This window comes from Thalassophryne amazonica, chromosome 8 (assembly GCF_902500255.1).
Source record: "Thalassophryne amazonica chromosome 8, fThaAma1.1, whole genome shotgun sequence".
Lineage (NCBI taxonomy): Eukaryota > Metazoa > Chordata > Actinopteri > Batrachoidiformes > Batrachoididae > Thalassophryne > Thalassophryne amazonica.
Genome location: NC_047110.1, coordinates 47517603 through 47661781, shown reverse-complemented (window position 1 = coordinate 47661781; position 144179 = coordinate 47517603). Strand labels below are relative to the sequence as shown.

General features: G+C 40.8%; 4 protein-coding genes across 7 annotated transcripts; 3 read left to right on the top strand and 1 right to left on the bottom strand.

Moving 5' to 3' along the window:
- Window positions 1-30113: 30113 nt before the first annotated feature.
- LOC117514893 (caldesmon-like) lies at window positions 30114-84951 on the top strand. The gene is made up of 17 exons (XM_034175466.1): window positions 30114-30257; window positions 30454-30557; window positions 42752-42877; window positions 44396-44720; window positions 44865-45260; window positions 45673-45843; window positions 47935-47970; window positions 48067-48134; window positions 50123-50369; window positions 54433-54558; window positions 64841-64884; window positions 65008-65083; window positions 65157-65288; window positions 65395-65505; window positions 76253-76324; window positions 79567-79603; window positions 83778-84951. Exons 2-17 carry the CDS (start codon window positions 30484-30486, stop codon window positions 83792-83794), a joined length of 2058 nt encoding a protein of 685 aa, XP_034031357.1. The 5' UTR covers window positions 30114-30257; window positions 30454-30483; the 3' UTR covers window positions 83795-84951.
- A 1425-nt stretch (window positions 84952-86376) lies between these two features.
- Window positions 86377-100767, top strand: LOC117515532 (troponin T, cardiac muscle isoforms-like). Its single transcript, XM_034176136.1, has 12 exons — window positions 86377-86531; window positions 90180-90237; window positions 90345-90355; window positions 92402-92423; window positions 93777-93834; window positions 93916-94032; window positions 94128-94205; window positions 94289-94387; window positions 96908-97020; window positions 97105-97195; window positions 97315-97352; window positions 100577-100767. Exons 2-12 carry the CDS (start codon window positions 90197-90199, stop codon window positions 100620-100622), a joined length of 714 nt encoding a protein of 237 aa, XP_034032027.1. The 5' UTR covers window positions 86377-86531; window positions 90180-90196; the 3' UTR covers window positions 100623-100767.
- A 6415-nt stretch (window positions 100768-107182) lies between these two features.
- On the top strand, window positions 107183-108904 carry LOC117515529 (tripartite motif-containing protein 16-like). Its single transcript, XM_034176134.1, is given in 3 exon segments — window positions 107183-107401; window positions 107403-108630; window positions 108633-108904. Coding segments are annotated over 3 exon segments (1698 nt in total). The 5' UTR covers window positions 107183-107197; the 3' UTR covers window positions 108899-108904.
- Window positions 108905-116380: 7476 nt separating this feature from the next.
- Window positions 116381-142936, bottom strand: dnm1l (dynamin 1-like). Of its 4 annotated transcripts, XM_034176130.1 has the most exons (20): window positions 142727-142936; window positions 141226-141370; window positions 140051-140086; window positions 139049-139095; window positions 138092-138163; window positions 137884-137970; window positions 137613-137775; window positions 137139-137259; window positions 136023-136154; window positions 135689-135895; window positions 135445-135565; window positions 135209-135364; window positions 134974-135063; window positions 134793-134885; window positions 134234-134287; window positions 133951-134022; window positions 126971-127147; window positions 119992-120101; window positions 119744-119903; window positions 116381-116456 (listed from the first exon to the last, which is right to left on the bottom strand). In XM_034176130.1, the coding sequence occupies exons 1-20, from the start codon at window positions 142826-142828 to the stop codon at window positions 116400-116402; spliced, it is 2202 nt and encodes a 733-aa protein (XP_034032021.1). In that variant the 5' UTR covers window positions 142829-142936; the 3' UTR covers window positions 116381-116399. The 4 variants fall into 4 exon arrangements, with proteins under 4 accessions (XP_034032021.1, XP_034032023.1, XP_034032022.1 ...); XM_034176132.1 differs by lacking the exon at window positions 133951-134022; XM_034176131.1 differs by lacking the exon at window positions 140051-140086.
- Between the last annotated feature and the right edge of the window lie 1243 nt (window positions 142937-144179).

The following is a 144179-nucleotide window of genomic DNA, read 5'->3' as shown; positions in this document are numbered from 1 at the left end:
AGTAAAATGGCAAATTCTTCCTTTCGCAAGAAATTATAAAATTCATGATAAGAATTGTGAAGTTTCAATATTTCTTGTTCGTACTGAGGCTCTTGCTTCTGACTGATCTGATCATGCCAAGTGGAACCCGTCATCGGAGTTTAATTTCTCATACACTGTGCAGACATCTGGCTGTGAGAAAGCTGTTTGCTTTGAGTGGACATGCCGAGCCGGTCTCCTATTCCTTAGATGGTCTTGAAGATAAAGGCTACAGCCACATAGGGTTGCTGTGTGTGTGTGTGTGTATGTGTGTGCACGTGTGTGTGTTTATGAATACAGCCTGATCTCCTGATGAACTGACTGTCTTCGGGTCTCCAAAGCAGCTTTCACTTTTGAAACAATGAAAACTAAATGATTTTTCTGTTGTTGTTGCTGCCCTAGTAACAGCATAACCTTCATATAGAAAGAATGTAGCTTAGTGAGTGAGTTAGTCCATCCCAGTTAGTTTGTCAATAACTCAAAAACAATATATGCTATAATCTACTACATCTCCAATTTAAAAGGGCATGTAATGAGGACAATCTGATTAATATGTGTACAACTCTGAGGCATCAGATCAATTGAGAAAAAAAAAAAACTACTCATGATCAAATCTAAGCACTGCATCAAAATGTCTTGAAAACTTTAAAACACTTGTATCAAATGGCGGGCCTCATGCAAGAACATTTTTGTTAACATCTCGTACTTTTCTAGTACAATGGGCTATACAATGTTTATTAGGAATTACAAATGTTGAATTTTACCTGTATGCATGTCGGTGGGCATTCATAAGAAAAACAAATTGACTTGTATAGCATGCCAAACAAAGCTACTTGCTCCATGTATGTTACAGGGGCCCAATCAGGACACTGTGTTCACTGTGAAGTGAGTGCTTTTAATTTGTCGTTTCACCCACCAAGAGTCGGACTCATTCACTTAAAAAAAATTAATAAAAAAGAGTAACAGCTCGACAGATTTAATATATATATCATCAGGTTTTGCTTTCTGCCACAGGAAAAGGTGAAGGGTGAGTCTTGATTACAGATATGAATGGAATATTATGTTCCATAAATGGTTTTGTGATGTATTAACTTGCTGTCCACTAGGGGTCGCCCAAACAAATCAGACTACAGCTGTTGGAGGGAGCTACCCATGCATATTGGCCAGAATGAACATGAGCTTTGATTCCTCTATACATTTCCTTGTTGTGAAACATTAAAGAAATAGTTTCATATCTGAAATTAATACTATCTTTAGATTATATGGATACATTTACAATTATGTCAGTTTCTATTGTAGAGTGAAACAGTACATTGTCAATGTAATTATAACGTGTAGTTTATGTAGGATATTCAAACAAAAACTGCTTCAAAGTAACAAAATAATCAGTAACTGAAAACATCGGTTTTGGTGACTGCAGACTCCCTGTGTGTGACTCCTATTGTAGGTCTGGACCTCTTGTAGATTTTGTTCATAGCTATGAAAAAACATCGACATTTGGTGAATGTGGGAAATTCTGTTAAAATCACACATACAACCACTAATTGACTGCAAACTAATCTGCTCATATGAGTGGTTCTTGTATGAAGTCCATTGTTCCGCAGGACACATGAAAATGAAGACTTAAAGTGTGCCTCCAGTTGGATATCTCTGATATGTGCATCCATATCAAATTATGAATTTCATATTTAAAAGCTACAGTCAGCTCTGGATCTGTACTTTGCTTGTTTTATCTTGATTGTGAAAATAGCTGGCAAATAAAAATCCCATTTGTTTTCTCTTGATGTATTTTTTATTTCAAATGGAATTTGCTTGTTTATAACAGCTGCTTTGCTCCAACAACAGCACAGCGGACACAATTTGGACTTGTTTTCCAAACATCAAATGAAAGTTCTTGGTCTCTGAATCAAATTAGCTAAAGGAGAAACTGATTCAGGCTGTACTCCAGGACTAATGTTTCAGTCTGAGCACAAATGCTTCTCTGTAGCTGACATATGGTGTGATCACACAGAGACCATGGCTGTCTGCGGGTTGTACAGGTGGAACTCTAAATAGGGAGGAAACTGTTTTCCACATGAGCAAATGTTGGGGAAGGGGAGGGAGCGGGGCACCATTAGTGATTCTGACAAAGAAGTTATTCATCAGCAATCAGTCTGCCATCAGTCGGCTCACATGAGAGGAGAAATAGCACAGAATGGGATGAGGATTTGGATTGTTTCAATACCACAGTTTCAACATCATTCAGTTGTGAAAATCAGCTGCATTGAGTTCTCCTGATGACCATCCTTCCAGCAGCTCTGCTCAAAGCTGATTATTCACAATCATAGTGGAAGTGAGTTATTATTGGGTCGCCACTCAGTGTAGCTGCAGGTATTTCATAGAGTAAACTATGCGCTCTGTCCGTATCTTTGCACCTCACCAAGCTGGGACACAACAAATAACATTGCCTGTGTATTTCCATAAAAGGAGGCCTGGTGCACCATCAGAGCTGACGGGATGCAGAACAGAGTGCACAAACTGTAGCTGCAATGATGTGCACTAAGTTACCATCTGAGGAAGAAGCTGTATGAACCTCTTTTGCACCTTTCGTCACCATGCACAGCTTCATTTTCAGTATATTTAAAAAAGTATGCAAACTATATCACATTATTTGTCTGATCACAGAGATTCCAGAAAGGTATAGTTTGGACTATCTGTTACGGAATGTTATGAGGTAAATGGTGACAAAGGTCAATCTCAGTTTGCACAGGGGTCAAGCTCACTTGCTGCACTAACAGTGCAGCCAGTGAGCTTGATGTCACTATGTGGGGAGCAGTCATGTGACTTGTGAGTGAGATGACTTCAGTTGTACTGTCCTGATTCTCATCAAACTTTTTCACATGCATTACATATTGTGAACCCATGAAACATTGATTTTGGGGTCAAAAGGTCAAGGTCACTGAAGTGTACCTTGTAAAAAATATTGCGAGTGCAATAACTTTTCTTTTAACTGCTCAATTGTTACCAAATTTGGTATGTATGTTAGTCATAGTGAACATCAAGAAGCCTATTGATTTTGGGGTCAAAGGTCAAAATCGCTAAACTGTATTTAATTGTAGGCTTGTGCAGAAAGGTATCACTTTTCAATGGGAAACTCTTCAGTGTTTACTCAGGGTGCTGTTGGTTAGTACAGACTATGCATTTGTTTATAACTTAGTCATATTAAAACACTGAACCCCACTAAACCCTCAGAGCTGTAAACACCTCTTACAATTCCATCATATAAAGGAAATAATTTTCCCACAAATTGCTGAACATGTAATACATGAATATCAATACCAGGGCTTTGAAACAGAATTTGCATGCTGTAGCAGCAGAAGATACAACTTTCCAAGGTGGCACACTGAGTAAAATAAAGCCTTAAGTGATCATCACAGCCTGACAATAAGAAGTCCTTGTTTTGGAAGACGATGTCTGGAAAATACTTTAATTCCTTATCGTGGAATCGCAAAACTGTCTTTGATCATCCTGGAGCTGATCAATGGGTGAGCCTTTGCTATTCTGGTTATTCTTCTATCCATTTTGATGGTTTTCTGTTTTCTTCCACACGTCTCTGGATTTTTTTTGTCCATTTTAAAGCATTGGAGATCATTGTAGATGAACAGCCTATAATTTTTTGTACCTGCGTATAAGTTTTCCCCTCTCCAATCAAGTTTTTAATCAAACTACGCTGTTCTTCTGAACAATGTCTTGAACGTCCCATTTTCCTCAGGCTTTCAAAGAGAAAAGCATGTTCAACAGGTGCTGGCTTCATCCTTACATAGGGGACACCTGATTCACACCTGTTTGTTCCACAAAATTGACGAACTCACTGACTGAATGCCACACTACTACAAGTATTATTGTGAACACCCCCTTTTCTACTTTTTTAACTATTAGCCCAGTTTCATATGAATATACTCAAGAAATATACTCAGAACCTGGATTGATCTTAGTCACATAGCACTACTATTTCTCTGAACACTACGTATATATATATATATATATATATGTATGTATATATATGTATGTATGTATGTGTGTGTAAGGATTAAACGAGAAGCCGTGCATTATACGGTCTGAATGCACGACGCGGAGTCTGAAACACCACGACGCGAAGCGTATAATGCACAGCTTCGAGTTGTTTAATACGCTTATACCATGGTCCCACACAGTGAGCTAACAAACAAATATTTAAGTTAACAGAACTTGATAAAAATGTGTGAGTATTTGGGACTTCTTATGTTTTGTCTCTGATGCGCTTACCGAGTCTGCGGGCTCGCACCGCGGCGGGCCGCTCACACCGCCCCTCCTCTCTGCTGTGTCGCGCTGTGACAAACTCTGGTAACAAGTCCAGAAACTACGCTCGCGGTTTTGATGCGGAGCGCCGCAAGGATAGAACCGTTCACTTCTTCTTTCCAGTCTTCAATCTTGTCCAGTTCGTCTGATGTTAAATCTTTATGCCGTTGCTTTTGCTGTTCTTCTCGTTTGCTCTCCTATTTCCATTCCTCAAACGTTTTATTTTGGCCAACAATATTAAAATTCACTTGGGGAATCCATGTTTTATCGCGTTTCTGTCATTCACTTGTCAAAACACAGCTGATCTGCGCCATCTGATGTGTGCGTTGCTATGGTGACGACCACAGCAGAGTGATTATAACAGTGACTTAACTCGCCGAACTACGTGTGCGTATACACGAAAATAATGCACGCAGTTAGACATGGAATTCTCTGTGACCATAGTGTATGTATATATATGTGTGTGTATATATATATATATATATATATATATATATATATATATATATAAGTTTCTGGTTTTCATTTTCATTCAGCGAACCAGTTCTAAGCCTTGATCAATGCAACACCTGTGATACAGCTCCAAATAATATGAAATTCAGAAAGTGTAATTTCTAGTTACATTACAACATATATTGCTGGTGATAGTAAATTTTTATAGGGACTATTTACCCAAAGGTAGTACTTGTACTGTAAACTTCCACTGAATGTACATGGTTCAACTAGTACAACCCCTGGCCTCGGAGGATGTTCATTCAGTTGTTTAATTTTGTAGAAAAAAAGCAGATCACAGACATGACACAAAACTAAAGTCATTTCAAATGGCAACTTTCTGGCTTTAAGAAACACTATAAGAAATCAGGAAAAAAAATTGTGGCAGTCAGTAACGGTTACTTTTTTAGACCAAGCAGAGGGAAAAAAAATATGGAATCACTCAATTCTGAGTAAAAAATTATGGAATCATGAAAAACAAAAGAACGCTCCAACACATCACTAGTATTTTGTTGCACCACCTCTGGCTTTTATAACAGCTTGCAGTCTCTGAGGCCTGGACTTAATGAGTGACAAACAGTACTCTTCATCAATCTGGCTCCAACTTTCTCTGATTGCTGTTGCCAGATCAGCTTTGCAGGTTGGAGCCTTGTCATGGACCATTTTCTTCAACTTCCACCAAAGATTTTCAATTGGATTAAGATCCGGACTATTTGCAGGCCATGACATTGACCCTATGTCTCTTTTTGCAAGGAATGTTTTCACAGTTTTTGCTCTATGGCAAGATGCATTATCATCTTGAAAAATGATTTCATCATCCCCAAACATCCTTTCAATTGATGGGATAAGAAAAGTGTCCAAAATATCAACGTAAACTTGTGCATTTATTGATGATGTAATGACAGCCATCTCCCCAGTGCCTTTACCTGACATGCAGCCCCATATTATCAATGACTGTGGAAATTTACATGTTCTCTTCAGGCAGTCATCTTTATAAATCTCATTGGAACAGCACCAAACAAAAGTTCCAGCATCATCACCTTGCCCAATGCAGATTCGAGATTCATCACTGAATATGACTTTCATCCAGTCATCCACAGTCCATGATTGCTTTTCCTTAGCCCATTGTAACCTTGTTTTTTTCTGTTTAGGTGTTAATGATGGCTTTCGTTTAGCTTTTCTGTATGTAAATCCCATTTCCTTTAGGCGGTTTCTTACAGTTCGGTCACAGACGTTGACTCCAGTTTCCTCCCATTCGTTCCTCATTTGTTTTATTGTGCATTTTCGATTTTTGAGACATATTGCTTTAAGTTTTCTGTATTGACGCTTTGATGTCTTCCTTGGTCTATCAGTATGTTTGCCTTTAACAACCTTCCCATGTTGTTTGTATTTGGTCCAGAGTTTAGACACAGCTGACTGTGAACAACCAACATCTTTTGCAACATTGCATGATGATTTACCCTCTTTTAAGAGTTTGATAATCCTCTCCTTTGTTTCAATTGACATCTCTCGTGTTGGAGCCATGATTCATGTCAGTCCACTTGGTGCAACAGCTCTCCAAGGTGTGATCACTCCTTTTTAGATGCAGACTAACGAGCAGATCTGATTTGATGCAGGTGTTAGTTTTGGGGATGAAAATTTACAGGGTGATCCCATAATTTATTCCTCAGAATTGAGTGAGTCCACATATTTTTCCCTCCGCTTGGTCTAAAAAAGTAACCGTTACTGACTGCCACAATTATTTTTCCTGATTTCTTATAGTGTTTCTTAAAGCCAGAAAGTTGCCATTTGAAATGACTTTAGTTTTGTGTCATGTCTGTGATCTGTTTTTTTTTTTCTACAAAATTAAACAACTGAATGAACATCCTCCGAGGCCGGTGATTCCATAATTTTTGCCAGGGGTTGTAGTGTTAATTTTGTCTTACCTAGCTTACCAGAGAGTTTCACAATGAATTTCATATCATAGCTGTATTATTTCTAATGCCTGATTTTGATTGTATTGTACTATTGGTGGTGATGCTTCTTCAATATATTACTGAAGCTTTTTATTTATTTATTTTTTTTTTTTAAGAAAATGGCTTGTGGCAGCGTGGTGGCTTAGTGGTTAGCACTGTTGTCTCACAGCAAGAAGGTCATGGGAATTGCTTCCCACGTGGGCCTTTGTGTGTAGTTTGAATGTTCGCATGGGTTCTCTTTGGGTGTTCTGAGACTTCTTCCCACATCCAAAGACATGCAGGTTAGGTGAATTGGAAACTTTAAACTGACCGCAAGTATGGATGTGTTTGTCTCTCTATATGTGGCCCTGCGCTAGACCGGCATGCTTTACAGGATGTACCCCACCTTATGCCATATACCCTGCTAGGATAGGCTCCAACCAACTTCCCCCTCCCTCTGTGATCCTTAATTGGAGTAAGTGGGTAATGAAAATGACTTGCAAGGCAAGAGCCATTTGCACCACCAATATTTCTTCAGATGTTTGTCTAACCCAGAGGGCACGGCCATGTATCAACGTTATTTTTTGGTAACATGTTTTGACATCAATCAACATCATATCAGTGCCACTCCAACATTGATCTGCAGATGTCGTAATGTCTGAATGTGACACTGTTACGACCTTGAAATGTGGTTGGGTTCTGTTTGTCAGAAGCTATCGATTGTGTATTTGTTTATTTATTTACACATAGCAGCAGATGTGTTACTTGTTGATTTTTGTTTTAACATTTATTATAATAATTTGAATTTTATTTTGAGTATCTATGGTGAATGTCTAAATTGATCCAATGTTAGGATTTCCACGTTGACCCATTTTCAAATCCAACATATTGTATACATTGATTCAATGTCAGATTTCAAAATGGGTCAACCTAATTTTGCCCACTGGAATGTACACACAATTACATAGCAGGTTACTAATGTTATGGTGACTAGCAGGCAGTGGTGTACAGTGAAGTAAACCTCACTCCCCAATGCCAAAAGATTTTCTAATGACAGATGCTAGAGGGCTTGGCATTTAGCCTTGTGGTTATAGTGCCTGCTTCCCATCCCCGGTCCCCACCCATTGAAGGGCAAAGCAGCACAGATCATACTCACTCTATGTTGAGCACATGAGAGCTGAATTAATTATATGGCAGATACTCTGTTAATTCCCTTTCTTTCCTTCATAAACTAATTTTCAAAAAAACAAAACAGATTTCTTACAAATGAAACAATTATCTGGATGCAGCCATCCTAACACGTCAATATGATTAGGGTTGTAAAAAGTAAACTTATTCTTTATCCTTATTTACATCTGCACTAACTTTGGCCAAAGAACCTTGGAGTGGAAACAGTTTACTCCCTGTTATCATGGAATAGCATAGTACTTCATTGCCTCCAGCAGGATCATGTACTATTAAAGCACAATTATCCCTGTATGGACCTGGTGTCAGGTAGGGTTGGGGTCACCAGCAGCATAGGTGTCTGTTGTCGAGGAAACGTTTAGTGACATTGACTCTAGTGATGATACTGAGATGGTGACAGAATCAGTGGACACTCTCACTGCAGCACTTGAGAAGCTGTGTGAGGAACTGGAGGGTGTGGGTTTAGCAGCTGTCCGGGATCAAGATTAACATCTAGGATTTCAATTAGTTCATGGACTTAGCCATCGGAAATGTATCTGTATGTGGCGAAAGACATTCATGTCTCTGTGTCCACCAGAGAAGAACCTTTGGAGTCAGAGGTGTTTGGCAATTCCAGTACTGTTTCAGGAGAACAAAAGTCCAAGTTTTTAGGGTCCTGGTGCTTCTTGTCTTACTGTAGGGTTAGGAGACTTGGACACTAACCATTGAGTTAAGCATGATGACTGGATGTTGTTGGTACTAGGTCTCTTCAGAGGATCATTGGGTACCACTGAAAAGACTTTGTCAAACCAAAAGTTACTTAGGGAGACTAAGATGAGGAGTCTTGCTGGCACTGTGGGGGAGTGTCAGCTACAGCATTTTGGCCATGTGGTTTGTTTCTCGAGGCATAACTCAGCATGTAGGTGTCTGTGTTGAGGAGCCCAGCGGTTTGGAAACGGCAAAAGCTACACCTGCATTTTGCCTGTTTTTTGTGGTTCAAACTTGTCACCTAACCAAATTCAACAAATCCACTTTTTTTTCTACATATAATAGATCAGTGAGACTTTGAGGATGTTCAATATGGAACCCAAACTGTCTTACCATATATAGATGTAAAATGAAGATAGACACTGGTTTTGTTTAATAGGACCACTTTAAAGACCAATTTAAAGTCGTATTAACTACAGAGGCAGCATGCATGCCCACTGACCTCTTACAACATTCCGAAAAAAATGGTCATGACCTCCTCGATTTTCACATTGCCAGATCAACCAGAAAAATAACATAATTCTTTTCAATATAAGTGTCAATAAGAACCTTAATAATCAGCGAGAATTGTCACCACTATGTTGTATCTCGTAAACTGTGTGGAATTTGTATCCTGGTCAAAGACTTTTTCATGTGTGACCATGTTTGGTCATGAGGAGAAAGCAGCTGCAGCTTCTTGATTGATTGCAAACGCCTCTCTGGCAACTGTTTATCTATAAGTGTGTGTGGAAGTAATTCCTTTATCTTTTAATGAGAGCCAGATCAGATTTTAAGTTATGGAGCTGTCTGAGTGATGACATATGGGTAAGGGTTAGGGTTAGGGTTAAAACATAGATTTTAACAAGTTTCATATTTATGCTTTAAAAGGAGACACAGTGTGCAAAATAGGTTTTATTATTGTTATTATTCTTTTACAGAGATGAGCAGCAATGCCCTTGGTGATCACCAAACCTAGGCTTTGCAAACGAAAAATAAAACAAAAAACTGACCAAACAATCTAATTTCAAGCAACATGTAACTTCACAACCACACAAATATTGAGATACAGAGAAAGGAGGAAGAAGTGTCTGCTTTGGCTACATTTATACATAATCCTTTTGGTGGGGATTTATAACTGTTACTTGAGTTTGAGGACATAATCACTGCTAAACAATCAGAAAATAATTGTTTATTGGTCTAATTTAGTACATTTCTATACAGAGATGGTCTCTCTCTAATTTAGTAAATTTCTATACAGAGATGGCCTCTTTCTCTCACAGACCCCATTCACACAATACCCCGATCAACCCTCACCATCTCTCTCTTTTTTCACAACTGAATTCATCCTTTCAGCAAGGTTGTGTGGAGGTTTTATTGTGTCATTTTAGTTTTAGAATGTAATTGTTGTGAAACAATCAGAGAGTAATAGATTACTTGTCCTGATTTGGGACATTTGTACACAGATACAGTCTGTCTCTCTTACTGACAGCCACACCTGCTCTTAATCCATCCAGCATCCACTAAGCATCTAGCGGGTATATGGTGGGTCTATGAAATAAATGGGAAAATACACAAGCCAAAAAAAGTTGGTTTTCAATTTATCTGGTGGAACAAAGATTACAGCCTATTATCACAAAAATTAATAGTTAAATATATAAGAAGTACGACAACAATTTTCAGTATAGTCTTTCCAAAGCGGGCCTCTCCCTGCTACTGGAGGGTTCCTGTCCTGCATATTTTCCATGTGTGCTGCTTGAGTAACACCTGGTCAATTAACATTGGTGTTTCCCAACTCTTGATTGGCTGAGCACAGCTGAGTTAATTAGCTGTGGGTGGAGCAGAGAGAGCTGTAAAAGATGCCGGTGTCGCCGACTGAACGGCTCCCCCTAAAAATCGGTCCACCTTTTGCATCTGCACATGCGTCATTAGCGGCGGTTCACGGATTAAAAGCTCGCTTCTGCTTCAAACTGCCCTCCAGTCATCATCTGTCTCAGTGACAGATATCTGAAGCTTTTGTACAAGAATCATTTCCACATAAATTCAGCATTATTTCATCATAAAAGGCGAAGGAAGCGATCAGAGCGCTGCAGCTAAACGAACTGCTAGCTGATGCGTTCTCTTCCGTTTACAGCAACATAAAAACATAAAGAGGTCCAATTATGATGTTTTGCTTGTATCTTGACTTTCTCTTGACAGTTCACTGTATTTAAATCTTTAAGTGTCATATATCAGATATGTGCATTCACGTGGCTTTGACCTGAAACTTCCCAAATGCAAAGATGTGGGTTTGCAAATGTGCAAATATATGAGGTAGAGCTCAATTCAGTGTGTGTGTGTGTGTGTGTGTGTGTGTGTTTTGCCATTCATACACTCACATTGCACTTCTAATGCATGTCACATGCATCCAAAAGGTCCAAATCAGGTTACAGCACAGACATCTGGAGAATGGGTGTTGTTTGAGACATATGACCTCAGTGCAGTGGGTGCTGCTCTTGTGGCGAATGGCAGCAGGTGTTTGGTGTTTCTTTGAATGTTGTTGGCTGGATCATGGATTTTTTATTTATTTTTTTTTTTTTTTGTCTGACAGGTCAGTGTGTTCGAGTTAATGGTGTTTTATCTTCCAAATGTTTCTCTTCCACTGGTTCACCACAGGGATGTGTTCTGTCACCTTTGCTTTTTATTTTATACACCAATGACCATTGGACTACTTATGAGAAAATGGATTTTTGTGAAATTTATCAACATGAATCACTGTCAGCCTTTTAAATAATGATGAGACCGGGCATGGTCCTGTTGTTGGTGACATCGTCACTTGGTGCAATTTTTATTTGTCAATAAACGCATCCAAGAGTACAGACACAATAATCAATTTTCATAGAACCTGGCATAGTGCTACACACAATGTCCTTCAGGAGAAGGATGTTGACATTATTTTTCATTATAAATATTTGGGTACCATTACTGATGACACATTAGGCTTTGCGCCAAACAATGACGCTGTATGTGTTAAAAAAAAAAAAAAAAAAGTCCAGCAATGGCTTTTCTTTTTAAGGAAGATGAAGTCATCTGTGTTTTATAGAATCTGTCCTCACATTTTGCATTTTGGGCTGTATGGTGGTCTTTCAGTGTCCAGTAAGAACAGGCTGGCAAAGCTGGTTAAAGTGGTGAGTAAGGTGATTGGGTTGCAGCAAACCCAGCTGCAGAATAGTTATAGTCAGCGTGTTACCAATAATGTGCAATATATCCTTCACTGTCCTGACCATCCACTTTGTAAGGAGTTTAAGCTCCTGTTGTTTTAGAATGATTAGAACAAAAACAAAGCATGCTAGTCAGTTCAGTTAAATTTATTTTATTTGTATAGCTCCAAATCACAGCAAAATAGTCTCAAGGCGCTTCACATGAGTAAGGTCTAACCTTACCAAGCCCACAAGCAACATCTGTAAAGAAAACTCCCTCTGGTGATAATGAGGAAGAAACCTCAAGCAGACCAGACTCAGAGGGGTGACCCACTGCTTAGGCCATTCTAACAGTTACAAAGTTTTTATTGATTGTACAAGAGTTTCTTTACAAACAGACGAGCAACAAAATCAGAGTCCTTAATTGAAAATGCAGTCAAGTCCATCGTGGGTCTCTGATATATAATGTCCAGCACTAGTAGGCTGCAGGCCAGGACTCCAGTCAGTCGTGGAACAGGCGCGGCATCCCGAGGTCAGTCCGGCACCTTGGTGGTGCTGGGCCAGGAGTCAGTACTTTTTTTTTTTCTGTGGCCATTAAGCTACTTAATTTATCAGGTTAATTTTTATTTCTTTTACACGTATTCTTGTATACCATTTGGGTTTTAGAGTGTGTATTATTTTATTTACAACCCCAATTCCAATGAAGTTGGGATGAAGTTGGGACGTTTTGTAAAATGTAAATAAAAACAGAATACAATGATTTGCAAATCCTCTTCAACCTGTATTCAGTTGAATACACCACAAAGACAAGATATGTAATGTTCAAACTGATAGACTTTTCTGTTTTTGTGCAAATATTTGCTCATTTTGAAATAGATGCCTGCAACACATCTCAAAAATGTTGGGAGGGGGCAACAAAAGACTGTGAAAGTTGATGAATGCTCAAAGAACACCGAATTGGAAACAGGTGAGTGTCATGATTGGGTATAAAAGGAGCATCCCCAAAAGGCTCAGCTGTTCACAAGCAAAGATGGGGCAAGGATCACCACTTTGTGAACAACTGCATGAAAAAAAAATAGTTCAACAGTTTAAAAACAATGTTTCTCAACGTTCAATTGCAAAGAATTTAGGGATTCCATCTTCTACAGTCCATATAATCAGAAGATTCAGAGAGTCTGGAGAACTTTCTACACGTAAGCGGCAAGGCCAAAAACCAGCAATGCATGCCCGTGACCTTCGATCCCTCAGGCGGCACTGCATTAAAAACCAACATCATTGTGTAAAGGATCTTACCGCATGGGCTCAGGAACATGTCAGAAAACCATTGTCAGTTAACACAGTTCGTCGCTGCATCTACAAGTGCAAGTTAAAACTCTACCATGCAAAGCAAAAGCTATACATCAACAACGTCCAGAAATGCTGCCGCCTTTTCTGGGCCCGAGCTCATTTGAAATGGACAGACGCAAAGTGGAAAAGTGTGCTGTGGTCTGATGAGTCCACATTTCAAGTTGTTTTTGGAAATCATGGACATTGTGTCCTCTGGACAAACGGTAAGAGGTAAAAGACCATCCAGATTGTTACCAGCACAAAGTTCAAAAGCCAGCATCTGTGATGGTATGGGGGTGTGTTAGTGCCCATGGCATGGGCAACTTACACATCTGTGATGGCACCATCAATGCTGAAAGGTACATCCAGGTTTTGGAGCAACACATGCTGTCAGCCAAGCAATGTCTTTTTCAGGGACGTCCATGCTTATTTCAACAAGACAATGCCAAGCCACATTCTGTACATGTTACATGGCTTCGTAGTAAAACAGTGCAGGTACTAGACTGGCCTGCCTGCAGTCCAGACCTGTCGCCCATTGAAAATGTGTGGTGCATTATGAAGCGCAAAATACAACAACGGAGACCCCAGACTGTTGAACAACTAAAGTTGTACATCAAGCAAGAATGGGAAAGAATTCCACCTACAAAGCTTCAACAATTAGTGTCCTCAGTTCCCAAATGCTTATTGAGTGTTGTTAGAAGGAAAGGTGATGTAACACAGTGGTAAACATACCACTGTCCCAGCTTTTTTGAAACGTGTTGCAGGCATCAACTTCAAAATGAGCAAATATTTGCACAAAAACGATAAAGTCTATCAGTTTGAACATTAAATATCTTGTCTTTCTGGTGTATTCAATTGAATATAGGTTGAAGAGGATTTTGGAATTGGGGTTGTGTTTATTCTTATTTATTTATTTGTTGCCATTGTGCAGCACTTGATTTCACATATTGTGGTGTTTAATGTTCTTTACTGTTTTGTGTATTTGTTGTGTTGTGTATTAGACTTGTTTATATTTGTTCATGTTTTATGTGTGATGTCTTGATGCCTGCTGGAAATAAATTTCCTCTGGGATAGTAATAAAGTTGAAGTGTTTATGGGGTATTTTAGTTATAAACAGTGTTGTCTGAAGAAGCCTAGTGGCTAAGGAGTTGGCCTGCCAATATGTAGACCAGGGTTTGACTCCTGCTCATGCTATCTGTCTGTGTTCCTGGACAATACAATTAATCTGTGTTGTCTCAGTCCATCCAGCTGTTAATGGGTATCTGCCTTGGCTGGGGATTTAACCTGCATTGGACTGGTGTCTCGTCATGTGGAAGTCTGGAATCCAGAGATAAGCACGGGCACTAATCTGCCTTGCATAATCTCTTTTCATAGTGTTGGTCTTGTTCCTGGGCCATCTTAAAAATTCATTAATTTTCTATACTCGCTTATTCCAATTAGCTTGTAAAACTAGATTTTAGCTGGTCCTTCAGCAAATGTATTCATGTTCAGATGTCATATTATATTGTTCAAAAAGTATTGTGACACTTATGTGTTTGAAGTGGCAGCACCAGGTCCACACAAACAAACCCTATGTATCTCCACAAACCTCTGTTCTTCCCTAAGTCAAAAAGCTATGACAGCACAAGAAGGTGATTGGTCACTTGTAATGATGGTCCTGAAACAATTAGAAAGATGCTCCAAGAACAAGACCAGCATTGATTCCAACCAACCATTCATTTATTCTTTCATTTCCTGTACCCGCTTGATCCAATTAAGAGTCACAGGGGACTGGAGCCTATTTCAGCAGTCACTGGGCAAGAAATGGGGCACACACTGGACATGCCGCCAGTCTGTCGCAAGGCCAGCACACATAGACAAACACATTCACATGCTTACTTACAGCAATGGTCAATTTGCAGTCACCAACGGACCTAACCCACATGTCTTTGGATGTGGGAGCTCCCAGAGAGAACATGGGGACACCGTTCAAACGACAGACAGAAAGGACCAAGAGGGAAGCGATCCCAGGTCATATAAGATGAATCAGCGTTCAATAAGCCTGTATCTATGCAGAAAACACAGCAACTCCTTTTTTGTCCGTGTAGTTTTAACAAAGGCGATCATTATTGACATCCAGCTGCCTTCATGTCTTTACTGAACATTTCCTGATTTCAGATGTGAGGTCAGCTGTAACTTGCCAAAGCAAATGTGAATCAGGCATTACGGTCTTTAGCGGAACACAATGTTTTGCTGTCCATGTGTTTGATGTGTGATTAACACAGACACGCCATATGGATACCATCATCCATGCAGTCATTACAAAGCAGACAATTTACAAACAATGCTGGAATGAATAGAACTGATGGAAATGTGGGATTTTTGAGAAATTCTTTAAACTTTTGCAGTTTGGAGCAAGAAATAATACCCCTTCAGACTTATCACATCCAACAGATCACTTTGGACATTTCTGGCTGTACGGTTGTTGGCTTCAGAAACAAAAGCCTAGGTAGTTTTACTACGATATATGTGTGTATAAACTCCCTGCTATCAGCACAAGTACATTCACTCAAGCACTGTACAACTTTGTTTCCGTTGCCTATACATCTACTCCACTACATTTCAAAGTTAAATATGGTACTTTTTACTCTATTATATTTGTATGATATTTTTAGTTCTTAGTTACTTTATAGATTCACATTACAAAATATATTCATTCAGTCATTCATCTTCTACCGCTTAGACCAATTAAGGGTCGCGGGGGGCTGGAGCCTATCCCAGCAGTCATAGAGCGCGAGGCGGGGTACACCCAGGACAGGAAGCCAGTCTGTCGCAGGGCCACAAATAGACAAACAAACACAGACACACCCACACACACATCTACGGACAATTTTAAAGATTCCAATCCACCTAACCCGCATGTCTTTGGATGTGGGAGGAAACCGGAGCACCCGGAGGAAACCCACACAAACGGGGAGAACATGCAAACTCCACACAGAAAGGCCACAGGAATTGAACCCATGACCTTCTCGCTATGAGGCAACAGTGCTAATCACTAAGCCACTGTGCTGCCCATTACAAAATATAATCAATCAATAAATTATATTTTTATATCAGTTAGGTTTTGGAGACATTCACAACCTACCCAGCAGAATCTAAAGTCATCGATTAAAAATATACGTTAATAAATTTAAATTAGCTTATAAATTTACCAACTGATGAACACAATATATCAATAACTTAGTGGACTTAGAATAGAACCTTGACATATGCCATATTTCAATATGGAAAATTGTGATGCACTGTGGTTGAAAGAAACCCAAAACAAACTCAGTCACACCCGCATGCACACCCAGGAGGCATCCTTACCAGATACCTGAACCATCTCGGCTGGCTCCTTTCAACACGAAGGAGCAGCAACTCTACTCAAAGCTCCTCACAACTGACTGAGCTTCTCACCATATCTCTAAAGGAGACACCAGCCACCCTCCTGAGGAAGCCCATTTTGGCTTCTTGTACACACAGTCTAGTTCTTTCGGCCATGATCCAGACCGGTAGATCAAAAGCTTCGCCTTTTGGCTCAACTCCCTTTTCATCACAATAGGACAGTACAGCAAATGTAATACCACCCCCGCTGTGCTTCTCTGGCCAATCTCACACTCCGTTGATACTCAAAACCCTTCACTTGGGGCAAACCTCAATCCCTACCCGAAGTAAGCAATCTATCAGTTTTTCTGCTGACAACCATTGCCTCAGATTTTGAGGTGCTGATCCTCATCCCAGGCACTCATTGTGTTATTTAAATTCACAAGTGATAAACATAGAAGAGCCCAGGATCCTGTCATCTGGACTGACCAGTCTAGTCAATGGTTGTATGTACACAACAAGCCATCTAGTTTTTTATATGTTTGTGCATGTTGGGGCAAATGCACAAGGTGTGAAAATCTTAGAAGGCAAGAGTGATGACTGTTTAAGCTTTAGGTCGCTGGAACTGAGCCAGTCCAAACAGAAGTGGAGTGAGTCTGCAGGTCAGTCACTGCCTGCAGCTCCAGGGTGTCCAGACCTATGGTCCAGACCAGCTGAGCTCCAGAGTCAGAAATACAAACCTGCCTTTGTCAGCCTCACACCCTCATAGAAGAAGAGTGGACAAAATGAACAGTGATAGTTATGATTGTAAAAGTATGAGAACACTGGCAGCACACAAGGTGTCCTTGTTATGACTGATGACTGATGTTGGCAACATGGTCCACATAGCTGCAATACCAGCCATATTCCACCTGTGACCCTCACAGGTGGAATATGGCTCTTTGTGAAAAGAAGAGAGAGGTACAGATATGGGACATGAATAGCATTTTAAATGGAACCTGCATCTGCTGGGAATTCAGAAAATATTTAAAAGTTATTTTGATTTAATGCATTCAATCCTGCTGCCAACATAGAAATAGAAACAACATCTATAAACATCCTACTGAAAACCAACAAAGTTCCCTCCCATACATCTTACCATGTGCATCGCAGCTTAGCGGCTGTGTTTCTTCGAGCAAGCACTCCATGTGATATCCATGTCACGTGTCAAAGAAGTCTAAAAAGAGCCATTTCAGACATCAATTTGGTTTCTTTGAGGTATTTAACATGAGCCTCCAAACATTTAGTGTTCCAGGTAGATTTTATGCAAAGAACAAAGATCATTTTTAAAGCTCCTTTTATCACCTTGATCTCTCTGTAACTGTTTATATGTATGTGTTACTAATATATCTTAAGAACATGTAATCCCATTTTGATCAAACCTAATAGCTACATTGGGCCTATTGATGGGCTGAAGTGAATTGATTTTGGTTTGCATCAGTCGATCAAGGTTGTGCTGGTTGTATGGCATTTGTTATAAATTATACAGCATTTCTTGTCTTTCTGATGCCTGACTCTGTTTTTTCTCTCTGTTTAAGGTGCAGCTCCATCCAGAGATGGGTGTGGTATTTGTACTGGAGAACCCTCCTGTCCTGTGCACCAACAGCATTTCCTGTATGTTTGTTTTGTGTTCTGTAATTTATGTCTGTAGCATGGTCCAAGCAGAGGGTCACCCCTTTGAGTCTGGTCTGCTTGAGGTTTCTTCCTCAGAGCAAGTTTTTCCTTACCACTGTTGCTCTGGGGGTTGGTAAGGTTAGACCTTATTTGTGTGATGCGCCTTGAGGCAACTCTATTGTGATTTGGCACTATATAAATGAAAATAAATTGAAATTTGTTTGTGGTGGTAAAAAGAAATTGCTTTTTTTATGGTACTAAAATCATGAAACCTGTTTTCTTGAGCATGGTCCGGATTAAATGTGCCTCAGTGTTGACACCTGGCTGACACCAACAAGACATCCACGTGTCACTTTGCTGTGGTAGCTACATGGATATTTTTGGGAAATGGAGCTGGACTCCTGGTCTGCCTGGGTTAGTTGCAAATCTGGACCCAGGGTGTTTCCTCGGGTGGAGAGTGCAGTAACAAACAGCACATGCATTGCAAAAAATGAAAAATAAATCCAGCAGTGTAGGTGAGATTTGTTTCGTTGATTTGGCTGTGCTAAGAAGATTAACCCAGCCCTATTTTAAAACATACAAAACTAATATTGTCAACACATTAATTCATCTATTTTTCTCACAAGTTCCTCCAGTTAAAATGTTCACGAAACAGTTGTAAACTGAATGCACATCCTGTCCCCTCACTGATAAATAAATGATCTTTAAATATTTACATCTCTGCCATGAACCACACCTCAGGCTCCACCCACTGACCTCATTGGCTGAGTCTGCACCCTCATGCGCTCATCTGCTCAAATTTGTAATACAACAAATCTTATGAGAGACTCAGACTTCAGATGAGAACAAAGCAGTCTGCCCTCTTCAGCTAAACATTATCAAAACAGTAATGTGTTACAGTGGAGGGAAAAAAATTCCAGGACACATAAACATTTGGAGCTAAACTGAGTCAAATCGAACCCCAGAAGCTGACAGCCAGGAGTGAAGACAAAAACCAAGGTGCTTTAATATTCGTCAGTGACAAACAATCCAATTTGTTGGTGACGGGGCGATCCACAGTGATAACTATAAGACAATAGTGATGGGGCGAGTGTAGAAAAACAAGGTTTAAACGTGGAGATAAGGCAGAGACTGGGTGGGAGGTGCAGGGACTCTCAAATATAAAAACACACAGTGGAGAAAAAGACACAGAGACTTACAATCAGAGACGTGAGTGGAGACGAACAGAACGAGTGATAGAGACAATCCACCGGCAAATGAGTAGATGGGAGTGACTAATAAATAAATGAACACATGAACAACAGGTGCTGAATCAGTGAAAACCAAAAAGCCAAAGCACAGGAGGAAATAAAGGACCACACAGAGATAAAAAAAAAAGTATAGAAAATAAAAACAAAGTACACAAAATGCAAAAACAAACGTGGAACTAATTGACAACATGCTAGATGATAAATAACTCAAACATGATGGAATAAATACTGAACAGTACCAAAACCCGAAACCTAAGTCAAGCATATACACAGAAAATAAATGTAGAACTCCAATTTGGACAGAGTGAGAAAGGGGAAACACATGACTAACCTAAGAAATACATAAAGACATGAACAGCACAAATAAGAAAGGACCAGAGGACTGGGGGCGGGGAAAACAGGAAAACATCACACACACACACACACACACACACACACACACACACACACACACACACACACACACACACACACACACACACACACACACACACACACACACACACACACAGAGGGGAGTGAACAACACAGGTGACAAACCCACATACACACATGACAGAGATCCACATGGTTGACAACAAGCACAGACAGTGACGGAAGACACAAACACCAGGAGCACACTCACACACACACACCTGACTCATGCTTTTTTTCGTGCCCCCATAACACTGTTTTTATTTTTTTACTATTTATAATCCTCTCCCTGCTCCAAGCTCTAACCATAACCATAAGGTATGTCCCTTCCTCTGAACTTATCCCTGACCCCCATCACCCCGCATTTCGTGCCCCATCATGAAATGAATTTGTGTCCCCTTCATGAAAATGGGACTTTTTGTTACGGTATCACAAACCCATTATTTACTTTTCGTAATGCCATCACAAAGTGCCGTGAGATTGGGTTCCATGTACACACTCACACACAGGACTGGCAGATGAGGAGGACAAACCAAACACACAGACGTAAGCCCCAGACAGGAAGCAAGAGGACACACACACATATACCAAAACACAAAGGTACGAGAGAGACAGATTTGACCTACACACATGACAGACGAAGAGGACATAACACACAGACAAATGGCTCAGACAGCAAATAACAGGGCACGCCCACAACAGGATCTTTTTTATACTTTTCATTCTTCATCTTTCCAAATGATTTAGCGACAACCACATTTCCAGACCTCTAAAATGTTTTGTCTGAACTTATTTGATGCAATAAATCACTTCTTTATTTTGCAAAAATATGCACAACGGTGTTTGCCTCGTTGTGCTTGAGATCCTTTATGACTGTGTGTGGTCTGAACCTCTATGAAAATGAAACTGTCACATGCTGATGTCCCATTATGAAGCAATCTGCTCCACCACAGATCTGATGCCACACATAGCAAACAAAAAGACAAGTCCAGAGTGGACCACTTCATAACACCACATGTAGTGTACTGTAGTGCTTTGTAAAAGCAGCATGATGTGGCCTTGCTGTGCTGAACTGTCTTTGACCTGTCTCAGGCATAAATTACAGTTGTGCCTGAGGAGGGAAAATGCAAACAACTGTGCACGAGTTAAACAGAATAAAGTGCAGTGTCAACTTGGCTGTGAGTTCACACCAGCTCAGATTCCAGCGCACTTTAATATGTTGTCAGTGGATGATGGGTATAGTTTTCTTATGAAAGCAAGCCAGGTTTTTCTCCCACATCATCTGTAAGCATGTTAATGATTGCGTGGATGCATTTTGGGAATTAGACATTAGCAGAACCACCAATGGACAATGTGGCAGCTTGACTGGAGCCTATCCCAGCAGTCACCTACCCTGCATGCCTTTGGAGAAAGCTAGAGCACCCAGAGCGAATCCACGCAAACACAGGGAGAACATGCAAACTCCACACCAAAAGGCCATAGGTGGGAATCAATTCCATGACCTTCTTGCTCTGAGACAACAGTGCTAACCACTAAGCCACTGTGCTACCCACTATGAAACTACTTGACCAGAAAAAGAACATTCTCTGTCAAATTAAGGAGATGGAGCATGAGCATGCACCACCTTTCGTTCGCTCATTTTTGTCCTCACAATATAGTCTTATATCGCAACCTGTCCTTCACTCATTTGAGAAATTATCATTATTATTTCTAAGTGACTCTCAAATCTGGAATTCTGGATTCAAAAATAAACACGCCACAGTGGCCTTGGATAAGCGGCAAGGCTCCACACGCAACTTGATAGGCCTGTCTCTCTTGATTTAAATAGGGGCGTGGTCACTTTGAGTGACAGCTGCTGAGCCCAGCGACTATCTTTGCCTCTTGTAATGTCTGCAGAGTCTGCTGGCAGTGGGTGCTGGCTGCTGTGGAGGGCTGTGACTGTCGCTTTGAGCATTTTATGACAAATATCTGGAATAACATGGCTTGTTGTGCAGTGAAATGTCCAAACGAATCATCTAAGACATACCTGCTGAAATATTCATGCTGAGTAAAATTCTCATCTTATCTGATGTTGTATGCTATTGACATTAGCAGTTTTAGAAGCTATAGGTAACTTGATCCGTTTAGTCCTGTTAATACACAATTACTGAGAAAATAAGTGGCTTATAACTTTTTATGCCAACACCTAAGCAAATCTTTATGAGAATCACTGTGCAGTCCCCAGAAATATGATTTAATAAACAGCCAAGGTGAGGTTAGTGTAAGAGCTTAGCTTGATAGCTTAGCTGATTTGGACTCTTTCATCATATATTGAGTAACCCATTCTCCACTTCTTCATCCATTTATGGGTTTGTTGTGATGTAGCCAAAGTCAGCACTGCCATTGCTGCCAACATGGCGATTCCCAGATATGGGCTTCAGATGTTCCGCGCTTCTATAGAAAACCTATGGGCGATGTCACGTATCCTTTGTCCAGTATAATGTATATACAGTCCATGGTAACACCAAAGTATCAGTTGCATATGATCTGTCCAAATATGTCATGAAGAGGAAAAAAACATATGTAAGTCAAGCCATGTCACATTTATCTTTGAAATATGATGCTAATGCTTTATGTAACATGAAGCATGTACACAACAAGCATTCCTGTTTTTATTATTTTGACACAAGTACGAAGCTCATCAGTGCAGTACATTGTTCTCCCAAGTGTAACCAGTGTGCAATACCATAGAAATCCTATCCATGCTATTTCCATACTACAATTGGTGCATTATTTATAATGCATACACCACTTTAATAAGCAGAAGTTAATGGGAAAGTTAATGTTACTGTATGAGGTACAAAAATTTCAAGAGTAAGCTGCTTCTTGTCATAACTGAACAGATGAAAACACCAAGAAGGAGCTAAACGTGCATGTTTACTTCACAAAACATAAATAAATGTTTTATTTGATTATACATTTTTAAAACATAGTTAGTCTCACCTTAGCCTAGCTGTACTCTTTGTTGCAGTTTTGACTACTTCACAAAGTGCAAACAAGTTAAGTGCAGAGTAGTATGAAAATTATTCCCTCTTTTTATACAACAGCAAGGTCTTTCAGTTTGACAGCATGATTTATTCATTTCCCATGTTCTCCAAGACCCTGTCCTCCTTACTCAGATCTCATTTTTCTTCTTCTTCTTGTATGATAGTTGTCATCGAGCTTAATGGTGCATTATTGTCACCTTCTTTGGAGTGTGAATCAGACAGTACCTCATAATGGTCATTATACAAGAGCATCCTTATACAGGAGAAACCTTCTCAAGCAAAAGTAAACAACTACAGTGTGAATATATTACTCAAAGTACATGTTATTTTCTATCTCAGTTCACAGCAAAATCACCAGTGTTAAATTAACACTGCCCGTGTCTATATGGGTCCACACTGGGTCAGTGGGGAATATATAGACACTGGCGGTGTTAATTTTACTCTGATGATTTTGCTGTCTTGACTCATGAAAATTCTAAAACTTAGAGGGGCTGTCACCCCACCCCATGCTTCCACTGCCTCTTTAAACATATCGTGGTGTATGGTGACTACCTCCAGTGTGGCTTATTTACACTCCAGCAAAGTAACAGATAAAACATTTATTTGCACTTCACTGAGATACGTGTGCACAGCGCGTGTACTTGACTGAACGATGTGCGGCACTGATGCATTTCATACTTGTGTCAGAATTATATAAACAGGAACGCTTGTTGTGTTCATGGCTGAATTTTGTTACACTGTTGATTTGTGGACAGTAACTGCAGAGAACATAACACACAACAGCTGCTCTCAACTTGCTTATGTCTAAGTAATGGGTTTAGGATCATGGTTCAAATCCCTGTCAGACCAGAAATATCGCTAAGGGGCCCTTGGGGAGGTCCACAATCCCCAAGCTGCTCCTGGTGTACAGTTGAGTGCCTTGCATGGCAGCATGCTGACACATATGTGTGAACAGGTGACTGTGAGGCATTATTGTAAAGCACTTTGAGTGTCTCCTTCAGATGGAAAAATGCTGTAGAAGTCCAGTCAACTGACTATGTTTCCATTTTTATTGTTTTGTGGGCTGAATTGTGCACACAATGTGCTCCAAATCTACAATATGCAATTAAAATGAAAGTAGTGGTGGAGATTTTTTAGTGATCAATGTGCTTATGGAGGGTGGAAGATGAGTTTGTAAAACCAGATATTTTTTGGGGAGATTCAACAAGCACTCCATCCCAAGCACTGTAACTGTTTTGTTTGTTTATTTGTTTTGTTTTGTTTTTTGTTTTGTTTTTTTTTGTTCTTGATAATGAAATAGAATTTTTTGGAGGTTTTTATTTTGGAGTAAAACTGTGTTCAGATGTAACCAGGGATTGCCACTAGTTGCTTCTTGCTCTGTGTTGCATCCTTCGAAGTCCAAAATCATGCAGCTCTTCTCTTTGATCACACAGCACTTCTTGGCACCTGCAGATGCTCTGCGATGCATTTCTCCTCCCAGTTTGGAGCAGACTGCTGCAGCAAAGGCATTATGGCAAATCTACTTAAGTAAACAGGAGATTACTGGCTAAAAAAGACTCAAGTACAAGTAGGAATACAGGTTTAAAAAAGGAACCTGAAAACACTTTGTCCCTCTAAAAATTATTAATTTGTAGGACCAAGCAAACAAGTAAAAACAAACAAACAAAAGACTTCTGGCCTGGAAAATAAGGCAATTAGCTGTGTACATAAAGAAAAAACTTTCTTTGAAATCTGAAATTTTTCAGTTTCAAATTTCAGTTGTCTGCATCATACATACTCCATTTTACCACACAGTGGGCCTCATGTATCAACGTGCGTACGGCGATATTTGAGCGTATATGGGGTGTACGCCAAAACGGCTGTGCTACTTGGCATTTATCAATATGGTCGTGGCGTACGCTGCACTGAAAATATACACCAGGTCTAGAGGTGGCGTAAATTATACACCAAAATGAACCAGCACTGGAATCCACATAAAAATGAAACTGATCAACATGATAAACAGTGCCATTATACAAATCAATGCATATGTTACATAAATTGATTATACTACATAATAATCAATACAAATCCCGCTTTTGCGGGATTGCTGGTCTACCGAGCACGATCTGTGGCTACAGCGCTGACCGCAAAGAAAGTGCTGCTCGCCTTTTTCTCCAGACGTCGAGCCTGGAGCCAGAGCAGCGCTGAGCTTAACTTTATGTGGTGTGATCGTTTTAGACAATGAAATTGATAATTACAACTGCAGTGTTGTCATTCCCTTCGCCCATGCTGCAATCAGGTTGTGTCGTCTCCATTCGTTTGTCACAATAAAATAAATAAAGAAATACATCTTAAGAATAAAGAAATCTGAAAAATTAGGCGTGTCTTATTAATTGAGCGAGCAAATATCCACGTCAAGAATTATTGACATGTGAAAAGAGAATACAGTGGTCCCTCGCTATAACGCGGTTCACCTTTCGCGGCCTCGTCGTTTCACAGAGTTTTTAGTCCAATTTTGCATGCCTTTTTTTTTTACAGTGTTCTGTGTTCTGCGTATCTGTTTATAAGAATCTTCTCACCCAGAAGAAAAAAGAGCGCCAACAACTACCCATAACTGTGTTTGTCACTCGGAAACAGACACCTGGTGTGAGTGGAAAAAGGCGCGGTGTCAGGACGAAGAGGCCCGATCTGTGAAATACTGGTCAGTCACTATTAATAATTTCTTATGTGTCCAACCTCGTACGTTGATCATTAAAATTACATTCGTTAGTTCTAAAAGCCATCATAATTATTTATAGGAAAACATTCTATTTTTATTTCTCAAACAAATGTTTGGGCCTGAAGACAGTTTGGTCTTATTTTTCTAATAAGGTTTGAACTTTGAGAGTGTTTACACACGAGAGAAAAGTGAGAAAATGTTAATGCCTGATTGAGAAAAGTGTATAAAGTGGTTTTACAGGGTTTTTACAGCTTTAAAACGTCTATAATAATTGTAAAAAACGCTGACTACGTCGCGGTTTCGCGTATTACGGGCGGACCACTGTAACACTTTTTTGATTATACTACAAAACAATTGATACGACGGCCGCTTTGACACTCTATTGGCACGCGTCGTGATTGGTGGAGTTCTTTTTCTTTGCCGTCTTCCTGGCTTCCATGTCGTAAAATGAGGGTGTGTCTGAAGAGGAGTCTGAATATTTATGGGCGTGTTTATTATAATTACGATTGTTTTCACCCGCCGCATTTATCAAGGTCACGTCAGGCGTACGCTGGAAATGGGCAGGTGCGCACTGCTTAATACATGTCACGACAACTTTGGTGTACTTCAAATTTACACCGTAAATTTACGCCACAAGTGTGCAAGAAATTATTAATAGTGTCTGACCAGTATTCCACAGATCGGGCCGCTGCGCCTTTTTCCACTCGCTCGCTGCAGCAGGTGTCTGTGTCCGTGTGACAAACACAGTTATGAGTAGTTGTTGGTGCTCTTTCTTCGTCTGGGCAAGAGGATTCTTATAAACAGACACGCAGAACACAGAACACTGTAAAAAAAATTAATAGCATGCAAAATTGGACTAAATACTCCGCGGGACTGCAAGGCCGCGTTATAGCGAGGGGCTGCACTCTTTTCACGTCAATAATTCCTGACATGGATATTTGCTCGCTCAATCAATAAGACACGCCTAATTTGTCTGATTTCTTTATTTTAAAATGTATTTCTTTATTTATTTTATTGTGACAAACAAATGGAGACGACAATAGCCTACCTGATTGTAGCACGGGCAAATTAAGGGGATGACAACACTACAGTTGTAATGATCATTTTCATAGTCTAAAACGATCACACCACATAAAGTTAAGCTCAGTGCTGCTCTGGCTCCAGGCTCGACGTCTGGAGAAAAAGGCGAGCAGCGCTTTCTTTGCTGTCAGCGCTGTGGCCACGGATGGTGCTCCATAACAATGCCGCAAAAGTGGGATTTGTATTGATTATTATGTAGTATAATCAGGAAAGTGTTATTTATGTAACATATGCATTGATTTGTATAATGGCACTGTTTATCATGTTGATCATCTTCATTTTTATGTGGATTCCAGCGCTGGTTCATTTCGGTGTATAATTTACACCACCTCTCGACCTGGTGTATATTTTCAGTGCAGCGTACGCCAACGACCACATTGATAAATGCCAAGTAGCGCAGCCGTTTTGGCGTACACCCCATATACGCTCAAATATCGCCGTACGCAACGTTGATACATGAGGCCCATTGAATGACTAAGTAGTGACATTGAATGACTAAGTGAGTGTTAACCAGGGAACTTCTGGCTATAATTAAGGCTGTAAATGAAAAACCAGTACCTTCTTGCATTTGGGGGTAGAATCTAAAGGCTGAACCCAAAGTGTTCACACCACATATTTGGATCTCCACGAGCCATCTAAAAATGATTCATGATACCACAAGCAACTCTATAATTGATTATACAAAAATCTATTGTACAATATATAATTAGACAAAATAAGATGCTTGGGACCACACAGACTTTATGTTATTGAGGATGCCCAAATTAACACTGAGGAATTAACAAACCTTTGATCCAACAGTGAAACAAAACCTCAGGATCATAACTGAAGGCTCTGGATGCATCATTTACAAATGTGACATCATCCACATTGAAGAGATCATTCCATCACCATGACCTAAAAGGATGTCAAGATGAAGCATAAACCTGAAATTGACATAAAGAAAGCTTGGCATTAGCCCTGGTGATCAACGCTAAACATTTATAAAACCCTGCTTTACATAAGGGCAGAAGGAGGGATGGTGCCTGGTTTCCTCCAAACGTGATGCCTGGCATTCACACCAAAGAGCTCAATCTTTGTCTCATCAGACCAGAGAATTTTGTTTCTCATTGTCTGAGAGCCCTTCAGGTGCCTTTTGGCAAACTCCAGATGCACTACTATGTGGCTTCTGTCTGGCCACTCTACCATACAGGCCTGATTGGTGGATTGCTGCAGAGATGGTTGCTCTTCTGGAAGGTTCTTCTCTCTCCACAGAGGAATACTGGCGCTCTGACAGAATGACCATCAGGTTCTTGGTCATCTCCCTTACTAAGGCCCTTCTCCCCTGATATCTCAGTTTAGACAGGTGGCCAGCTCAAGGAAGAGTCCTAGTGGATCTGAACTTCTTCCATTTACAGATGATGGAGGCCACTGTGCTCATTGGGACCTTCAAAGCAGCAAAAATATTTCTGTATCCTTCCCCAGATTTGTGCCTCGAGACAATCCTGTCTCGGAGGTCTACAGACAATTCCTTTAACTTCATTCTTGGTTTGTGCTCTGACATGCACTGTCAACTGTGGGACTTTATTTGTTGACAGGTGTTTGCCTTTCCTTTATAGGGTGCAAATGGGTTGTATTTAGCTATCTTAAATAGTCATGGGCATGTTTTAGTGTGACATGAATCAGATCAACCACCATGTCACTGGTCATTGCCTTTAAAACACTGGTGCATCAGTATCTCGCACATTGCTATTTAGAGTCAAAGTGTGCAGGCAAGAACAGCAGTCATCCACCACAGTTCCCTGAGGTGAAGCATCACAGCAACTCCTGCAACTCCTCAGTGAATAAATAAATGGACCGTATAATGCTTTTTTCATTTGCTGTAGATGCTTACAGAACTTGAAAAGTGATCCCTCACATTCACCCATTCAGTCGGCAATGTCAGTTCATTACCATGCAATGCCCTTAACTGCCCACTAGGAACACCTCGGGGATTAAGGACCTTAGCCAAAGGACTTCAGTATTTTTCTGTTTGACTGGGAAACAAACAGAGGATCCTTTGGCCACAAGCCCACCCAACGTCTTGACCGTCACCTCCCCAATATAAACCTCCTCCTCCTGCTGATTCTCCTCTAATCATCCATTCTCCTACATACCCCTCATGGCCACTTCTACACTGCCAACACACCTGAGTTTTTAAAGTTTTGGGTTTTTCTTTAGTGATTAGTTTTTATTTCATTTAATTTTTTGTTTTCCAATAAATTTCATTGTAGTTTGGAGGCACTAACTTGCATCATTATGTGCCTGTGCGTACACAAGTAAAACATACACTTGTTGTGAATCTGTCAAAATAAGGTGTATCTAACTATTGTGACATGTCAGGAAAAATTCTGCGTTTGACTTCAGACCAGGACTTGTTGGTCTATGGCACAAGGGTTTTCTGCTCTTGACAACACCTCATTGTGGCACTAACATGTCCATGGGTGTAAAGATGAGTGCAAGTACACCTGCAATTTAATTAAACAACTAAACTTAAAGGCACTGGGCTTCAAAATGACAACGCCAATGGACAGATACTAGTAATGCCCCTAAATTAATTTGAACCAGCAGCTGGACTCTTCATCTCTCAGTAGAATCTGAGAAAATCCCTGTCTACGTGCATCCCGTAAGGTTGCAGTTGGCTTCTTGATAGAAAAGAATTGCTAAATGGCAAACTCACGCGATATATGCCAAACCCGCAGCATCCATCTACGACCATATATGGCCATCCTGCAGCATGCCACCCACCATCTGGAGTGTCGGGATCATCGTGATAATTTAGAACAAAACTTTGGACTGTTCAAAATTTTGATGCTGAAGGAAATCATCAGGAATCCACGCAGGTCATCAGCAAGCTCGCAGCAACTTAACCGTGCCATCTGCAACGTACCGGGAACCCTCCTGCAAGCTGACAGCATTAGACTTGTACCACTCACTGATGCAGATCTGTACTCGAGCTGATATCCTAAAGCTCACTGCAGCAAGCAGGCAGCGAAATATTCCATCCCGTAAATAGGTGTCACCAGCGGCAAGACCGCTGCCAGCTTCAGCTCCGCTTATTTTTGCACCTTTGGATGCCGCTTGCTTCCCCATTTCTATCTGGAGCTTACCTGGAAACTGTTGGGAACATGCGGGCACTACGCTTTACAGTAATGCAGGAGTGAACAATAATCCGGTTAATTAAATTCTGTGTAATGGCAGCTATTATAAATTGAATTCAGATGGAATGCTGTGTGAATTTGAGAGAAAGTGGAACTTTGTACAAGTGTAACAGAACAGTTAAGTGAAAGAGAGAATAAAGAACAAGTAAAAGCTGGACAAGGCAACCCAACATAATGTGAGTCTTCAGGCAGCAGTCAGGGAGGTAAAAGTTAGAAAGAGGGACAGAGAAGAAGACAAGGCTGCAGAAGAGGAGGGTGGCTGAACATGAACGAGGGAGCAGAGAGGCAGGCTTTACCTTTTCTGGTAGTTAAAGCTGCTGAAAGAACAAGCAGGAATTCTTTGAGCTGCAGAAGGGCTGAGATATAAACCAGAGTGTAGACATTGATATCTGAACAGAGGCGAGTCCATGGACTAAACTTCAGCTATAACTTCAGGTATTATTAACTAAAGAGGGACAAAATCTTTTAGAATTTTTCAACCCAACTTCTGAAGACCCAGTGTGGTGATTTTTAATGACAACTTCATTTATGATGATGCTGTTGAGTGGAGCTGAGCAGCATCTGTAACAGATTATGTAATCACGGTAAGGTTGTTCATCTTCATGCTCTGGTAAATATTTGTTTCTTTCAGTGACAAAGAGAAGAGAACCTTTAGGGCATCATGGATGATGATTTTGACCGCCGTATGGAGCTGAGGAGGCAGAGGAGAGAGCAGATGCGTCTTGAGGCTGAAAAGTGAGTACTGGCCCTGTCATAGAAACACATACTCTATAACAAGAAAAACATTCAATGCAACATTCTTGTGTGAGCTTCATGGAACATATTTATATCAAAGTGTCCTTCTGAATGAACAAAATCAGTTTCTCAAACCAACTTCCTGTGGGCTGATATGGCCATTGTGACACCTGTTGTCAGGATGGAGGTGATGTCATATACAACAGGGGAGGTGGACACAGTGGTGTTTTTGACCATGTTGGGAGGGGTACTTTTAATGTGAGTGAAAGGTTTAACCATACTACTGTCTTAAAATGGAAGTGATGCAATATAATTACTTTTTGGCAACTTTTGGGTCATCAGTACCAATGCATTTAAAGGCAACAGACAAGAAATGTTAATGTGAATGATGCAAAGGTGTATTCTATAAAACCATCGTACATCAATCACAATGTATGCTACAGCATCAATGTAGCAAAGAAAATGAAGAGCAAAACTACAGTCTTGATGTTTCTCCTTTATGCAGTAATATGAAAAAGATCAGAGGGCTGATGCCTAGTCTATGCACAACTCGATTATAAATGTACAAGTAAATATACATACGGTGCATCTGGAAAGTATTCACAGCACTTCAGTTTTCCACATTTTGTTATGTTACAGCCATATTCAAAAATGGATGAAATTAATTTCTTCCCACAAAATTCTTCTCACAACACCCCATAATGACAACATGAAAAGTTTTTTTTATTAAAATTTTTGCTAATGCATTAAAAAACAAGAAATCACATGTACATAAGTATTCACACCCTTGCTCAATACTTTGTTGATGCATCTTTGGCAGCAATTACAGCCTCAATGATGTCACAAGCTTGGTGCACCTATCTTTGGGCAGTTTTGCATCGGTGCACAGCCATTTTCAGATCTCTCCACTCTGACAGAGTGACCATCAGGTTCTTAGTCACCTCCCTGACTCAGGCCCTTCTCCCTGATCGCTCAGTTTAGATGCGCAGCCAGCTCTAGGAAGAATCCTGGTGGATCCGAACTTCTTCCATTTATAGATGATGGAGGCCACTGTGCTCATTGGGATTCAAAGCAGCAGAAATGTTTCTGTACCCTTCCCCAGATTTGTGCCTTCTGTCTTGAAGGTCTACAGACAATTCGTTTGACTTCATTGGTTTGTGCTCTGACATGCACTGTCAACTGTGGGACCTTGTTCCCCATTTACACTGGACTAAAACACATATAAGACCTACAAGATCATGACATTTGTCAACTCTCACAACTTTCGCCTGGTCTCTGTTGTGATCTGTTATTTGCATTTGCACCAAGCTGGCATTGTGACTGAATTGTGCGAGTGAAGAATATGTTAATATCCACGATCATTGATGCAACCCCATGCAGAGTCAATTTAGAGTCTATTACAACCCATAGGATCACATTGAGAGTGAGTGGAGACATGTTAGAGTTTATCAAGACTGATTATGAGACACATGTATCTGTTAACTGGTCACACAACTTGTGTGAGTGTTGTAAACCATGAGGGATCTTTGTTCTGACCATGGATACCCCATTGTGACCAGCCTGTAACTCCAGTGGGAGTAACGGCGAGCAAAGGCCATTTTCGATCACAACTCGGTCGTGGACTCAGTGTAAATGGGGTGTTACAGTGTATCAGAAAGTATTCACAGTGTTTCAAATCTACTCACAACACCCTATAGTGACAATGTGAAAAAAGTTTATTTTTATTCAATTTTCTGTGTTCAATTTTTCTGTGTTTGTGTGGGTTCTCTCCAGGTGCTCTGGCTCTTTCTCACATCCAAAGACATGCAGGTTAGGTCAATTGGAAATTTTAAATTGTCGGTAGGTGTGCATGTGGGTGTGGATGTGTTTGTTTGTCTATATGTGACGCTGTGACAGGCTGGTGTCCTGTCCAGGGTGTACCCTGCCTCACACTCTATGTCTGCTACGATAGGCTCCAGCCTCCTGCTGCCTGATCTTGGTTGACGATTAGTGTGTGCATCCTGTTACCATTAATCATCCTTGAGATGTTTCTACAGCTTAAATGAAGTCCACCTGGGGTAAATTCAGTTGATTGGACATGATTTGGTGGAGGTGAAAGTTAGCTTACAAGCTAACATCCATAAAATGTCTTGTACATGACACCATAGATGTTATCAGGTTACAAGAACAGCATTTTCAGTTTTAGAAGTGTTTATTTCTAGCTAGCTTTTACATAATATACCAGACACGAAGCAGTTAGCAAGTTGCTAAACTAGGACATGACATCACCATGCTAACCTCCATAAAATGTCTTATAAATAAGTTCAGAGGTGTTAATAGGTTACAAAAACAGCAATTTCAGTTTTAGAAGTGCTTATTTCTCACTAGCTTTAACATAATATGTGAGAAACTTATATAAACACACAAAATGAAGTGGTTTTGAAGAGATCAGCCACTGACATCACAGTGCAGCTCTAGTGTGATTGGCTGTCACCTGCGTCACTCAAATACGAAACAGGTCAGATTCAAGCAGAATGCAGATTTTTAAACCTCTTAAAATACATCAAGGTTAGGTTAACCATCTTTGAACTTGTCATAAAGGTCTGTGTCCCAAGAATGTTCCTTGTGAATTTCAACACTCTGGCAGTAATAGGACTGGACTAATGCTGAGCACGGACGGATGGATGGATGGACGGACGGACGAAAAGCCTTCACAATACCTGATGGCCATATTTTGGCCTAATGTAAAAATACAAAACAAATAAAATAATAGAAATAAAGTGGACATGCCCCAAATGGATTTGCGCTATGCACTGTAGATCATTAAGAAGGTACCCACTGACACAGAGTGCTCTTGTAACCTGCTTGTGTGACGTTTTTCCTGAATTTAGAATATTTGTGTGAAGATGATGCAAATTGTGGCCAAAAGGAACAAACAAAAATAACTGAACCAGTAAATTCAGAATGTGGACTAGATAAGACTTACTGATCCCACGCTGGGGAAATTCACTTGGTACAGTAGCATAGTCAGAAAAAAAGGTAAACAAGCAGAATACAAAATTTGAAGTTATTTCATTTATATAGCACCAAATCACAACAAAGCTGCCTCGAGGTGCTTTACATAAGTAAGGTCTAACCTTACCAACCCAAGAGCAAGCACACAGGCGACAGTGGTAAGGAAAATCTCTGATGATATTGATGATATTGAGGAAGAAACCTCAAGCAGACCAGACTCAAAGGGGTGACCCTCTGCTTTGGCCATTCTAAAAGTTACAAGGTTTTTGCAAGGCTTTACAAATAACTGAAAAAGGAGCGAATAGATATGTATAAAAACAAAGAACACAAAGCAAAAAAAAAAAGTGACTCCAGAAAAATACTTGGGAAAATACCTTTACAGAAAAGCCTTTTTTCTTTTATTTTTTCTTCTTTTTTTGTTAGCTAAATGAAGATTCATCATGCTGCTACACTGTAAGTTGACCATAGGTGTGCATGTGGGTGTGAATTGTGGCCCTGAAATAGACTGGCATCCTGTCTGGGGTGTACCCCATCTCTTGCTCGATAGCTGGGATAGGCTCCAGTCCCCCATGACCTTTGATTGGCGTAAGAGGGGAATATTAAAAAAAATAATGAATCATGCTGCTTTAAAATTAATTATTTCTGTTGAATTTACATTTTTACTTATTGTAAAGTAAATCCCATTCTATGAAATTTTGTTGTGCTGCATTCATTTTGTTTAAGGCCACCAGAGGAGGTTTAGCATGGTATCCACCATGTTGAGGTGTTCTTTTCTTTGCACATCTCCTGCTATGAAAGGTGAATGTGTCCCACGCAGCTTGAACCTGGGATATTTTGCTTGCAAGGCAGCATCTTTACTGTCTGCACCACTGTACTGGCACAAAAAATAATACACATAAATATAATGACTTGTATATGGTATTGCCATATTAACATATTTTTACTGTGTTCATAATAAGGAGACGTTCTGAAAAAAAAATCATGTCTGTTTAGAAGTGAGTAGACTATATCAATAGGAAACAAGAACAATCCGAGATTTCTGACGTCCACCAAGGGTTGACGAGGACTCAAAATTACAGATCTGTGATTCACATCGTGACCCGGACTTTACCTCGGTGCAGATTCCACAACATAATGCGGTAATTGCATACTGATCCAGAATAGCTGATCTTTTATAAATTAAATTTTATAATATCATGACAGCGCACGATTTGAGAGATGATGGTGAAATTTTTACCATAACCACAAAATATCAAGTTGTTCTCTGAAACAAGATCACCATAAAATCAACCAACATGGCATATGTACGAGAAGTGACTGAAAAGTTCCAAATGTGGAACTTATTATAATACTGATAATGATGTCATATGAATGAATGGATGAATTATTTATTCGGCACACATATGAACAACAACAAAGACAATAACAAAAACTCATAAAAAGGTACAGTGAACCTGTGTGGCCGAAAGGGTGAAGGCAGAAGCAAAGCTTATAAATACCCTCCCCTTATACCATAAAAAATAAAGAATGTATACATGTAAAATATATATACTCATAACAATACAAATGAAATGTGCATGAACAATGTAACTTAATCAGTGCACTAAAATTTCAAAACACAACCAAACAAGCAATAGTGCATAATCCCAAGCACAATAACAAAATCGGTAAACCTAATTCTTCAAACTACAACAAGTAATTATATTATTTCTGTAAAGCCTTTTAAAGCCAACTAAGGTACCAAGTAATTTAATATTATCAGGACAATTATTCCAAATATTAACACCTTTAACAGAAACACAATGACTTTTTACAGTAGTTTGGATCTTTAATTTCTCAAATAATAATGTTCCTCTCAAATCGTAACTGGAGTCCCCCATTTTAAACAGATCCTGGACATGTTGAGGCAAAAATTTACTTTTAACTTTATACATAATTTGTATTGTGATGTAATCAACCCAGAATTTTTAAATTTGTAAACAGGCAAATAATGGATTTTTTGGCTCATGATATGGTTTATTAATGATAATTCTTATAGCTTTGTTTTGCAACAAAATTATTGGATTAGTATTAGTTCCATATGCATTTTCCCTAACCTCAACACAATATGTCCTATATAGAACAAGTAATGAATATCTGCAGTGGATGACGTTCTTTAGCTCCAGGATAAGAACTTGTATGAGACGGTATTAAGGCACTGCAGTGATGGTGGAAAAAGTGTGTGGACCTACGTACATGGGGATTATGTTGAAAAAAACCCATTACATTAATTCAGTGGTGGTTTCTGCTTGGTCGGGCTCAACACTTTTCAGCTGCCCCTCATACTTCAGAAGTAACTCAGCCAACATACAACCCCTGGCAAAAATTACGGAATCACCAGCCTCGGAGGATGTTCATTCAGTTGTTTAATTTTGTAGAAAAAAGCAGATCACAGACATGACACAAAACTAAAGTCATTTCAAATGACAACTTTCTGGCTTTAAGAAACACTATAAGAAATCAGGAAAAAAAAATTGTGGCAGTCAGTAATGGTTACTTTTTTAGACCAAGCAGAGGGAAAAAAATATGGAATCACTCAATTCTGAGGAAAAAATTATGGAATCATGAAAAACAAAAGAATGCTCCAACACATCACTAGTATTTTGTTGCACCACCTCTGGCTTTTATAACAGCTTGCAGTCTCTGAGGTATGGACCTAATGAGTGAAAACAGTACTCTTCATCAATCTGGCTCCAACTTTCTCTGATTGCTGTTGCCAGATCAGCTTTGCAGGTTGGAGCCTTGTCATTTACCATTTTCTTCAACTTCCACAAAAATGATTTCATCATCCCCAAACATCCTTTCAATTGATGGGATAAGAAAAGTGTCCAAAATATCAACGTAAACTTGTGCATTTATTGATGATGTAATGACAGCCATCTCCCCAGTGCCTTTACCTGACATGCAGGCCCATATCATCAATGACTGTGGAAATTTACATGTTCTCTTCAGGCAGTCATCTTTATAAATCTCATTGGAGCGGCACCAAACAAAAGTTCCAGCATCATCACCTTGCCCAATGCAGATTCGAGATTCATCACTGAATATGACTTTCATCCAGTCATCCACAGTCCACGATTGCTTTTCCTTAGCCCATTGTAACCTTGTTTTTTTCTGTTTAGGTGTTAATGATGGCTTTTGTTTAGCTTTTCTGTATGTAAATCCCATTTCCTTTAGGCGGTTTCTTACAGTTCGGTCACAGACGTTGACTCCAGTTTCCTCCCATTCGTTCCTCATTTGTTTTGTTGTGCATTTTCGATTTTTGAGACATATTGCTTTAAGTTTTCTGTCTTGACGCTTTGATGTCTTCCTTGGTCTACCAGTATGTTTGCCTTTAACAACCTTCCCATGTTGTTTGTATTTGGTCCAGAGTTTAGACACAGCTGACTGTGAACAACCAACATCTTTTGCAACATTGCGTGATGATTTACCCTCTTTTAAGAGTTTGATAATCCTCTCCTTTGTTTCAATTGACATCTCTCGTGTTGGAGCCATGATTCATGTCAGTCCACTTGGTGCAACAGCTCTCCAAGGTGTGATCACTCCTTTTTAGATGCAGACTAACGAGCAAATCTGATTTGATGCAGGTGTTAGTTTTGGGGATGGAAATTTACAGGGTGATTCCATAATTTTTTCCTCCGAATTGAGTGAGTCCATATTTTTTTCCCACTGCTTGGTCTAAAAAAGTAACCGTTACTGACTGCCACAATTTTTTTCCTGATTTCTTATAGTGTTTCTTAAAGCCAGAAAGTTGCCATTTGAAATGACTTTAGTTTTGTGTCATGTCTGTGATCTGCTTTTTTTCTACAAAATTAAACAACTGAATGAACATCCTCCGAGGCCGGTGATTCCATAATTTTTGCCAGGGGTTGTATTATATCAGATCTCCTGTCACAGATTTTATCACAGTCTTGCACGCTACCCTCCCAGCTGTACCAGCTCTGTTGCTTTCCCTTTCCTGCCCTGTCTCTCGCCCTCTCACTGCCTCCCAACTCTTTTCAGCCCAAGGAAAAGCTGCAGACACAGGAATGTTTTGACTGCCGTTTTTATTTCAGCATAAGATAACTCTAAAGGCTGACAGTTTAAGTGGAGACTTTGGCATATTCTCTTATTGTCCCTTTTTGATCCCTAAATCATCATTTGAGGCAAGTAGTCCTCATCGTGTTTTCTTTAATTCAGTGTGTTTCCTGTCCCTGAGGTGGTTCATCTGGAAATGTTCCTGTAACATTCTGACAGAGCTCTTACAGGAGCCTCTCAGCTTTGGGTAGCGTACTGTCTAATTGAATGACTTCCTGGCTGTGCATCGTACGTCATTTGGATGAGCTTTGCCTGAGGATTTATTGGCTTTCTGCCTCATTTTTGGTCTTTGTTTCTGTCTTAAATGTGGAATGGATTCTTGTGATGTCCATGCACCTCTTCCTCTTACAACATCTGTGAATCATTGTGTTGTGGATTCAGGAACAGCAGAAGGAAACTATACCCGTCCTCTATCAATGGGCCATTTCAAGCTCTCCCTGCCCCATAAAGCCGGGTAATGCTTGGAATGACAGATCACAGCATGTTGTAAAGTCCCTCTGGACTCACATTTGGACGAGGGTCAAAAGCACAATGTGAGACAGAAGGTAGAGAGCAAAGACTTTTCAAATGTCTGTAAAATTTCTTGGAATTTGTCCTGTTGTCTCAGTTTCTTCAGTGTGGCATTTGGATCTCTGACATGTGTTGAGTGCGTGCTTGTTGTTACTCTGTGACACTTCAGCTGTGGCATCTCCATGCTGGAGAGCAGCTTGAGACGGACTGATACGTAGATCAGCATACCAGTCCACCCTAAAAATCGGTCCACCCTGCCTTCACTGCACATGCCTCATTAGCTGCGGTTCACTGATTATCACATCAATTCCTCTTCAAACTGGACTCCAGTCATCATCTATCTCAGCGACAGATATCTGAAGCTTTTGTACAATAATCATTTCCACATAAATGCAGTATTATTTCATCATAAAAGATGAAGGAAGAGAACAGAGTGCAGCAGCTACACGAGCTGCTAGCTGATGCGTTCACTGTGCTTCTGTCATTTCAAAGCATCACAGAGTATCACCTCTTTCTGCTTAAAACAGCCTTGTTTCTGCTTAAAACTGACTTTAGAATGATTTAAGAGGTTTTACCTTTATCATCTGGTGGTTAATAATCACATTAATCCAGTTGATCGCTTTGGGTGAAAAGACTCTGTCTCAGACAAGCTGCTTAGCGCCCGAAATGACACATGCGCAGTGAAGGCAGGATGGATCAATTTTTAGGGGTGGACTATTCGGTCTGCGATACCGGTACTGAGCCTGAGCCATATGGCTCCCCACTGAGATGAGGTGTTTTTATTTTTAAAAACACATAAATACTAAAGGATTATTAACTGAGTGTGAGGTCTGTACGTGAAAATATCAAACCGAGGTGTAAGCATGGACCAAGCATTACCACAGTCGGTGCGAAAAACCACCGAGGTCTGATATTCCAGTACAGACCGAGCAAGCGAGGTTAATAATTCATTCATTATATGGCTATTATATATATATATATATATATATATATATATATATATATATATATATATATATATATATATATATATATATATATATATATAAACACGCAAACATACAATAATGCCCAAATGTGAAATGCTGGCGGCTCAAAGTCAGACCTGTTCGCTTCACCCCCATGAAGAACTTGCTAACTTGCTGGCCCGGTTGTTAGCTGGTAAGCTTTCAATCTGTGTGTTTTTCGGATGATGTTTAGATATTTATAGAGTATGTTCATGCCCAACTTGGTTTTTCTAATTGTGTTTTTTTTTTTTTTTTGCCTCCTTGCTCTTGGCCGGTCGCATTTTTCTCTTCTCCCTCCCTCCTTATCTTTCCTGCTTCTGTGGCATGTTGTCTGTGAGGCTGCCAGCTTTGCTTTTCTGGAAACAGCAAAAATGGATCTGTTAAAGTGGTCTCTGAACGCAATTGACACTATTTTTTGTAGAAGACACTCGGGAGCGGAGGACCCGACCTGTCCTGCCGGGACACATGTGATGGGTTACGTGATGGACAGTTGGAGGAAATGGCAGGTCATGTGCCTTTACACGCTGTCTGTGGAGGACATCGAAGATGTGTACATATTTGGCATGGTGGTGACCGGGTTCCTGCTGTGTGGAGCGGGCATAGAGCTGATTACCGGAAAATTAAGAAAGTGGAAGCGGCAATAATTGGCCCATCCAGGCTGCCCCACATGATTGATTCGATTGGAAGGGCAGTGTCAGCTCAGTCGGCGGGTGTTAACCGCGCGTTGGATACCATCTCCGGAAGAATGGCTGCGCTGGAAAACCGCATTGATCGTCAGTAATGACCACATCTCCTCTCCTAATTCAGATGTATTGAAAGCCACTCTGTCTCAGACTGTGGAATCTTTCAGGCGTCTGCTAATCTGGATTTTCATTTGGCTTCCCAAAACACAGCTGCACTTCAAGGCCGCTGTGATAAAAACCTCCTGGAGAAGAACAACGCCCATGCCTCACTCCCCTGGTCTCCCCCGCCCTCAGCTTCTCCAGCTCTGACGTTGACTGTGGACAGTGGACTGTTCAGGGCTGGGCCCCTCCTCCCTCCAGAATGGACGAACAAGGCCATTGATGGCGCCTAAAGGCGGCCTCCGGGTGTTCTGTCTGATAACTGGACTCTTACAAATCTCGGTCATCGTCTCTCGTCCTGTTGTTGTGTGTGATCACTGTTCATTGTGCTGATGGGTTTTTTCCTGCATTGCTGCTGCATGATTCAATGCAGCAGCAATGAAGGTTTTTCTTTCCCAAGTTTTACCTTGTGTGTGCTTTTTATATGTGTTCATGTACCGGGCCGGCTTATGTGTGTTGTGTGTTCGTCTGTCATCATGAGGCCGGTCATGGTTTGCTCAGCCCTGCTGTTGACCTATGGCAGGATATACATCTGGAGCTGGTCCCCGGGCGCCTAAAGGCGATTTCTGCTCCTAACTGGCAATTAGGATGGGTTAAATGCAGTAAACACATTTCATTGTGCAGGGAACATGTTCCTTTGTGCATATGATCAATCAATCGATCAAGTTTTATTTCTATAGCACTTTACAACAGTTTTCACTGAACCAAAGTGCTTTCCAATAGCACCAGCTAGAGATAAAATAAAAAGAAAAGTACGAAAAACACAATAAAACACAATAAGAGCATCCAAAATAGAATAAAAATAGACAAAAAAGTGTCAAAGCAATTATGTGCAAAAAGCTGCCCTGAACAAGTATGTTTTTAACTTAGCTTTAAAATATGACAATAAAATTCTTTTGAATCCTTTGAATCCTTTTTAGCTTTCTGGTTTGTAACAAATGCGATAGTAAATAAATAAGTAAGTAAGTAATGTTTATTTATATAGCACCTTTCACAGACAAGGAAAGTCACAAGGTGCTTCACAAAAGACACATAAATAAAAATTCTGAGAATAAAAGATAATGTACATCACAATAAAATAACTCTAAAACACACACAGTGGTCATAAAACAGCCCTCTCCCTACTAAGGATTGAATGCCTGGAGAAACAGAAGGCTTTTAAGTTTGCTCTTAAAAACATCAACAGAGTCCAGTGAACGAAGAGACAAAGGGAGATCATTCCAGAGCCTTGGTGCAACGGCCTGGAAAGAGCGACCTCCTTGGGTCTTAAAGTGGGTAGGAGGGACCCTCTGAAGGTTCTGATCCACTGACCTCAGGCTCCGAGTGGGAGCGTAGGGACATAACAGGTCTCTAATGTAGGAGGGAGCCTGGCCATGCAAAGCTCTAAAAGTCAACACTAGGATCTTAAAATGAAAACGCAACGACACTGGGAGCCAATGAAGAGACTTTAAAATAGGAGAGATATGAGTCCTTCTGCTTGAGCGAGAGGTCTAATAGGACTAGAACGGTGCAATTTCCACAATCCGCAGACATCAAAATATCACTAGATACTTTGAGTAGGGTGGTTTCTGTAGAGTGATGCCTGCGGAAACCAGACTGATAGGTGTCAAACATGTTGGAATTCACTAGGAAGGAAATTAGCTGATCATAAACCACCTTCTCCAAGACTTTGGACAGGAATGGAAGTTTGGAGATAGGTCGGAAGTGCACATACACATTCCGGACCTATTGTCATGGTAACCGATCTGATACGGGAAAATATCAAACCAGAAATCAGCCAGTCAGAGTGCACATAGCGTCACAGCCATATAATAAAATGGTGTATTAAAGCCATTGTTTGGGGGTGGGGAGCAGTAGGAGGGGGAATTGTTTTAAGAAAAAAAAAAAAAAAACAGAGAATTTCTGTTTAAACAAAAATTTGGAAGGAAAAAATGTCAGAAATTTACAAGAAAAAAATCTCTGTGATTAAATTTACAAATATACAATAAAAAAGTAGTGGGAAGTTTATGTCATGGAATCACATCACTTCACTTTGCAGGTGGATCATGCACCACATGCAAACATGTACAGCGCAACAGCTTAACATGGCTGCATGTTAATATTATATTAATTATTCTATGTGTTCCCTGAAAAAGGAGATTTGTATACAGTGCTGTATTTTATGTCCTTGTCTTTTTCTCTCCCTTGCTCACTCCCTCTTTCTTCCTATTTTTCTTGCAAATTTATGACTGTGATCTCAGAGACAAGGTTTTTATTGTAAATTTAGATGGTTATTCCTTCTAATTCATTATGTTTTTCCTCACAAATGTATGACTTGTTTCTCACATATTTATAACTTTATAATGTCTGATAATACGTTAGCTTTTTTTCTGGTTAGTTTAAACTTGAAACTTCTTTTTTAAAATTGTAAAGGCCTTAATGCATTGTTGTAGAAAGCTGACACTTGACAACATGTCTAAAAACTCATGTTCATTCTCAAGCTTACAGGTACGGCTGATTTTCTAGGCACATTTCAAATGTGTTTATCCTGAGCTCCTCTGTGGAAAGGTTTTGCTGCTTGAATTTCATGAAGGCTTAACTGTACATGATGAATTGAAGCCCTTGTTAAATGTGTCTATAAACACTGATGCCTCATTTTGCAATGAAGTGGATTTGTGTGCTTTGATTCTTGAAATTAACTTGTTGAATCTGGATGGAATTGAATTTGTGTATGATGATGTTACAGGGTTGGTTTCACCAATGACGATGATGAGGAGGCAGCTCGGGAGCGAAGGAGACGGGCAAGGGAGGAGAGAAAAAAGATGAGGGACTTAGAGGAGTCTGGGACTATGGATGTGATTGACATAAACAGGTAGAGGAAGAGACCAAAATAAAATAAAGTATGCAAAGACAAAGTGACTGTTCGTACATAACTAATCACATGGTGATTTATCCTGCTCTGATTACACAAATAAGTTTTGATACGTGGTTTACTGCTTATTAGAAACAAGAAACATTTCCAGGGAGTTTCCAAGCAGAACATGTAAGACCATGCCATACTGAGATGGCCAAAAGAAGTCTAATTTAAGATTATTTGCTTGATCATAATTTAATAAAGGTCTTTTCCATAGCAGTTTGGCCCAAAGAATGAGCCACTGCTGATTTATGTTTGACATTGTAACAGAGTAACTTCATAGAAAATAACACTGAGGTTTGAACAAATACAGTCAGGTCCATAAGTATTTGGATGTGACACAATATATGTAATGTTGCTTCTGCAAACTTCAATAATGAAGCTGAAATGAAACCATCAAGCTGTGCTATGTTGGTTTAGCAGTTAGGAGTTATCCACCTTCATGGCAGAGTGGAACAGTGAAGGTTTCTTCTTAAAAGCAGATGTGAAATTTCAGCTACAGTTTCCCAAAACGCACATGGTGCACTCAGATCTGCATTCGATCTCCTTTTTTGTGTGAAAGTTCTTCTTTGTTCACGTTCTGTAACGTTGCAAAATATGGTATTTTTTTATGTTTTCATGAATTTTTCAAATGGTAATATAGATATGTATGAGCATTTTACATATGTCTGTAAAGTTTGGTGCATTAAAGAAAGAGGAAAACATCCTGACTCCTTCCCTTAATCACATCCACTTCAAAGGTTAATCCCACCCTTTCACCAAGTTTCAAGGAAATCAGTTTGTAATTTTTAGTTAGTAATCCTGCTAACATTTCTCTCTAACAGTTACAGCAATATCTATGAACTATTGGCAGAAGTACCTGCTCTTGGAGTGCACTCCAGTTTAATTTAGTAGTTGTTTTCAGTTCGGTTTTATTGTGCATACAAGTGTTGTGAACTCACTTATGTATGGGGCATGTAAATATTGTGCCGCATAAATAACAGAACAACGCTGTGGTGGACTTGATTTTTTGTAGTCTATGGCCCAATTTCTGTTTGCTCCTGATAGCAATGCATCAGCACTATGCCTGACCACACCTCTTTGAAGGATCAGCATGATCATGGGCACACAAATAAGTGCAATTCTCTTCACTAATGTGGGTCCTGAGTTGTTATTGGGCTGTGCACTGATTTGTGCCAGGTGGGAGATCCTGCATCAATAATATGTGTGAACAAAGTCCTCATGTAACAAAAACTCAAGTGTGAAAGTTAAATCTCTCTGGTTTGATCATCTTCCGTAAAGTTGCTGAGATCCATGTGTGAGATGTTACGAGCATACAGTAGTTCTTAATATCTTGGCTTCCACAGCAGACAGATCAAATCAGAGCCTTCAATGTGAATTTAAGTTGATAAGATAATAAATTAAGATGCATTTGGGAACTGTAAATTCAACTTACACCATTGCTGTCATGAACAAGTGGGCTTTGTGTATTTATAGTGTGACAGGGACAGACTCCTCCATCACCATCACCAGTGGCACTGAAGGTGCAGACGATGACCAGGCTTTGTTGGATCGTTTGGCCAAAAGGGAGGAGCGCAGACAGCGGAGAATGATGGAAGCCCTGGAGAGGCAGAAGGAGACTGACCCCACCAACAGCACAGATAATGCACTGGAAGAGGAGGCCTCCATCCGCAACAGCACACATCAACATGAAGAGGAAGATGATGGAAAGAACAAAGAGAAATCACTGACGAAGGAGGTGGAAACCGCTGATGCTAACTCCTGGAGGAAAGAGGATGAAGACAAGAAGGAAGAGGAAATGGTAAAGATGAGCATGTGTTGAAGGCTGTGTTTAAGGGGAACAAAAGAGTCTTGTTTTTCTTCTCACTTTTAATGTTTAGTTTTACTTTGACTTCGTAATGCTGATATATTCACAGAAACTGACAAACATAAAATTATGTTGTAGGAGGAGATTCAGCACATGGTTACATCATCAGAAATAGAGAAAGACCAGCCAGATTTAGAAGGAAAACATGTTGAAGAGGAAGCTGTTGACAAGGAGGAAGACGATACTAAAAGGAACCAAGAAGAGGAAATGCAGAAAAAAGAAATGGAAGAAAAACTCAGGTTAGAAGAGGAGGACAGGCAAAAAAGAGAAATGGAAGAGAAACTCAAGAGAGAGGAAGAGGAAAGACAGCTAAAAGAGGAGGAAGAACAGAAGAACAGGGAAGAAGAAGAAAGACTACAAAAGGAAGCAGAGGAGAGGTTAAGAAAAGAGGAAGAAGAAAAGCAGAAACAGGAGAGTGAAGAAAATGAGAAGAAACAAGAAGAGGAAAAACAGAAAAAGGGAAACAGAAGAAAGGCTGAAGAAAGAGGAAGAGGAAAAACAAAAAAAGGAAATGGAAGAAAGAGCAAAAAAAGAAGAGGAAAAACAGAAAAGGGAAATGGAAGAAAAACAGAAAAAAGAAGAAGAGGAAAAAATGCAAAGGGAAATGGAGGAAAGGGTGACGAAAGCGGAAGAAGAAAAACAGAAAAGGGAAATGGAAGAAAAACAGAAAAAAGATGAAGAGGAGAGACTGAAAAGGGAAATGGAAGAAAGACTGAGAAAAGAGGAAGAAGAAAAACAGAAAAGGGAAGCAAAAGAAAGGCTGAAAAAAGAGGAAGAGGAAAAAAGAAAGAAAGAGATGGAGGATAAGAGGAAGAAAGAAGATGAAGAAAAAAAGAGAAGAGAAGCAGAAGAGAAGAAGAGAAAGGAGGAAGAAAAGAAAAAAAAGAAAGAGGCAGAAGATAAGAAGAAAGAAGAAGAGAGGAGGAAAAAGGAGATAGAGGAAAAGAAGAAGGAGGAGGAGGAGAAGCGGAAAAAGGAGGCTGAAGAGAAGAAGAAGAAAGAGGAAGAGGAGAAATGCAAAAAGAGGGAGCTAGAAGAGAAGAAAAAGAAAGAGCAGGTATTGATGTATTGCATTCACTTTAATACAGGTGCATTTCAGAAAATAAGAATATGAAACACTTCAATATTTTTGGTCAGGTATTTCAGAGAGTGAAAATTTAACATATTCTATTTAAACGTGTTTCAATCATTGTTTTATTATTATTATTATTATTATTATTATTATTATTATTATTTTGATAGTTACAGCCTACAATTCCAAAAAAAAAAATAGAAAATGCATATCGCAAAGTATTAGAATATTTCAGACCAGTTTAAAAAGGATTTATAATGCACAAATATCTAACTTGCTTACTTCATTGTGGTCCCTTTTGAATTAATTTGTGCATCAGTGCGCCGTGCCATGGAGACAATCAGCCTGTGGCACTGCTGAGGTGTTCTAGAAGTCCAGGTTTGTTTGATAAAAGCCTTCAGCTCATCTAGATTGTTGGTTCTGGCGTCGCTTATGTTCCTCTTGTCAATACCCCTTAAAGAATCTATGAGGGATTGTCTTTGAGGATAATCAAATACAGTAACACCATGGTCAGCAAACCTGGTACTAGTAGTTTTGGCATTGTGAGCAGATGCCAATTCCTGCTGGAAGAGGAAATCAGCATGTGGATAAGAGTTGTTAGCTGATGGGAGCATGAAGCGTCCTACAATCTCCCGGTAAAGCGCTGAGTTGACTTCGGAGTTGCTAAAACACACCAGATGACATGGCACCTTAAACCATCACTGATTGTGGAACCTTCACACTGAACTTCAAGCACCTTGAATTTTGTGGTTCTCCACTTTTTCTTCAGGCTCCGGTACCTTGATTTCCCAATGAAATGTAAAAATTTCTATTATCTGAAAAGAGGACTTTAGGCTACTGAGCAACAGTCCAGTTATTTTTCTCTTTAGCCCAGGTAAGATGCTTCTAACAGTCTCTGATTCAGGATTTGCTTGGCACTAGGACTACAACACTTGTAGCCTGTTTCATGGACACATCTGTGTGTGGTGTTTCTTGATGCACTGACTCCAGCCTCAGTCCACTCCTTGTGAAACTCCCTGAAGTTCTTGAATCGGCTTTGCTTGACAGTCTTCTCAAGGCTGTGGTCATCCCTGTTCCTTGTGCCTCTTTTCCAACCACACTTTTCCTCTTTCCATTAACATTTATCCAGTTCTTCCCAGGCTTAGTTGGACATGCTTGACCAGGAGGCATCTTCACCAGATGTGTCTGCGTCTATTAAATGAGATGGCACTTATTTGCAGCTGCCACCAACCTGTCTGACAATGATCATCCTCACTCCGAGTCAGACCAGGAGCAGGATGCTTCCCACCAGACAACCTGTGCAATTGCCTTGCAATTGACCATGGGTGAGCATGCATCAACCTCAACCTCCACAGAACTAGCTGGGTGCCTCAAATCCTTGCAATCAGTTGCCAGCAGTGACACGATTCACTGCAATCACCAAACGTTCACCATTTTTTCATACTCAGAAGAACGTTGGTATCCTATTTTTATTCTACAAGTAATGTGTCTGGGGCGCAATGACACAAGATCAGCGATGTACTTTGATGACTTCTCAGATGGGTTAATGCCTGAAAGATCCTATGGTATTCTCATGCAGGTATGAGGAAAGTGACAAAGGAGATTTTGAAAGTTTTTTTTAAAAATCTTTAACTTTTATGGCTATAGTAGTTGGCCATGTAATAGTTCTGAGGGGCACACTTGTTTTACAGGTATTTGGCACCAAATAGTGTTGCAGGTGTACAGTCTATATGGCATGTAAAAGTCAAACCTACAACTATAAGATTCAGGCTGGTATGATAATTCAATGAACGCTTCTTAATTTAATTAATAGTGGTGGAATAGATGTTCTCTTTTGTAAAGTAATTGTGAAAATGACGCAAAAGTTATTAATTGCAAAGATTAACAAACACTTGGGACCATGTGTGATTTTTCAAAAAACAAACAAAGATTTTCATTTGTTTCTACTTTGTATAGTAGAAGTCATGGTACTCTATTAGCATCGATTTATATCTGCATTTACTGTCCACCACCTCTCACACTGCACCAGTGAATGCCTACTGTTATTTTTAATCTTTTTTGTTTTCTTCTGAAAAGGAGGAAAAGCTAAAGAGATTTGGATTTAAAGAAAAGGTAAGAAAAAAAGTTTCTCAAACTAAAGTCCAAAATGTGTTTCTCCAGTAATAATGAGAAATGTTTTCATCTTTAACTTTTGTTCCCCTTTGCAAGACTGAACCAGCCAAACAGAATGGCGCTCTGTTTGAGAATAAACTCAAGAAAGCAGAGAAGGCACCAAGGTAAAAATAAATCAATTGTTGCTTATTCCATTATAGCCAAAAATGTTTGAAGCTGTTAACATAACTACTGCACAGAATGAGGAACAGGTACTGAGATGTTAATGCAGTCACAGACAACATGAACCATCATTTCTTAGAAAACAATCACAGTAAATTTGGGGCTCAAATATGGACCACAGAGGCCCCATCAGGCCAACAGGGTAAAGTCTGGTTTGTGACTCTGATTCCCAACCTGGGGGGTACCAGAGATTGCAGGGGGTGCAAGAGTTTGTCTGAGGTTATTAAAATTAAAACTTGTATTAAATAAAGTAAAAATGACATAATTACTGGACAATCCTCTTAGCATGTATCAAAGAGAAAAGTTGGAATACACTATAATTAAAACAATACATTGTAATGTTTTGGCCAAAAAATTAATAAATGAATGGAATTAATCATTTTTATTCTTCTGTATGTGTTTGGGGGTGGGGTGAGGGGGGGTTAAATGCTCACAGGAGGAAATAAACAAATTTGCGAACAAAACCTTTTGTGTGCATAAAAGAAGTCATACATCTTTTACTCCAGCCAAAACAGTGTTGCATTTATATTATTGTTGAGTATATTTTTAATCACCTAGGAAACCAAAGCAAAGGGAATATTAATCTTAAAGCTACAGAGTGTGTGATTTAGTGTCATCTAGTGGTAAGGTTGCAAACTGCATTATGCCATTGCCAGGCACAACGTTGTTTCCCTTCATGTTTTCACATCTCTGGAGATGGGATTTATACTCTGTGGTCTTCTCTTGCCATGAGAAATATGCAAGGGTGGGTAGGATTACTTTGAAAGAATACGGATTACATGTATTTGGATTACTTGTAATCTGATTACTTTTGGATTACATTTCAAAGTAATCCTACCCAACCTTGGAAATATGTCTGATTATTCAAATAAACACCCCTAAATCCTAAACACTGTAGCCTTAAATTAAAACATAATACTCCCTGTATTATGTGACTGATGTTAAATCACTCAGTTGACCCCTGTGCAGTGCGCACACACACACACACACACACACACACACACACACACACACACACACACACACACACACACACACACACACACTGCAGATACTGAGGTGCTATAAGACTGGTTCAGGAATAAAATGTGATTAAAAAAACAACGCTTATCCACATATGTCCTGTTAGGCTGCAGTTGGCTTTCAGATAGAAAAAAAAATTGCAAAATGGAACTCACTTAATCACCAACTCCGCCGCCATCTACCTGCAAGCATCCTGCAGCATGCTGCCCACCATCTGGAGTGTCGTGATCATCGAGATGATTGGGAACAAAATTTTGGACTGTTCAAAATGTCAACACCAAATCATCTGGAACCTGACCAGGTCACCGGTAAACTTAGCCCAGCCATTTGCAACGTCCCAGCAACCCTGCTGCAAGCTGACGGCATTAGATGAACCAAATACTAATGCAGATCTGTACCTGATCCACGATCCTAAAGTTCACAGAGGCAGTGCAGCAAGCAGGCAGCAAAATATTCCATCACGTCAATAAGTGTCACCAGTGGTACCTGCCAACTTCAGCTCCGCCCCTTTTTGCTGCCTCAGATGCCATTTGCTTCCCAATTTGGATCTGGAGCCCACCTGGAAGCTGAGGGGAAGACATGGACACTAGGCAAAATAGAGTCAGATTATGCATTGCAAATGTCAGTTTCCTGAAGACAGGGCTAATAAAATTCTTGGCAGGTTAACTCCCACTCTGGTGCCACCGTTGGCTCAGGACATCTCCAGCTATATTATTTAGTGGTTGTTCTAGTGGCTTCTCTGACAGAAGTCAGAGACCTTTGACCTTCAAGTGACCTTCAAGTACGTTCCATTTCAGACCACTGCATAAAATGAATATCAAATGTAATCTGAGGAGGTTGTGCACATGTCTACTTTTAGTCTATTTATTTATTTATTTATTTACTCAATGTGCATGTTTGTGAACAGGGAGAATGTTTCCTCCTCGAAGGCAGATGACCTGGAGCGGCAGGAAGCAGAACGTAAGCTGCAGGAGCTGAAGCGCCGGAGGAACAATGCAGAAAGTGAGGAATTTGAGAAGATGAAACTGAAGCAGCATGATGCAGAGGCTGAACTGGAGGAGCTGAAGAGGAAGAGGGAGGAGAGGAGGAAGATCCTTGAAGAAGAGGAGAAGCAGAAGAAACAGGAGCTTGAAGACAAGAAAGTAAAAGATCAAGTGAGGCTATTAATATGCAGAAATCTTCATTTGACTGTTTCCATAAAGGGTTGCCACAGCAGATCATCTGTCTCCACTTCCTCTTGTCCTCCACATCTTCTTGTGACACACCAACTATGTGCATGTCTTCCATCACTACAGCGAGTAAAATAAATATTGAATATTAAATATTGATCATCATTTTTCTCAGTAAATATATTTCTAAATGTTAGACATGAAGTCCAGCACCTTGTCAGTGCAAATTAATATCAGCTGGTTCAGTCCAAGCTGATGGCCTATAAAAAGCTGTCTCATTACCAAGGGGTCACACAAGAACCATCTCGTGATCGGTAAAAGCAAAGACCTCTCTCAAGATTCGCAACCTTGTTGTGTTTGTTGTTGTTGTCCTTTCAGCTGTTGTCCTTTTTTTGTTTGGGGTAGCCACAGCTGATACAGTCCAACCCAGTCTCACGGCATGTTGTGATTCAGCAGCACAAAATATTCATTAACCTATTGATTTGTGATATTGTGACGAAAAGCGCCTCATTTTCATCACGGCAGCACAAATTCATTCTAATTCATTCCGTGATGGCTGCACAACATTAAAAGTGAAGCAGGGGGGTTGGGGTGGTTATGGGTAGGGTTGGGGGAAGGAGTAGGGTTAGGTTATGATTAAGGTTAGGGTTGGGGGTAGGAGTAGGGTTAGTAATAGTGAGTTAAAAAAACCCAACCCCCGTCATGAAAATTTGACTCATTTCATGACGGGAACACGAAAAAAAAAAAAAACGTGAGACAGTCAGATCCGCATTGGTATTTGGCACAAGTTTTATGCTGGATGTCCTTACTGATGCAACTCCAGTTTTACCTTAAGAAACACACACAGCCCCCGGTGTTCCAAAGAGGTGTCCCATCCAAGTACTAACCAGATCCCGCACTGTTTAGCTTCTGAGATCTGATGGGTTCTCTAAACTTCTGAATGTTCCAGTGAGCACTGTTGGAGCCATAATCCAGAAGTGGAAAGAACATAATTTCACCATAAACCGACCACAACCAGGTGCTCCTTTAGGATTTTTAGCAGAAGAATTATCAGAAGAGTTTTCCAAGAGCCAAGGACCACTTCAGAAAAACCTGGAACTAGCAGGCACAATTGTTAATAGGGGAGGTGATGGTCTAGTGGTTAAGGTGTTGGGGTTGAGTTCAGAAGATCCTGGGTTCAAATCCCCGCCTGACTGGAAAATCACTAAGGGCCCTTGGGCAAGGTCTTTAATTCCCTATTGCTCCCGGTGTGTAGTGAGCGCCTTGTATGGCAGCACCCTGACGTCGGGGTGAATGTGAGGCATAATTGTAAAGCGCTTTGAGCGTCTGATGCAGATGGAAAAGCGCTATATAAATGCAGTCCATTTATCATTTACCATTGTTGAAAAGAAAACAATAAGTAATGCACTCAACCTTTGCTGCACAACATTTAGACAAGCGTGTGAAATACTGGGAGAATATAGTCTGTTCAGATGAGATCAAAATTGAACTCTTTGGATGCCAAAAAAACTATACCGCGAGTGAATTTTGGAGTTGGGAGCATAATGGGTTGGGGTTCACGAAAACAAAGCAGGCGTAGTTAAGGCTTTGCATACAGCACATGAAATCCCTTTTTTGTGGAAATCCACAGAACCCTGTGACTTTGAGCACTGAAGAATGAACAGGTTTAATCAATCAGCAGCAGCAGACATTAACATGTGAACAGGTTTGATCAATCAACAGCACATGTCCCTGTGTAAGGCAGGAAACTTAGTGTTATCATAAGTGGCTGCATTTCCTTCTGAACAATGTCTGACTTGATGAATTATGTCTGAAACGGTCCTTGCGTGTGCACGTCCGCATGCGCATGCTACAATATATACATACACAGTGGAGTAAAAAAGTAATTAGTCAGTCCCTGATTGTGCAAGTTCTCCTACTTAGAAAGATGAGAGAGGTCTCTAATTTTCATCATGGGTACACTTCAACTGTGAGAGACAAAATGAGAAATCACATTGTAGGATTTTTAAAGAATTTATTTGTAAATTATGTTGGAAAATAAGTATTTGGTCAATAACAAAAGTTCAACTCAATACTTTGTAACATAATCTTTGTTGCAATGACAAAGGTCAAACATTTCCTGTAAGTCTTCACCAGGTTTGCACACACTGTAGCTGGTATTTTGGCCCATTCCTCCATGTAGTTCTCATCTAGAGCAGTGATGTTTTGGGGCTGTCGCTGGGCAACATGGACCTCCACAAATTTTCTATGGGGTTGAGGTCTGGAGACTGGCTCGGCCACTCCAGGACCTTGAAATGCTTTTTACAGAGCCACTCCTTCGTTGCCCGAGCAGTGTGTTTGGGATCATTGTCATGCTGGAAGACCCAGCCACGTTTCATCTTCAATGCTCTCACTGAAGGAAGGAGGTTTTGGCTTAAAAACTCACGATACATGGCCCTGTTCATTATTCCCTTAACACAGATCAGTCACCCTGTCCCCTTTGCAGAAAAACAGTCCCAAAGCATGATGCTTCCACCCCCATGCTTCACAGTAGGTATGGTGTTCTTGGGATGCAACTCAGCATTCTTCTTCCTCCAAACACGACTAGTTGAGTTTTTACTAAAAAGTTCTATTTTGGTTTCATCTGACCACATGATATTCTCCCAGTCCTTTTCTGGATCATCCATATGCTCTCTGGCAAACTGCAGACGGGCCTGGACACGTACTGGCTTAAGCAGGGGGACACGCCTGGCACTGCAGGATTTGAGTCCCTCTCTGCGTAGTGTGTAGCCTTTGTTACTTTGATCCCAACTCTCTGCAGGTCATTCATCAGGTCCCTCCGTGTAGTTCTGGGATTTTTGTTCACAGTTCTCATGATCATTTTGACCCCACGGGATAATGTGTTGCGTGGAGCCCCAGATCGAGGGAGATTATCAATGGTCTTGTATGTCTTTCATTTTCTTATAATTGCTCCCACAGTTGATTTATTCACACCAACCTGCATGACTATTGTAGATTCACTCTTCCCAGCCTGGTGCACATCTACAATTTTCTTCCTGGTGTCCTTTGACAGTGCTTTGGTCTTGGCCATAGTTGAGTTTGGAGTCTGACTGTTTGAGGCTGTGGATAGGTGTCTTTTATACAGATAACGAGTTCCAACAGGTGCCATTAATACAGGTAGCAGGTGGAGGACAGAAGAGCTTCTTAAAGAAGAAGTTAGAGGTCTGTGAGAGCCAGAAATCTTGCTTGTTTGTGGGTGACCAAATACTTATTTTCCACCATAATTTACAAATAAGTTCTTTAAAAATCCTACAATGTGATTTCCAGGAATTTTTTTTCTCATTTTGTCTCATAATTGAAGTGTCCCTATGATGAACATTACAGACCTCTCTCATCTTTCTAAGTAGGAGAACTTGCACAATCAGGGGCTGACTAAATACTTTTTTGCCCCACTGTATACTAGCACATCCTGTGTTGCCTGTGGAATCCCCACGGGCAACAGGCTAGTTTATGTTTAATCATCTTAATCTGTGCAGAAACTTCATTCAGTCATTTCTTCAATTTTTTGATAATTTTTTTCTATGCAGAATTTTTTATAATCTGGACTTCAATAACATAAGTAGATGGATTTTGGACAGTCAGAATCATCTCAATAAAACTGCACTTTTGGTTTTCATAAGGCAAACTTTCCGCTGTTCTCTGGTATACACAATATTGCTTCACTCCGTGCAATGCATGAATACACAAAAATAATGATTAAAAATCGAGAGATATGGAGGAAAAAAAACTGAAAAATTAAACCATAAAACTGAGCTTGGGTTTTTCTTTTGTGGAGCAACTATTTTTCCTCAGAAATGCTGTGAGTTGTCGGTATGAGCATGCACACCCGAGCTATAGATAATGTCTGGTTTCCTTGTCTGTGTTCCTCTGTCCAGATGTAACTGTATTTGTGATTATTAGTATGTGGAAATAAAAGTAAAAATTCTGCTGTGTTTCTGCTACAGAAAGTCATGTGAAACTGTCACCCTGAGAGGAATGTCTTTGTAACTAAGGAAACTGTTTGAAACAGGAGGAGCGGAAGAAGATGAGGGAGGAGATAGAAAAGAGGAGGGCAGAGGCAGCAGAGAAGAAGAAACACATGGAGGAGGAACCTGTTAAATCTGCTTTCACTATTGGTCACAAAGGCTCCTCCAAGGTAAGATGAGGACCTTAAGGGGTCCATTTCTCTTCCACAGAGTGTATGGGCGTGTCTTACAGAGGCTTCTATGACATACGTCACAACATCTAAAATGAGCCGGCTCAGGCCTAAGATTTACTGTAACAGTGTTTCTACATGCACAGACATGGAACTGTGGGACTTTGAAGATGTTCAACATGAAATCACAATCAATCAAAAGGTACAGTAAAACAACTGCATAATATTGCCCCCTTAAAAATGATATCATAATACATTAATTCTTCAAGTCATTTCTGTTATTTTAAATTAATTAAATACAGTCCTTCTCAGACATATTGGCATGGTTTTTTTGTGCTATTTGTGACTGAATTTTAAGTACAAAATTAAAAATGCGGTCACAAATAAATGCAACTAATCGGATTATGTGTAATCAGAATATTTAATAAAATGTCTAAAGTTATTGAACAGCAACAATAACAAGCAAAGAAATATTTTCACAGTGAAAAAAAAATGCAGGCAAAAATGTGTCACAGCTATTGACACCATTTGATGAAAATACAGTAATTACTGTCACAACCTATTTTCCTTGAATAAGTTCAGGGATGGATCTTAAACTTTTCTAAGTCACTCAATATGTGATTTACATCATACATTAGAGCCCCTTCACACAAAACACAAAGTTGGACAAAAAAAAAGCAGAAACTGGCCAAAAAATGGCAAAAAAAAAAACCGAATCGGCGAGCCGTGAAAAATTTCAGCCGCTGTCTGGAGGGACACACTGTCGTACAGGCGTGAATGATCCCGTGGCAACAGTTTCACGCACGAACACAGTGCAAACATGAGAGGTGTGATACCACATCGCACTCACACAGCAGCGGAAGCAATCACATGTTGTACAAATGTACATAAATCAATGAAAGTGTGTAAGGACAAAATAATAAGAGAGCACAGAGCATTATAAAAACAATGAATGTACTGTTTAAATGTAAGACAGTCATGTTACTGGTCATGATTCTGTTCTCACTATAAAAAAACATACACACAAGCAGACACACACACAAAGCAATGTTTAATATTTAATTCCTGCTATAAAGAGCGGACAATACAAGAATGATCCTCCTCCTGTTCCTTTATGAACATGAACAATTGGCCATGGAAGTAAACAAGGAAGTAATGAACTGACGTGGACTATCACTCACGTGGTGGATGTGAGATGGCTCAGCAGCCATTCACATGATCAGCTGGTGACCGCATTGCAAAGGTGATAAGTGTTTTTATTTATTAGATTTTTTTAATTTTATTTATTACCATGTGAGGACAGCCAGCCGATACACGCACATCGGGGTAGCGTGTTAAGAGGTGATGTCCTGCATGGCACGATACGTGCTCACCAGCTGTGTGTAGCAATGACACAGTGGTCAGGTGCAGTTTTGACTGTGCCGTGCGCTGAGCATGATCTTTTGTTTTTATTTTTCCCCATGTCGCCATTGTTTGCACGCACTCATACACCTCCATGCCCTGCACATAGGTAGTTGGAGCACATGTGACAATATGTATTCACCAGCACTGCGCTGACCAGGCGCTCAGCTGGAGGCGCAAACAGCCGAGGATAGCATTCACTGGCCGTGGGCCATGATCAGCTCCCTCCCTGCTTGATGAAATGACATCTAATCAATGATTACATGTCAACCACGGTTCCCTGACAAATGCACAGCTGTAGTAGGTGTGCGCGCGTGTGTTCATGTCAGTCAATATGGACATCACATCATCGACATGCAACATGCCCAGTTTTCCATTGCAGCAACACACTCACATAGATGGACTCACGGCACCAGGCTGTGAGGCAATTGACCTGGCCACGCTGATTTTTCTGTGAGGCTGTCAGTCAGGCTGTCACATGATAGATGGGCCATGTGCAAGTTGCATGTCATGTGACGTGTCTGTCCGGTCAGATGGCGCGCTGGCATTGTGACACACCGCTGGGCTGGATTTTTATTTTCATCTCTGTTGTGGTGGTGTGGGATGACGGTTTCATCATGGACATGACAGCCATCCAGCTGTGCGCGCTGCGCTGACAGCAATCACACTGCACAGTCTCCGTTCGCAGCCTCAGCCGCACCTCGACTATAGGCTCGTGGCGGGGGGGAATGACGACACACTCACACGCCATCTGTGTTGCGGTAGGGGTATGGCACACTCACATGTCATTTGTGCTGCTCCATAACGGCACACTCATGGGGTACTTAGAAAATGTGGGGCCATTCGTGCAGCCAGCTCGAAAGTGGTCTGCAAGTTCTCTACTTTCGTGCTGGCACGAATGGTGTTGGATGTTCATGGGTGACACCTGGACTCTGGCCAACTCCAGCCGAGAGTGGGTAGAATGGCCACTTACCCGGTGTCGGCAACCAAACAGTCCCCCCTAAAAATCAGTCCGCGTTTTGCATCTGTGTATGTGTCATTAGCAGCGGTTCATGGATTAAAACCTTGTTTCTGCTTCAAACTGCACTCCAGTCATCATCTATCTCAGTGACAGATATCTGAAGCTTTTGTACAACAATCATTTCCACATGAATTCAGCATTATTTCAGAACAAAAGGCGGTGGAAGTGATCAGTGCGCCGTGGTTAAACAAGCTGCTAGATGATGCGTTCACTGCTCATCAGTCATTTCAAAGCATCCCGGAATTTTGATGAGTTTCTGCTTAAAACGGCCTTGTTTCTGCTTGAAACTGACTTTAGAATGATTTAAGAGGTTTTACCTTTATCATCTGATGGTTAATAATCTCATTAATCAATTTCATCGCTTTGGGTGGAGATTCCGTCTCAGATGTGCTGCTGTGGTTCCGAAATGACGCATGCGCAGATGCAAAACGTGGACCAATTTTTAGGGGTGGACCATTCGGTCTGCGATGCCGGCATTTGTCGTCATTCGGCCGCTGGTGTGAAGGGTGCCTTGATTGCGCCATTTGGCCAGAGTTCGACATGGCCGATGATTTCGAAAAGACCCCCGACCACTGCACGATATGTTTGACCTGCGTTCAACATGCCGTGTGAATGTTGCGAGCATGAACAGATGGCAGTACGGCCTCATCTTTTTCCGGTGTGAGCGAAACGCGAATGTAGAGTACATGTGCTGTGCTCAAATGGATGTGGTGACTGCTGTACAAGGCGTTCAAGTGTGGCTTCAGTTTTGCACAAGTGCTTTTCGAATCCTCCTTCGTGCGCCATTCGGCCTCACTCATGTTATGTGTGAAGGGAACCTAAAGGAAGAAAATCATGAAGGTACTCTGTGCCAGATCTGTCTAGAGTAGGCAGTTTTCAAAAACTGATGACAGCAGATGAGTGAGGAAAGCATCTACAGAAGCTTATTCCTCTTCTAGAGTTGTCTTTTTGCCTTGGTGGCTTCCCTCACTTGTTTCATTCTTGCTATTTCTACATGACTGATGTAAATTAGACTGATGTAGACTGATGACTAAATTACTTTGAGAAGAAAACAGATGGCATTAGGTTAAATATATCCCAGCATGCCTTAATCCGGCCACTACACCCTGTTATGGAGGTGGATGCCATCACTGATACATTACCTAGATTTACAGAATTTGACTGTATCTCACTGGGCGTGCTAATGAAATTTGTAACTTCTGCTAAAAGCACAACCTGCTTATTTGATCCTATACCAACAAAACTGTTTAAGGACCTGTGGCCCACTCTTGGGCCTATTGTGTTGGAAATTATTAATCTGTCACTAACCTCGGGATCTGTTCCAAATGTTACGAATCTGCAGTGATTAAACCTTAAGAAATCTAATCTTGACCCTCGTGTATTGAAAAATTATAGGCTGATATCAAATCTATCATTTTGCTCTAAAATTTTGGAAAAGGTGGTTTCACAGCAGCTCATGGACCACCTTACTGAGAATAATCTCTTTGAGCCACTGCAGTCTGCATTTAGAATATGTCATTCCATGAAGACAGCTCTCACTAAAGTGGTGACTGATCTTCTGCTTGCAATGGATTCAGAGATCACGACTGTTCTGGTGTTGTTAGATCTTAGCACTACATCGGATATGGTGGATCACCAGATTCTACTTGATAAGTTAGAGAATCATTTTGCAATTACTGGGAATGTCCTTGCATGGTTGACATCGTACCTAAGCAGTTTCTCTCATTGTGCCTTGTACACCAACACTACCTCCAAACTTGGTGACATGAACTATGGGGTTCCACAAGGGTCTGTCTTAGACCCCCTGCTTTTCTGCCTTTATTTACCATCCCTTGGGCACATATTGTGGTGTTCTGGGATTACCTATCATTGCTATGCTGATGACACTCAGTTATACATGCCGATAACTGCTGGTAATCTCATACACATAAAATCCTTAGAAGACAGCCTTGCATCAGTGAAAAGCTGGATGTCCAGAAAGTTCTTACTTTTAAACTTGGACCGAAATGATGGTCCTTGGTGGGCATCAGTTTGACCAGCTAACACTTCACCTAGGCTTGTATGTCATCTGTGTGACAAAGTGAGGAACCTTGAGGTGATTTTTGATCCCAGGTTGTCCTTTGACCAACACATTAGAGATATTGCGATGACTGCTTTCTTCCACCTACGAAATATAGTGAAGATTCGTCCCATCCTGTCTGATGCAGAGACCCTGATCCATGCATTTGTCTCTTCTAGACTGGATTATTGCCATGTTCTATTTTCTGGTTAAAAATGCTGCTGCCAGATTCAGAAGCAGAAGCAGAAAGTTTGATCACATTACACCCATTTTGGCATCTCTTGACTGGCTTCCTGTCTCTGTGAGGTTGGATTTTAATGTTCTGCTATTAACCTATAAAATTATTCACAGACTAGCACCTCCCTACTTAGCTGACCTAATTAAACCCTACATACCGGCCCAGTGGGTGTGCAGGGATGAGACGTCTCTTCAACATTGTGTGGAGGTCTGGGACAGTGCCTAAGGAGTGGCAAATTGGGGTGGTGGTCCCCATATTTAAAAAGGAGGACCAGAGAGTGGGTGCCAATTACATGGGAATCACACTACTCAGCATTCCTGGTAAAGTCTACTCCACGGTGCTGGAAAGGAGGGTTCGCCAATAGTCAAACCTCTGATTGAAGAGGAACAATGCAGGTTCTGTACTGGCTGTGTAATAACCGACCAGCTTTTCACTCTCACAAGGATCCTAGAGGGCGCCTGGGAGTATGCCCACTCAGTCTGGATGTGTTTTGTGGACTTAGAGAAGGCTTATAATCGGGTACCCTGGGAGATACTGTGGGAGGTGCTGCGGGACTATGGAGTGAGAGGGTCCCTTCTCAGGGCCATCTAATCTCTGTACTAAAAAAGTGAGAGCTGTGTTCAGGTTCTTGGCTGTAGGTCGGTCTTGTTTCCAGTGGGAGTTTTTTCTTTGCCAGGGATGGGCCTTGTCACCAATCCTGTTTGTGATATTCATGGACCGGATCTTCAGTTTGGTGGGCTCAGGATCTCATCATGGCTTTTTGTAGATGATGTGGTCCTATTGGCTTCATCAGCCTGTGACCTCCAGCACTCACTGGATCGGTTCGCAGCCGAGTGTGAAGCGGCTGGGATGAGGATCAGCACCTCTAAATCTGAGGCCATGGTTCTCAGCAGGAAACTAATGGATTGTCAAGTGTTGGCATCTTGTTCATGAGTGAGGGGACAATGGGGCGTGAGATTGGCTGGAAAATCGGCACAGCAGGAACGGTGCTGCATGCTTTCTACCATACTGTTGTGATGAAAAGGGAGCTGAGCCAAAAGGCAAAGCTCTTGATCTGCTGGTCAATCTTCATTCCTACTCTTACCTATGGTCATGAGGGTTGGGTCATGACCGAAAGAATTAGATTGCAGGTACAAGTGGCCGAAATGGGTTTCCCTTGTGTCTCCCTTAGAGATAATATGAGAACCTTGTTCATCCGCGAGGAGCTCGGAATAGAGCCACTGCTCCTTTTCGTTGAGAGGAGCCAGTTGAGGTGGTTCAGGCATCTGGTGAGGATGCCCCCTGGGCGCCTCCTTAGGGAGGTGTGCCAGGTACGTCCAGCAGTGAGGAGATCCCAGGGAAGACCCAGGACTATGTGGAGAGATTATATCTCCACACTGGCCTGGGAATGCCTCAGTATCCCCCATTCAGAGTTGGTTCATGTGGCCCGTGAAAGGGACGTTTGGGGTCCTCTGCTGAAGCTGTTGCCCCACAACCTGGTTTTGGATAAGCAGTTGAAAATGAGTAAGTACCAGTGTCGCAGACCAAACGGTCCGCCCCTAAAAATTGGTCCGCCTTTTGCATCTGCGCATGCGTTATTTCGGACCACAGCAGCACGTCTGGGACAGAGTCTCTTCACCAAAAGCAATCAAATGGATTAATGGGATTACTATCCATCAGATGATAAAGGTAAAACCTCTTAAATCATTCAAAAGTCAGTTTTAAGCAGAAAGGAGGCCGTTTTAAGCAGAATCACATTGTGACATTGTGAAATGTCTGACGCGCAGTGAATGCATCAGCTAGCAGCTCATTTCGCCGTGGTGCGCTGATCACTTCTGCTGCCTTTTATGATAAAATAATGCTGAATTTATGCGGAAATGATTGTTGTCCAAAAGGTTCAGATATCTGTTGCTGAGATAGATGATGACTGATGTGCAGTTTGAAGCAGAAACGATGTGTTAATCCGTGAACCCCGTCATCAGGAGCGACCGATTTTTAAGGGGACTGTTTGGTCAGCGACACTAGCCCGGGCTCTCCGGGCCACTGAGCCTTCTGTTATCGTGCACCTGTTTTGTGGAATGATCTCCCTATGGAGATAAAACAGTCAGATTCTGTAGAGACTTTAAAGTCCACACTGAAGATGCCTTCTTTCTCCCTTTTGTGTGGCTAGCATACTGGCATAGTATTGAACTATGCTTCCTATCCTTTCAAATTCATTTTATTAATGGAGCAGGTCTCGGCCTCAATTTTATCAAACGCTAGTGGCCAGTGATCACTTTAGTATTTTCTCTGCTTTCCTGTCAATTTAGTGCTCATGAATTATACCTTAGGTGTGGGTTTCCCAGCAACTGATTCTGCTCTTTTTCTCTCTGTCTGAGGTGTGGAGGGCATTGAACGTGATTGGCATCGGTGGATAACGGGATGCTGGACTGACAGCAAAACGCCATGCCTGAAGCTGATGCAGCAGATGTTTTGATTTCCTGTTTTCTGTTCTTCAGCTTTGTGAAACTTTGTAAAAACCTTGTAACTGTTAGAATGGCTGAAGTAGTGGGCCACCTCTCTGAGTCTGGTCTGCTTGAGGTTTCTTCCTCAATAACATAAGAGGGAATTTTTCCTTACCACTGTCACCTGTGTGCTTGCTCTAGGGATTGGTAAAGTTCAACCTTACTTGTGTGAAGTGCCTTGAGGCAGCTTTGTTGTGATTTGGCACTATGTAAAGAAAATAAATTGAAATTGAAATTGTAAATGAAATCCAAGAAGCGTGCAGCTGCTGAATAGACTGTTGTTACATTCTCAATGTGCATGTTCAATAGTGTGTAAATCTCGTATGACTAAGAATGAGCTCCTACCTTCGCTGTCGACATGGAGAGCATACACAATTCAAAGAAGTGCTAAAACAGGATGAAACAGCTTAATCTGACTTGCCTCCTAACAGGCTGGTTTATGAAGTGCAGACCTGGCAAGCTGCCTCAAAACGAAAGTAAACTGCACCCTCGGTCAGACGTTGTGCTGTTTTCAGTTAATCTTTTACTGTTTCTAAATGCTTGAAAAATATTGAGTTTGTGTTTTCTTTTCATGATGACTGGAGCAGTACACTTTAATGTTTTTGATGAATGAATGGAACGTTGCATTTTTATAGCGCTCTGCAATCTGCTAGACGACACTTCCTGATGGAAAAGTCTGCTGTTTTTCCGGCTTTCCTCCCAAACATATATCATTTATGCGAAGCACGTTTGAATTAAGGCCTTTAAATACAGTTTCACACAAGCAACCTTTACTGTTGTAATATGCAATGATTTTTTTTTTATCAAATAAATCTGTGACAAAAATGTACGAACAGTGTGTACGCGATTACATCTAACGGCGCCAGTGTTATCTATTAAATACATGTATTTTCAGTGCTGTGCTTCAAATTCAGGGATGCCAGTAATACAGAGCAGTAGACGAACATTTGCTTAGTTACACAGTGTACAGTGTGTAACGCCCCAATCTTCACTTCTGTAATTCTATATTTGGCCTTACAGATGTTTGCAGATGTTGACTTTTTAGTAATGGGTTATTAATGCCATTTTCTGTCCTGTAACTGCAAATATTTCTCTGTGTATCTGTCTAAAGTGTGGAAGATATGAAAGCAAATCAGGCTCACATGTCATTTTCTCCTCTTTCCCCATACCCATATTTCATTTTCAGTTTATAATCCCTTTGATATCATCCATATATTTTTGGCTGACTGGGACTAAATAAAGTATCTGGTGTCTGTGTTGTGGTCAAATATGGCTGTTTTCAAACAGGACTGCAACTGGGCAGTTTTCCTGTTGGAGTATTTTTGGAGGAATGCTGGGAATATGTGTGTGTATGTGTGTGTGTGTGGGGGGGGGGGGGGGGGCAAAGATGTATAACAGTCATGTTATTGGGGTTTGTCCTTTTTGGGGAACACAGAGCCAGTCAACAAATAATTCTTGTTGGCTGGACAGTGTTATGGATTTGAAGCATAGCGGGGCCTAATTAGTATTTGGCTGGGAGACTACTTCCAGGTGCCCACCCACATGAGCCACCTCAAGTTTGGACTTGAGCACTGCCTTGACATTTACAACCAGCCACCATCCTCCAAAGACAAGATCTTGGTGCTCTCCATTGCTATGAACTATGAGTATCACTATGTGTATCTGTGTCAACCTCGAGCAACTTGGGACAGCTGAGAGCAACTTGGGACAGCTGAGACCAAAATCAAATAGTGCAATACTTAGGCACGCCTTACATAACACAGCAAAACTGAATTGAAAACAACCATTAAATATCATAACAGTAAACACTGATGAAAATTACAAAATATCACCACTGCTTCACCTCAGGGAGCTTTGGTGGCCACTGTCTGCTGACTGTGACACATTGGTACAGATCCAGTAACCTTCTAGAAAACCTCTCACATGAGTCCATTTTCTGCCACACTCCCATTTTTAAAGGGAATGGCAGTGTTGTGTGGGCCGCTGAAGAGGAGGTACTGCTGGCCCACCACCACCAGAGGGCGCCCTGCCTGGAGTGCGGGCTCCAGGCACCAGAGGGCGCCGCCGCCTCACGTGAGCAGCTACGGTGACAGCTGTCACCCATCACCTGAGACAGCTGACGGCAATCATCTGTGGGGTATATCAGCAGGACGGCACCTCCACCTCATTGCCGAGATATCGTTTCTACCTACGAGGTAACGTATCAAAGCTGACGGAGTGTATCCTTTTGGATTAGTGTATAGCTTGTGGATTATTGTTCCAACGAGAGGTGGAGGTAACTTCCCTGCTGTTCGGAGTCTTGGGTGCAAACGCGCCCCCATCTAACTGTTCTTTGTTCCTCGCCAGCAGTACCAGGTCCGACACGCGGAGGCAGTGGCCACCTGGGAGTTCGGGACTTGGCGGCTCCAGTATTTCCGGGGTCCTGTGGCGGAGGAAGCCGTGTGGTTCGGGTCTTACCTTGGAGAGGCGTCTCCTATCTTCGAGCCTGCCCACACGACACTTTTGTGAATTGACTATTGTCCATTTCGTGATTGGTTGTATTCGTTGTGCACGTTCACAACAGTAAAGCCTTGTTATTTGACTTTCTCCATTGTCCGTTCATTTGCGCCCCCTGTTGTGGGTCCGTGTACTGACACTTTCCCAACAGGCAGATGATATTCTGATTGCTTTATTTCAGCTTGTTCCCAAAATAAAGTAAATGGATAAATTCCATCCTTTTTTGCTCTTCACCTTATTTTGCACTTGGATTGGATTGTGTAAATACGGGAGTGACACCCTCCAAATCATGTTGTACTGTAGACTGTGATTGTTTTTACAACCCCAGCTGTTTGAAATAATGACACGTTTTATTTGATTTAAAAAAGTATACAAGAGACCATTTTAGTGTACTATCATACTTTCACATAAATCAAAATATATGACCATAGCTTTATAGAGGAGAGGGACCCTGTCAAGTACTGGCTGATCTCTGAGTGAGGTCGACTTAGACGCCAAAGTCGGAGCAGCTTGACCATTTCAAGATTTATTTGTATATCTCAGCGGCAGACTACTTCATAACTTCATGCTGCTTTTTTCTACAGATCGGAGAGAAGGCAGAGTTCCTGAGCAAATCAGCACAGAAAAGGTGAACAGTAAATCATTGTCAGTATAGCACATCACATCCACAGAGTAAAACAGTTAAAGCAAGGAAACTTAAAATAATCATCAAGATGATGAGTCTTAATGAAGTCGCATGTCATCCATACAGCAATGTGAGAATGTCACACACTCCAATAGTGTCCAAGATAGGCAACAGGTTGGATCAGTACACTTCTGCCATACAGGTAAGCCTCAGCAACGACAATCACAACCCTCAGCATGTCTGCTCGTGTATAAATCCATCCTCTGTTCACTCAGGGAAACAAGGATGTCAAATCCTCCAAGTCTCCCGTGGCAGATATTCCGACTGGAGGCACGCGCAACATCAAGAGCATGTGGGAGAAGGGCAACATCAGCAGCACCTCCGAAAGTCCAACCCCAGCAAATAAGGTGTGTGTGAGAGAGAGAGAGAGTGAGAGACAGAGACAGATCAGCACAGAAAATGGCAGAAAGAGATTTACAAAAAAGTGAGTGTATGATATGTGCCCTTCCTCAGGATGCTGCTGCTATCAAAGTGGGTGTGGCAGGGCGTGTCAATAAGTGGATGGCCAAACCCACAGAGCCGGAGAAGATGACACCAACAGAACCAGCAGCCGCAAAGCCAGCAGTAAGACCTATAAATCCTGCAGGCATAATACACATTAGACGGTGTCAGTGTAATAGCATGATCCCTTGATATTCTGTGCATGCTGCTGTGCTCATTTACACATCAACATGCCAGTCTATTGTTGGCTGCAGACATTTCAACTGAGCTCCCACTCAGGCCCATGTTGTAGTCCGGTGACACCACATGGAGAGTTATGTGAACAGCATCCACCCCCAAAGTGTGCAAAGTCAAATCAAATCCCTGCACGCTGCATGAAAACAACTTGTACCCCAAAATCTTGAGAAATAGCATACTTTTCCCCACTTTAGCCGTTACAGTCTAACAGCATATGAGCACCTCTTTGTACCTGTCACACAGATTTCACAGTTATCTCAATGCACCTCAGCAAGCATTGAGATAGCAATAAAGTATTCATTGTGTTTGATTTTTTTTCTCAGACAAAGCTGTGTTTCTGCCTGATTCGATCATGAAAGCACACCCGCTTTGAGTTCTCCTTCAGTCAAGGTCAAAAGGTCACATCCAGCCTCTAAATTGATCACAAACAGACATTATTGTCAGACATCTCACAACCAAAAACCAAAACAAAACAGCAAATACGTGTGTAAGTACAGAATTATTTAATGGGTCTATTCACATATTTTACAAAACAGAGGTCACTTGTTGGACACTGTGTTCTTTTCTTAAAGGTGCTAATCTCACTGGGTCTGCTGGAGACATGACAGCATGTCCACATGCTGTAGCAATGCTGGACAACGTGTGACATTGTTCTGACGTGAAATTTATGAGCGAGTTATCTTTAGCATCAAACGTCTTGAAGAGTGTACAACCACAGCCTTTCTCATCCAGCAACAATTCCCCTCAGGGAATTGTTGCTGGATGAGAAAGATGTGATATATATATATATATATTTTCATGGGTGGTAATAAATTAAGCATAGCTTGTGTAGTGAGTTGGAATGGCATATGAGTCCTGAATGTTTTTAGAACCTTACAGCTTAGACATCAACAATTTTTAGAAGAAGAATGCAACCCTTTTATTTCCTGTTAATTACACATTTTTTAAATGTTAATTCACTGTCTTAATTTATTAATAAATTGTTTAAATTCTTGTTATCATATACACACTATTATTATATGGCTGCAAGCCTACGTGTGCTCTGATTGACTGATTTCCAGCCCGATATTTTCCCATATCCGACCGGTTACCGTAATCAGTCCGACACGTGTATCCCATACATTACAAAACAGAAAGTTAACATACATGAACATACAGTGGTGGGCACAGCGAACCAAAAAGTTAGCTTCGATAACAGATAATCAGATAACTAAAAAGTTATCTTTTATAAAGCTAAACCGATAAACCACAAAAATTTATCCGAAGCTACAGCTAACCAATAACTTCCAGTATTGTCTCCAGTACACTTGCAACTACTAACAAGCTGATTTTGAGTTTTAACACCATGATCGCTTCTGGTAGCATCAAACGCAACCACAACCCAAACACTGAGTCAGTAATTCTGTCTTTGTGTACCCTGCCCACTGCTGGAAGCTCTTGTTTACTCTGCATAGCTTCCAGCAGTGAAGCAGCTGAGAGGAGCAGTGAAGCTCAACTCTCTACTTAACAGGAGTGTCGCCGTGAGGCAGAGGTCTTGGAAAATAAAGCCGTGCTGACTTATGGATTTAATTTATAAATAAAATTAATACCAATAGAATAACTCCATTAATGTCAATTCTGTCATCTTACAAAGTTAAAATATAACATATATCTTTTAATTTTAAATAATGCACTAATTCTGAAGTTTTGTAACAAACACAGACAGATCCCAAAGGGATTATGGGTAAAATGCACCTCTGCTAACACTGATTGGTTGACTCATTCATTCTATGTAAAAATCAACACATTAATGTGAGGTGTGTGTGTTGGTGTTTACATATAAATGTGTTTTTGTAAAATATGCCTTTTTTATTTGTAAAAAAAAAAGCCAAAAAGTCAAGTTGTTATTTTGACAACCGTCTGATATAACCGAGGTCAAAATAAATAGAACACTGCCATCTACTGGCATCCAGACGCTCATACTGCCATGAACGCTGAATGCTACTGGCCAGTAGGTGGCAGTAGAGACCGTGAAAACTTGCCAAAACAAAACCCCAGATAATCTGTGTCTGCTACGTTTAAGATGCATGGAATTTAATAAATGCAAACTGAATTTCAGACATCTTATATATACGAGGTCTGTCCGTAAAGTATAGGTCCTTTTTATTTTTTCAAAAACTATATGGATTTCATTCATATGTTTTTACGTCAGACATGCTTGAACCCTCGTGCGCATGCGTGAGTTTTTCCACGCCTGTCGGTGACGTCATTCGCCTGTGAGCACTCCTTGTGGGAGGAGTCGTCCAGCCCCTCGTCGGAATTCCTTTGTCTGAGAAGTGGCTGAGAGACTGGCGCTTTGTTTGATCAAAATTTTTTCTAAACCTGTGAGACACATCGAAGTGGACATGGTTCGAAAAATTAAGCTGGTCTTCAGTGAAAATTTTAACAGCTGATGAGAGATTTTGAGGTGATTCTGTCGCTTTAAGGACTTTTCACGGTGCGAGACGTCGCGCAGCGCTCCCAGGCGGCGTCATCAGCCTGTTTCAAGCTTAAAACCTCCACATTTCAGGCTCTGTTGATCCAGGACGTCGTGAGAGAACAGAGAAGTTTCAGAAGAAGTCGGTTTCAGCATTTTATCCGGATATTCCACTGTTAAAGGAGATTTTTTTAATGAAAGTAGTGCGGGCGGATTGCATCGTCGGCTCGCAGCCGCCGCGACGCTCCGCCACAGGAAAAACACCTCTGTTGGAAGCCTTGAGGACAAGTTGGAACATCTCCAGCTGATAAACAATTTCTCATATACTCACTCCACTGAAAGCCATCAAAAGCCAACTGGATTTTAACAAATGGTTATCAACACGGAGGTGTTTTTCCTGTGCCGCCGCGCCTTGTCGGCTGCGTCCCGACGCGCGGACCCGTCCGCACGTCTTTCATTAAAAAAATCTCCATTAACAGTGGAATATCCGGATAAAATGCTGAAACTGACTTCTTCTGAAACTTCTCTGTTCTCTCACGACGTCCTGGATCAATAGAGCCTGAAATGTGGAGGTTTTAAGCTTGAAACAGGCTGATGACGCTGCCTGAGAGCGCTGCACGACGTCTCGCACCGTGAAAAGTCCTTAAAGCGACAGAATCACCTCAAAATCTCTCATCAGCTGTTAAAATTTTCACTGAAAACCAGCTTAATTTTTCGAACCATGTCCACTTCGATGTGTCTCACAGGTTTAGAAAAAATTTTGATCAAACAAAGTTCCAGTCTCTCAGCAACTTCTCAGACAAAGGAATTCCGACGAGGGGCTGGACGACTCCTCCCACAAGGAGTGCTCACAGGCGAATGACGTCACCGACAGGCGTGGAAAAACTCACGCATGCGCACGAGGGTGCAAGCATGTCTGACGTAAAAACATATGAATGAAATCCATATAGTTTTTGAAAAAATAAAAAGGACCTATACTTTACGGACAGCCCTCGTATATACTCAAAAATATAAACACAACACTTTTGGTTTTGCTCCCATTTTGTATGAGATGAACTCAAAGATCTAAAACTTTTTCCACATACACAATATCACCATTTCCCTCAAAAATTGTTCACAAACCAGTCTAAATCTGTGATAGTGAGCACTTCTCCTTTGCTGAGATAATCCATCCCACCTCACAGGTGTGCCATATCAAGATGCTGATTAGACAGGTGTGCCTTAGACTGCCCACAATAAAAGGCCACTCTGAAAGGTGCAGTTTTATCACACAGCACAATGCCACAGCTGTCGCAAGATTTGAGGGAGCGTGCAATTGTCATGCTGACAGCAGGAAGGTCAACCAGAGCTGTTGCTCGTGTATTGAATGTTCATTTCTCTACCATAAGCCGTCTCCAAAGGCGTTTCAGAGAATTTGGCAGTACATCCAACCAGCCTCACAACCGCAGACCACGTGTAACCACACCAGCCCAGGACCTCCACATCCAGCATGTTCACCTCCAAGATCGTCTGAGACCAGCCACTCGAACAGCTGCTGAAACAATCAAACCGATTGTTTCAGCATAACCAAAGAATTTCTGCACAAACTGTCAGAAACCGTCTCAAGGAAGCTCATCTGCATGCTCGTCATCCTCATCGGGGTCTCGACCTGACTCCAGTTCATCATCGTAACCGACTTGAGTGCGCAAATGCTCACATTCGCTGGCGTTTGGCACGTTGGAGAGGTGTTCTCTTCACGGATGATGCGAAGGAGATGTGTTGCACTGCATGAGGCAAATTGTGGTCACACCAGATACTGACTGGTATTCCCCCCCCCCCCCCCCCCCAATAAAACAAAACTGCACCTTTCAGAGTGGCCTTTTATTGTGGGCAGTCTAAGGCACACCTGTGCACTAATCATGGTGTCTAATCAGCATCTTGGTATGGCACACCTGTGAGGTGGGATGGATTATCTCAGCAAAGGAAAAGTGCTCACTATCACAGATTTCGACTGGTTTGTGAACAATATTTGAGGGAAATGGTGATATTGTGTATGTGGAAAAGGTTTTAGATCTTTGAGTTCATCTCATACAAAATGGGAGCAAAACCAAAAGTGTTGCATTTATATTTTTGTTGAGTATATATAAGACATGCAGGTTATATCCGTAGTTTCTCCAAAAATTTGAGTCCTATCAATGGTCCATTTTGGCAGCATTCATCCTTGAACCAAATTACATAAGCATACCAAATGACAAATGTCAGCTCTCCCCAGTTTCTCCGTGATCGAAGTGTGTGCAGGCATGCACACAGAGCTTTATGTATTTTCTGCATTCTGCAGCAAACAGGTGCTTTTATTTATACCCACCCACAAACAGAAAGTAGTAGTTCAATTGGTTTACTCAAATTAGTTAAGTGTCATGTTGCCGGTACCATGAGTGAAATGTGTAGTACGTTTGATGTCTTCTGCCACCATCTCTGTTTGTGCATATCTAAAAATAGAATGCAGAAAAGACAAAAGCTCTCCATGCATGAGTGTGTGCGTATGTGCATGTGTGTATGCGTATAACTTTGATCATGGACAAACTGAGGACAGCTGACATTTGCCATTTGGTATGCTTATGTATTTTGGGTCAAGGATGAACGGTGTGAAAACGGAACATGGGTAAGATTAATATTTTTGGAGAAACTACGGATATTATCTAACATTGCTCATTACATTTTGGACTAACTTGCCATTCCTGCAGGGTGCGGTAAATCATCTCTATATTAAAAGTGTGCAGGTATGTGCATGCATGCATGATTTTATTTAGTAAGTTCAATGTAAGTAAATAATGTAATTGTAAATACGTTTAAAATACATGGATGACACAAGAAAGTAAAAACACTTATTTCCATTGTGGTCCATTTAAAAATCAAATGGCAAAATAGAAGTAAAAATAAAACAATAATAATAGTGTGTATGTGATAACAAGAAGAAGAATTTATAAATACATTAAGACAGTAAATTAACATTTTTAAAAATTATGTAATTAACAAGAAAAAGGGTTGAGTTCTTCTAAAGTCATTCAAACATTTTGGACTGAGATGCCATTCCAATTCATTATGGAAAGTTTGCATAATTGATTACCACCCTTGAAAAATGTCAGCTAAACCAAAAAGCAAACTAAGGCAGCACAAGCACAAAACTAACATGAAACTCAAAAGGGAACTGAGTGCAAACCGAGAGAAACACAACATGATAGGCAGGTAACCACAGACAGACCACAAGGATGACACACACGGATAACTGACATGGACCGGGGAGAGAACACAATGAACACTAACAAAGGGGCACTGGCAGAAGACAGTGAGAATTAACACATGAACGTAGACACAGAAACAGACAGGGGATAGGACATCGAGAACACTAAAACATGTCCATCACCATTGTGAACAAGAAAGAGCTGATCCTTGGTGTAATTACATCTCCACCTTGAATGAGTCTGTCATTCCTACTGTGCATCTTACCGCTGTGACACTATTCTAGTACATGTCCTGCACTACCATCACACACTTCTCTGCCACTTCAGACTTCCTCATACAATACCACAACTCTTCTCTTGGCACCCTTTCATAAGCTTTCTCTAAACCCACAAACACACAATCTAACTCTTCTGGCCATCTCTATATTTCTCCATCAGTATTCTCAGAGCAAACATTACATCTGTAGTGGTCTCCTCATGAACATATTGCTGCTCACAGATCTTCACCTGTTTTTTAAGCCTAGCTTCAACTTTTCTTTCCCATAACTTCATGCTGTGGCTGATCAACTTTATGCCTATGTAGTTACTGCAGTTCTGCATGTCACTCTTGTTCTTAAAAATAAGAACCAGCACAATTTGTCTTCACACCTCAGGCATCCTCTCACTTTCCAAGATTTTATTAAAGAATCTGGTTAGAAACTCCACTGCCATCTCTCGTAGACATTGCCCTGCCTCCACTGGAATGTAATTTGGACCAACTGCCTTTCCACTCTTCATCCTCTCCATGGCTGCCCTCTCTTCATCCTTGCTAATCTCTTGCACTTCCTAATTTACTCTCTCCACATTATCCAGCCATTTCTCTCTCTCATTTTGTTAATTCATCAGCTCCTCAAAATATTACCTCCACCTTCTCAACACAATTTCCTCGCTTATCAGCATATTGCCATAGGCATCTTTTAACACCCTAACCTGCTGCACATGCTTTCCAGTTCTGTCCCTTTGTCTTGTCAATCAGTGCAGGTCCTTTCTCCTTCCTTACTATTCAGTTTCTTGTACAGCTCGCTATATGCCTTTTTCTTAGCTTTTACCCCTTTCCTTTTCATTTTATGCAGCATCTCATTGTACTCCTGTCTACTTTCTTCATCTCTCCGACTTCCAATTCTTTTTTGCCAACGTCTTTCTCCTTATACACACCAACATGGACATACATTAGACTTGTTTTTTTTTTCCCATGGTCTGCTTGTGTCAAACGTAGAAATCTGTGACTTTGTTTTTTCTGATCATGCACCAGTCTTTTTAGTGTTGAACTCTCTTGTGTTCCGGAGAAGTGCCTCACATCTGTCAGACTCCGTCGGGCTTTTAACCCCCTCACTGCCGAACATTTTTCTGCTGCCTTCTTTGCTGCCTGTGTGCTCACCGTTTCACCCATGGCTGATACGGAGGAGCTGTGTTGTCGGTTTAACTCCTCCTGCCTTTCTATAATGGACTCTGTGGCTCTTCTAAAACCCAGGCGGTCTAAGTCTAGATCTGAACTCTGGCTTAATGAGAGAACCCGTGCTGCCAGACGGGAATGTCGCAGAGTTGAACGCAGGTGGAAGAAGGACAAGCTGCAGGTTTCATTTCTAATTTTAAAGAACCGTTGGGGCCACTATCAAAGCACTGTCAAAGAGCCCAAAAGAGAGTATTTGTCACACATTGTAATGGAAAATTACAAGAATCCCTGTGTATTGTTCAGAAGAATTGACTCTGTCCTGAATGTACCACAGCCTGTTTGTCTAGAAACATCCACTGACTTATGTAACAGTTTTCTACATTTTTTTATTGACAAGGTTGCTTCTGCAACAGCTCTCATTTCTCCACCCACCTTTGACCCCTCTGTCTCTGCTCCCTGCCCTGCGGTTTTTAACAGATTTGAACCTGCGACTCTATCACAGTTAGAGGATGTGGTGGCTTATTTGAAACCATCGGGTTCCCCTTGTGATGTGGTCCCCCCCCGCTTTTTTAAATAACTTTTTCCTACCTTAAGGCAGTCTGTTCTGACCATTATAAACAGCAGCCTATCCTCCGGTGTTGTCCCTGTTAGTTTTAAACACGCAGTCGTTCAGCCTTTGCTGAAGAAGCCTGGCCTCGACAACACTGAACTATCAAACTTTAGGCCTATCTCCAAGCTGCCATTTGTCTCCAAGATCCTGGAGAAAATTGTCTATGCACAACTTTTAACTTACCTTAATGAACATAACATTTCAGAGGTTTTTCAGTCTGGTTTTAAAATGTTGCATAGCACAGAAACTGCCCTTTTAAAGGTTTTTAATGACATTTTAATGGCAAATGATAGCAGCAACCATGTCATTCTTGTCCTGCTTGACCTGACTGCTGCTTTTGATACAATTGACCACAACATACTGATAAATCGTATGTAGCAGCTTGTGGGCATCGGTGGTAGTGTCCTGGACTGGTTCAGGTCCTACTTAACTGGTAGGACTATGCGTGTTGGCCTCGGGGTTTGTGAGTCTTCTTCCGCTCCACTTTTATATGGGGTCCCACAGGGTTCAATTCTTGGACCCCTACTCTTCTCCCTGTATTTGCTTCCCCTGGGGTCCATTCTCAGAAAGCATGGCATCAGCTTTCACTGCTATGCTGATGATAGTCAGCTATATGTCCCCCTAAAGAAAAATGATGCCTCTTCTCTTCAGCCCCTTTTGTCCTGCCTTGAGGATGTTAAAGCCTGGATGGCATTGAATTTTCTTAATTTTAATGAAAAGAAAACGGAGGTGATTGTTTTTGGCCCTAGCAGCTCCTGTTCTTCCTCACTTGTTGATCTGGGGCCTTTGTCAGCCTTTTTGAAATCTACTGTCACAAACTTGGGTTTTAAGATGGACAAGGATTTTAAACTGCACCACCAAATCAGTGCAGTAGTCAGATCGAGTTTCTTTCACTTAAGGCAGCTTGCTAAGGTTAAGCTTTTTTTTGCACAGCAGCACTCTGAAACAGCAATCCATGCTTTTATTACCTCCCGGTTGGATTACTGTAATGCACTTTATTATGAAATTAGCCAGTACTCCCTTGCACATCTCCAGCTAGTTCAGAATGCTGCTGCCCGTCTGCTAACTGGTGCACGTAAGAGGGAGCACATTACACCTGTCCTGGCCTCCCTCCACTGGCTGCCTGTGCATTTTAGAATTCATTTTAAGATTCTTTTATTTGTTTTTAAATCTTTAAATGGCCTTGCCCCGCCCTACCTCTCTGAGCTGCTTCATTGTTACGCCCCTGCTCGCCACCTTCAGTCAGCTGATCAGCTCCTCCTGGTGCCGAGGTGCAAGCGTATGCTCAGAGGGGACCAAGCTTTTTCTGTTGTGGCTCCAAAGATATGGAACGAGTTACCGCTCCACATCAGGCAGGCCTCTTCACTTTCTGTTTTTAAAACAAATCTTAAAAACTCTTCGTGTACAGCACTGTGTTTCAGCTGTAGCTGATTTTAAAGTGCTTTATAAATAAAGTTGAGTTGAGTTATACTTTCCTGGGCATGTTTGTTCCACCACCAAGTCTCCTTGTCGTCACTGTCTAGATGTCAGACCCAGTCACCCTCCCCACATCTGCAGTACTTTTCCAGTTGTCCAAAATCGCTTCCCCTTCATTCAGTGCCTGTCTCACCTGCTCACTAAATTTCAAACAGTGTCCTCCTTCAGCTTCCACAATCTGATACTTTGTTGAGCTCTCACTGTCTTCTTCTTCTTCACCTCTAAAGTCATCCTACAAACCACCATCCTGTGCTGTCTAGCTCCACTCTCACCTGCCACCACCTTACAGTCTCAAATATCTTTTAGTTTACATCTCTTACAAAGAATGTCCTCCACCTGTGTGCACCTTCCTCCACTCTTATATGTCACCCTGTGCTCCTCCTTTTTCTTGAAGTATTCACCACAGCCATTTCCATCCGTTTTGCAAAATCAACGACCATCTGTCCTTCCACATTCCTATCATTGATACCATATCTCCCCATTACTTCCTCATTACCTCTGTTCCCTTTGCCAACATGTCCATTGAAGTCCGCTCCAATCACCACTCTTTCATGCTTGGGCACACTGCCCACCACATTATCTAACTCACTCCAGAAATGTTTCTCCTTCGTCTCGCAACGTACCTTTGGGGCATATGCACTGATGATATCCAACTTCACACTCATCACCCTGTTGGACACTCACTTAACCTCCAACACACTTTTAACATACTCTTCCTTTAAAAGGACCGCAACTCCATTTCTCTTCCTATCCACACCATGATACAGCAACTTGAGCCCACCGCCTATGCTCCTACTCTTACTTCCCTTCCACCTGGTCTCTTACATACACAATATGTCTGCCTTTCTCAACTCCATCATATCAGTCAGCTCTCTCCCTTTACCAATTATACTGCCAACATTCAAAGTCCCGACTCTCATTTCCACCCTTCTAGTTTTCCTTTTCTCCAGCTGTCTGTTAACATGTTCTCCTCCTCATCTTTTCTTCTTTGCCCCAATTTCTGCTGGCACCCTGTGGGGCAACAGCACCGTTGGTGATTCTTGTTAACCCAGGCCTTGACCGATCTGGTATGGAAATTCAATTTGTACTCTGCATTGTGATTTTGGCTTGTTTTACACCGGATGCCCTTCCTGACACAACCCTACTTATTTATCCGGGCTTGGGACCAGCACTTAGAGTGGCTACACACCCCATGTGGCTGACATTTTACAAACTTTAAGGTTAACACCATGCCTCCTTCTACCCTCCTCATTTATCCAGGTCTGAGCCCCATGTGGCTGAGTTATATACTACCAGTCATTCAGTCGAATGGAAAAGTGTCAGTTTCAATTTCAGTCTCAAGCTTTTGGCTGATAGTGTATATGTATATATGTTTGTCATGAATCAGACGTGCAGGACTCCGTGGCATTAAATGGAGATTACGTTCTATTGTGTCACAGGATGTGAAACCAGCTGATGCTGGCAACAAGAGAGGTCTATGGGAAGCAAAGAAGAGCGCTGCGCCTGCCAAGGTAATGTGCACATTCCGACTGTGAAACACAGACAATGTTAATGCCTTTAAAGTTTCACAATGACACAGTCCTGTTTGTGTCATTTACTCTAATAGACTTAAACCAGACTGGGTGTGACCAATGCATGTGGCATTTTAAAGGGGTTATACACCATTCAAACAAGCTAAGACAGGTCACCTGAGGTCATATGCATAAATGATGTGCATGCACATAAACTATGCATACCCCTTTTCTCATACATGAAATGGTATTTATAAAGCTACTGTGTTTAGGATTCAGGGGTGTTTATTAACAGAAATGGAATATAACATTCATAACCACCTGTGTATTAATGTAGAATTCCTGCAACAATGAATCAATGTGTGTTCATGAGCTTAGAATGAGCCCTTTATATCTGCATGGGAGTGGGACCCCTCATGACGGCAGCTATGTTACACAGCCATGATGATACAGTAGCCTAAAAGGGACAAATTTTGACCATCTTTTGAATTTTACAGTGCAGTTTAAAGACTGAAGAAAAAAGAAGATGAATCAGTTGTCATTCCCTTGTCTGCTGGTTGGCAGTGCAGGCTAACATTTTTTAAAACCCTCATTTTTGTGACATGGAGACTCATATATTGCATATCACAAGATGATGCAACTAAACATGATTTTCTTTCTTTCACCAAAGAAGTGAAAATGTGAGGGTAGATGATACAGTTCATCTGGAAAGTACTCACAGCGCTTCACTTTTTCCACATTTTTTTATGTTACAGCCTTATCCCAACATGGAGTAAATTGATTTTTTCCCCTCAAAATTCTAAACACAGTACCCCATAATGACAGTGTGAAAAACGTTGAGATTTTTGCAAATTTATTAAAATAAAAAAACTAAGAAATCACACGTATAGAAATATTCACAGCCTTTGCATGAAGTTCAAACTTGAGCTCATGTGCATCCTGTTTCCACTGATCATCCTTGAGATGTTTCTACTGCTTAATTGTGTCATGATTGGGTCTGTGGGGGTTTATTGTTTACTCTTTTGGGTATCCTGTTAGTTTTTGCACTGGGGTTTGGTGGCTGGACTTCTTTTGTGTTGTTTGGTGTTGGACGTTTCCCTCCTGTCTGCCCTTCCTGTGGGCCATGCCTCTTTCTGGATCTTTCCTCACACACCTGCGGTGCATTTACCCTGATCAAATCCCCTTTATTAGTCACACCTTCTTCCTCTCTCACTTGTGAGATTGTTGTGCCTTGTGCCTCTTTCGAGCATTTGTCTTCAGAGTTTTCACAGTCCTGTTTTTGCTTTACCATGTATCTACCTGTCTGCCTGTTTCTGGAACCTGATGCTGCCAAATGCTTCAGTTACTGTTGCTATTTTTGGACTGTCTTTTTGTGTACCGACTCTCACAAGTCCTGACATTAAACTCTGTGAAGCTGAGACCCGAATCCTGCATTTGTGTCCGACCACTTGGTGCCAACTGGCCCATCAAATTGGAGTCCACCTGGAGTAAATGCAGTTGATTGCACATGATATGGAAAGACACACACTTGTCTACATATAAGATCCCACAGTTGACACATTGCACTGCTGATCTAGTGTCCTATCTTCCATTTCCAGTATATAATCCATCCATTTTCTATACCCAAAGAAAGAGTGCCGCCCAGTGAACGTCGTGCGAAATCAAGCTATTTCGCTCGCAATTGTGGTTCGCAGGCTGTCACAGTCCAGTGAGATAGGACCCTAAGCAGTTTTAATTTGTCTTTCAGATTTATGTGATGTCTTAAAGTTAACACACGTTGAATTAGTTTATTCTCATTATATGCCCTTTTAATTTTGTCGGTAATAAAATGATAGCTTTTTTTTTTTTAGTTTTAATAACGTGAATGGGATAGAGCATTCAGTCAATATAATTTATGACAAAGCAATTAAGTACACGTGTTTCCAGTGCTGAAGGTTTCCAGTTCTAGGCTACCCATGCCCATTTTCCGTGTAATGTGAAGTTGTGTCATGAAGGGGATGCGGCGTAAAACAACAAATCAACATGCAGATCTACCTCAAATCTGCTGTGGTGATCTCGAGCGAAAACAAGGGAGAAGCCGAAGGGACTTAATTATTCCTGGGTTTTTCCAAAGCTTAGGCGTATCTGTCGTCTTACCACTGCAGTTTACTGTGGGTGAAATAATGCTTGCCTGTGAGTTGATCACCTCTGACTTTCTCCCATTCATTATATTTTCTTTTACTTATAATTCCAGAAAGGAGACCACCAAATAAAACATATTTACTTGTGTCCACCATTGCAGTTATTGTCTCACCTTCTTCTGCAATGTTTTTTATTTCATTTCCATGTCTCATAACCTGCAGTGTCTACAGTGTTTTAATGCAAATTAGTACTTGAGGTCATGCCTACCTCTGTTCATGACTGAAGATGGGAACAACAAGCAGATTCATGCATGAGTATACAATTTTCTGAGAACTGAGACTTATAAAAGAGGATCATGTGTACGTATAGCTTTCTAACTCTGCTCAGCTTGTTTATATGAAGGTGCACCAGTGACTGAGTCACACCACTAAAGACATTTTTAACCACACCAGGCAAGATGAATCATTTGATCTGGATTATTTCAGTGAATTTGGGAGACATTAGTGAGGGGATGCTAACACTTCTTTTAGTTTTATTGTTATGTAATCATGACAGCTCACAATCATTGACACTTTCACCATAAATAATGCTTTATAAATTGTTGGCATTTGATCCCAGATTTGGAAAATGGTTAACTCTGCTCAGGGAAAAGATGTTCCAGGTGCCCACCCACATAAGCCACTTCACATTTGAACCTGTGCACCCCCATACAGAAGATGATCCCTCAGTGTTGAGGACCTCACAGGTTAAACACCAAGGACATGCTGAATTTTCAACCGAGTGCAGCAGATAGATAGCTACTTTCAAGAGGTGGGGATGTGTTAGTTGTCTGCCTGGGTGATTGCCATCCAGTACCTGGGGTGGTTCCAAGGTGTGGTGGATGTAGACTTAGAAAACTTGACTTTACTTGGTCTTCATCTTGGATATAGCTACTCGGTTTTCATATCTACTGCAAAAAGATAACTGGAACACCACTGCAGCAAATCTCTCATTGGTAAAGAATCCTTTCTTCTAGGCTGCGTATCATATAAATATATTGGACAATGTTATGAATAATTGTTGTTCTTCTTGTTCTTTTTCATTCATTCATTTGTTTTTGTTCTGTGCCGTTTTGGTTGCAGGTTGCACCTGGAGGCAAAGGCAGGTTTGCCACAAATGGTAAGCTTCGGTGAAATAAATACACATTCTAGAGGCTAACTTTGGATTTATCTGTTGTAGAAGAAAGTGAAGTCAGAAGAAATTCTGATTTTCAGACAGAGCAGAGGCTGCTGAAGCAGGTTGTGGTTGATTTCCAGCAGACCGGCTTCCTTTAGAGGTAGACAAGCCGCTCGCTGTAAATCAAACCTGCTGCTCTGGCATTATGAGCTATATTTACAAAATCCTCACCCTGACCTTGTTTCCCAGTATAAAGAGCTTTCCAGAGTCCTGGGATGGCTGTTGAGTCTTTGCGGTGCGAGGCCCATGGAACGTCACCTGCGCTGGCTGATACCATGCATTCAGCGAGCCGTTTGACATACCAGAGTGCAGCTGCTTGATTTTCACATTACAGATGACCACCGGGGAGGATTACGAAGCATTTCAAGGAGCAAATCAGGCTCAAGCTCTAGAATTATTTAGTCAGTGCTAACAATAAAGACCCCAAATGTATTGATTGATGATTATGTTGCCATCCCAAACCTCACCACTCGCTCATCTTCAACCGCTTACTCCAATTAAGGGTTGCGGAGGGCTGAAGCCTATCCCAGCAAAACTGTCAGGTCAAAATTAGCACTTCATGTCTGAGGCCAGAGCACAGACAAAAAGGAATGGAAAAAGGGTTAGTCAAGTGTCAGCTTCAAACCTGAAAAGTGATCCTCATTTCTGACTGCTGCAGAGTTTGATCTGAAATAGACCCACTGAAGAACAATGACAAATTTAGTCCTCGTTGTTGAAAATAATTTTAAGGTTTAGAGGATGTGTTCACATAAGATTAGGAGCACTGGGTCATACGAACATCAACACAAATGCAGACACAGTTAGAGCTGTATATATTTCGACAGTGAGAAAGAATTTACTGTAGCTGTCAACCAAAACACGTTGGAGGTGATAGCACATAATCTGAGATTGTGGTGCAGATGATTAGCTATAATTATATAAATTCATCCAAAGTGGGTTAATGCTGTGGGAATTAGGGGACTTTTTGTATGTGGGTCACCATTTTTAAGGTAATAAAAGAATCTGGAAAGTTGGCTGTTGAGCTGTTTCAATGATGGTGTATATTATTCCATCATTATTTTATTGCTACTACTACTACTACTAATAATAATAATAAAATAATAATAATACACTTTATTTATGTTAGACCTTTCATTCAATAAATGTGCTTAACTTTAAGAAGTTTGAGGGGCTGAGGTCCGTTGGTACCGGTGACTAACCCCTGGTTCCATATCGTGAAGCGAATGAGCATCTACGACTCCCCCTGGATGGGATGGCAGTCAGACACTGGTTCCTTACCCAATCCTTGCCCAATCAAAGCAATACCCATTTACAGCTGGATGGGCTGACACAATGTAGATAAATGTAGAGCGCCTTAAATGAGAGAGTGGGGACATGACGAGTCAAAAAAAAAAAAAAATTAAAAAAAACAACAGTTACATGACTCATGCCATCTTGGGTGCCATCTTGGGTTCAAAATAGCGTTTGTCGTTAATCTGTCTGCATGGAAATCCAGATATTTTGTTTACTTATTCACTGAAAATGACGGGCTGTCTGAATGCACAAATAGACACAGCAAGGGCTTTAAAATGTATAGATTCCCTTCAGATCCGAACAGAAGAAAAATTTGGGAAAATAAAATCAGCTGTGTGGGATGGAAGCCAACTTCATCATCAAAGTTTTGCAAGGTAAAATTATTGTTCAGTCCCATGTACAGTAAAACTCACCTAAACCGTCATTGTATAAACCAGATATTCGCAGTCACTGGACAAAAAAGTCCCAGTGTTTATGTATTATTTTCCATGTAATAAACACCGTATATAATGGATTTTGTACAACTGATTTTTTGCTCACATCGGATAAAATGTCCCATCCGATTGCAATGTATTTCCATTAAAAACCCCAAGCAGTCTGGACGTGCAAAGTAACAGAGGTACAAATTAAACTTCAACTCTGACATTCACCGTTTTGAGGAAAGTGGGACCACGGAGTCATTTCTGTGATTAAAAGTCTGACCATTTATTTTTTTTCAAACCGTGTTCAGACTCGGACCAGTAGCCTGACACGCACCTGTTAAATCAGACACAAAAGGCTGTGATTTGATGCTTTTCTGCTTTCATATTATAAATTTTTTGCAGTGCACACGCTGATTACAAATGCATCAGAAAAGTCCATACATTTACAACAAGAAGTCGGTAAAAGAGGAAAATGTACAGCTTACCTTTTGAATTGGAGGTGATGATTGTAGAAAAAAAAGCTTGTTGAGGGTCAAATTAGTCCAGAATAAAGCATAATCCAGAGACAGAGAACTTTAAAACTGTCACGCACGTCATTGCATGACACGGAGTTACAGGGCTGCAGAAGCATAAATCAGGCTTTAAATTAATTAAATAAATCATCATTAATTGTAAATTTATGTAAATTTGATAGCTTAACTATTTTTGTATTTATTTTGATGGCACCTGTACCTGGATGTGTTACTGTCATTCAGTAGTTCAGCACAGTTGGAACCAAAATGGCGCCATGTTCTGAGCTGATGCCACTCTCTCAATTAAGGCACTCTAGATAAATGCAGATGAAGTGCCTTGTCAACCGACAGAGACCCAACGCCTTTTTCCTACTGAGCGTATTTGACTTTACATCAACTTTGGCATGTTACTTCACCACTCATAGCTTTGCGGTTGAGTGGAACACAAAAATATGTTATTTTAGTTGGGGAAAAGGGACATAAAATTAATATTTGGGTCTTTCATGTGGCTTCTGGCAAACTGGAGTTGATGTTTCATATGTAAAGGTTCTTCTATTCATTATCTGTCCAATCACAGCCACTGATGTGTTTAACTCTTTCTGAGTGTTTTTGGCTTCCCACACTCATCTCCTCCCAAGTTTTTATAGACGGCGTGCAGTTTCTCATGCTGTTCTATATGCTTTACCTTTCTTAACGACCAAGTTCACTAAACACCACGATGTCACACTTTTATCACTTGGCTTGTCAATGGAATAATGAGGGTAGAATTCAAAGCAACTGGTTGTGAAAGGGCTCAGCAGGCAACTGTCCGAATACTTTTGGTCTCTTTAACACATGGGAGTGACACAGAAAAAATTCTTGGAGCGGGGGGTATGGTATTCACATCATTTAGCTGTAATTATGCTGAAATGAAAGCTGACAATCTGCACTACAAGCTCACAATCAGTCTTTAACTTTTAACACAAATATGTATGCTTTGATAGAAAGCTAAAAATATAACGCAATGCTAAACTACCCTCGGCTGTCGCACATTGCACGGGACAGTCCCGGTGTCGCCAACCCAACGGTCCCCCTAAGCATGCATGCTAACATCTGCAAAATGTCTTGTAAATGACTCCAGAGGTGTTGTCAGGTTGCAAAAACAGTGTTTTCAGTTTTATAAGTGTTTATTTCTCGCTAACTTTTACATAATATATATGACAAAGAGGATATATTTACACACAAGCAAAACTGAGTTTTGCATCTAGCTACTAGCCTGTGATGTCACCATGCTAACATCCATGAAATGTCTTGTAAATAAGTTCAGAGTTGCTCTTAGGTTCCAAAAACAGAGTTTTCAGATTTAGAAGTGTTTATTTTTCGATAGCTTTTACATAATATATGAGAAACATGTATATAAATGCACAAAACAAAGCAATTTTGGAGACACCAGCCACTGACATCACGGTGCAGGTCTACTCTGATTGGCTGTCATGCCTGCCATTCAAAAACAAAACTGAACAGGTTGAAACAGAATGTGACTTTTTAACCTCTTAAAATAAGTCAAGGTTAGCCATCTTTGAACTTGTCCAAGGTCTATGTCCCATGAATGTTCCCTGTAAATTTGAAGACTCTGGCAGTAATAGGACTGGACTTATGCTGAGCACAGACGGACGCATGCACGCAAAGCCTTCACAATACTCGATTGTCATATTTGATGGCCTTGGGTAATGACAAAAATACAACATCCAAATGCATCCGGACCTAAGTGTTCATGCATGTTTTGTGCATCCATTTATCACTGTGGATGTAAAAACTCTGATAGCTATGATCTTTAGATTTAAAGATTGCATTAACGTATGAATTCACTAATCTATGGTTATTGTCTATTATTTTTTTGTTTCTTATTAGTGGGAGTGAGACCGTAGACTGCTCTGATACTGATCTACATCCAGCCTCTGCGCCGATATTTCATCCAGACTTTGTGAAAGTCTTCCAGCTTTGTATTTATCGATGACGTTTGCACTGTCTCATAATGCCGCTCAGCCCTTCATTAAGATTTTTATTTTTCAGATTCAAAGAACTTGAAACTCTTTGTTTTCAAGCAGCATATTATTTGTCATGCCAGTAATTCTTACTGAGCAGCACCATCTTTAATAGCCTTTTTTGTTTAACAAACAGATGTTTTTACAAACAAATCTGCATCAGTCTAACATGTTTTATTTGATGTTCTGCTTTGAAGCCACAGTGATGTACACTTGTGCCGCATTGGAGCTTTGATGTTATTTTGTTTGTTACATTTTAGTGAATTTCTTTTATGTCATCAAAGAGAATCACACCTTCTGTGAGAACATTATATGCTTTGATCCAAGATTGTATCTATGCAAGTTATTTACTGTACGTCTTATCGACCGCCATGCATATTTTGCCCGACTTGCCTGTACGTACTTGATTACCTCTGCTAACCGATGGAGGAGAGCGGAGCTTATGTAATCATCCCTTTCTGTTTGCATGTCTGTGTGCAAGATAGCTCACAAAGTAACCAAACGATTCCAACAGAACCTCGTGGGCAGTTAGTTCTTTGTTGATCGTTGTTGATAATGTGACCAAATTGGGAAAAACAACAAAATATAAGACAACTGGCATCACTGACTAAAGCCTGATCAATAACAAAACCAGGATTTCTGACAGTTCACTGAACAAGCAAAGAGATGCGAGATTTTCCCCTCTCTGTGACAGTGTGGGCGTGTCACCCACTTATGACCAAAATAAGCTCTTTCCAGCTTAAAATTTACCTGTAGCTTTGGAGGATGTTTAACTTCAGCCATATTTAACAAAATATTTGACATTATCCATTTTGGAATTACAGCCATTTAGACATTTTCAGAGCCTAAAAGCAATTTAACAAATTAAAGGTAAGGATATTTTTTAAACACAAATCACTTTTACTGCCAATTTTCTTTAGACAGGTCAGGTGATCAATACATGAACACTTCAAAGTGACAGAATACGTCTTAGACTTGGCATCAAGTAATAACAAATACAAATAATATGGTACAGTATGATAAATCAAAAAGTGAGTTCTCCAAAAGTGAGTCACCTTGCAAGAAGGAGACAAGTGAGGGAAGCCACCAAGACACCCATGACAACTCTAGTTAAAAGATTCTGAATGAAAGCCAAGACATATACAGTGACATGGAAATATTCATGAACTATCTCCCTGACTTGTTTAAAGTACACTGGAAGTGATGATTTACTACAAATCCCACCCTCTAAAAAAATGAACCGCTGTCTCAATGAGAAAAATTGATGTAACAATTTGCATAGATTTTTTTAAAGTTATTTAAACTTAACTAGAGAAGTCTTGTAGCATTAACTCAGTTAAAAGTTGAAATAACTAAGTTGAAATAACTTTTTTTAAAAATCTATGCAAATTGTTACATCAATTTTTCTCATTGCGGGTTAGGGTTAGGGTTAGGGTTAGTTTCATGTAGAAACTGTACCAATAACTACACCACGTGGACATTTTTATGTCTGTATTTTATTACTGTTGTTGCTTAGAAAATTCAGACATTTTATATTCTGATTAAATAAAATCAATTAATTTGCATTTAATTCTGGACATATTTTAAATTATACATTTAAAATATTTGGGTGTCAATAAATATAAACAAGAAGAATGTGAGTTTAAAATTTAAAATGACAAAAATTATTGTTGGTGTTTTTTTGTTGTTGTTTGTTTGTTTGTTTTTTGAAAACGTATAGAATCTTGTTTAGACTGCAGTAGGAAAAGTCATTTTCTTGGAACTGAAACAAACCACTAATGGGAATAGAGACAGTTTGACCTCCTTTTGGCTTCACCATTGTCACATTTTTATATCCACTCATTGTGACAGACAGTGAGTGAAACATTTTGCTCGTAGGATCCAGAACTGTTCCAGTGAAATATCCATTCAAACAGCGGTGATGTCAGTTGTAACAAACAGGGCTACATGTAATAAAGTTGTTAACGCTTTAGAAAAACAGTTTGCTCTGCCATGGCAGAAGAATGTACTCTCAAAATGCGCCTGTACATTTAAGGTCATGGGAAGAAAACAGTGCTTCCATGTACAACATCTGTTACCACATTATCATGTAATAAAAGCCCAGACGGTTTACTAACATGTGTGCGATCATTTACTGTAACAACCTCAGTGAGCAAATGTATTTAATAATTTGGCATCATTTATTTGGGAAGTATCACTTTTTTAATTGTAGCAGTAGCTTCTTAAACTGTAACCTGCAGGTGTTCTGTAATGTCATTAGTGCACGTGAGCTGATCCTTGCCAAAGTGTTGTGATGCATTGCTTTGAATGTTCAAACTTAGAGTTTGCAGCAGCTGCAGCAATAAAAAATGACGAAAAGGAAAAACATTGTGTTGCTTTATTGCACAGTGTGTATTTATTTCTTCACCCGTGAGGAATTGACAGAGCTGAAACCTGAGCAGCTGCTGAAAGCCTGAATGGATGCATGACACTTTTAGCAGAATGTGTTTGTGCGTCCAGTTGTCTGTGTTCACGCCCAGCAGCCACAGGCCGCTGAGGTCACGTGTCATAGGGTGAAATGATGCCGAGTGTGAACCTCCAGCAGTGTGTTATTCGTGTCTGACCTCCCTCTGATTCACAGGTAAGAACCCTCTATGCTGCACACCTCGGCTTTGTTGAGTCACAACTCTTGTTACGAATAATTGCCTAAATTATTCAGATTTTTCAGTGTTGATCAATTACAGGTGACAATTTAGAAAGTTTGTCATGTCAGTTATAAATTTAATGGTGCATTCAACACGTCAAGAGGCTTCACAGTCCTACTTTTTCAGAAATTTTAATACACTGTCATGGAACTGAATTGTTTTTGAGTGACATGTCAGCATGGTTGGTCGACTTAGCGCGTACGTCTTCCTTTGTATAAGTGAGTAATAAATCTTTTCAGAAAAATAAACTTGAAAAAAATTAAATTTGAAAAGTTAAGTGCACAGGTTTATAATGTTTAACATTCTATTGCAACTTATCTGATATTTAGTAGAATAAATAATATAACAAATCATTTCTGTACAATGACACATGCACACACGCATCAGTGTCCACGTGCTGTCATGAGAGGTGCTCAACTGCACACTGGAAGCAACTTGAGGATTCAGGACTTTGCCCAAGGGACCTTAGTGATTTTCCAGTCTGATGGGGAGTTAAACCAAGGATCCTCTGTTCACAAACTCTCTAACCTCTAGCCCCCTGGTTCCCATCCTGTAGTCTGAGGGCCCCTAGGGTCACTAAACAGTACAGGGGGGTCATGAGGTTTTGTCTTGTCTAAACGAAGTCAAAAGTAGAAGTACAAAGTAAGTTCTATCGATGAATCAAAGAGAAAAAAGTGTGTGTGTGTGTGTGTGGGGGGGGGGGGGGCTGGAATTAATGTTGTGTTTGTGTTAGAACTCATTTATTGCCAAAGTCAAGCAAACAAACAAAAATGCGGATGAATCACTTTTCTTTTGCACGCTTGTATTGTGTGTGTGTGTGTGTGTGTGTGTGTGTGTGTGTGTGTGTGTGTGTGTGTGTGTGTGTGTGTGTGTGTGTGTGTGTGTGTGTGTGTGTGTGTGTGTGTGTGTGTGTGTGTGTGTGTGTGTGTGTGCTAAATCAGAGAAACAAACTTATTTAGAGACTGGTCTTTTAAAAAGTCAAATCTGCACAACTATTTCTTAAACAGAAAAAAGGTGTCTCCAATGGAAAAAAAAAGGTTGTGAATTACTTTTGTAGGTCTCACATCCCCAAAACAAGCTCAGTGCTTTTCGTATTTTTCAAGCAGATTTTCTTTGTAATTTTTCATTATTATAATTATGATACCTAAATGTTTTGCACAGCACTGTGCAAAGCCTTTATTTAATGTAAAGAACATAGTGTTTTGTGATTACAACATGTTTCATTAATTTTAATTCACCAGTCTTCTTTTTGCAACAATAATCAAGTTTGCTTGGTCTCCAAGAAAGTAATCTGCAAAGATAAGAAACAACAAATATTGTCATACTTGTATTTTACTTGACTATATTTTACTGCTGTTAATTTACATTTTATGAATTGACATGCAAAATGTGAGCTTGAATCATTAACATGCTGTATGCATGAATACTTTCCAATATGGTGATTTACTTCTCACGTAAAGAAATATAACATTTTCCATTATAATTAACAATTATTTATTCAGTTACACAACTGCTCTGTGTAAACCTGATCCAGTCAGATCTCAAAACTAATACCCCCATCACACATAGCCAGAATCACACAGAATGGCATCAGAATGACGAATTGGCACACATCCGAAAAGTGTCAGATTTCAGTTCCTGAACATTCTGACAGCCATCTGCGAGAGTCCACACAGTTGGTCAAAATCAGCCGGCGGCCCCGAGTGTGATGCACATGTTCAAAACTCTCCGTTGAGATGGGACACCTATCTGACTGCGGTCCATGTGCAATCTGAGGACCATCTGACTGCAACTTACATATTCTGATGGCGGAAAAACAGGATCCGAAATGATAAATCTGGCACAGCAAAGCCTGCCGGTATGACCTGCGTGTGCCACGTATAATAATGAAAACACTCTGAAGCCTACTAACATCTTTTTAACACAATCAGATTCAGGTCTGGGCTCTGGCTGGGCCACTCAAGGACATTCACAGAGTTGTCCTGAAGCCACTCCTTTAATATCTTGGCTGTGTGCCCAGTCTGAGGTCAAGAGCACTCTGGAGCAGGTTTTCAGCCAGAATGTCTCTGTACATTGCTGCATTCATCTTTTCCTCAATCCTGACATTTCTCCCAGTTACTGTTACTGAAAAACATCCCCACAGCATGATGCTGCCACCACCATGCTTCACTGTAGGGATGGTGCCTGGTTTCCTCCAAACATGATGTCTGGCATTCACAGCAAATAGTTCAACAGTTGTCTCATCAGACTCCAAAATTTTATTTCTCATGATCTGAGAGTCCATCAGGTGCCTTTTATTAAGGAGTGGCTTCCCTCTGGCCACTCTACCATACAAGCCTGATAGGTGGATAGCTACAGAGATGGTTGTCTTTTTGGAACATTGTCCTCTCTCTACAGAGGAATGCTGGAGCTCAGAGTGACCATCGGGTTCTTGGTCACCTCCCTGACTAAGGCCCTTCTCCCCCAATCTCTCAGTTCAATCTTTGTCTCATCAGACGAGAATTTTGTTTCTCATGGTCTGAGAGTCCTTCAGGTGTCTTTTGGCAAACTCCAGGTGGGCTGCCATGTGCCTTTTACTAAGAAGCGGTTTCCTTCTGGCCACTCTACCTTCCAAGTCTGATTGGTGGTTTGCTGCAGAGATGGTTGTCCTTCTGGAAGGTTCTCCTCTCTCCACAGAGGAATGCTGGAGCTCTGACAGAGTGACCATCAGGTTCTTGGTCACCTCCCTGACTAAGGCACTTCTTCTCAAATCTCTCAGTTTCGACAGGCGGCCAGATCTAGGAAGAGTCCTGCTGGATCCGAAATTCTTCCATTTACAGATGATGGAGGCCATTGTGCTCTTGGGACCTTCAAAGCAGCAGAAATGCTTCTGTACCCTTCCCCAGATTTGTGCCTTGAGACAATGTCGTAGATCTACAGACAATTCCTTTGACTTCATGCTTGGTTTGTGATCTGACATGCACTGTCAACTGTGGGCCCTTATATGTAGACAGGTGTGTGCCTTTCCAAATCATGTCCAATTAACCGAATTTACACCAGGTGGACTCCAATTAAGCTGTAGAAACATGTCAAGGATGATCAGTGGAAACAGGATGCACCTGAACTCAATTTTGGGCTTCATGACAAAGGCTGTGAATACTTATGTACACGTGATTTCTTTGGGGGGCTTTGTTTGTTTGTTTGTTTTTAATAAATTTACAGAAATCTTAAAAAAAAACTTTTTTTACATTGTCATTGTGTGCAGAATTTTGAGGAAAAAAATGAATTTAATCATATTTGGAATAAAGCTGAAACAAAATGTGGAAAAAGTGAAGTGCTGTTAATGCTTTCCGGATGCAACGTAGGTACAGTAGGCGCATGACCATTTAGAGTCTTACAGGTCAGCAGAAAAAGCTTGAAATCTCCTCTTACAAGGGCGCCAGTGACGGGGAAACAGACCAGGTGTAATGTGTCATAGACAGGATGAGTCTATTCATTGTAATATTAGGCAAGTGGAATATAAATTGCTATGAAGGTTATGAATGCTCTGCCGTGTTTTATTACAGTTACACATGTATTATAAAACTCATGTCATACATTTTCAGAGAGCATTCATCCCGCAATGTCTGACACAGAGGACATCATAGAGGAGGAGGAAATTCTGTATGTAATTTTTATGATGCATTTTTATTTTAAAATTATAAATAAAAGATTATTGCAGTCAATGAATCTTATTAAAATTTGTGTTTTATTCTGTCACTCTCCTGAAGGGTGGAAGAAGGTAAGAAACCTGCATCCACCAAAACAATTTCATATGCTTTCTTTTATTTCCAAACTTTTTGCTAATCATTTGTTGATGGGCAGCACTGTTGTTGCTTCACAGCAAAAGGCCACAGGTGGGATCGAGTCCCACCTGTGGCCTTTTGCTGTGAAGTTTGCATGTTCTCCCCATGTTTGCGTGGGTTCCCTCCGGGTACTCTGGCTTCCTTCCACATTCAAAGACATGCAGGCTAGATGGATTGGTAACTTTAAATTGTTCATAGGTGTACATACAGGTATGACTGTAATTGTCTGTCCATATGTGGCCCTGCGACAGACTGGCGTCCTGTTCAGGGTGTACGCCACCTCACATCCTGTGACTGCTGGGATATTAATTAAGATAAGTTAAGTTTTATGCGCAGTCCAGCTGTGCACACACAGTCCAGCTGTGCGCATGCAGTCAGGTGCTGGACTCATCCTGTTTGGCCATGGAGGAGTGACGACCCCCGTGCAGGCAGGAACAGCAGGCTACACCTGTGTGGAGACTGTGAACAAAATGCTACAGACTTATCTTCATTTTCATTGTTATTTTGACTGTTTCTTTGTCAATAGAAGTTGAGAGACACATCTCCCGACCATCATTCTGCAAGTCCATGAGTGGCTGTCAACACTTTTCTTACTGTATTTTTCATTTGTATTTATTATTAATTATTATTTTTTTATTATTATTTTAATTACTTATTTTATTTTATTGTTATTCATTATTATTTACACTGCTTACAGTGCTATTATTTACAGTGCTTTTTCTTCCGTGCCTAAAGTCTGGATCACATAATAACAACGTAATAGTCCACAGCCATCCTGAGCACTGTGTGGACAAACATCTTCATTTCACACATGCCAGTGATGCTCAACATTCTTGACAGTGCCATGTTGTTAAGGTAATGGGCCAGGAGCAAAGTCAAAAGAACCCCAGATGCAGGCAGCCAGGACACAGATGTAGGGAGGCAAAAATCAAGGTGCTTTAATAATTCCAAGTGATTCAGTGTATAACAAACAGTGATGATGTGAGCATACCGTAAAGGGAACAGTCGTGGAATAACAAAAATGCCAAAACATTGCGGGGACAGGAAATACAGAAAATACTTAGAAACCAAGCGTTACAGGGAAATGTCTAATACACAACACTATCTCAAACTATAATCACCAAAATGATACAATCGACCCACAACAGAAAGACAAATGGGAGTGGCTTAAATGCAGTAGATAAATGAATAATAGGTGCAGGAAAGGTGAAAACAGAAATGCTGAGACACGGGAGGAAATAAGAAATACCAAGAAATAAAAAAGCAAAATGAACACAACGACGAGAGTGGAAAAATAATAAACAAAAATCAAGACCACTGACAAAGAGAAATAACACACGGAAATGAGATGAATACAAAAGACACCAAGAACAAAACATCACAGATAACAAACAGAAATGACAATCAAAACAAAACCATAATCAAAACCTAAGCCCAGAATCACAATAGAACCAAGACAAGAACTAAGACTAAACTGATGGACCCATGGCACCCAGACACAGACCAGGGGTGAACGTAAAACAGAGATTTAACGACAAGACTTCAGACACACAAGACAAAAAGGATGGGCTGAGGTAAATGATGGGCTGCACAAACATGCAGACAGCAGGAAGACAAGTGCACACAAAGGAACACACGAAGGACACACACACATACTCCAGATAAAGACGTGTGTTGCGCGGCATGTTAGTGGCTCTCTTGAGATTTGTGGCCATATTTTTGCCCCCACTCTGGATGGCATTTAGCAGACAGTCGGCCGCCATGCGTGCACGTGTCGGGAGGACCAATTCAGTGAGATTCCACATGAAAAGTTGTCGCGTGGTTGCTTGTTTTGGCGCAATTTTTTTTTGTCTTTGCCTCCTCTCCATCAGTCACACTTCAAGGTTTTATGTGTTTTTCTTTTAATGGGGCCATTTAATTGCACTGATTAGTGTTGACCTTTTAACCTAATTAATAGTTTGACTCTCTGCTCCATGTCACAGATGATTCAAAGTCAAAACCAAAGTAAGTTTTGTTTTTCTTTAAAGAGCTTTTACAGATTTATATTTTTTATGACATCAAATTAAAAAAAATAAATTCAGGCTTCATTATATTAAAATTTCTACTAATAAAAATATCAAAGCCTAAACAATGTCATATAAGTACGAGGTCTGTCAATAAAGTATAGGTCCGTTTAGAAAAAATTTTGATCAAACAAAGCACCAGTCTCTCAGCAACTTCTCAGACAAAAGAATTCCGACGAGGGGCTGGACGACTCCTCCCACAAGGAGTGCTCACAGGCGAATGACGTCACCGACAGGTGTGGAAAAACTCACGCATGCGCACGAGGGTTCAAGCATGTCTGACGTAAAAACATATGAATGAAATCCATATAGTTTTCGAAAAAAATAAAAAGGATCTATACTTTATTGACAGACCTCGTATGTCCCATTAATATAACACAACTAAGTCATCACTTTTACAGCCAGTTTTCTTTTGACTAATTAGGAGATGGATACATGTACATTGCTAAGTCACTGAATGTGTCTTAGACTTCATTTATATCAATCATCAATAATTATAATTAGTATGGTACTGTATGGTAAAACTGTCTGCAGTTGGGCATTCTCAAAAACTGATTAACCATACAAGAAGGAGACTAGCGAGGGAAGCCAGAAGGACAATTGGCATGATTTGATAAACAGTATTTTTTTTTTCTGTTGCATGACCAGTCACTTTCACGGTGGAGTGTCACAAAGACTCCCATGTTCCTTCTGGCAAACTCTAGCTGTTACTTATTTTTAATAAACAGCAAGGTGTACTGTGCCAGTTCTCTGCAATTACAGCCAAGCAGCCTATAAATATGTCAGATTTGTCATGGGTCTAGTGATAGCTTCTGTGACTTGTCTTCTGGTATTAGAAGGCCCAGTCCTACTCCTTCACCGTGTCCTTTACTTATGCATGCCATTGTTTTGGTATTTTTATATTTATGTCAGGTTGAAGAGATTAGTTTTCACAATGAGTTTAAAGGGAATAATTTTATAAATTAAATATAAACATGAATAGGGTTGGTGGACAAGTGGTTAGTGCGCTCGGTTTCAGCGGGGATAGTTCGAACCCCATCCCTGCCGCATTTCTCCATGCGATGTGGAGTTGCGTTAGGAAGAGCATCAGTCGTAAAACCTGTACCAATTACGACCCAAAGTGAAAACAAGGGAGCATCCAAAGGGACTTGCTATGAATTTGTGTTGTAAAATTTCACGTCATAACCAATTTAAATGTGTAAAAGCTGAAATGGACAAACTTTTTCACAGTACTGTAGCATTAAAAGCATGGTTGAGGGCTTACTACATTTTGTTTGTTTATTTGCCCCTACAGATTTATGACAAATGTTGCACCTCCAAAGATCGCAGATGGTGATAAAGTTGATTTTGATGTGAGTTGACCTGATTCAGTGTTGAATTACAAATCTCACTTAAATACTGGTCAAACCTTTATGAATGTGTGCTTGTTGCAGGACATCTACAGAAAGCGTCAGGAGAAGGACCTGTCTGAGCTGAAGTCTCTGATCGAGGCTCACTTCATCCAGAGGCAGAAGGAGGAAGAAGAGCTCATCGCCCTCGTCAACAGAATTGTGTGTTCCAGCCACTGAGGAGTCACTGCCTGTGATTGGTATATGTGTGCATGTCTAATCAGTACGCATGTGCGTGTCATTTTCTGGGCTTTCAGGAGAAACGTCGTGCTGAGAGAGCAGAGCAGCAGAGGATCCGCACAGAGAGAGAGAAGGAGAGGCAGGCCAGACTGGCGGTACTGTCTTACATCGCACAGTGTTACAGCGTACCTGGCAACATGAGGGGGAAGTGTGTCTGATTCACCTGTACTGGGTGCAGGAGGAGAAGGAGCGAAAAGAGCAAGAGGAGCAGCGGAAGAAACAGGATGAAGATGCCAAGAAGAAGAAAGTCCTCTCAAATGTGGCCGCGGGTCAGAAGGTCATTCAATGTCTTATATCTTGTACAACCCGTTTTGCCCCACTGGCAACAATTGTTGCCAAAGTGTATGACTATCATTTTCTACTCACAATAAAAAAAATCTCAAAGATACTAATGCAACTTTTTCCACTTAGAAAAAAAAATCTGGGCATAAACGGGTTAATAGGGAACCCGATGTAAAGACTACTTCAAGGGGATTTTTTTTTCCAATTTATTTTCATATATAGCGCCTGATCACAAACAACAAAACAAAGTTGCCTCATTGCGCTTTACACAAGAAAGGTCTAACCTTACCAACCCCCAGAGCAAGCACAGGCAACAGTGATGAGGAAAAAACTCCTTTTGAGGAAGAAACCTCAAGCAGACCAGACTCAAAGGGGTGACCCTCTGCTTGGGCCATGCTACAGACACAAATTACAAAACAATTCACAATACAATATCCAGGAAATGTTGCCAGTGCACAGAACATCGGGTTTTCCAAAGCAGACACCACATCCATCTAAGGATGGAGCTGCACCTCAAACAGAGAGAAGAAAAACAGAATCAGGCATCAGAAAGACCCACAAATACAGCATAATTTGTCAGCATTAAGTAAACAAGAAAAACAAAAGAAATACTAAGGTGATCGCCGGCCACTAGCCCTAAGCTTCACTAAAAGACCCAGAATTTAGATAAAGTTGAGGATGCAGCCCACTAGATACATACTATGCCAGTATGCTAGTCATACGAAAGGGAAAATAAGTGTGTCTTAAGTCTGGACTTGAAATTTTCTACAGAATTTGGCTGTTTTATTGATGCAGGGAGATCATTCCACAGAACAGGGGCACGATAAGAGACAACTCTGTGACCCACAGACTTTTTATTCACCCTAGGGACACCAAGTAGTCCTGCATCCTGAGAACGCAGAGCCCGGGCCGGTACATATGGTTTAATTAGGTCAGCTGGGTAGGGAGGTGCCAGTCCATTAATAATTTTATTGGTTAGTAGCAGACTTCTGGCATTTATATAATCTCTGCTCTATTTGTACATGTTTTGGGTGTCATCTTTTCACTTGGTACCAAAACTAAGTTAATCAGCATAAAATGAATGTAGAACATAAACAATGTCGTAGGCAAACCGGTGATATCATGTTGTTTGACAGGGCAAGCCAAAAAGTGTCCAGTAGCACTGAGAGGATCCCTGTGGAGGTAAACATGCATGTTTATCTCACCAAATGAAAGACATTTTTTAAGATGACTTAGTATGCAATTAGTCACTGACCTAAAAGAACTGTTCCACATTACACGTCAAGTACCAATGAGGAATTCCTTTTTTAAGGCACACCCCCTCATCAGCAGTCAACATTTACTCTCCATGCTCTCCATGCTCCAAGAAACTTCTAATGACATTTTAGCCTGTTCACTGGCAACAAGAAGCAGCTTATTGAGACTATTTTTAGCTTTCCTCATACCATTATAAGGGGACTTCAAAATGTTCCCAGCCTCCCACAGAAAACATCACAGGAGAAAGACTGTTCTTGCATTATTTTCAAGAAGAACAAGGGTGTTTATTGTACATACATGAAATGAAATTTGTCCTCTGCGTTTAACCCATCCTAATTACAGTTAGACACAATCAAACCACTAGGAGCAGAGGGTATTCACAGTCCAGCACCCGAGGACCAACTCCAGATGTAGAGATGCTGCCTTAATCAGTGACAGAGAAAGGAGCAGGTCCTAAATAAGCATGCTTTTGATGCAGACATGGGGAGGACATGGAAACTCCACACAGAAAGGACCACGTGGGAAGCAATCCTAGGATCTTTTTGCTGTGAGGCAACAGTGTTAACCACTAAGGCACCATGCCACCATGGCTTTAACAGGTTATTTTTTGTTTTTTATATACATAGTCTCCCTTAACTTCAGTGCACTTGGTCCACTGATGTTCAAGCTTTGCTATCCCTTCACAGAAGATCACATCTTGGGCCATGAAATATTTTTGTTTGTGGGTGAAGCCAAGAACTTATTTTTCCCCTTTCTCATTAACCAGTTAGTCTTTGACAGTGTTTGCATTCTAAATAAATAATGAGCCAATTCATTTTGGGTTTGTCCGAAGTGAAAACATTATTTATTTATTATTTTATTTATTTATATAGCGCCAAATCACAACAAACAGTTGCCCCAAGGCGCTTTATATTGTAAGGCAAGGCCATACAATAATTACGTAAAAACTCCAACGGTCAAAACGACCCCCTGTGAGCAAGCACTTGGCTACAGAAACATGACCCCTAAAATGTAAAAAAATCAAACCAAGGTTAAAAAGTGTTGAACTTCCCCTTTAAAAATACTTCTCATGGAGTTTTATAAGTCAGATTTCTTGGGCTGGAAATTGTTTGAGTACAAAAATATACTTTTTGAAGATTATACTGATAGTGAGAGTGCACTTTTAACAAAAAGAGCTGGAGAAATAGAATAATTAGAACAGGTACTTCTAATAGTTCCTTTTTCATGACATGCATTTTTCTGCATTCCACTTTAACAGAATGAAATCAGGAGAGGCGGCAAGAAGCAAACAGAAAGGGAGAAGAAGAAGAAGATCCTGGCGGAACGCAAGAAGCCACTCAATATCGATCACCTCAATGAAGATAAACTCAAGTATGACAGAAACAAAAGAGGAAAAACTCAAATCTGAAAGCGGATTAAAATTTTAAGTCTACCTATGACTGTGTGTGTGTTTAGGGAGAAGGCCAAAGAGCTGTGGCAGTGGCTGATGGGATTGGAAGCTGAAAAGTTTGATCTCAGTGAGAAACTCAAACGACAGAAATATGATGTAAGTCACTGAATATGTGGAGTCATTTAAGGTTGACAACAATGAGCTGGACCCGGACAAAACAGAGCCACAATCTGTTCTTTGTGTTCTAAAAAATAAAGTCATACATGTCCTTGCAGATTAACCAGCTTCTTACTCGAATCCACGTCCACCAGAGGTAAGAAAGAGTTTTCATGTATAGGGATTGGGTTGCTGGGAGCATGATTAAAAGCTTTTAGTAACACATGCACCTTTTCTTTGATATTTGTTTAATTACCTCCGCCAACGAAGTTGGGGGAGGTTATGTTAGACTATGTTTGATCCAGATCTGATCCAGATCATGGATTTTGTGGACATTTGAATTTTATACTGAAAAGCCCATTTGGTGTACATTTTGCATTATATCTTAATCAAAAGTGCCTCAGTCACTCTCATTTTTCTGTCATGGCTTAACTACACCACCAAAATTGGACGGAGGTTCCAGTTTTATGCCTGTTTGTCTGTCTTCAGGTTATCAGTCGGAAACCAAGTGCCAAAAGCAATGACAAATTGTGCATAGTAGAGATAACCAATGTTCTGTAAAAATGATCTGAAAAAGAATTCAGAAACCAAAAAAAGTTGAAAAAACCTGACAACACCACAAAAACATTGATTCAAGTGCATGAACTAAATACATACTCCTGATATTTGATCACATCTAATTTAGTTTATGAAAAGCCACTTCTAACGGGACTTTGACCTTGAAAATTTTTTCCAAGGTAAACATTTGTGGAATTGGAAACTGTCATGATTCAGCCCATTCTGGGCTCTTGTTAATGATCTGGACTCTTGTTTGTATCTGTCTTCGATCCTCTGTCTTTAATTTGCTGTTTGTTATATTGAGGTCACTGGTCCTGTTTATCATGTATTTGCTGTTCATCATTCTTTAGTCATGAGTCTAGTTTGTAATCCAGCTTTTGTTTTTCCCATTGTGTATTCATTCATTCTGTTTGTTTTGTTGTTCATCATATGTTGAATTATTAGTGTATTTTACCGTTGCCTCTCATGAGGTCCATTCTAGTTTAATCTGAGGCTTTATTTCTGTTGTTGATTACTTTTCAGTACTTACATTTGTTTTCTGGTTAATTCTTTGTTTTTCATGTTTGGGTTTTCTATATTTTATTTCTTATTTATTTGAACTTGGGTTTTGTTCATTAGTGGTTTTGACATTTTGTTTAGATCACGGTGGTTTTAGGTTCATCTTTGAGTTGGGGCCTGTTCACTTTGCTTTTGTCTTACTGCACTCTCTTGTCTGGTGTTCAGGGTTTGGTGTGAGTGTGTCCTGTCCCTTCTGTTTGCTACACCCCCCTTCCAGATGGTTCTCCAGCACCTGTGTCTTGTTCCCTAATTACCATTGGTTCTATTTAAGTCCCTTGTGTTTGCCACCTCACGGCCAGTTTGTTGAAGTTCCACGTTCACTTACCAGCCCTCCACGAGTCTTGTTGTTTTGTCTGCCTGTCTCACCTTGTTTTTGACCTCGCTTTAGTCTCTGCCTCTGTATCCTGCCTTGCCGTGTTATAGAAACCTCTTGCTTTTGGACGATGTCCCTGCCTGATCCTTCTGGTTTTGTCTGCTTGGCTGATTGACCACCAGTGGACCGAACCTTTGCTCGCATTTTCAGATAAAGCCTTTTTACTCTTAAGCCTGCTGTGTGAGTCTTGCATTTGTGTCCAATCCTGTTTGTGCCCTGCCTCAGCCCATGCCTGATAGAAACTAGTGTTGACGGAGGTTTGCACTCTATGAGCACGCTGCTCTAGTTCAGTTATTTACTGTATTTTTATTTTGTGGTAGCCATGTTTGAGTCAAACCAGGAGGCATTCTATGTGAAACAGTTGAAACCCAGCCTTAACCGGGGAGGGGGTCTGAGACATGCTTTGTCCCCTGTTTACAATGGGGTACTCAGGTCAAAGCAGTTTCAGTCTTTTGTTCATGGTAATGAGTCATTCACGTCATCAGGAGAGTTGTCAAGGGAGCCATCAGGAGAGGCGTCCGTTCCATCATTAGGAGGGACAGCTGCCCTGTCATTAGGAGGGTGCTAACTAGAGCACAATAGGTGCTAATTAGAGCTATTGTTTAGTCACTAGCCCACAGCAGTCTGCCTCTCCTTAGGAGGGGTCTGGTTAGGTTTAAAAATCCAGCTTTTGTGGCTTCTGTTTATTCTTCTCTACAAGAGTCAAGACAGAAGTCAGAATACCAGAGCAAGAATTTTAGCTGAGGAAGATTCAGCGATTTGAAGTGAAATGTCCTCACGTCAAGCAACCCAGTCCAGTTGAAGATTCAAGCTTCTCTACTATGGAAACCACCTGGACAACTGAGAGCCTACACAGAAACACGGGGAATTACTTTGAATCAGATTTCTATCTGCAATTTGTAACTCGCACGCACACCTGCAATCAATTTAAAGATTTTAGTTCACCTAACCTGAATGTCTTTGGATGTGGAAGGATGCTGGAGAACATGCAAACTCCACATAGAAAAGCCCCAGGTGGGAAGCAATCCAATAACCTTCTTGCTTTGAGGCAACAGTGCTAACCACTAAGCCACCACGCTGCCAAGTCTTTATATGTAAGAAGATAAACTTTTGTTAATTGGGGAGACAAACCTTCAAGCTTCACTGACATTTAATGCACAACTATATTCCAAAGCAAACCTCATGAGAACACAGAAGGTTTCAGACACAAAAGGATAAATGATCATATGATCATATCCCTGGGTAATCATAGTGTCACATTTTTAAAACCAAGTCAAGTTAGTGCTTCAAAAAGGTTTCAGCACTACACAAAATCACAGAATTAATGTGAGCCATTTTCACCATCAGCGTTTGTCAACACAACCTTTTCACCACCTGTGTTGACACTTATAGAAGTCTTTCGTTTAAATTCGAACCCATCTTTGTCAAAAATATTATGTTTATTATATGGCTACTACGCTACGTGCACACTGATTGGCTGATTTCCGGTCTGATATTTTCCCATGTCAGACTGTTACCATGACAATCAGTCCAGATCGCGTATCACATTTGTTACAAACCAGAAAGCTAAAAACACGATTAGAAAAACCTAGATGGACATGAGCTTACTCCAAAACACACAGATTGAAAGCTTTCCAGCTGATGCCATATGACTACGAACCCAACACCGTCACCAGCTTTCATATTATATATATAAAATAGCCATATAATAAAATAATTATTAACCTCGCTTGCTCGGTCTGTACGGGAATATCAGACCATGATATTCTCATACATCAGATCGCTAACGCTTGTTCCGTACTGTCAACACGGTCTGATATTGTCCTGTACAGACCTCACGCTCGGGTAATAATCCTTTAATACTCTAATTTTTTTTTTTTTTTTACTTTCAGTGCCAAAGGTCATGGAAGGGGTAAGATGAGTGGCCGGCGGCGGTAAAGGAGAAACCAGTTGTGGACCAGCTGACCCTATGACACTAGCAATCAGCTCATCTGTTTATTGCTTATCCTTTGTTTTGTTGTATACCAATCATCAACATCTAAAACAATAAATCTCCTTTCAAACTGTCCAATAAATTGTGTATTAATCACACTTTAAGCCACACCAGCACACTCAGGCTTCATTATCAGGCTTCTGTATAGAAATATTTTCTAAAATGATGCCCATTAAATTCACAGTGAAAACTAATCTCTAAAACATAAAATAAATTAAATAAAAAGTTTTGTAGTTTGCATCACTGGTTATATGGTGCATCTGGGAAGTATTCACAGTGCTTCACTTTTTCCACATTTTGTTACGTTACAGCCTTATTCCAAAATGAAGTAAATTCATTTTCCCTCAAAATTTTGCTCACAACACCCCATAATGACACCATAAAAGTTTTTTCTTATAATTTTTACAAATTTATTAAAACTCTTTGCTCAATACTTTGTTGATGCACCTTTGGCAGCAATTACAGCCTCAAGTCTTCTTGAATATGGTGCCATAAGCTTGGTGCACCTATTTTTAGGCAGTTTTGCCCATTCCTCTTTGCAAGATCTGCAAGAGTTCAGTCTTTGTCTTATTAGATCACAGAACTTCGTTTCTCACGGTCTGAGAGTCCTTCAGGTGCCTTTTGGCAAACTCCAGGTGGGCTGCCACGTGCCTTTTACTAAGGAGTGGCTTCTGTCTGGCCACTCTACCTTCCAGGCCTGATTGATGGATTGCTGCAGAGATGGTTGTTCTTCTGGAAGGTTCTCCTCTCTCCACAAAGGAATACTGGAGCTCTGACAGAGTGACCATCAGGATCTTGGTCACCTCCCTGACTAAAGCCCTTCTCCCCAATCACTCAGTTTAGACGGGCGTCCAGCTCTAGGAAAAGTCCTGGTGGATCCGAACGTCTTCCATTTACGGATGATGGAGGCCACTTGTTCATTGGGAAAATTCAAAGCAGCAGAAATGTTTCTGTACCCTTCCCCAGATTTGTGCTTTGAGACAATCCTGTTGTGTAGGTCTACAGACAATTCCTTTGACTTCATGCTTGGTTTGTGCTCTAACATGCACCATCAACTGTGGAACATGTAGACAAGTGTGTGCCTTTCCAGATCATGTGCAATCAACTGAGTTTACCCCAGGTGGACTCCAATTAAGCTGTAGAAACATCTCAAGGAGGATCAGTGGAAACAGGATGCAACTGAGCTCAGTTTTAGCTTCATGGCAAAGGCTGTGAACACATATATATGTGATTTCTTAGTTTTTATTTTTAATAAATTTGCAAAAATCTCATGAAAATATTTTCACATTGTCATTATGGGATATTGTGTGTAGAATCTTGGGGGGGGGGGGGGATCAATTTCATCCATTTTGGAACGCGACTGTAACATAAGAAAAATGTGGAAAACTGAAACCCTGTGAATACTTTCTGGATGCACCATACAGCTTCATGATGAAGTGGTAGCAAGAAGGATTTTCTTAAACGAAAACTTGAAAGTTCAGGTATAGTTTGCCAGAAGGCACATGGGAGATCCAATCCTAGATGTGAAGATTTGATCTCTTTTGTTGTATGAAAATCCTTCTCTGTTCAATTCCACTATGAATCTGTGAGCAGTGACGCAAAATGCAAAAGTTGTACTATGCACCACTATTCTCCAATCACAGCCACAGAAGACTATAACTTCTTCTGGCTTGTCTGGGTGTTTTGATGGCTTTCCTTACTCTTCTCCTTCTTGCACAGTCACTCAGTTTTGAGAACTGCCTCCTCCACACAAAGTTATCGTACAGTACCATATTGTCTGTATTTCTTATTAATAACTGATTTAAATAAAGTCCAAGACATAATCAGTGACTTGGAAATGTTCATGTATCCATCTCCTGACTTCTCTTAAGAAAAATAGCTGTAAATGTGATGATTTCCTTGTTACACTAATCAAATCAAATCAATTTCATTTATATAGCGCCAAATCACAACAAACAGTTGCCCCAAGGCGCTTCATATTGTAAGGCAAAGCCATACAATAATTACGGAAAAACCCCAACTGTCAAAACGACCCCCTGTGAGCAAGCACTTGGCGACAGTGGGAAGGAAAAACTCCCTTTTAACAGGAAGAAACCTCCAGCAAAACCAGGCTCAGGGAGGGGCAGTCTTCTGCTGGGACTGGTAGGGGCTGAGGGAGAGAACCAGGAAAAAGACATGCTGTGGAGGGGAGCAGAGATCAGTCACTACTGATTAAATGCAGAGTGGTGTATACAGAGCAAAAAGAGAAAGAAACACTCAGTGCATCATGGGAACCCCCCAGCAGTCTAAGTCTATAGCAGCATAACTAAGGGATGGTTCAGGGTCACCTGATCCAGCCCTAACTATAGGATTTAGCAAAAAGGAAAGTTTTAAGCCTAATCTTAAAAGTAGAGAGGGTGTCTGTCTCCCTGATCCGAAATGGGAGCTGGTTCCACAGGAGAGGAGCCTGAAAGCTGAAGGCTCTGCCTCCCATTCTACTCTTACAAACCCTATGAACTACAAGTAAGCCTGCAGTCTGAGAGCGAAGCGCTCTATTGGGGTGATATGGTACTATGAGGTCCCTAAGATAAGATGGGACCTGATTATTCAAAACCTTATAAGTAAGAAGAAGAATTTTAAATTCTATTCTAGAATTAACAGGAAGCCAATGAAGAGAGGCCAATATGGGTGAGATATGCTCTCTCCTTCTAGTCCCTGTCAGTACTCTAGCTGCAGCATTTTGAATTAACTGAAGGCTTTTCAGGGAACTTTTAGGACAACCTGATAATAATTAATTACAATAGTCCAGCCTAGAGGAAATAAATGCATGAATTAGTTTTTCAGCATCACTCTGAGACAAGACCTTTCTAATTTTAGAGATATTGCCCAAATGCAAAAAAGCAGTCCTACATATTTGTTTAATATGCGCAATGAATGACATATCCTGATCAAAATGACTCCAAGATTTCTCACAGTATTACTAGAGGTCAGGGTAATGCCATCCAGAGTAAGGATCTGGTTAGACACCATGTTTCTAAGATTTGTGGGGCCAAGTACAATAACTTCAGTTTTATCTGAGTTTAAAAGCAGGAAATTAGAGGTCATCCATGTCTTTATGTCTGTAAGACAATCCTGCAGTTTAGCTAATTGGTGTGTGTCCTCTGGCTTCATGGATCGATAAAGCTGAGTATCATCTGCGTAACAATGAAAATTTAAGCAATGCTGTCTAATAATATTGCCTAAGGGAAGCATGTATAAAGTGAATAAAATTGGTCCTAGCACAGAACCTTGTGGAACTCCATAATTAACCTTAGTCTGTGAAGAAGATTCCCCATTTACATGAAGAAATTGTAATCAGATAAATATGATTCAAACCACCGCAGCGCAGTGCCTTTCATACCTATGGCATGCTCTAATCTCTGTAATAAAATTTTATGGTCAACAGTATCAAAACAGCACTGAGGTCTAACAGAACAAGCACAGAGATGAGTCCACTGTCTGAGGCCATAAGAAGATCATTTGTAAACTTCACTAATGCTATTTCTGTACTATGATGAATTCTAAACCCTGAGTGAAACTCTTCAAATAGACCATTCCTCTGCAGATGATGTTAGCTGTTTTACAACTACCCTTTCAAGAATTTTTGAGAGAAAAGGAAGGTTGGAGATTGGCCTATAATTAGCTAAGATAGCTGGGCCAAGTGATGGCTTTTTAAGTAATGGTTTAATTACTGCCACCTTAAAAGCCTGTGGTACATAGCCAACTAATAAAGACAGATTGATCATATTTAAGATCAAAGCATTAATTAATGGTAGGGCTTCCTTGAGCAGCCTGGTAGGAATGGGGTCTAATAGACATGTTGATGGTTTGGAGGAAGTAACTAATGAAAATAACTCAGACAGAACAATCGGAGAGAAAGAGTCTAACCAAATACCGGCATCACTGAAAGCAGCCAAAGAGAACGATATGTCTTTGGGATGGTTATGAGTAATTTTTTCTCTAATAGTTAAAATTTTATTAGCAAAGAAAGTCATGAAGTCATTACTAGTTAAAGTTAAAGGAATACTCGGCTGAATAGAGCTCTGACTCTTTGTCGGCCTGGCTACAGTGCTGAAAAGAAACCTGGGGTTGTTCTTATTTTCTTCAATTAGTGATGAGTAGTAAGATGTCCTAGCTTTACGGAGGGCTTTTTTATAGAGCAACAGACTCTTTTTCCAGGCTAAGTGAAGATCTTCTAAATTAGTGAGACGCCATTTCCTCTCCAACTTACGGGTTATCTGCTTTAAGCTGCAAGTTTGTGAGTTATACCACGGAGTCAGGCACTTCTGATTTAAGGCTCTCTTTTTCAGAGGAGCTACAGCATCCAAAGTTGTCCTCAATGAGGATATAAAACTATTGATGAGATAATCTATCTCACTCACAGAGTTTAGGTAGCTACTCTGCCCTGTGTTGGTATATGGCATTGGAGAACATAAAGAAGGAATCATATCCTTAAACCTAGTTACAGCGCTTTCTGAAAGACTTCTACTGTAATGAAACTTATTCCCCACTGCTGGGTAGTCCATCAGAGTAAATGTAAATGTTATTAAGAAATGATCAGACAGAAGGGGGTTTTCAGGGAATACTGTTAAGTCTTCAATTTCCATACCATAAGTCAGAACAAGATCTAAGGTATGATTAAAGTGGTGGGTGGACTCATTTACATTTTGAGCAAAGCCAATCGAGTCTAACAATAGATTAAATGCAGTGTTGAGGCTGTCATTCTCAGCATCTGTGTGGATGTTAAAATCGCCCACTATAATTATCTTATCTGAGCTAAGCACTAAGTCAGGCAAAAGGTCCGAAAATTCACAGAGAAACTCACAGTAACGACCAGGTGGACGACAGATAACAACAAATAAAACTGGTTTTGGGGACTTCCAATTTGGATGGACAAGACTAAGAGACAAGCTTTCAAATGAATTAAAGCTCTGTCTGGGTTTTTGATTAATTAACAAGCTGGAGTGGAAGATTGCTGCTAATCCTCCGCCTCGGCCTGTGCTACGAGCGTTCTGGCAGTTAGTGTGACTCGGAGGTGTTGACTCATTTAAACTAACATATTCATCCTGCTGTAACCAGGTTTCTGTAAGGCAGAATAAATCAATATGTTGATCAATTATTATATCATTTACTAACAGGGACTTAGAAGAGAGAGATCTAATGTTTAATAGACCACATTTAACTGTTTTAGTCTGTGGTGCAGTTGAAGGTGCTATATTATTTTTTGTTTTTGAATTTTTATGCTTAAATAGATTTTTGCTAGTTATTGGTGGTCTGGGAGCAGGCACCGTCTCTATGGGGATGGGGTAATGAGGGGATGGCAGGGGGAGAGAAGCTGCAGAGAGGTGTGTAAGACTACAACTCTGCTTCCTGGTCCCAACCCTGGATAGTCACGGTTTGGAGGATTTAAGAAAATTGGCCAGATTTCTAGAAATGAGAGCTGCTCCATCCAAAGTGGGATGGATGCCGTCTCTCCTAACAAGACCAAGTTTTCCCCAGAAGCTTTGCCAATTATCTATGAAGCACACCTCATTTTTTGGACACCACTCAGACAGCCAGCAATTCAAGGAGAACATGCGGCTAAACATGTCACTCCCGGTCCGATTGGGGAGGGGCCCAGAGAAAACTACAGAGTCTGACATTGTTTTTGCAAAGTTACACACCGATTCAATATTAATTTTAGTGACCTCCGATTGGCGTAACCGGGTGTCATTACTGCCGACGTGAATTACAATCTTACCAAATTTACGCTTAGCCTTAGCCAGCAGTTTCAAATTTCCTTCAATGTCGCCTGCTCTGGCCCCCGGAAGGCAATTGACTATGGTTGCTGGTGTCGCTAACTTCACATTTCTCTAAACAGAGTCGCCAATAACCAGAGTTTGTTCCTCAGCGGGTGTGTCGCCGAGTGGGGAAAAACGGTTAGAGATGTGAACGGGTTGGCGGTGTACACAGGGCTTCTGTTTAGGACTACGCTTCCTCCTCACAGTCACCCAGTCGGCCTGCTTTCCCGGCTGCTCGGGATCTGCCGGATGGGAACTAACGGCGGCTAAGCTACCTTGGTCCGCACCGACTACAGGGGCCTGGCTAGCTGTAGGATTTTCCAAGGTACGGAGCCGAGTCTCCAATTCGCCCAGCCTGGCCTCCAAAGCTATGAATAAGCTACACTTATTACAAATACCATTACTGCTAAAGGAGGCCGAGGAATAACTAAACATTTCACACCCTGAGCAGAAAAGTGCGGGAGAGACAGGAGAAGCCACCATGCTAAACTTGCTTCACTTAAAATCAGTAACATTAACTATTTCTTTTACCATTTTGGTCTGGTCAGACGTGTAATTGCTCAAGGGTTCATACACATATTCTTGCAACTGTGACTCTGATGATAAACCACACTGACTGCAGAACAGGAAGCAAACAAACAGGATGTTGTTTGAGGTCGGAACTCAGAATGAAGATTCTGCTCAGAGAAAATGAAACTATTTCACTGTCACTAAGACGTGAAATGGCACAGCAAGAAATTCAAATAGAAGGAAGAAAGTTCTGCTGTTCAATCTGTCTGGATCTCCTGAAGGACCCGGTGACAATTCCCTGTGGACACAACTATTGTAGGAGCTGTATTCAAAGCCAATGGGATGAAAAGGAGCAGATGAAAATCCACAGCTGTCCTCAGTGCAGACAGACCTTCATACTGAGCCCTGTCCTGGTAAAAAAACAACATGTTGGCAGATTTAGTAGAGGAGCTGAAGAAGACTGGACTCCAAGCTGGTCCTGCTGAACGCTGCTATGCTGGACCTGAAGATGTGGCCTGTGATGTGTGCACTGGGAGAAAACTGAAAGCCCTCAAGTCCTGTCTGGTGTGTTTGGCCTCTTATTGTGAGGAACACCTCCAACCTCACTATGAAGCAGCTGCTTTAAAGAAGCACAAGCTGGTCGAGCCCTCCAAGAAGCTTCAGGAGAACATCTGCTGTCACCATGATGAGGTGATAAAGATGTTCTGCCGCACTGATCAGCTGTGTATCTGTTATCTCTGCTCTGTGGATCATCATAAAGGCCACGACACGGTGTCAGCTGCAGCAGAAAGGACTCAGAGGCAGAGGGAGCTCCAGAGAAGCCGACAACAAATCCACCAGAGAATCCAGGTCAGAGACAAAGAGGTGAAGGAGCTTCAAGATGAGGTGGAGGCCATCAATCGCTCTGCTGTTAAAGCAGTAGAGCACAGTGAGAAGATCTTCACCCAGCTGATTGGTCTGATTGAGAAAAGAAGCTCCGATGTGAAGCAGCAGATCAGATCGCAGCACAAAACTGAAGTGAGTCGAATCAAAAGGCTTCAAGATAAGCTGGAGCAGGAGATCGATGATCTGCGGAGGAAAGATGCTGATCTGGATCAGCTCTCACACACACAGGATCACATCCAGTTTCTTCTAAACTGCCCCTCCCTGCCATTCCTCAGTGAACCTACAGAGTCATCCAGTGTCAAAATCCGTCCTCTGAAGCACTTTGAGGATGTGAAAGCGGCTGTGTCAAAGGTTAGAGAGAAACTACAAAACATTCTGAGTGATGAATGGATGAAAATCTCACAGACAGTGACTGAAGTGGACGTTTTACTGTCAGAACCAGAACCAAAGACCAGAAGTGATTTCTTAAAATATTCACATAAAATTACATTGGATCCAAATACAGCACACAGACATCTGTTGTTATCTGAGGGGAACAGAAAAGTCCATGTGAGTCAGAAATGCTTTTATTCTGATCATCCAGACAGATTCACTCAACAGTTTCAGGTCCTGAGTACAGAGAGTTTGACTGGACGCTGTTACTGGGAGGTGAAGTGGAGCGGAGCAGAAGTTTCTGTAGCAGTCGCATACAAGAATATTAAGAGAACAGGGAGCAGTAAAGAATGTAGATTTGGTTACAATGACAAGTCTTGGGCTTTAGATCATTAGTCAGTGGTTATGAATTTCATCATAACAATATCAGCATTCCAGTCTCAGGTGCTCGGTCCTCCACAGTAGGAGTGTATCTGAACCACAGTGCAGGTATTCTGTCCTTCTACAGCATCTCTGAAACGATGAATCTCCTCCACAGAGTCCAGACCTCATTCACTCAACCGCTACATGTCGGATTTAGGATTTATTGGTTTGGATCCTCTGCTGAGATCTGTGAGTTCAAATCAACTGAAGTCATTTCACAGACAACGGACTAGACTCTGTGTTTCAACACTAAAATATTTTTCTTTGTTGCTGTTTCTTCTCAGAGATCATCTGTTTAGTCACAAGATATCAAAGACTTTGTTTTTTTGTTTTTTTTTTTGAGGATGCCCTTATAAAGGAAAGGATGAGATTTCTGTCAAACAACTTCCTCGCATTTGACTTCCATCTCTTTCAAAAAAAAACCAGTTTATGTGTAAATGGAAGTGAAATTGTAATCTGGAATGTAACCAGAAACACCTGAAAGTCATCAGCTGATTTATTTTTCATTATTTCACCAAAAAAAATGTACAGTTCTACAATAAATGATGTAACAACAAAAATACTGAAATATGCCTGTTTAGGACGACATGCATTTATTGTTGGGTTTCAACAAGATGCAAACACACAAACACAAATGGAGGAAAGGTTTAACAGAAGTTGCAGAGAAGGTTAAGGTAAATAAAATTTAAAATCACAGATTTACTCAAACAGAGACAAATCTCAGAGTTGTTACAGTTGAATACTTTGTTGATGCACCTTTGGTAAATAGACTGCATTTATATTGCGCTTTTCCATCTGCATCAGATGCTCAAAGCACTTTACAATAATGCCTCACATTCACCCTGATGTCAGGGTGCTGCCACACAAGGCACACAGGGAGCAACTAGGGGATTAAGGACCTTGCCCAAGGGCCCATAGTGATTTTGCGATCAGGCTGGGATTTGAACCAAGGATTCTCTTGTCTCAAGCCTAACAGCTTAACCACTAGACCATCGCCTCCCAGCAATTACAGCTTCAAGGCTTCTTGAATATGATGCCACAAGCTTGTTACACCTATCTGGGCAGTTTTGTCCATTCCTCTTTGCAGCACCTCTCTGTCAGGTCCGTCCCTGTCTGGTCCCATGTCCTCCCCTGCTTTGATCTTTGTCACTTTCTGTCTGCGTCCGCTTTACACTTTGATCCTGTTTTTGTTTTTCAGTTTCAGCCCCTGCCTTTGTCTTGTTGATCACTTTCCAGTTCTCACCTTTGTTTTTCATGGTTTTGTTTCTTTGCTCCTTCCTTATGTCGATTCTTTTGCATATTTAGAATTCACCTTTCAGTTTATTTGTCTGCTTAGTGTTCACTCTACTGCACTCTCTTGAACCTGCTCAACTCATCTTTGTTTCCTCTGTCCACGCCTCCATTTGTCTGCTTTGCTTTTTGTCTCACTGCACCCTCTTGCTCTCATCTTCGTCTCTTTGTTCCCCACAACTGTGCCTTGTTTGCTGTGATTGCCACCTGTTATTTAAGCCTTGTGTGGTTGTTTTTTCTTGCTAGTTTGTTGTTTCTGTAAACCTTGTCCAAGCCTTTTGTCATAGTACTCATTGCTTTGCTGATTTTTAATTTTTTTTTTGGACTTTGCTTTGTGTTTTTGGATCACGGTTTTGTCTCAGCCTTTTAACTCTGTTACTGTTTTTGACCTCACCCTTACCCCTGTCTGATACTTCTGCCATGCTGACTGCTACTCTGTGTTCCGAACAACTGCCTGCTTATGATAAAGCCTTTTTTTTAATCAATCCTACGTGCCTGTGTGTGAGTCTCCTTTTGTCCCCACCCTCTCTGAGCCATGTCACCTTACAGCATGACACTCTCAAACTCCATCAGGTTGGATGGGGAGCGTTGGTGCACAGCCATTTTCAGATCTCTCCACAGATGTTCAATCAGATTCAGGTCTGGTATCTGGCTGGGCCACTCAAGGACATTCAGAGTTGTCCTGAAGCCACTCCTTTGATATCTTGGCTGTGTGCTTAGGGTCACTGCCCTGTTGAAAGATGAACCATCACCCCAGTCTGAGATCAAGAGCGCTCTGGAGCAGTTTTCATCCAGGCTGTCTCTGTACATTGACGTTTCTCTCAATCCTTACTTGTCTCTTAGTTCCTGTCGCTGAAAAGCATCCCAACACAATGCTGTCACCATCACGCTTCACAGTAGGGATGGTGCCTGGTTTCCTCCAAACATGTATGCCATTAACACCAAATAGTTCAATAGTTGTCTCATCAGATTCAAAAAATTTATTTCTCATGAGCTGAGAGTCCATCAGGTAGCTTTTACTAAGGCATGGCTTCCCTCTGGCCACTCTACCATACTGGCCTGGTAGGTGGATTTCTGCAGAGATGGTTGCCGTTCTGGAAGGTTCTCCTCTCTACAGAGGAATCCTGGAGCTCAAAGAGTGGCCATCGGGTTGTGGGTCACCTCCCTAAGGCCCTTCTCCCCTGAGCACTGACTTTAGATGGGCAGCCAGCTCTAGGAAGAGTCCTGGTGGATCTTCTTCCATTTACAGATGATGGAAGCCACTGTGCTCATTGGGACCTTCAAAGCAGCAGAAATGTTTCTGTACCCTACCCCAGAATTGTGCCTCGAGACAATTCCTTTGACTTTATGCTTGGTTTGTGCTCTGACATGCACCGACAACTGTGCAACCTTATATGTAGACACCTTAACTATATTACGTAAAACAATACTAACATTGCAAAAAAGCAATGTGCAATTATTTAACATAATTTTGAAAAACATCTCTATTCCTACACATCACTAAAAAGGGGTAAAAAATGTTTTGTTTTTTAAAACCCATCTGATGATGTCACAAAAACCATGCAAAGGCAATCATTTCCCCATTATGATGTAACAAAGAACAAATTGCAAAAGATACCACAAATATACAGTGGGGCAAAAAAAGTATTTAGTTAGTCCCTGATTGTGTAAGGTCTCCGACTTAGAAAGATGAGAGAGGTCTGTAATCACATTGTAGGATTTTTAAAGAATTTATTTGTAAATTATGGTGGAAAATAAGTATTTGGTCACCCACAAACAAGCAAGATTTTTGGCTCTCACAGACCTGTAACTTCTTTAAGAAGTTCTTCTGTCCTCCACCTGTTACCTCTGTTAATGGCATCTGTTGGAACTCGTTATCTGTATAAAAGGCACCTATCCACAGCCTCAAACAGTCAGACTCCAAACTCAACCATGGCCAAGACCAAAGAGCTGTCGAAGGACACCAGGAAGAAAATTGTAGAGGTGCACCAGGCTGGGAAGACTCTACAATAGTCAAGCAGGTTGGTGTGAATAAATCAACTGTGGGAGCAATTGTAAGAAAATGGAAGGCATACAAGACCACTGATAATCTCCCTTGATCTGGGGCTCCACGCAAGATGTCATCCCGTGGGGTCAAAATGATCATGAGAACGGTGAGCAAAAATCCCAGAACTACACGGAGGGACCTGATGAATGACCTGTAGAGAGCTGGGACCAAAGTAACAAAGGCTACACACTACGCAGAGAGGGACTCAAATCCTGCAGTGCCAGGCGTGTCCCCCTGCTTAAGCCAGTACGTGTCCAGGCCCGTCTGAAGTTTGCCAGAGAGCATATGGATGATCCAGAAGCGGATTGGGAGGATGAAACCAAAATAGAACATTTTGGTAAAAACTCAACTCGTCGTGTTTGGAGGAAGAAGAATGCTGAGTTGAATCCCAAGAACACCATATCTACTGTGAATCATGGGGGTAGACCATCATGCTTTGGGGCTGTTTCTCTGCAAAGGGGACAGGACTGATCTGTGTTAAGGGAAGAATGAATGTGGCCCTGTATCATGAGATTTTAAGCCAAAACCACCTTCCATCAGTGAAAGCATTGAAGATGCAACGTGGCTGGATCTTTGAGCATGACGATGATCCCAAACACACCGCTCAGGCAACGAAGGAGTGACTCCGTAAGAAACATTTCAAGGTCCCGGAGTGGCCTAGCCAGGGTCGGACTGGGAACAAATTTCGGCCCTGGCATTTTTCCTCTGGACCAGCCCACTATTGGCCCGACGAATCCACCCCCAAACACGCACACCCACCCATCCATACGAACCCCCAATGAACAAATACTATACACCGAAACACCATGAACACACACCTAAACACACACTTTCACTGTCATTTCACCTTGATCATAGTACAAAACGCGGACCCGGTGCCACGAGGGGGCGTCCTGATAACATTAAAGGCAATTACATATTTTGATGAAATTACAAGTTTAAATGACTATATATATATATATATATATATATATATATATATATAAAACATCAAGAGGTTTATGTCACAGAAATCCTACTTTACAATCAAACTGCAGTCATTGTTAAATTATTTCCTTTTGCATTTATAATAAACACTTGTATTTATTTAGTGTTTGTTTTTCTGGTTGAAATAAGATATAAATAATCTACCAGACTTCAAAAAATATACAAGTTTCCATGTTATTTTATTTGTCTAAAAATAAATGTCTGAGGTTCCTTATGTTAAACAAGAAATTATCTAATCTGAAATAACAGGTGGTTTAATACAGATGAAAGAACCATTTATTGATTTATTTACCTATTTTAATTACAAGTGTTCTAAACTTTTTTAACAGTAATCAGAAATTTTGAGGTAACAACAACAAAAAAACATTTCCAATGATTTTTCTTCAGAAAACTGCTCTATAAATGAGCAGTCCTGTCACACGTTAATGTTTTGTACAGATCAGTGGTTTCTGCACCAATCGGATTGGTCCAATCCATTTTGTAGAGATCAGTGGTTTCTGCCACGAGTCTTCCGTGTTTTGGCGCGACGTGTCATTCCTATTGGACAATGCCAAGGTACATCACAGCTCAGAGTGTCGAAGGTTGGCGCACCTCATCTCGACAGAACACTGGCTCTGTGGTATGCAAGAGATCAGTTGACCGAGGGTCTATACGTTCAAATAATAATTTTAAAAAATACTGTCATCACTCTTCACTCTTGGTCAGTCTCTTACAATGGTGCAGCGTAAATACACGAGCTTTTCCAGGAGCGCACGTCTCCTCCGGTACGCACTATTTTTTTTAAAGATTAACAAAAGTAAAGCACAGTTAATTAAGATAAAAGAAACTATTCCAACCTTGTATCAGAAGAGCGGAGAGAAGTCCAGGCGCTGAGGACTCAATCCTTTCACAGGGGCGGGAGCGGCCACTTGCTCTTCCTGCAATCTGATTGGCCACCCTGTATGCTTCTCCACTGTCATTGGCTGTTGGTCATGTCAATCATTGTGCTCGATGTAAGTCTCCGTTGTGTGATCAAACGGAAACAAAACTGAAACCTAGAATAAGACTGCGCCGTGTATGAAACACTACAGAACTTTTATTTTGACACAAATTCAGGAAGTGGCTCTGCAGCTGCGCCGATTAAATGCTGTAGCTTCACCGATCACGGACTTTCCTCGTGTTGACAGGAGCGCGCGGTTCGAGAACACTGTATATTTCCATCTCTATAAATATGGGAAGGCCGGCCCACGCACGTCTAAACGTGCAGCGGCCCACCGGGCAGATGCCCAAAATCACAGATTATCAGTCCGAGCCTGGGCCTAGCCAGTCTCCAGACTTCAACCCCATAGAAAATTTGTTGAGGGAGTTAGTCCATGTTGCCCAGCGACAGCCCCAAAACACTGCTCTGGAGATCTGCATGGAGGAATGGGCCGAAATACCAGCTACAGTGTGTGAAAACCTGGTGAAGACTAAAGCCGGGTTCACACGGCAGGATAATTAGGCCGATATCAGACCCGATCTTCCCCTTCCGACAATCTTAAGGACGCCCCGACAATCGTGATGACGTCAAAGATAATCTTATCAGATATTCCTGCCGTGTGTGGTGTGTTCAGAGCGCTCTGATCTGCTCGGAAGAGCGTCAGGAGCGCTCCGATCGCAAATCGGGGATATTCAACATGTTGGATTTTTTTGGTCCGATATCGCAGTGTGTGTTGTGTCCTCCGACCACAAACGAGCTCACAGCCTGCTTAATGTGACGTGCAGCCAATCAGAAAGCGAGGTGACGGACGACCGGAGCGGAAAATAAAATCGTAACAGCTGTTCTGACTTACCAGAAAGTCCGGTGGTCGCGCTGTCTCCACTCCTTTAAAGACCACCTTTTCTTTCTCTTTTTGTATCGTTTTTCCATCTGTTTTAAATAGTCCACAAAGTACCTCCGTTTGTTTACTCTGAAGTCGTTTAATCTCGTGAGATTCTGCGAGATTTCCTGTCTGAACTGTTAATGTCAGTGCGTGAAATCTGTCCGTGTGTGGTGTTATTACAGTGTGGCTGGACACCACACACTGTACGACCAAACCTGTTAGAGCTATGATTTTTTTTTATCTTCACGTGTGTTGTCTCTCAGGTTTTGGGAACCTAAAGATAATTTTAAGATCCTCCTGTGTGAACCAGGCTTTACAAGAAACGTTTGACCTCTGTCATTGCCAACAAAGATTGTTACAAAGTATTGAGTTGAACTTTTATTGACCAAATACTTATTTTCCACCATAATTTACAAATAAATTCTTTAAAAATCCTACAATGTGATTTCCTGGATTTTTTTTTTCTCATTTTGTCTCTCATAGTTGAAGTGCACCTATGTTGAAAATTACAGACCTCTCTCATCTTTCTAAGTAGGAGAACTTGCACAATCAGGGACTGACAAAATACTTTTTTACCCCACTGTAAGTGCACACTAGTCAGTGTTGTTCTCACAGCAAGCTGAAAAACAGCCTCCAAGGCTGAAGAATGCATGATTCCACCAGTTCCCAGAAGGCTGCCGACTGGCGTCAGGAATGCCTTTCCTGCTCAGTCCCTGATAAACAGAGCACTACGAGAATCTATGAGAATTCTTTTCTGTCCCAGAATGTGAAAAAGAAATAGACCAAATGTGTGTAATATATTGGAGTGTAAGTACACAATATAAGTTTTTGATACAGCTCAATAAACATATGCTCATGGTCTAATGAACCTGTGATATTTGGATCTGTCTGGGGATTGACGCCTGATATTGTTCTTCTGTTTGAACGAGGCCAGAGATGAGCTATGTACACATACATGCACAAAGCAGAGCCTGTTTGCACATTTGTGGAGGGTCCGTCTCAAAAGCAGTCAGCCTGGACACTGAGTGAATTTTAAAGCCCTTCAGCACTGAGTCTACAGGCTGAAAACCACAATCCACCCAGGTGCTGCGCATCTTTCTGTTTCCCCACAAGACTTATTTCAGTGTGCCCTCTCCCTCCTCCTCCTGTCACACTGCACGTGCTCACAGTGGGAGTGAAATTAATTAAAGGTGGGCAGTGGAAATGTAGCACACTGATAAAATTAATTGCATCCTCGTAGGACTTGAAAACAATGACGGGGACAAGCAGACAAAGTACCACCAGCAAGATACTGCAAATGTTGAATGGATGTCATTTTTATTTTTAATTCATTAATCTGTGACATTTCATGTAATGACACACACACACACACACACACATATACATATATATATATATATATATATATATATAATATTGATGAAGTCCATACTGTACATAAAACAATGTCTTGCTACACATCAACACCAGTGCCTTTTCAAGTTGTTCAGCTCTCCGCTGGGAGACTCAGCGAGGATCATTCGACTGTCGTCGACGATGAGGATCCATACGGGGGAAGAGGAGTTGCACTCACCACAGGTGTGTTTCTCTGATCTCTGCTATCACCTGGCTGGCTTTCTGTAATGCCTGCAAACAGGAATAAATACAGAAATAAGCAGGCATCTCAATTCAGTCACTGTGTTAAAGGAATGTTTATAACACAAGCTTTGCAACAAAACAGCAGCTACACTGTTTCTAAATCCAGTTTAAGTTCAGGTTTTGAGAGGACTGCAATAAAGCATATTTAAAAAAATACTAACAACAATACTACCACCGCTACTACTACTACTACTACTACTAACAATAATAATAACAATAATAATGTCCACATGACTGCAGACAAATTAATTTGAGAAGCACTGAGATTTTCCTCTTAGTTAAGTCAGTCTTGGACTTCATTTCCATCAATCATTAAGCAATACAAACAGTATGATACTGCATGGTAAATCTGAGGAAGTGGCAATTCTGAAGAAATGAATGACAGCACAAGAAGGACACAAGTGAGGAAAGCCACCAAGACACCTATGACAACTGTGAAGGAGTCACTAACTTCTCTTGCTGTGATTGGAGAAACTGGTGATCAGGACCTTTACAATAAGTTGTGATGTGCACAAGTTGCACTGTGCACATCACAGCTTCATGGTGGACTGGCACAAAGAAAGATTTTCTGCTAAAGAAAACATGACATTTCTGCAACAGAAAGCCAGAAGTCTGAGAAGTGATCTGTTTTCTTGTGTGAATATCCTTTTCTGCTTCATTCCACTATGACGCTGTGCGTGTTGATGCAACAGACAAAAGATGCACTATGCACAGATTGTCCAATTACAGAAGCAGATAACTCCTTCAGAGTTGTAATGGGCACCTCCGTGGTTTCTCTCACAATTCTCTTTACTGCATAGTGACTTTCTGAGAACTTATTATCCTGTTTGTATTTCTTAAAGATTAATGTAAATGAAGTCCAAGACATATTGAGTGGCTTGGAAATGTTCATCTGTCCAACCCCTGACTTGTCTCAGTTTAAAGTAGACCTGCATTGAAATAAATGCAGTCAGATCTTTGGACCAAAAAATGACATATTTACACATAAGATCCTTCTGAATGTAGTAAAGTAAATCTGCAAGCCCAAATCTGTCATTCAACAGAGAAATCTTCGTTTAAAAATGACAAATTTACAGCTAAAATTTGGCCCCCCGCAAAACTGTCAGCACATCTGGGACATTGCTGAGACGCAAGAGAGACGACCCCATCCCAGCATGCATTGCACGTGCCAACTGTAATTTGAGGATTTACGTCAGTTTGCATCTCTTACAAAAGCACCTTTTTATTGTCTTATACGGAAGGACAGACTTTTTTAAAACTTCATATTGTCTTGCAGTACATTTGGTGACTATACATTTCTTTTATTTTTGCTTGAAAATTATTTTTTGGGACTTTTTCCATACGGCCATTTGATTGAGTGGTGTCGCATTGAAAATCTGTCTTTAGCCTCTGGTGTTACCGTTGTGGGGTACGGATGCAGGACCCGCAAAGAATCCGAATCATTAAAAATATACAAACCTCTCTCAGTGGCCACGGAGCTCTGCGGCTGTGATTACTGAGACCGTGCGGCGCTGCGGATTTTTCCGCAAGAAGTTTGTCCTTGCGGGCGGCCGAAGCGCTCCGTATCAAAACAGTGAGCGTAGTCTCTGGACCTCTTGCCAAGTTGGCCGCACCGCCATTCAGGAGACAGGGAGGTAGTCCCGGAGTTGGCCGCAGCTCTGCACAGCAGACACGGGGGTGGTGTGAGTGGCCCGCTGCGGCATTTACTGAGCCCGCAGACTCGGTAAGCGCATCGGAGGCAGTGAGAGCAAGGCGTCGGGGAAGAACGTCGCCCACTGTTGACGTCGCCGCTGATCTGAGCATGCAGAGCTGTATCTCGTATTCATTGCAGCTTATTTTTGGATGTTGAAACCAGGATGTGTATAACAGTAACATTACTAACAGATAAAATCAATTTCAATGCGGGATCAGACTTGAGGCGCGAGTGCTCCGTCTTCTCCCTCACGTCATGGCAATGTCCTGGATGTACAAACAGTTTTCGCGGAGGGCCAAATTTTAGCTGCAAATTTGTCATTTTTAAATGAAGATTTCTCCACAGAATCACAAATTTGGGCTTGCAGATTTACTTTACTGCATTCATAAGGGTCTTATAAAAACATATCAGCTATTTCTTTCTGAGATCTGACCACATTTATTTCAATGCAGGTCTACTTTAACTGCATTATACTTAAAGCTGTTTATATTTATATATGCCATTGTTTTAGTGTTTATATATTTGATTAATTTCTGTCATGACTTAGAGAGCTGTGTTCACTGAATTTAAAAGGGCATCAGTTTAGGTATTTTAATACAAAGAAGCCTGAATTATTATCTTTTAAATATGATGTCATTACAAAATTCAAACTTCAAGGGTTCAGAAACTCTTCGGCAGCACTGTATTTCTACAGTAAATTCACAGGCATGGGTAAGAATGAAGTAAAGGCGGATAGGTAGTGGGTGGGAACAGTATTTTATTTTTCAGGAGAAAACAAAGGAAAAAGAAGCGCCATATTTTATCATGTAATACTGTTGAGCCTACAGAGCCAATGATCTGTTACTGAGGAATGTTTGTGACAAAACCTTTGACTCCTTCTCAACCAGCTAACATGTAAGGGATCCAACAGAGATGAAAGCGTATTTGAATTTTTCCATGTACAAATGGTGCAGTGGGAACAGCGCTCTTTGAAGTTAGTAAGTGACATTATGTGCAGTGTTCTGTGTAAGCGGTGCAAACTCTCACTTGCTGCCAATTAAATGTGGGATGCTGCAATAACGCTAAACATTAAAGCAGTTGGTGGCTGTTTATGTAATTGAACAGCCCTACATTTCTGAACTATAAATATTGCCAGAATGAACTGAACAGCAGTTTTGGTTTCCAAACCTTTTGATTTACTGTGCCAACCTGCAAATGGACAGATTAAAGCTCCTGAGTGTGGACGATTTGCTTGTTCATCCAAACTGACATGAAGCTTCTGATCGTCACACAATTTGATCAGTAAATCCTTATGTGAGCATTTCAGAGATCAAACTACAAACGCCAAACTACATTTTGCAGTGTTATGTTACTGCTGCAAAATTTACATTTTAACAAGCATAAACCAACAAACCTATAGCAGAATCATTGTACTTTCAATCCAACTACCACTGGATGGTGCTAAAGCTGCCAAAATGCATCAAAAGACATAACTAATTTTCATGAGTAGCAGGTAAAAGACCCTGACTATTTCTGTTAGCAGTGAAACCTGAAAATGGTACCACACATCTGTCTACCACAGAAGCTGTGGATGAAACATCACCTTGAGCATGTCTGCAGCCTCGGTGCGTCTCTGAGCCATGTCCTCAGACTCTATGAGCAGGTCATCCAGCAGGGCCGTCTTATAAAGCTGACCCACCAGCTCACTCTGCAGGCAGTCCTTCACATGGTTCACCAAAAAGTGCATCACCGCCTTTGGTACACTGAGACAGCGAGGAATAGCTCATGTGCGCAAGTCAGAAATCATAGCGGTGCCAAATATAACAATGAGCAGTGCAGCGTACATAGTACCTGTCCTGGATGTTTTTCCGGACAATAAGGAAGTATGACTTGATTAGTCTCTCAATGACCTCACAGTCTCTCTGCTCTCGAGCAGACAACTTCCTCGACACTGGAACAGGCTACAAAAAATAAATAAATAATCATAATCATGAAAAAAATACTGATGTCAAGAATGCAAATGAAATGTAAGCAGGAAAATCTAAACATTTGCATTTATATGCAAATGCATCCACAGTACTCCTTCCAAATATAGCCAACTCATATACTGCCCTGGGTGGGATCCAAGTTGGAAATTTTATATTTCTACTACTAGGCAATGGGCCAGGGGAGTTGTTTTGCCCACCAGGGGGAGGAGTGCTACCTATTACTTTTTAAAGTTCAGGCCCCCCGACACAGAAAATTGATGATAGCAATGCAGCCACAGCAGCTTTTAGTTTTTATGAGCATACGGCCACCTTGGTATTTTGGGCATCTTGTTGTTGCTCACTTGGACATGCTAGAGAAGCAAATTTGGTATTTATACCTATGTTTTTTATGGTTTAATGCAGACAATGAGCATACTCGTATTCAGTTTACACAATATTTGGTCAACCATTTTGGACAGTGCCCGCCAATATGGCCTATTTAGCTTTTTTTTTTTTTTTTGGTGTTTCATTATTCTGTTGTGATAAAAAGTACATGTATTGTGATTGTAATTGTTACACTCCCCTGATATTTGATAATGGCTTGATTTAATATCTCAAATGATGACTATTCCTGAAGTAACAGAAACAAGGTCTTGTCAGTATACATATGGTTATATATTCTGCGAAAGTGTCAAATATAAAGAGGTCAAATACAAGAGAAATCTGACCAAAGCTACTGAATTGAGAGATAATGACAATCTACGCAAAAAGATAAGAAAACCATAGCAATTACTACCAGACACATTGTTGCTGCTGAGGCCCATTATCACTCATCCTGTTACAAGGATCACACACGTCAATCGGATGAAGACAAAAATGAAGAAGAAACTGGCGACTTTGAATCCCACTATCAGGAAATGGAAGCAGAAGTATTTGCACACCATCTAGGATACAAACTGAAATAGTAGAAAAGAAATCAGTGATCCAAATATCTACCTTGAAAAGAAAACTAAAAGAGTATATCCAGAACAGAGGTGTTAAAGAAATAAAAGAATAAACCAAAAAGCGTCTCTGCAGAAAACTTGAAAGTGAGCTTGGCAACTCAGTACAGATAATTTTAGATGATAGAAGAAAACTCCTTGTAGTTCCAGACACCCTTGAACTTAGAGATGTGGTCATCAAAAACCAGATACTAAAGAAAGAACTTGACATGTGGAAGTCCAAAGAAATTTCAAAAAAGATTGACAAATCCTCAGCTCATATTAGATCAGTCATAAAAAATGACAAGAAATCAACACCATATAGGCAGACAGTGCTCCATTCAGTATACCATATCACCTTGAAAGGTTTTGCTGGGACTTCTAAACTAGTGATCCAGACAACAAAGCCCCATCTCAGAAAGAGGCAACTCTTATCAAATCCTTCAGTCAGGATATAGTATATGCAGTGACCTGTGGACAGCAAAAGCCTCCAAAACATTGGTTGCTCACATGTGCTGTTAAGACACTCACTGGTAATGTTGAAATCATCTATACCCTCAATCGCTTGGGACATGCTGCATCCTATTCCCAACTTCAGGAGAATGACACAGCATTATGCTTGCCAAAGATGGTGGCTTCTGTTGGAGTTATTCTGTAGATACACTGTTTTATTTTATCATGCATGTTTTGTGTTGTCTGCTCTGGTAGAATGTAGTTCTCTCTGCTCTGATAAAGTGTACTGTACTGATGTGATGGGTGAAGGTTACTTAAGATATGTGACATGAAGTGTTTCTGCAAGTTGTGGTATCTCTGTGTGCACGCTAAGCTCTTTTTCAGGATATGTGAAGATGACCCAGGCAGAATGCAGCCGTAAGCGGAGCAGTGAGATAAAGAATAGAGAATTGAATGTTCCAACCACAGTGTGATTATGATACATTAGTCCTTGTGTCAGAAGAAGTGTGATTAATCGATAGATGTCTTAAACACATCTTAATCGAGCCCAAGATTAAAAAGGTTCTGAACGTCCTGAATGTATTGTGCAATCAGCGGTTCTGCGGCAACAGCTCACGCGCTATCACTCCTCCCCTTAGGAGCTGTACCGCCCATGTATGTAGGGAAGTCCTTAATAAAAAGAGCGGGAGCGCAGGCCAGACTTTAGTGTAGCTTTGGTGTACAGCCTGACTGCACTCCTCGCAAGATAAATTTGACTTTCTGTCTCACTGGTGGTTCTTGACTCTGTTTGTCTCGTTAAAGGTTTTAAGAATGTTTGAAGGCGAAAATACCCAACAGCTTCTATGAATCAGCAAACTATTCTCCCTGCTTCTATAAACCCCTATGGCTTTACTAACATTGCATGGGTCAACACAGACTGACTTGAAGAAACACTCTCAGGCAAGGGAACAACACAGAGTCAATGGTATTGCTGTTCAGCCTAAGTCTATGGACCAGATCTATCACAAGTTTCACTGCCAAGTATTAGGAAAACAAAGCAAAGACCTATTTGTCCTGAGGACCAGGAACTTGAGCAGTCATTTCAGGAGAAAGAAATGGTCCACACCCTCTATTTATATCCAATGCTGGAGTTGAACAGTGTAGAGAAGAAGCTGCGATTGCAATCAGAATCAGAAGTTTATTGCCATTGCCAGTGAACAGGATTCACAGACTAGGAATTTGCTTCGGTACAATGGTGCAACATTAAGAAGAGATAAAATGCTAAGATAAAATATAACATATATGTCAAAATACGATAAAATATAAGATAAAAAAAATATAAAAAAAATATGAAATATGAAAGGCTGTGTGCAACAGAAAAACAGAGAAACAGAAAAAACAGTGCAGTGGGATGAGTGCAATTAAAAACCAAAGTACACTGTCTAAAGTGACCCGTGATAAAATGATAAAGTGACAGAGTTAACAGCAGAGGGGAAGAAACTGTTCTTATGGTGGGAGGTTCTGGTCCGGATGGACCGTAGCCTCCTGCCCGAGGGGAGTGGTTTGAACAGACCGTGTGCAGGGTGAGAAGGGTCAGCTGTGATCCGACCTGCTCGGCCCAGAGTCCTGGAGACATGCAGGTCGTGGAGAGATGGAAGGCTACAGCTGATCACCTTCTCAGCAGAGGCCACAATGCGCTGCAGTCTGTGTCTGTTCCTGGCTGTGGCCCCGGCGTACCACACCGTGATGGAGGAGCAGAGGATGGACTCGATGATGGCCATGTAGAACTGCACCATCAGCTGGACAGGCAGCTTGGCCTTCTTCAGCTGCCGCAGGAAGTATATCCTCTGCTGGGCCTTCTTGATGAGGGAGCTGATGGTTGACTCCCACTTGAGGTCCTGGGTGATGGTGGTGCCAAGGAAGCAGTGACAGTCCACAGTGGTGATGGGGCTGTTGGTGAGGGCGAGGGAGGGCGGGGGGGCTGTGGCTTTCCTGAAGTCCACGATCATCACCACTGTTTTCTGGGCGCTGAGCTCCAAGTTGTTGCTGCTGCACCAGGTCACCAGCCGGTCCACCTCCCTCCTGTAGGCAGACTCATCCCCATCCAAAATGAGTCCGATGAGGGTGGTGTCGTCCGCAAACTTGATTAGCTTTACAGAGTCGTGGCTGGAGGTGCAGCAGTTAGTGTACAGGGAGAAGAGCAGAGGGGAAAGGAGGCTAAACATTGGCATGAATACTTAAGGCACTCTGAAGAGGAAAAACAAACAACTGCAAGCTGGACTGGTTTTAACATTAAAACCAGAGACTCTGTTTCTGTGTCAGAAGATACTGTTGGTTACCTTCCAACAGTTAATGTCCCTGCAACAGATATGACCACAGTTTTTGAGATCTTGAACCATCCATCCATCCATTTTCTTCCGCTTTATCCAGAATCGGGTCGCGGGGGCAGCAGCTCAAGCAAAGCCGCCCAGACCTCCCGATCCACACACACCTCCCCCAGCTCCTCCGGGGGAACCCCAAGGCGTTCCCAAGCCAGTCAAGAGATGTAGTCCCTCCAGCGTGCCCTGGGTCTTCCCCGGGGTCTCCGGGGACGTGCCCAGAACACCTCTCCAGCGAGGCGTCCAGGGGGCATCCGGAAAAGATGCCCGAGCCACCTCAACTGACTCCTTTCGACGTGGAGGAGCAGCGACTCGACTTAGAGCTCCTCCCGAGTGACCGAGCTCCTCACCCTATCTCTAAGGGAGCACCCAGCCACCCTGCGTAGGAAACTCATCTTGGCCGCTAGTACTCACGATCTCGTTCTTTCAGTCATGAGCCAAATCTCATGACCATAGGTGAGGATCAGAATGTAGATCGATCAGTAAATCAATAGCTTTGCCCCCCTACTCAGCTCTCTCTTCACCACGACGGTCCGATACAGCGACCACATCACTGCAGATGCTGCACCGATCCGTCTATCGATCTCACGCTCCATCCGTCCCTCACTCGTGAACAAGACCCTGAGATATTTAAACTCCTCCACTTGAGGCAAGGACACTCCACCGACCTGAAGAGGGCAAAGCACCTTTTTCCAGTCGAGAACCATGGCCTCGGATTTGGAGGTGCTGATTTTCATCCCAGACGCTTCACACTCGGCTGCAAACCGTCCCAGTGCACGCTGAAGGTCCTGATTTGACGAAGCCAACAGAACCACATCGTCCGCAAACAGCAAAGACGAGATTCTGTGGTTCCCAAACCAGACCCCCTCTACACCCTGGCTGCGCCTAGAAATTCTGTCCATAAAAATAATGAACAGAACCGGTGACAAAGGGCAGCGCTGGTGGAGGTCAACGTGCACTGGAAACAGGTTTGACTTATTACCGGCAATGCGAACAAAGCTCCTGCTGCGATCGTACAGGGATCGGATAGCACTTAGCAAAGGACCCCGGACCCCGTACTCCCGGAGCACTCCCCACAGGGTGCCCCGAGGGACACGGTCAAATGCCTTCTCCAGATCCACAAAACACATGTGGACTGGCTGGGCGAACTCCCATGAACCCTCGAGCACCCGATGGAGCGTGTAGAGCTGGTCCAGTGTGCCGCGACCAGGACGAAAACCACACTGCTCCTCCTGAATCCGAGGTTCGACCATCGGTCGAATTCTCCACTCCAGTACTCTGGAATAGACCTTACCGGGGAGGCTGAGCAGTGTGATCCCTCTATAGTTGGAACACACCCCCCGGTCCCCCTTCTTAAACAGAGGGACCACCACCCCGGTCTGTCAATCCAGAGGCACTGTCCCCGATCGCCACGCGATGTTGCAGAGGCGTGTCAACCAAGACAGTCCCACAACATCCAGAGACTTAAGGTACTCAGGACGGATTTCATCCACCCCAGGAGCCTTGCCACTGAGGAGCTTTCTAACCACCTTGGTGACTTCGGCCTGGGTAATGGATGAGTCTGCCTCTGAGTCCCCAGTCCCTGCTTCCTCTTCGGAAGACGTGACGATGGGATTGAGGAGATCCTCGAAGTACTCCTTCCACCGCCTGACAACATCCCCAGTCAGGGTCAACAGCTCCACACCCGCACTGTAAACAGTGCTGGTGGAGAGCTGCTTCTGCCTCCTGAGGCGTCGGACGGTTTGCCAGAATCTCTTCGAGGCTGACCGATAGTCCTCCTCCATGGCCTCCCCGAACTCCTCCCAGACCCGAGTTTTTGCCTCTGCGACCGCACGGGCTGCGGCATGCTTGGTCTGCCGGTACTTGTCAGCTGCCTCTGGGGTCCCACCTACCAACAAAGATAAGTAGGACTCCTTCTTCAGCTTGACGGCATCCCTTACTTCCGGTGTCCACCACCGGGTTCGAGGATTGCCGCCACGACAGGCACCAGAGACCTTGTGACCACAGCTACGAGCGGCCTAATTGAGTCAGGAATTGTAGCTAAAGGTTCAGTCACAGGTGTTCTTGATGGAAAAATGTACAAGAGGGCAGTGCGTGTACATAAAGGAAATTGAAAGTATCTAATAAGTTCCCAAAATTTATAGTTTATAATGTAACCTATATGGTTTACAGAATTCTGAAAGTAAGGCCAAAACAGTCAAGTATTGTGCAAATTTACATTTTACACAGCATATTGTAAAAAAGGGTTGATAGGTAATAAATGAATCCCTGTATGTGCTAAAAATAAAGGCAATTTGGTTTTCTTTCGTACTCCAGAGTAAATAGGAATAAAACATGTCAATAACAAAGGCTATTTATTGTAAGCTGAATTGACAAAGTAAAAAATTATATTTGGTCCGAATTACAAGTTATTTTTAAATTTAAATTTATTTTATCATTAATTACCATATCTTTAACTTAAATATTTACCATGTTATCTGAAAAACACATTTATTTGGTTATTTGTCCTCAGTAAGTGTTAAAAACGATAGGGAATGTGTGTTTTTGTGAGGTTTATCAGAGTTGTCTTATATCTTAATTTTAATACATTTTTAAGAGTGGTATTGAACTTCCTGTAATATCACACTGAAAGCTTCTGCTCTAGCATTGCTATCATACATTTTCCACAACTAAGGATATATAGCTACCAAAATATCATAGTGAGACACTGACCCCTCAATTGGGCCAAATGTCCCAAAATCTAGGTCCTGGCCCATCACCTGTATATCCTATTATACTTATGTTCTCACACACACACACACACACACACACACACACACACACACACACACACACACACACACACACACACACACACACACACACACACACACACACACACACACACACACACACCACACACACACACACACACACACACACACACACACACACACACACACACACACACAACACACACACACACACACACACACACGAATGATGACATTGTGTTCTGCCCGCTTTCATAGTGGTGGGACATAAAAATTCCAGTGCACAGACTAGCTCCACCTAACGGCCGCGATGAACCCACCACATCAAGCAGGTTGACAGCGTGGCCCTTCTGTGGGCTTGCAGTGAGTGGATTATGGACACTAGTCCTTTCTCCAACCACAACGTCTTCTCCTCTCTTCAGCATGCCTCTCCAGTTCCCCATCCCACTGTCCACCTGCTCGCCTGTCAAGCCACCCTGAGAGCTACTGGCTGCAGCCTAGAAGACGAAACGAAGCAGAGGTTCAAAAGCTGCCCAGTATTGTGCTCTGACAAACTACTCCTACTGCAGGATGGCAGCAAAAAAGAACAAAATCACAAATGATATATACATCACAAATCAAATCACAAAGATAGTACAGAGTAGAAGTTGTATATTTATGATCAGTAGAATTGGATTAATTAGTCCATTAATCAATTGGTTGTTTTTAAGTCATTTCACAAAATACAATGACAAACACTGATAATTGTTTCAAATAGATGAGTTGCTCATTTCTCCATTTTATTATTTTAAATTGAGCATTCTTGGTCATTTGAAGACAACTTGATCTGTGGGAAATTGAAATGGCATTTAAAAAAAAAAACATTTTATGATATTTTACAGAATATACAATATTACAAAAACCATAAATATACTCAATGGATTAATTGTTACGGCCAGCATAGTGGCTTAGTGGTTAGTACTGTGCTTCCAGTGTTAGCATGGATTCTCTTCACGTATTCCAGATTCTTCCCACTTCCAATGACATGCAGATTTGGTGAAGTGGTGAATCTAAATTGAATGTAGGTGTGTGTGAATGTGTTTGTTATGTGTGTCGACCCTGCAACAAACTGGCGACCTGTGTCCAGGGTACCTATACCCTGCTTCTCACCCAATGACTGCTGGGATAGGCTCCAGCCACAAGTAACCTGAATAAGCATGTTTGGAAGCTAGATGAATGAGTGGATTATGAATTACTCAATCAAAGCATTACTTACAACCCAAATGTTAATTTTTTTTTCCCCCCAAATACTTTCAACAAGAATGCTTTCTGAGCATGTGGCAATCTTTAAAACAAGAAATTACAAAATATCAGGACATGCACAATGGGTTTTTCTATTTTCATGCTGCTTGTTCTTATGCAACATGCAGGAAAAAAGCAAGACAGGCACTGCACCAATGACTACATGATGCCAGGATTTCAACCAATATAGATATATGTCAGTCTATTTCTCTTTATATGGTTCAATTCCATTCAATTTATTTTATTTTTATAGTGCCAAATCACAACAATGCTGCTTCAAGGCGTTTCACATGAGTAAGGTGCAACCTTACCAACCCCTCTGAACAAACACACAGACGACAGTGGTATGAATTCTTTGTTGAAATCTGGCATCACAAATTTCTGGAGAGTCCAACTACAACCAGACTTAAATGATGGGTTTGGCTTAAATCATTAAAAAAAAAAAAAAAAAACTAGTCACATTAAAACATTCTCTGCAATCAAGCCTCTCAGTATTGTATTAATCTCTGAGAGCCAAGTCTTTCTGAGAAATCCTTTGTAAAAATTATTTTCAGACTGTTTTGTTTTGGTTTTGTCATGATAAGTAAAAGTTGCAGAGGTAAAAGGGGTAGGTGTATATAAGCTTTGCTTCTACCTACACCCTTTCAGTTGCATGGGTTGACTGACTGAGAAATCAGTTTTGTTTTATTTTATGTTGCAAAGTTCTTTCCTTGAACCAAAATAAACATGAACATAATACATGACAGTAAGCCAAAAACGGTGCAACCATACTAGAAAGTAGAAACTGAGAGAACTAGAAGACTGTCCGTGTAGATTTTGCAAGTGCGCAACCAAATGGAGCCATCCTCCATCACAGAACGGGGCTGCCAGTGCTCCCCAAACAATGCAAACTGGTCACTTGACAATGAAACACGACAGAATTTTATCTGAGCAAAACAATAAATAGAGCAGCACAGCGACTTACACCAAGAAGGTCTTGGGATCACTTACCACCTTGTCCTTTCTGTGTGGAGTTTGCATGTTTTTGCCATGTTCCCTTTGTTCTTCCCACTTCCAAAGATGTGCAAATTAGGTGAAATGGAAATGTGACTGTAGGTGTGCATGCGAGAGCGTATGTCTTTGTCTGTCTATATGTGGTCTTGCAACAAACTGGCGTCCTGCCTAAGGTGTACCCCACCTCTCACCCTATGACTACTGAGACAGACTCCAGCTCACCCATGACTGGATTGGGAAAAGTGACTACAGAAATTGAATGAATGAAAACAATAAATATGTTAACTACACCAACTACCAATGCATTTGATAAAGAACAAAATGGGGTGGTATACCCTTGAAGAGTTCTGACAGTGACGTACTATAAAAAGTCCTGTATGTGCATGCAACATTGTAAATCTGTGCATCAACCATACAAACATAATCTTCAAAATGAGTAAAGAGATGAATATCCATCCATCTATAAAACAAGAAATGTCTGTGTGTGGCTCACATAGTTCTCTGACTGTCAGATCGACCTTAACTTTCAGACATGGCTTGCGCATGGCACAATGATGTGCATCCTTTATTATGAAAATTTTAGGAATTAATTTTCAAAACCTTTATTTTGACATTAAATCTTTATTCGGCTTAACATTGTAACATTCGTACTTGCAGCTGGTCTGCTCTGTGTCAGTCTGATCCCGTCAGATCTCAGAAGCTAAGCAGTGCAGGATCTGGTTAGTACTTGGATGGGAGACCTCTTTGGAACACCAGCGGCTGTGTGTGTTTCTCCAGGTAACACTGGAGTTGCGTCAGAAAGGCCATCCGGCATAAAACTTGTGCCAAATACCAGTGCGGATCTGGCTGTATCCACTATGGCGACCCCGAACAAAAACGAGAGCAGCCGAATGGACAACAACAACGACGACAACATTGTAAGATTTGTACTTCCAACATGGCATGGCTCGCAGATGTTACTGGTAGCAAAGTTAGACAACATCAGATAGTTCATGTAGGTCGCACCATTTCACAATAAAACATGTAATGCCAGCATCCCAGCAAATACTTTACTGTGAAGTGCATATGCGGTCAATGTTTCCACGGGACTGAGTTTAACTTGGGCAACACTGAGGAGACTTAGCTAAAATCTGTATTTTTGTTTGTTTTTTGCTACAACCAATGAATTTCCACAATTGCTACAAAGTTTCAGTAAGTACATAAGCTGAATACAATCTTTTTTTTTTGCTGTGAGTTCAAGTTTAAATAAACTGTGTTCAGAAGGTGGGGGTCCTGAGATTTAAATTTTCTATATGTTCTGTTTAATTTTAATTATGTATCCTTTTATTTTCATACAGTAGTGTTCAGAATAATAGTAGTGCTATGTGACTAAAAAGATTCATCCAGGTTTTGAGTATATTTCTTATTGTACATGGGAAACAAGGTACCAGTAGATTCAGAGATCTCCCAAATCCAACACAGACCAAGCATTCATGATATGTACACTCTTAAGGCTATGAAATTGGGTATTAGTAAAAAAAAAAAAAGTAGAAAAGGGGGTGTTCACAATAACAGTAGTGTGCATTCAGTCAGTGAGTTTTGTCAATTTTGTGGAACAACAGGTGTGAATCATGTGTCCCCTATCAAGGATGAAGCCAGCAACCTGTTGAACATGCTTTTCCTCTTTGAAAGCCTGAGGAAAATGGGACGTTCAAGACATTGTTCAGAAGAACAGCATAGTTTGATGAAAAAGTTGATTGGAGAGGGGAAAACTTATACGCAGGTGGAAAAAATTATAGGCTGTTCATCTACAATGATCTCCAATGCTTTAAAATGGAAAAAAAAAACAGATATGTGGAAGAAAACGGAAAACCACCATCAAAATGGATAGAAGAATAACCAGAATGGCAAAGGCTCACCCATTGATCAGCTCCAGGATGATCAAAGACAGCCTGGAGTTACCTGTAAGTGCTGTGACAGTTAGAAGACGCCTGTGTGAAGCCAATTTATTTGCAAGAATCCCCTGCAAAGTCCCTCTGTTAAATAAAAGATGTGCAGAAGAGGTTACAATTTGCCAAAGAACACATCAACTGGCCTAAAGACAAATGGAGGAATATTTTGTGGACTGATTAGAGTAAAATTGTTCTTTTTGGGTCCAAGGGCCACAGATAGTTTGTGAGATGAGCCCCAAACTCTGAATTCAAGCCACAGTTCACAGTGAAGACAGTGAAGCATGGTGGTGCAAGCATCATGATATGGGCATGTTTCTCCTACTATGGTGTTGGGCCTATATATCGCATACCAGGTATCATGGATCAGTTTGGATATGTCAAAATACTTGAAGAGCTCATGTTGCCTTATGCTGAAGAGGACATGCCCTTGAAATGGGTGTTTCAACAAGACAATGACCCCAAGCACACTAGTAAACGAGCAAAATCTGTTTCAAACCACAAAATTAATGCTCCCAGATGTGAAGAAATCATGAAAAACTGTGGTTATACAACTAAATACTAGTTTAGTGATTCACAGGATAGCTAAAAAGCAGTTTGAACATAATAGTTTTTGAGTGTTGTAGCATCAACAGCAGATGCTACTATTATTGTGACACCCCCTTTTGTAACTTTTTTTACTAATAGCTCAATTTCATAGCCTTAAGAGTGTGCATATCATGAATGCTTGGTCTTGTTGGATTGTGAGAATCTACTGGTACCTTGTTTCCCATGTAACAATAAGAAATATACTCAAAACCTGGATTAATCTTTTTAGTCACATAGCACTACTATTATTCTGAACACTACTGTATAATTGATATTAAAACTGATTTTTTTTAAACAATATGAAATGCTATATTCAAATAATAATATAATGTAACATATCAATCAAAACATAGACCCACATGACATAAAAAAGTGCTTATTATCAACTCCACGTCGATCAAATATCTTTAATTTGTACCAAATGGATTTTGAATGTTTGTATTGGATCGAAATTTATATTATTTATACCTCAAATGTTAGAATGTAAGTCATCGGCTCACATATCAATCCACACATTTCACAACAAACCTAAATGTACCTGACTCACATTATCAATAATAACTACTGTACTCACATCCATATGTTTGTGCTTCATGTACACAAACTGTGTTTATTCCTTCCTATATTTCTATGTGTGTATATGTCTGACCATGTGGGATGAATGTCAATCTTTTTATTAAAATAACTGCATTTGCGTGTTTCTTTGTATCTCAATGTCAATGATATCTTAAACATACACCTTGTTTGCAAAAACTATGTCAGAGTAAGTACACCTCTTTGTACATCACACCTTCAAACACAGCCTCGTACAACCACCCATGAAAAATCCACCTAAGCTCCCAATTTTCTATAGGAACACAAACTTTCTATGGGCACTGCACTAGCCCCACAAAATGTAAAAGATTCAAAATAAAGTCTGTAGTTTTAAAGCATGCTGCTGCATTTACATTTATGCATTACATGCTGGTTTCTGATCATTCTGGTGCATTTTGTCTGTTTCTTTTCTTAAAGAAAAAAGAAAAAACAAAAGCTCAAATACAAACTTGTGGAACAATGCCTCCCCCCCAAGCTATTAATTGGTTAAAACAGTAAAATGCACATCTATAAAAAGTACTTCCACGGCAGCTCAGTGGCTTGCACACACCATACAGCAGGACAAATGAAGCAGTACAACAGTAAACAAACCAGTTGAGATGCTTTCAGCATTGCACTCTTATGGCCCAGTCACACAGCACTTAACGAAGGGCAACAAAGCCCTAATGAAACAAGAAATGTGGACTTTCGTTGACTTTTGTTGTGAAGCTAACCTTCGCTTAGCTTCACATGGACTGATCAATTTACTGCTGTGATATATTCAATCATCATTACACTTATATTTATTCCCCCTTTTGACAGTTTTCTGTTATAGATAAAGATATATGGCTTAGTAATGTAATACAGTGATACAGCAGTCAGCACGGCATACCAGAGGTTGTTTGTTTTTTAACTGGAGCAAGACGGAGTGCCCAGCGTGTCAATAGACAGTGTGGATTTTGATGATGAAGGAGATGATCCCTCTTTTGTTCAGGACGAGGAACCCACTGATGTGTGCGCAGATCTCCACAGCTTCTGTTTGCAGTTTCTCCAGGACTCAGGCGCTATGAGCTGCGTCCCAGCGCAGAGTCCTGTAACTCAGAGATGCAGACACACACTGCTCCAGCAGTGGCTCCAGGCGCGTTTCATTTAAAGCGTCAAGATCAACGTTAGCTTCAGTTTCATTTAGTTCCTCTTTCGTCCCTTTTGCACTCTTGCTTCACAGGCTATTTGGTGATAAAGTTCTTTCGTCTACCTTTTCTCAATGAATTGTGACTTTTTTACTTTTTTCCCTTCGTTTAGGAATCATTGTATGCCGTGTGACTGGGCCATAACACTGACTTGCTGCAAGTAGCACCACTCTGTGATGGTGTTGTTGCCTCCTTGTGGTGTAAAGTCACAAGCAGAGTGCTCAGAGGCTTAAGTGACAACAGTGTTTCGATATGACTAAAGTTCTAAATTTGGGGGAGAGTGAATTTGTCAATGATTACAACCTTAAAAGCACTCAGAGTTTATACCTACACCATGGCCACATGTTCTGGATCAAATTCAAAGAAGAAGAAGAAAAAAAAAAAAAAAAAAACATTTTCTAGGACATTATCCATCTGCTCGCCAAATATCATCAACAGGCTCTCAACATTTTGAGTTAAATGTTTCTATGTGACAAAGATTCTTCTGGATCTCAGTTTATAATCTGGATCACCTCCAAACTGGAATAATTTATTTCCAGGAATATCATCAAGCTACTCACCAAATTTAATTGAAATCTGTTCATTACTTTTTGAGTTACCCAGCTAAAAGACAAACTGGTAGAGGCAACAACTCCAGCAGAGGTTTGGGAGATTTTAGGTAAAATTGTGGGAATAAGGAGAGAGAGAAAAATGACTGTAGTGGGTAGGAGTAGATTGTAGGCAAGCAGTGAGTGAACAGGCACACACCTTGGCAGCCTCACCCTCAGGGAGAGGTGGCTCAGTGGTAGACAGAGAATGTCCACCTGGGCCTTTATGAGACTGGAGAAAGACAACACCAGGAGGGGGGGTGGGGAACAGAAAATTGTCCCGACCAACACAGGCATATAAATGTTCTCTATTATTCTATTCTCTATTATTATGTAGAAAAACATTTTAAACATTTTTATGTTAGTTAGTTTGAAATAAATTAGGATTTTGAAGGGCAGTGGGAAATTTGAACAGCTATCAAGGCTGACAGCTGACTGTGTACCTTGTCTCTGGGAACAGCAGAGGGCAGGTCTCTCATTCTGCTGCGTCTCTGCTCCTAAAAAAAAAAAAAAAAAAAGTTTGAAAATGCACCTTTGTCAATACACAATTATAACAGTTTTCCATGTCACAGAAATTGTTATAACTTTGCCTCCTATGGCCAAGGGTTTTAGTTTCATTTGGCCCTTTGTCATATTGGTACATATATTTGGACCATGAGACTGTCCAGTCCCCAACTCAGTCCCACACATGAAGCCCGGTCTTAGTTTGACTGGCTCAAAGGAATGCAGCTTCACTGAGTCCCACCATTAATGTTTGTCAACATAAAATTATCCTTCACGGAACAGCAGAGATGACTATTCCTGATGAAACATCAGGGTTTGACAGAGTTTAAAACATCAGTCACACAACTGACTGTAACCTCTACTATAAGAGTTCCAGTACAAAGACCTGACAGTAGGCATGTTTCAAAAATGTTATCTATACTGAGGAAGCCCACATAATTGTGAAATCACCCAGCCTCTGTGATGTTTGGCTGGAGAATGTGGTGGCTGAGCTCTTACTTCTATGTTATTGTTCATGAGACCACAGGCATCAGCAAAGTCTGGGTGCTTGGTGTTGATGTAGGCCAGCTCTATCGCCACCAGGTTGTGAACCTAAAAAGAAATAAAATGACTGACTAATCTGATTATGATGGTCACAAATTCCCTTTTAAATGCTGAGTGATGAGGAGGTCTTGCTGACCATTTCATTAGTGACTGGAAGTCTTTTTCTAAGTAGGGAGGTGACCACTTCTACTATGGCATCGTGGAGCTTTGGAAACCTCAGTAACTCCTGCAGAGACAGAGAGTATTTATAATTTATTTGTATGCATTTCTACTGTTGCAAATGTAGTGTGGAAGAAAAAACTAACAGTGGAGTACATTTATGCTGAAGTTCTTAATGGCATGAGTGAACTGCACATGTGCATCTTTATGACCTGTGTGCTATAGTTGCTGCAGTGCTGGATAATCCTCTGCATCTCCTCATGAACTAACTCCACACAGCGCAGACTGGGTTCCTCGAGACGTTTGACCTGCCTCTTCACCAGCAGCTCAAACGAAACCTCAGGAACAAATAAAGCAGGTCTGGGACCCTATGAAGCCCAATCAGATTTAAGGAAAAGTCTCATTTGACAGCAATTACAAGTTAAGGAGGCAGTGTGAGGAAACGCACCGTTGCATTTCTGATTGCTGTGAGTACATCGATAGTTGTCAGACCACCCAAAGGATCTACGGACTCCAAGGTGCGACCAAATGTCTCATGGAATATATAACAAATTCTTGCCCCGCCACATCTTAATACAAGGAGGAAAAAGTACATTGCACACTCAGGCACAATTTAAAGTCATCCAGGGAGATGATGAAGCCCCTCGGTGTTTGACGAAGGTACATATATTTGTGAAGGTTATGGAACTCACAATTCAGCTGTCTCGATATACTTTGCCGTGCCCTCTATGGTGTTGCAGTACTCTGCAGCGAACTTGGTGATGAGCTGCAGCAACGTGGCGTTCTTATCATCCACAGGTTCACCGTAGCTGTTGAGCAGAGCCTGGTACTGGGCTGCCAGCACATTGATCCTTGTTTTCAACTCAGGAAGACAGTCTCTGATGTGGTGCATGAGCAACCTGTGAAAGAGGGAAACAAAATAGTTTATGTTGCAACTGGATGGGAAAGAGAAATTTTCCACAGAATGCAGTAAGTAGATTTTTGAGGTTGTATTTCATTAGAATAAAGACAGACTCATACACACACCTGTTCAATGTTCTTGCCAAATATTTTGTTCCATTTCTGTTTGCCAGAGAGGGGTACTTCTTTTGTAGGAAGGCATACTCATCACGGATGGCATCTGACACCAACTTCTTGTGACTGATGTCCAGTTGACTCCTACGAAAATGTGAACAAAACAAGTGTGTCAGTGTTCCTGTTATTTTTTTAATAGGACACTCAGAGAATACATAACACCATCAAGGTCTAACAACTGTCTGTTGGGGAGGTGATGGTCAATAGGTTAAAGCAGAGGGCTTGCAACCAGAGGATGCCCAATTCAAATCCCCTGTCAGACCAGGACAAATCATTAAGGGCCCTTGGGCAAGTTCATTATCCCAAAGTTGCTCCTGGTGTGCAGTTTAGCACCTTGCACCAGCACTCTGACATTGGTGAGTGAATGTGAGGCATGAAAGCACTATATAAATGAAGTATAGATTTTCCTTTTATGACTTTTTCCATTGTGAGAGGGTTATTCCTTTGATCTCTTACTTTTTAGATCCTGATTGCTGACCTCTGATTCTGATTGCACATTTTTATCCTGCCTGACTGAACTTGCTCTGCATTGTTCAGGATGCAGGTTTCCTCTGTGTTCCTTGGGCTAAGAAGTTGGCAGGCTGCAGAAATGGAGCTTGTCATTCTCCTATCTTCTGAAAACTGGCAGTGGATATTAGAAAATCTATTTCTGATGATCCTTTTAAGGTAAACTGTAAAATATATTTATTTTCTACTCTCTACAATTCTCTGAATAACACATGGTTTTGAATGTCTTTAATCAGATTTTGCTGATTTGTATAATATGCCATTATTTGGTGTTTTGAGTTCACCTTTTCTTATGGATATTTAAAATCTCATGTTGTGATATCTTGTTATATAGGACACTTTAACATGCTCCTAATTGTGCTATATAAATATACACGTATTATTTGATCCTAATCATTTATCTCTTGGTCTGTCTTGCTTGAATCCTGTATCAGGACCAAAGAATTAGGATTAGACTACACCATTTGAATTCTTACACCTTTTGGCTCTGATCGCTGCATTTACCACAAAATCAAATGAATCAGAATCACAGAGAAGATCTACCCCTTGATCTGAAGATACCTGTTAACTACTCCAACAATGCCCAGTTTGACAGGAATGACTCTGCCCATCAACACATCCATGGCATCTGTACCAGCATCCATCAGATCCAATTTGGTCACTACTGCCAGTGTCCTCCTGCCTGAACACACAGACACACTTAAACAACATTTTTGTGGTTTTTAAACATACATTGTGGCAGGTAATAACGTATGACGTAACTGAGAAATGTGATGTATTAAAACAAACAAACAAACAAACAAACAAACACACACACGTCAGACAGGAATTATTTCCATTCAAGTACATCTTCATAAGGTGTGATACCATTGTGTGACATTTCATTGAAATCCACCAAACTTGGTCAAATGTGCCCAAATTCACCGCCAACCCCACCATTTTGCAGGGGTCATTAAAAAAAAAAATTTCAAATCGATCAACCCTTTACACACTAATAACACACAACAAGGTACAAAGAAAATAAAGGACATTTACCATCAGGGTCAACTTCTCGAGCTATTTTGAGGGACTCAGAGGTTGCCATGTCTGTGTTAGCAGCAGTCACAGCCAGGATAATGGAATTTGGATTAGAAATATACTTGAGGATCAATTCTCTGATTTGGATCTCAATGTCTTTGGGTTGATCACCCACAGGTACCTGTTGAAACAAATATGCAGTGACTTCAAACCATAAAATTCATGTGTCACAGGTTTGTGAGTCAGACCAGTTTGAACATTGCCAAAGCAAAAGTGAAACCTATTTTACCTTTGTAATACCAGGAAGGTCAACCAACGTCAGGTTCACAACATGTGGTGAGAAAATTTTCAAGTGAATGGGTTCAGCGCTAATACCCTACATGAAAAACAAATACACAACTCTGGGTGTTGAAATACGCCGCAAATTCTCCATCTTTATAATTTTTGTTCATCAACATTTTTTCCACACACCTCCCTAATGGGCATAATTAACATACCTTATTACTCCCAGTAATTCTTTCAGTCTCTGTTTCAATTTCATGCCTGATCTCTTCAAAATCTGGGTAGATCTGAAAACGTAAATGAAGAATATATTACTTAAAATAAATAAATAAATAAAACAAAAAGTAGAATCAGTGATTTCTTAAAGGCTTACTGAACATTAAAAAAGATAAGTTGTCACAGTATCCCATCAGTAGTCCAATTAATGCAAAACATTTACTGAGAATTCCTTTTAACAAATTCAGAACAACACTGTCATAATGACAATAACTGTGCACTATAAAATTAACTTGTTTCAACACTAGCTACAGTGATCTGAAATGCTCCACTATTTGTACTTCATGTATTTACAGACTGTAGATTTTGTGGACACAAATCATGTTCCTCTGTTAACCAAATTAATCAAAACAATTTCATCTGCTTTTCCTTCTTCTTTCTCAAATTTTTTATCCCATATTTGTGTGGAGCTGCAGAGGTAAATGCACCCACGGTGGAGTAGTTTAGAAGTTCAGTGTCCTGAGTGCCAAGGACAGTGTGACACTCACCAACACTCGGCGATCAAACCCAGAGAACCTTTAGTTAGTGGACAACCCCGTCTATGGACTGAGCTACAGTCACTCCGATCATCTGATTTAGGGTGACCATATTTTGATTACCAAAAACCAGGACACTCGGCCCTGCAATGACATACTCATATGATACTTGAATGGCGGTCAATTTAATGACCCAATGAAAAACAATGAAATGAATTGTCATCACTTTCTAAAAAAATAACCCAGGAATGCCAGGGCAGGATGTGAAAACAGGACATGTCCTGGGAAAACAGGACATTTGGTCACCCTAATCTGATTCAGTATGAAACATCCTAGATCCCAAAGTAATTTAAAAATCCCCTGAATGTCTTGATTTCTGGCAATCAGTATTGGAAAGACAAAATGCTAAAAAGGTCTAACCTTGTTTTTAGTGTGTAGGAATTTTCCCCACTCATCTCCATCAATCCCTGCAGAAATACCAAGTGGAACACAAACAACATCAGTTGCTGATAAGTGGTCAATGTGGACTTGAATTCAGTACAACCATCACTTTGATAAAGGGAAGCCATGTCTGCTGGTACAAGCAAATGGGGAAATTATTCAGACCAAAAGCTGACAACAATGTTTTCAATGGGGGGGAAGAAAGAAGAAAAACCCAATGATATAAGACAGCAAATTACAGTCTGAATAAAAAGAAGAAAAGCTCATATGGGGACAGCAGCCACAGAGAGAAACATTCTTTAAAATATAAGCTGCAACAAATGACAACCTCACAAAATAAAAAGGACAAACATGGAGAGGTGGAAGTTAAAACAGGTATCTGAAGATAATATTGATGTTGTGACTCGAGTCAGCGTTGGAACTGCTATTCAATAACTATTCTGTGACTTTGGAAAAAGAAAAACTAGTTCAAGCTAAATGCCAAAAGATTCTATAATTTCTTTCTTCACTTCCTTCAAGGAGGTAATGTTTTCTGTCCCATTTATCTGCCTTTTAACAAAATATCTCAAAAACGCAGGAACAAATTTCAATACAATTTGGAGCAGGAGTAATTGGGTTTTTTTAAGACCCAGGATGGCTCCCATTAAGTAACACTTCATTTATCCTTTTGCAAAATCAGCGCCACCACTTATGCCACTTGATTGAAGACAGATAAACAGATGACCTTTGGGCCTTGATGAAACTGTGCACTTGCTGAATGTCACACAGTTTAATCTTTTTATCTTCAGCTGTTCAACTGACTAATTAGTTTAAATGAGAAGAGGGTGGGGGGTGCAGAATCTAGAGGCCACATGGTGTGGCAGCTTTGGAGAAGCTACACACAAACCATTCCCAGCAGGATGGGGCACAATGTGCAAATGAAATTACAGTAATGTGTATAATATACAAATATAACACAGCTAAGAAAAAGGAAAAGGAGACCTCTGTAAAGGCGCCCATTTGTCTTGTAATTGGATGCTGTGGTTAAAGAGAGATGACAGGACACAGAAGGGTTAGTCTGGCAAACTGTGGCTTCTAATTCTACAGGACTGCAGTTAACCGAAGTACATTGGTAAGCTTTAGCCAACACACCTTGACAGAGTAGCTGCAGTGTCTCGCCTGCACAACCGCCTTGACGTTTTTGAGCTCCAGGCCATAAACAAACCGCAACACATCACCACTTTCCACCGAATCGTCACTTTTTCTTTTAACCCTTCTATTTTAACCCTTTAGCATCCACCCTCAAACGAGACTATGGTGCCCAATTAATAAGTGAACATTAAATATTTCTATGACTAATTTTACAGAAAGGCGGCATGGTGGATTAGTGATCTGCACTGCTGCCTCACAGCAAGAAGGTTGTGGGATCGCCTCCCACCTGTTCCTTTCACTGAGTTTACATGTTCTCCCCATGCTTAGGTGGGGACCATCCCGGTGCTTTGGTTTCCACCCACTCCCAAAGACATATAGGCAAGGTAAACTGGAAACTTTAAATTGACTGTAGGTGTGAAAAAGTTTGTCCATATACATGTGGCCCTGCGACAGACTACCATCTTGCCCAGGGTGTACACCGCCTGGCGTCCTCTGACCACTAGGATAGGCTCCAGCCCCCCCGCCAATGACCCTTAATTAGAGTAAGGTGGTATATACATAAACTACAGCACTCATGTTTTTTTATGGCCTTTAGCCAACAATGCTTAGATTTTTTTGTTTTCTTCTGTTCCCTAAAGGTACCAAGTTTTAAGTATTTTTTCCTGTCTGAGTGCTGTAGGTTATTTACAGCCTAAATGGACAATGTTGATTCCAACTGTGTGCTTGTTTTTTTTTTTGTTTTTTTTTGGGGGGGGGGGGGGGGGGCAGAAGCACACAATGACCTGGAGGGAACACACACACACACACACACACACACACACGAAGAAAATGCAAAATCTGCACAGAAACAACCAGGTTGGACACGATCCCAAGACCTTCTCCCTGTGACAAAAGTGCTCATTGCTAAATCACTGTGCCACCCCAATTCACATGATTTGATATCAATTTAGTTACTTTGCTAGTGAACTCTTCAACAACCAAACAACACTAACATGAGAGATTTAACATGGTGACAATGATATTACCATTCTCTATAGTGGTTTTTCTGCAATCTTCTGAGTCGATGTGCACAAGCTGAAGGATGAGGGGGCGGCGTGTGACGATGCCAGTACCACGAGGCAGGATGTCTCTGCCAACAAGGCTCTCCAAGACAGAACTCTTCCCACTGCTCTGTAGACAACACAAAACAAAGCCAAAACTTGAAACTTAAATATGACTCACTGACTCAAGAAATTACTTCTCCCAATGTGCAGACACAGAAATCATTTATAAAATGACTACAACAAACACTGTCTGTTTTACTTTTAACCTAGCTGTGGTAAAGTCATGAGACCGACTAATCTTAAAATATCTCTCCTACCAAAAATCAAAATGGACAAGAACAGATTATATACACACATACAATACATGTATTATATATATATATATATATATATATATATATATATATACATATATACATACATACATACATACATACATACATACACACACACACACACACACACACGTATGGATTTCCTTAAGATAAAATGTGAAATTTCAGGTCCCTTTTTCAGGAGGTCGAAGGGAGACTCAAACCTGCATTTCAACTTCTCATTTATTAAAATTATTGTTTTAAAACCAAACGTGAAAAAAAAACTCCTGTTAGCTATAGATAAATTAAATCTATTCATTTAAAATGGTCTTGGCTGGTTTAGGTAGGCCCAATTATAGAGATGACAACAACAAAGAAATGATTTGTCTCAGATACATCTGTCCTTAAATGAATGTCTCTGCAGATACAAACAAACAGCCCTCAACTTGTCTAATGTCACTCTAAAGCCCACAGATGCCTACCAAAAGGTCAGAGACAGTCACATCCCATTAGTTGATCAGTGAAAGTAAATTCATTATGTTAAACTTGACACACCAATTAGGCTGTACTGCGTACAACCTAGTTCAGTTTGATAAAGTTACTATACTGTAGGTTTCTCTTTTAAAACTTGTGCCAAATCAACATGCAGTTGGCCACAGAAGATTCCCACGAGCAAAAAGGGAGAAACTGAAAGAACTTAAATATCTTTAGGAGATTTAAAAATTAATTGAATCAACTGCCCCTATTATTTTGTGGGTTATTATTAGTTGTATACATTTTGTGTAATTTCCTACCATTTTATACATGTCTACACAATTAACTGTATTGCAACATAATGGAATTAATCAGTTAATTGTAGGCCTACATGAAACCAAATTTTAACACGATAATAATCGACAAACTTATTAATTGACAATCTTTCACGATTAAACAGAATTGGGCTTTATTTTTAATAAATTAAACCGTATAGCTGTCAGTAAAAACAATGAGCCTCTAAGCTAACTCTGTTTTACGTAAATTTGGTAACTGAAATATGTATTTTAAAAAGCGTAACATCTACTAACTACATAACATTTGAAACCAATAATGTTTAAATGCTGGGAACTGGAATTAGCAGAATTAGCATTGGCTAAGCAGCTAACCACCTTCCACACTCAGATGTTTCTTACCTGAGTTCCCACAACAACTATCTGCGGTAGCTGCATTATATCTGCGCCGACAGTGTTGAACACTTCTTGCAGTTTGTTTATGACCGGTATAAGGGCCTCCATCACTCCGGTTCACGTACCGAAACGTCAAACGACAACTTTCTTTAGCCTACGTGCGGTCGGTTCAAGTTCAAAACACAAATAATACAGACGACTTCTTCTGTGTTTTAGGTTTGGACAGGAGAGCACTGACTAGCGTTTAGGTCCTTAGCGCCACCTGTTGGACTGAAGCGTGACTATACCAGAGAAGAAGGGGCCCTATCTATCAGCTTAGTGACTCCCGTTTGGGAGAATTTGAAACCTCAGAAAAAAACTGCATCATAAAATTTTAGGATTTGTGTTTTATTGTGTTATTTTATTTTTATTTTCAAAGTTAGTCAGGGTTGGATCCAGCGGGGATGGGAAGATGCATCCTCCCCAAACTACCAAGAAAGAAAGAAAGTAATAATAATAATAATCATCATCATCATCATAATAACAATAATAATAATAATAATAATAATAATAATAATAATAATAATAATAATAATAAATTGGAGACAAAACAAGTGAAATTTCAAAAGGAAAGTTAAAGCTTGGAAAAAAATATCAAAGACCTGAAATTACAGAAGGAACTGTCTGATAAAAATTGTAAGTTGTGTTTACAAAGCACCAGGATCAAACATAAAATCTTTTGTGGGAAAGCTGACTGAGATGTACAACACTATTAAAAATAAGTCTTTATTTGTTTGTGGAGACTTCAACATAGACTTCGTAAATCCTCATGGTCAAATACATATAACTGAATTTATAAATTCTGTGTTTTGCATGGGAATGTATCCAGTGATAACTCATCCAACTAGGATAACTGCGAATACAGCGACACTTATTGACGATATACTTACAAATGTTACCGTAGGGAATTTAGAGGGGGGACTACTTATTAGTGATATCAATGATCATTTGTCAACTTTTTGTAGTTTTCAATTCTTTAGCTGACAAAACTGACCATACTGAAAGTACAAATTTCAAAAGGAAAATAACAGAGGAATCTTTGGAAAATCTTAGAATGGACTTAAGGGATCAAAACTGGAGTGACATTTACATTGAGGACATTGATCAATCTCATGAGTCATTTATTTCTATTATCTCCAATTTATATAATAACCATTGCCCTTTGGTGTCAAATGTTGGAAATAAGCAAAATGTTGACAAATCTTGGATCACTAAGGGACTGCAAAATGCATGTAAAAAGAAGAATTTTCTGTACAAGCAGTTCTTAAAACTAAGAACATTTGATGCTGAGAAAAGATATAAGACATGTAAGAATAAATTAACTAACATTATGCGATCTTGTAAAAGGCAGTATTATAGTGATTTATTGGAAAAAATAAAACAAACATTAAGCGTGCTTGGGAGATTTTAAATTAAGTCA

Coding starts and splice junctions, on each gene's coding strand:
- LOC117514893 (XM_034175466.1), top strand. CDS start 30,484: ATGGATGATGATTTTGACCGCCGTATGGAGCTGAGGAGGCAGAGGAGA. Junction 30,558..42,751: donor ATGCGTCTTGAGGCTGAAAA/GTGAGTACTGGC, acceptor ATGATGTTACAG/GGTTGGTTTCACCAATGACG. Junction 42,878..44,395: donor GATGTGATTGACATAAACAG/GTAGAGGAAGAG, acceptor GTGTATTTATAG/TGTGACAGGGACAGACTCCT.
- LOC117515532 (XM_034176136.1), top strand. CDS start 90,197: ATGTCTGACACAGAGGACATCATAGAGGAGGAGGAAATTCT. Junction 94,033..94,127: donor TCGCCCTCGTCAACAGAATT/GTGTGTTCCAGC, acceptor CTGGGCTTTCAG/GAGAAACGTCGTGCTGAGAG. Junction 97,196..97,314: donor TCAAACGACAGAAATATGAT/GTAAGTCACTGA, acceptor ATGTCCTTGCAG/ATTAACCAGCTTCTTACTCG.
- dnm1l (XM_034176130.1), bottom strand. CDS start 142,828: ATGGAGGCCCTTATACCGGTCATAAACAAACTGCAAGAAGTGTTCAAC. Junction 135,566..135,688: donor TATATCGAGACAGCTGAATT/GTGAGTTCCATA, acceptor CCTTGTATTAAG/ATGTGGCGGGGCAAGAATTT. Junction 135,064..135,208: donor GCAGCAACTATAGCACACAG/GTCATAAAGATG, acceptor CTGTCTCTGCAG/GAGTTACTGAGGTTTCCAAA.